We start from the raw sequence: 139,117 nt of genomic DNA on the forward strand, positions 1-139,117 counted from the left end.
AGTGATCCCTGGGACCCCAAAGTGCCCCCTGGGACCCCCAAGTGACCCCCAAGCGGCCCTGACCCCCATGTGTGGGGCAGGGGGGCCGTGGTGACGCTGGACTGCGTGGAGCGGCTCATCCGGAAGGAGATGAAGGACCCGGAGACGGGAGAGCCCCTGGCCGAGGGGGACATCATCGTCCTGCAGCGGGTCCGTGGGGCGCAGTGGGGTGCAATGGGGCTCAGTGGGGTGCAGTGGGGCTCAGTGGGGCTCAATGGGGGTAAGTGGGGTGCAATGGGGTCAATGGGGGTCAGTGGGGTTCAGTGGGGCTCAGTGGGGTAAATGGGGTGCAATGGGGTCAATGGGTTTCAATGGGGCTCAATGGGGTGCAGTGGGGTTCAGTGGGGCTCAATGGGGGTAAGTGGGGTGCAATGGGGTCAATGGGGTTCAGTGGGGTTCAGTGGGGCTCAGTGGGGGTAAATGGGGTGCAATGGGGTCAATGGGTTTCAATGGGGCTCAATGGGGTGCAGTGGGGTTCAGTGGGGCTCAATGGGGGTAAGTGGGGTGCAATGGGGTCAATGGGGGTCAGTGGGGTTCAGTGGGTTCAGTGGGGCTCAATGGGGGTAAGTGGGGTGCAATGGGGTCAATGGGGGTCAATGGGGCTCAATGGGGTGCAGTGGGGTTCAGTGGGGCTCAATGGGGGTAAGTGGGGTGTAATGGGGTCAATGGGTTTCAATGGGGGTCAGTGGGGTGCAGGGGGGTTCAGTGGGGCTCAATGGGGGTAAGTGGGGCGTAATGGGGTCAATGGGTTTCAATGGGGGTCAGTGGGGTGCAGGGGGGTTCAGTGGGGCTCAATGGGGGTAAGTGGGGTGCAGTGGGGTCAATGGTTTCAATGGGGGTCAGTGGGGTGCAGTGGGCCTCAATGGGGGTAAGTGGGGTGCAGTGGGGTCAATGGGTTTCAATGGGGCTCAATGGGGTGCAGTGTGGGTTCAGTGGGGCTCAATGGGGGTAAGTGGGGTGCAATGGGGTCAATGGGTTTCAATGGGGGGCAGTGGGGTTCAGTGGGGCTCAATGGGGGTAAGTGGGGTGCAATGGGGTCAATGGGTTTCAATGGGGGTCAGTGGGGTTCAGTGGGGCTCAATGGGAGTAAGTGGGGTGCAATGGGGTCAATGGGTTTCAATGGGGTGCAGTGGGGTGCAGTGGGGCTCAATGGGGGTAAATGGGGTGCAATGGGGTCAATGGGTTTCAATGGGGGTCAGTGGGGTTCAATGGGGCTCAGTGGGGGTAAGTGGGGTGCAATGGGGTCAATGGGTTTCAATGGGGGTAAGTGGGGTGTAATGGGGTCAATGGGTGTCAATGGGTTTCAATGGGGGTCAGTGGGGTGCAGTGGGGCTCAATGGGGGTAAATGGGGTGCAATGGGTCAATGGGTTTCAATGGGGTCAGTGGGGTGCAAGGGGAGTCAATGGGGTGCAATAGGGGTGAATAGGATTCAGTGGGGTGAATGGGTTTCAGTGGAGGTCAGTGGGGCTCAAGGGGAGTCAATGGGGTGCAGTGGGGCTCAATGGGGGTCAGTGGGGTGCAATGGGGCTCAATGGGCTCAATGGGGTTTAATGGGGGTCAGTGGGACTCAATGGGGTTCCATGGGGCACAATGGGGTTCAATGGGGTTCAGTGGGACTGGGGGGGGGGCAATGAGGTTTTGCCCCCACCCCCACCCCCTTTTCCTTTCTCCCCGCCCCCCATTCCAGGGTGGAACCGGATTCGCCGGCTCCGGGATCTGTTTGGAAGCGCAGAAATCCCGGCCCGTGATGCAGGCGTAGGGGGGGACCCCAAAACCCCCCCCATTGCCCCCCAACAACCCTCACTGCCCCCCAAGTCACCCCCATTAACCTCCATTGCCCCCAACCCCCCCCATTGCCCCCCAAGTCACCCCCATTACCCCCCCCAAACCCCAATAAAGGTCTTTGTGTGTTTGGCTTCCTGGCCCCCCCCTTATTTATCGTAGGGGGACCCCAAATCTCAGCCGCGCACTCCCCATTGTGGGCCCCCCCCCCCCCCCCCCCAAACGGAGCTGTTGCCCCTTTAAGCCGCTTTAACGGGGCGCTCACGCCGCCTCCACCAATCAGAGCGCGCGGCCCATAAAACACAACGAGTCTCTTTATTGGCTGCAAGGGGCGGGGCCTCGCTGGCGCCGCCCAATCATCTTTGGACAAAAATAAAGGGGGCGGGGCCTCCCCGGCTCTGCTATAAAAGGAGAAGGGGCGGAGCCTCGGAGCTCTCAGGCCACGCCCCCTTAAAGGGGTCGCTCCCCTCTATGGGGACCCCATAATTTGGGGGGGAACCCCCAAATCCTTGTGCAAAGGGGGGGGTTAAACCCGCCCATCCCCCCCCTTCATAAGACACTTGTGGGGGGAGGGGCTGTAGTGTGGGGCCCCATTTGCCCCTCCCCCACCCCCCATTGGGGGGGCAGCACTTACGGGTGGGTCTCTAGAGCGCTCACCCCACACTTTGGGGGCAGACCCATAGGAAGGGGGTGCCCCATAGATGATGCTCCATGGATAGGAGGCCCCATAGATACGGGGTGCCCCATAGATGGTGCCCCATAGATGAGACATGACTCATAGATGGTGGGTGCCCCATAGATGGGGGGTGCCCCACAGATACGAGGGGTCATTGGGGGTCCCCAGCCAGCAATGGGGGGCGGGGGAGGTCCCCGAACATCTCGGTGCCGTCGCCTCCCCCCCGCAGCGCCAGCGCCCGCATGGAGGCCGCGATGCGCTCCAGGTCCGGGGACGCCTATGGGGGAGGAGGGATGGACGTGACCCATAGGGCCCCCCCCAGCCCCACAGGTTGCCCCATAGAACCATACCCAGCCCCATAGCAGCCCCCTATAACCACTCTATGCGCATAAATGCAACCCTATAGGTCCTTCAGCCCTATAGCAGCGCCCCATATCACATCTCAGCCCCATAGAGCGCTCCCCTGCCCCATAGATTGCCCCAAAGAACTATATCCAGCCCCACAGCAGCCCCCTGTAACCTCCTCCCCATAAATGCACCCCTATAGGTCCCTCAGCCCTATAGCAATGTGCCATAACCACTCTCAGGCCCATAGAGCCCCTGTGTAAGAGCTCTGCTATGGCTCCCCTCTGCCCCATAGAGCCCCCCCCCGCCCCATAGAGCCCCCCTGCCCCATAGAGCCCCCTCCCCGCCCCATAGAGCCCCCTCCCTGCCCCATAGAGCCCCCCCCGCCCCACAGAGCCCCCCTGCCCCACAGAGCCCCCCTGCCCCACAGAGCCCCCCCCGCCCCACAGAGCCCCCCCCGCCCCATAGAGCCCCCCCGCCCCATAGAGCCCCCCCGCCCCACAGAGCCCCCCCCGCCCCACAGAGCCCCCCCCGCCCCACAGAGCCCCCCCGCCCCATAGAACCCCCCCGCCCCACAGAGCCCCCCCGCCCCATAGAGCCCCCTCCCTGCCCCACAGAGCCCCCCCCGCCCCACAGAGCCCCCCTGCCCCACAGAGCCCCCTCCCTGCCCCATAGAACCCCCCTGCCCCACAGAGCCCCCCCCGCCCCATAGAGCCCCCCCCGCCCCATAGAGGCCCCCGCCCCATAGAGCCCCCCCCGCCCCATAGAGCCCCCTCCCTGCCCCACAGAGCCCCCCCCTGCCCCGTAGAGCCCCCCCCTGCCCCGTAGAGCCCCCCCCGCCCCACAGAGCCCCCCCCCGCCCCACAGAGCCCCCCCCGCCCCACAGAGCCCCCCCCTGCCCCACAGAGCCCCCCTGCCCCACAGAGCCCCCCCCCGCCCCATAGATCCCCACCTTATGAGCGGCTCCCTCGGCGTGGGGGGGGCGGGGACCCGGGGGGGGCCGCAGGGCCCAGGAGGGCACCGAGACGGGCAAGGAGCGGGCATAGAGCGGAGGCCCGGGGGGAGGCGGGGGCGGCGGCACCTCCTCTGCGGGGCTGCCCTCTGCTGGCCGGGAGGAACACAGCGTCAGAGCCCTCTGCCCCCCATGCTCCTGCCCCACATCCCCCCCTCTGCCCCCAATGCTCCTGCCCCACATCCCCCCCTCTGCCCCCCATGCTCCTGCCCCACATCCCCCCCTCTGCCCCCCATGCTCCTGCCCCACATCCCCCCCTCTGCCCCCCATGCTCCTGCCCCACATCCCCCCCTCTGCCCCCAATGCTCCTGCCCCACATCCCCCCCCTGCCCCCAATGCTCCTGCCCCACATCCCCCCCTCTGCCCCCAATGCTCCTGCCCCACATCCCCCCCTCTGCCCCCAATGCTCCTGCCCCACATCCCCCCCTCTGCCCCCAATGCTCCTGCCCCACATCCCCCCCTCTGCCCCCAATGGTCCTGCCCCACATCCCCCCCTCTGCCCCCCATGGCCCCTCCCCCACCATCGGGGCTCTCGGGGTCTGACTCCGGCTCCGGCTCCTCCTCGGGGTCCTCGTCCATCAGGAACAGCCCTGGGGGGGGTGGGGGCAGGGTCGGGATCAAAGGGGGGGGGGGAGCCCATCCCCAACCCCCAAACACACCCCTCCCCCCCCATAACCCCCCATTGACCCCAACAGCCCCTCCCCCACCCAACCCCCCATAACCCCAACTCCTCCTCCCATCCCCCACCAACCCCATTGACCCCTCCCCCACCCCCTTCACTCCAATCCCTCCCCTCCCCCACTCCCTCATTGACCCCCACTGACCCCTCCCCCACCCCAGTGACTCCAATGCGCCCCTCCCCCCACTCCCCTTGACCCCCGTACCCCTTTTACCCCTCCCCCACCCCACTGACCCCGTTCCGCCCCTCCCCCACTCACCGGTGGCATCGCTCGGCGCTCCCCTCCCCCCGCCTCCCCTCCCCCCCCTCTCCGCCGCCCCCCGCTCGGGCAGGGGGGGGGAGGGGCTGCGCGGGGGAGGGCGGGGCGCGGCGGGCGGGGCTACGGCAGGGGGCGGGGCCACCGCGGGGGGCGGGGCCACGGCCAGGGCCTTGTGCGCAGCCGCGATGTCGGGCAGGAAGCGCCGCGCCGCGGCCCCCAGCGGGCCCGGGCCGTGGTGCGCGTAGGCGCGGGGCCCCCCGGGGCCGGGCCCGGTCCAGGCCGTGAGCAGCACAACCTCGGCCCCCGTGGCCCCCCGGTACCCCTCGGCCGCCGCCACCAGCGCGGCCCAGCGCTCCCGCTGCCCCTCCCCCATGGCCGAGGCCCACATCGGGGTGGGGGTGGGGAGGGGGAGGGGGAGGGAGCGGGGAAAGGGGGAGGGGGGAGGGGGGGAGGGAAGCGGAGGTACCGGAGGCGGCGGCTGCGGAGCGCCCCGGGGCCGCCCCGCCAAGATGGCGGCGGCGGAAGGGGCGGGAGCGGAAGTGGAGGGAGGGGAGGGGGTGGAGAGAGGGGATTGGTGGGGAGAGGGGGAGGGGCTGGAGCGGGCGGGCCAATGAGCGCCGTCGAGGGGGGAGGGGGCGTGGCTTGAGCGGGAGGCTCGGGAAGGGGCGTGGCTACGCAGGGAAGCCTAGATCTTATTGGCTGTAAGGGAGGAGGGGGCGTGGCTACACCGGGAGGCTTAGCACCTATTGGCTGTACAGGCGGATGGGCGTGGCCGGAAGGGGCGTGGCCGTAGCCGGAAGCGGAAGCTTTGCGCGCAGAATGGAGGCTGTGGGCGAGAGGGTGAGACCCGCCCTCCCTTGCATGACGAGAGCGTGACGTCAGCGTGACGTCAGCGTGACGTCGCCGTTCCCCCCCCCCCCCCGCCTTAGGTGCTGCTGGAGGTCACGGGGGTCTCGATCCACCCCAGGCTCCGCCCCTGCCCCCCCCACCGCGACGGGCTCGTGAGGGGGCGGCTGCGCGTGCTCGAGGGGGTGGGGCCATGGGGGGGGAATGGGGGGGAATGGGATGGACTGGGAGGAAAGGGGGGCACTGGGATAGACTGGGATGGAGCGGAAGGGCAATGGGGGGCACTGGGATAGACTGGGATGGAGCGGAAGGGCAATGGGGGGCAATGGGATGGACTGGGATGGAGCGGAAGGGCAATGGGGGGCAATGGGATGGACTGGGATGGAGCGGAAGGGCAATGGGGGGCACTGGGATAGACTGGGATGGAGCGGAAGGGCAATGGGGGGCAATGGGATAGACTGGGATGGAGCGGAAGGGCAATGGGGGGCAATGGGATGGACTGGGATGGAGCGGAAGGGCAATGGGGGGCAATGGGATGGACTGGGATGGAGCGGAAGGGCAATGGGGGGCAATGGGATGGACTGGGATGGAGCGGAAGGGCAATGGGGGGCAATGGGATGGACTGGGATGGAGCAGAAGGGCAATGGGGGGCACTGGGATAGACTGGGATGGAGCAGAAGGGCAATGGGGGGCACTGGGATAGACTGGGATGGAGCGGAAGGGCAATGGGGGGCAATGGGATGGACTGGGATGGAGCGGAAGGGCAATGGGGGGCAATGGGATGGACTGGGATGGAGCGGAAGGGCAATGGGGGGCACTGGGATAGACTGGGATGGAGCGGAAGGGCAATGGGGGGCACTGGGATAGACTGGGATGGAGCAGAAGGGCAATGGGGGGCACTGGGATAAACTGGGATGGAGCGGAAGGGCAATGGGGGGCACTGGGATAGACTGGGATGGAGCAGAAGGGCAATGGGGGGCACTGGGATAGACTGGGATGGAGCGGAAGGGCAATGGGGGGCACTGGGATAGACTGGGATGGAGCAGAAGGGCAATGGGGGGCAATGGGATGGACTGGGATGGAGCGGAAGGGCAATGGGGGGCAATGGGATGGACTGGGAGGGAAGGGGGGGCAATGGGATGGACTGGGATGGAGTGGAAGGGCAATGGGGGGCACTGGGATGGACTGGGAGTGATGAATGGAGCCGCTGGAGGTGGCCGGGGCCCACGTGGGTCTGTACTGGTTCATACTGGTCTGTACTGGTTGGTGCAGGCCGATGGGCTTGTGCTGCACTGGGAGCCCCTCGAGGCGCCGGGGGAGGCCCCCGAGGACACGGTGAGACCCCCCCAGACCCCACTGTGACCCTTTTGTGAGCTCATTGACCCTGTTATGACATCGCTATGATGTCATTCATCTCGCTGTGGCTCCACTGTGATGTCACTGACCCCACTGTGATGTCACTGACCCCATTGTGATGTCATCGACCACATTGTGATGTCACTGACCCCATTGTGATCTCATTGCTCCCTCCTCCAGGAAGGGGCAGAGCCACCGGACCCTGGCTACGAACCTGATTGGGCCGTTCTGAGCCCCCCCCGGCGCCAGCCCCATGCCCCCGGTATGGGGGGGGGGCACTGGGATGGACTGGGATCTACTGGAGGCGCACTGGGATGAATTGGGATGAACTGGGAGAGCACTTGGATGGATTGGGGTCAATGGGGGGGCACTAGGAAGAATTGGGGTCAATGGGGGGGCACTGGGATGGATTGGGGTCAATGGGGGCACACTGGGATGAACTGGGGGGGGCCCTGGTTTGACCTGGTCCATGCTGGTTCCCCCCCCCCAGGCTGGGTGTGCGGCTTCCGCCTGGCGCTGGGGGAGCTGTGGGGGCTGCGCTGGGGCCCCCCCGGGCTGCGCCCCCCCTTCCTGGTGCTGCTGCCAAGGGGGGGGCCCTGCCCCTGCCCCCCCCCCCTTGCACTTCCCGCGGGGGGGGGCCCGGAAGCTGCTGCAGCTGCTGGGACCCCGCTTGAGGCCGTGAGTGAGGGATGGGGGGGGGGGGGGACACAGGACCCCAAACCCCTCCCCCATGACCCCCCCAATGCTGCCCCCCCCAGGCACCCCCATGACCCCCGCTTGTTCCTGGTGACCCCCCCCGAAGAGACGGGGCCAGGCCCCTCCCCCGGCCTTGTCACTGTGAGTATGGGGGGGGGGTTGTCCCTATGGGGGGGTTCAATGGGGGGGTCCCAGCTCCTGACCCCCCCCCATTGTCCCCCCCCAGCGCCTGCTGCAGGCTCCCTACGCCGCCACCATGGGGGGGCTGAGCCGGCTGCTGGGGGGGGGGACCCCCCGAGGCCCCGCCCCCGGCGAGGAGGAGGCGGAGCCTGAGCCCCCCTTTGAGGTCATCGCCTGTGTGAGTGGGCGGGGCTTGAGCGGGAGTGGGCGTGGCCTGATCGCTGGGCGGGGCCTAAGGGGATGAGGCGTGACCTGATTGGCTCTGCTCCCCCCCCCCCAGGTGAGGCTGGGGCCCCGCCCCTGCCCCGCGCGGGGGCCACCGGTGACGCAAGAAGAGTGGGGGCGGAGCCACGACCCCGAGGGGCGGAGCCTGGACCCCGAGGGGCTGCGGGGGCGGATCTTCCGCGGGGTAAGGGGCGGGGCTATGGAGCGGGCGATGCCATTGGCTGGGAACCAGCGGTGGGCGTGGCCACACGTAGAAGGGGCGGGGTTTGTGGAGGCCACGCCCCTTTTCTCATCACTCCGCCCCCCCCCCCCCCCCCCCTTGCAGGGGCTCAGCCCCGAGGTTCGCCCCCAGGGCTGGCGGCTGCTGCTGGGGGGGGGCAGCGAGGACCCCTCTGAGCGGAGGTGAGGGGGGGACGGGATGGGGGGGTTCTGGGGGTCTTTGGGGGCTCCCCATGGTAACGGGGGGGCCCCAGGGCCTCCTATTTCCGCATGAAGCTCCAATGGCGCTCGCTGAGCCCGGGGCAGCTGCAGCGGAACCGGCTCCTGCGGCGCTACCGGCACCGCCTGGGTGAGCCCCATAGAGACCATAGAGACCCATAGAGCCCATAGAGACCCATAGAGCCCATAGAGACCCATAGAGACCATAGAGACCATAGAGACCATAGAGACCCATAGAGACCATAGAGACCATAGAGACCCATAGAGACCATAGAGCCCATAGAGACCATAGAGACCCATAGAGACCCATAGAGACCATAGAGACCCATAGAGACCATAGAGACCATAGAGACCTATAGAGACCATAGAGACCATAGAGAGCATAGAGCCCACAGACACCCATAGAGCCCATAGAGTTCCAAAGAGACCATAGAGCCCATAGAGACCCAGAGACCTATAGAGACCATAGAGACCCATAGAGACCCAGAGACCTATAGAGACCATAGAGACCCATAGAGACCGTAGAGACCTATAGAGACCATAGAAACTCATAGAGACCGTAGGCACACATAGAGCCCGCTAGAGACCCCTAGAGATCCATAGAGCCCCACAGAACTTCATAGAGACTTTAGAGACCAAAACCGCCCCACAATCGCTCTATCATTCTTTGACCTGCCCCACAACCACTCCATTACCCGCCAAACCTGCCCCATAAGCACTTTAGTACCCCCCAACCTACCCCATAACCACTCTATTACCCCCAACCTGCCCCACAACCACTTTATTACCCCCCAACCTGCCCCACAACCACTCTATTACCCCCCAACCTGCCCCACAACCACTCTATTACCCCCACCCTGCCCCACAACCACTTTATTACCCCCCAACCTGCCCCACAACCACTCTATTACCCCCCAACCTGCCCCACAACCACTTTATTACCCCCCAACCTGCCCCACAACCACTCTATTACCCCCCACCCTGCCCCACAACCACTTTATTACCCCCCAACCTGCCCCACAACCACTCTATTACCCCCCAACCTGCCCCACAACCACTTTATTACCCCCCAACCTGCCCCACAACCACTCTATTACCCCCCAACCTGCCCCACAACCACTTTATTACCCCTCCAACCCGCCCCACACCCCCTCCATCGCCCCACATATGCTTCCATCCCCACCCCATAGAGCGGGACCTCGCCCGGTACCACCGGAACTCCTCCAGCCAGCAGAGGGCGCTGTTGCACGACGTGCTCATGACGTACTGCATGTACCACTTCGACCTGGGTGAGGGGGGGTCCTTAAAGGGGCAATGGCGGGGGGGGGGGGTTTGGGGGGGTCCCTGCTGACCCCCTCGCCCCCCCCCAGGGTATGTGCGGGGCATGAGCGAGCTCCTGCCCCCCCTCCTGTGCGTGAGCCCTGATGAGGCCGAGGCCTTTTGGGGGTTCAGCAGCGTCATGGAGCTGGTGGTGAGGGGGGGGGGCAAAATAGGGGGGGACCCCAAAAAGGGGGGTCCCAAAAGGGGGAGGTGTCAAAATGGGGGGGAACCCCAAAAGGGGGGGGGAAAGAGGGGGGATTCTAAAAGAGAGAAGGGTCCTAAAAGTGGAGGGGGGTAAAATAAGGGGGGGACCCCAAATGGGGGGGGCAAAGAGGGTGGTCCCGAATGGGGCGGGGAGACCCTAAATGGGGAGGCAGTGAGGGGGGGTCCCCAAAGTGTGGGGGGTGGCAAAATAGGGGGGAGACCCCAATTAGGGGGTGGGAAAGAAGGGGGACTCTGAAAGAGGGGGGGTCCCAAAGAGGGCGGCAGAATGGGGGGGACCCTAAAAGGGGGGATGGATCTGAAAAGGGGGGGGTCTAAATGGGGTGGAGGCCCCAAAATGGGGGTCCCCCACAATAGGGAGGGGGGAAATGGGGGGACCCCAAAAGTGCCTTAAAGGGGGTTGGGGGGGGCCCTGGTCTTAACCCCCCCTCTTTTTTGGGGGTCCCCCCCCACCAGGGGAGCAGCTTTGGGCCGAGCCAGGAGAGGCTGAAGCAGCAGCTGGGAGAAGTGGGGCAGTTACTGGGGGTGCTGGAGCCACGGCTGGGTGAGAGCATGGGGGGGACCCCCAAAATGGGGGGGGGAACACCCCAACAATGGGACCCCAAAAGGGGGGGGGTACCCCCAAAATGGGGCCCTAAACGAGGGGGGATCCCCCCTAAGGTGCTGTCTCCATCCCCGTGGCCGTGGCGACCGCAGAGGCCAGAGGTACCCGGAGCTGCTGCTCCCGGTGGCTCCAGCTCCGCTTCCAGCCCCTGATGGGGCTTGAGGGGACCATGAGGCTGTGGGAGGTAAGAGGGATATGGGGGGATCTGGGATGTGGGATGTGGTATAGCCGATAATGGGATATGGAATGCACGGTATGGGGTAGGGGATATGGGGTGTGGGATATGGGGTATGGGATATGGGGTATGGGGTATGGGGTATGGGGTATGGGGTATGGGATATGGGGTATGGGGTATGGGATATGGGATATGGGGTATGGGATATGGGATATGGGGTATGGGGTGTGGGATATGGGGTATGGGATATGGGATATGGGGTATGGGGTATGGGATATGGGGTATGGGGTATGGGATATGGGATATGGGGTATGGGATATGGGGTATGGGATATGGGGTATGGGGTATGGGATATGGGATATGGGGTATGGGATATGGGGTATGGGGTATGGGGTATGGGGTATGGGATATGGGGTATGGGGTATGGGGTATGGGGTATGGGATATGGGGTATGGGATATGGGGTATGGGATATGGGATATGGGGTATGGGATATGGGGTGTGGGGTATGGGGTATGGGGGGTTCCCACCATTCTCCCCATCCCTGTCCCTGGCTCCAGGTGCTGTGGACGGGGCTGCCCGGCCCCAACTTCCTGCTGCTGCTGGTGTGCGCCCTGGTGGAGCTGAGCGGGGCCAGTGAGGAGGAGGAGGAGGAGGAGGAGGAGGAGGAGGACGGGGACCTCCCCCCCCACCCCGGGGATGCCAACACGGATGGGGATGGCGGCAGCGAGGAGGTGAGGATGGGGATGGGGACATTGGGGGATGGGGATGGGGACGCCTCCACGATGGCACCGTCCCTGTACCCCCACAGGGCCCATGGCTGGATCCGGATCTGGTGCTGAGCCGGGCCGAGGGGTTCCTGCTACAGCTGAAGGCAGCGCCCGTGAGCACCCCAAAATGGGGACCCCCCCATTAAACCCCATTGACCCCCCCATTGAACCCCATTGACCCCCCATTAAATCCCATTGACCCCCCATTGAACCCTATTGACCCCCCGTTGACACCCCATTGACCCGCCCATTAAACCCCATTGACCCACCCATTGACACCCCATTGACCCCCCCCATTAAACCCCATTGACCCCCCATTGAACCCTGTTGACCCCCCGTTGACACCCCATTGACCCCCCATTAAACCCCATTGACCCACCCATTAAACCCCATTGACCCACCCATTGACACCCCATTGACCCCCCCCATTAAACCCCATTGACCCCCCATTGAACCCTGTTGACCCCCCGTTGACACCCCATTGACCCCCCATTAAACCCCATTGACCCACCCATTAAACCCCATTGACCCACCCATTGACACCCCATTGACCCCCCCCATTAAACCCCATTGACCCCCCATTGAACCCTGTTGACCCCCCGTTGACACCCCATTGACCCCCCGTTGACACCCCATTGACCCGCCCATTAAACCCCATTGACCCCCCCATTGAACCCCATTGACCCCCCATTGAACCCCATTGACCCCCCGTTGACACCCCATTGACCCCCCACTGAACCCCATTGACCCCCCTATTAAACCCCATTGACCCCCCATTGAACCCCATTGACCCCCCCATTAAACCCCATTGACTCCCCCACTGAACCCCATTGACCCCCCCATTAAACCCCATTGACCCCCCCATTGACTCCCCCATTGACCCCCCCATTGAACCCCATTGACCCCCCCATTGACTCCCCCATTGACCCCCATTGAATCCTATTGACCCCCATCTCCCCCCAGGACCTGCCCCCGGCGCTGCAGGAGCTGCTGGGATTGGGGGGGCCCCCCCCGAGCCCCCCCCCGGACACCGGCGGGGACCCCCCCCCAGCACCGTGATGTGGGGGGTCCCCCCCTTTGTGCTGCAATAAAGGACTTGGTGCCCCATGGGCACGCCTGTAATGGTGTGAGCCCCATAACTTATGGGGGGCTATAGGGGGTCCCAGCCCTATGGCGCCTATAGGGGGTCTCTATGGGGGTTCTATAGGAGTGTGGAGGTCCCTATTGGGGTTCTATAGGGGTCTGCAGCCATAGAGGGCTCCCTATGGGGGTTCTATAGAGGTCTGCAGCCATATAGGGCTCCCTATGGGGGTTCCATAGGGGTCTTCACCCATGTAGGGCTCCCTATGGGGGTTCCATAGGGGTCTTCACCCATGTAGGGCTCCCTATGGGGGTTCCATAGGGGTCTTCACCCATGTAGGGCTCCCTATGGGGGTTCCATAGGGGTCTTCACCCATGTAGGGCTCCCTATGGGGGTTCCATAGGGGTCTTCACCCATGTAGGGCTCCCTATGGGGGTTCCATAGGGGTCTTCACCCATGTAGGGCTCCCTATGGGGGTTCCATAGGGGTCTTCACCCATGTAGGGCTCCCTATGGGGGTTCCATAGGGGTCTTCACCCATGTAGGGCTCCCTATGGGGGTTCCATAGGGGTTTTCACCCATGTAGGGCTCTCTATGGGGGTTCCATAGGGGTCTGCAGCCATATAGGGCTCCCTATGGGGGTTCCATAGGGGTCTTCACCCATGTAGGGCTCCCTATGGGGGTTCCATAGGGGTCTGCAGCCACAGGGGGCTCCCTATGGGGGTTCCATAGGGGTCTGCAGCCATAGAGGGCTCCCTATGGGGGTTCCATAGGGGTCTTCACCCATGTAGGGCTCCCTATGGGGGTTCCATAGGGGTCTTCACCCATGTAGGGCTCCCTATGGGGGTTCCATAGGGGTCTTCACCCATGTAGGGCTCCCTATGGGGGTTCCATAGGGGTCTGCAGCCATAGAGGGCTCCCTATGGGGGTTCCATAGGGGTCTTCACCCATGTAGGGCTCCCTATGGGGGTTCCATAGGGGTCTTCACCCATGTAGGGCTCCCTATGGGGGTTCCATAGGGGTCTGCAGCCATAGAGGGCTCCCTATGGGGGTTCCATAGGGGTCTTCACCCATGTAGGGCTCCCTATGGGGGTTCCATAGGGGTCTTCACCCATGTAGGGCTCCCTATGGGGGTTCCATAGGGGTCTTCACCCATGTAGGGCTCCCTATGGGGGTTCCATAGGGGTCTTCACCCATGTAGGGCTCCCTATGGGGGTTCCATAGGGGTCTGCAGCCATAGAGGGCTCCCTATGGGGGTTCCATAGGGGTCTTCACCCATGTAGGGCTCCCTATGGGGGTTCCATAGGGGTCTTCACCCATGTAGGGCTCCCTATGGGGGTTCCATAGGGGTCTGCAGCCATAGAGGGCTCCCTATGGGGGTTCCATAGGGGTCTGCAGCCACAGGGGGCTCCCTATGGGCTCTCCCGGGGCTCCGCAGGCTCCTCCCCCGCTCCTGACGTCACCCGGAAGGGGCGGGGCCTCCCCGCCCGCTCGCCATGGGGCGGGAGCGGCGCCGCGCGCGCGCCCCCCCGGTGGTCACCGCCCACTTCCGCTCCGGACCCGGAAGTGACGTCAGGCTGCGCCTACCGGAAGCGGCGCCCGTTCTCCAGCGCCTGCCGCGGTCCCGCGCGCGCGGAGGTGAGCGCGGGAAAACCCGGGGGGGGGGGGGGGGAGGGGGGCGCGGGCGCCAACGCCCCCGTGACGTCACATCCTCGTGACGTCACCCAACGCCGCCGCTCTTGCCGCAGGTGCCCATTGGTTGGATGCCAGGGGGTGTCGGTGCTGCCGTTGACGTCATTGGCGTGGCTGCTGACGTCATCGGTGACGCCGGCGTCGCCGGCGAGCTCTCCGTTGGCCTCGCGGTGACGTCACCGCTGACGTCATTGCTGCTGCTGCACCCGTTGATGCCGCTGCCGTTGCCGCCGCGATTGACGCCGTTGATGTTGCCGTTGACGTCGCAGTGACCTCACCATTGACGTCATTGACATCATTGATCTCACCATTGACATTGACATCATTGACGTCATTGGTGTCACCTTGACATCACCATTGCCCTTGACACCATTGACATTGCCTTGACCTCACCATTGACAGCAACATCGTTGACATTGGCACCACTGACATCATTGACGTCACATTGACCTCACCATTGACGTCATTGATGTCGCATTGACCTCACTATCCACACCGACACCATTGACATTGACGCCACTGACACCACCTCGACCCCACCATTACCATTGACACCATTGACGCCATTGATGCCATTGACATCACTTTGACCCCACCATTACCACTGACACCATTGACACCATTGACACCATTGACACCTTGACGTCATTGACACCGCCTTGACCCCGCCATTACCATTGACACCTTTAACACCATTGACACCTTGACGTCATTGACACCTTGACGCCATTGACACCTTGACGCCATTGACACCTTGACGCCATTGACGCCATTGACACCATTGACACCATTGACACCATTGACGCCCTTGACACCATTGACGCCCTTGACACCATTGACACCTTGACGTCATTGACACCTTGACACCATTGACACCTTGACGTCATTGACACCTTGACGCCATTGACACCTTGACGCCATTGACGCCGTTGACACCATTGACACCATTGATGCCGTTGACACCGCCTCGACCCCACCATTACCATTGACACCATTGATGCCATTGACACCTTGACGCCATTGACATCGCCTCGACCCCACCATTACCATTGACACCATTGACACCATTGACGCCATTGACACCTCGACGCCATTGACATCACCTCGACCCCACCATTACCATTGACACCATCGTCACCATTGATGCCATTGACACCATTGACGCCATTGACACCTTGACACCATTGACACCTTGACGCCATTGACGCCATTGACATCGCCTCAACCCCACCATTACAATTGACACCATTGACACCATTGACGCCATTGACACCATTGACGCCATTGACACCTTGACACCATTGACGCCATTGACCCCATTGACACCCATTGACACCTTGACGCCATTGACGCCATTGACACCATTGACACCTTGACACCATTGACACCCATTGACACCTTGACACCATTGACGCCATTGACACCATTGACACCTTGACACCATTGACACCCATTGACACCTTGACGCCATTGACGCCATTGACACCCATTGACGCCATTGACACCATTGACACCATTGACACCTTGACGCCATTGACACCATTGACATCATTGACACCATTGACGCCATTGACACCCATTGACACCATTGACACCATTGACACCATTGACACCATTGACACCTTGACGCTATTGACACCATTGGCACCATTGACACCATTGACGCCATTGACACCCATTGACACCATTGACACCATTGACGCCATTGACACCTTGACACCATTGACGCCATTGACACCATTGACGCCATTGACACCTTGACACCATTGACGCCATTGACACCATTGACACCCATTGACACCTTGACGCCATTGACGCCATTGACACCCATTGACACCATTGACACCCATTGACACCTTGACGCCATTGACGCCATTGACACCCATTGACGCCATTGACACCATTGACACCTTGACGCCATTGACGCCATTGACACCCATTGACGCCATTGACACCATTGACACCATTGACACCTTGACGCCATTGACGCCATTGACACCCATTGACACCATTGACACCTTGACGCCATTGACGCCATTGACATCGCCTCAACCCCACCATTACCACTGACACCATCGACGCCATTGACGCCATTGACATCGCCTGGACGTCTCCCCCGGCACCCCGTTGACGCCGCCGTCGCCATGGCGGCCGTGTCGGAGCCCGTGCACTACATCCACCTGCAGAACTTCAGCCGCTCGCTCCTGGAGACCCTCAACGGGCAGCGCTCGCGCGGCGCCTTCTGCGACGTCACCGTGCGCATCCGCGAGGCCTCGCTGCGCGCCCACCGCTGCGTCCTGGCCGCCGGCAGCCCCTTCTTCCACGACAAGCTCCTCTTGGGCCACTCGGCCATCGAGGTGCCGCCGGTGGTGCCCAGCGGCGCCGTGCGCCAGTTGGTGGAGTTCATGTACAGCGGGTGCCTGGTGGTGGCCCAGTCAGAGGCCTTGCACATCCTCACCGCCGCCTCCATCCTCCAGATCAAGACCGTCATCGACGAGTGCACCCAAATCATCTCCCAGAGCCGGGCGCCCAAAGGGGGGCCCATAGGGCACAAGGGGACGGCAACGCCGGAGCCGGCGCCGAGCTGCCATAGCCGCAAACAACGGCAACCGCTGCGCCTGCAGCTGCCCCTCAAGGAGGAGGAGGAGGACGAGGAAGAGGAGGAGGAAGAGGAGGAGGAAGCCTTCGCCCCAACGCCTTTCGCCGCCGAGGAGCCGCCGTTGTTCGGCGCCGGCGAGGGCTTCGCCGACCCCTTCCTGCCGCCGTGGCCTGGGGATGAAGGGGAGGCACCGGCACCCCCGGGACCCGGTCTGGGCTTCGCGGCGCCGGTACCGGAGGGGCCACCGGAGGGGACGCGAGGAGGGAGCGCGGGCACCGGGGGGGCCCAGGCCGGGCCCTCGCGTGGCCCCGAGGGCGCCTTCCAGTGCGGGCACTGCCAGAAGAGCTTCAGCTCCCGCAAGAACTACACCAAGCACATGTTCATCCACTCAGGTTAGGGGGGCAATGGGGGCATGGGGAGGGATGGGGGCATGGGGGGCAATGGGGGCATGGGGGGCAATGGGGGCATGGGGAGGGATGGGGGCATGGGGGGCAATGGGGACATGGGGGACATGGGGAGGGATGGGGGCATGGGGGGCAATGGGGGCATGGGGAGGGATGGGGGCATGGGGGACAATGGGGGCATGGGGGGCAATGGGGGCATGGGGGGCAATGGGGGCATAGGGGACAATGGAGACATGGGGGGCAATGGAGACATGGGGGGCAATGGGGGCATGGGGGACAATGGGGGCATGGGGGGCAATGGGGGCATAGGGGACAATGGAGACATGGGGGGCAATGGGGGCATGGGGGGCAATGGGGGCATGGGGAGGGATGGGAGCACAGGGAAGGGACGTGACCCTGCATTGCCCCCTATTGCTCCATTGACCCATACTGCTGCCCATTGCCCAGGATGGATCCATATTACCCTATACAGCTCCATATGGACCCATACTGCCCCCCTTACCCCATACTGGTCCATATTGACCCATATTGCTCCATTGCCCCCTACTGCTCCCCATTGCCCCACGGCCCAGGCTGAGGCCGCGCGTGCCCTTGCAGGGGAGAAGCCCCACCAGTGCTCGGTGTGCTGGCGCTCCTTCTCGCTGCGGGACTACCTGCTCAAGCACATGGTGACGCACACGGGCGTGCGGGCCTTCCAGTGCGGCCTCTGCGCCAAGCGCTTCACGCAGAAGAGCTCCCTCAACGTGCACATGCGCACGCACCGCCCCGGCCGCTTCCCCTGCGCGCTCTGCCCCAAGGCCTTCTCCCACCGCACCCTCCTGGAGCGCCACGGCGCCGCCAGCCACCCCGCGGCACCCGGCACGCCGCTGCCGGCACCAATGGGGCCCTCGGCGTCACTGGGGTCAACAGCAGCGCTGGGGGCAGCAATGGGGTCAGCATTGGGGCCGTCGGCGTCATTGGGGTCAACAGCATCATTGGGGTCAGCAATGGGGTCAACAGCAGCTTTGGGGGCAGCAATGGGGCCATCGGCATCGTTGGGGTCAGCGTTAGGGCCGTCAGCATCATTGGGGTCAACAGCGCCATTGGGGTCAGCATTGGGGCCGTCGGCATCATTGGGGTCAGCGCTGGGGTCAACGGCAGCGTTGGGGTCAGCAATGGGGCCATCGGTGTCATTGGGGTCAACAGCATCATTGGGGTCATCAATGGGGGTCTCAGCATCATTGGGGTCAACAGCATCATTGGGGTCATCAGTGGGGGTCCCAGCATCATTGGGGTCAACAGCGCCATTGGGGTCATCAATGGGGGTCCCAGCATCATTGGGGTCAACAGCGCCATTGGGGTCATCAATGGGGGTCCCAGCATCATTGGGGTCAACAGCATCATTGGGGTCATCAATGGGGGTCCCAGCATCATTGGGGTCAACAGCATCATTGGGGTCATCAATGGGGGTCCCAGCATCATTGGGGTCAACAGCATCATTGGGGTCATCAATGGGGGTGTCAGCATCATTGGGGTCAACAGCGCCATTGGGGTCATCAATGGGGGTCCCAGCATCATTGGGGTCAACAGCATCATTGGGGTCATCAATGGGGGTCCCAGCATCATTGGGGTCATCAATGGGGGTCCCAGCATCATTGGGGTCAACAGTGCCATTGGGGTCATCAATGGGGGTCTCAGTATCATTGGGGTCAACAGCATCATTGGGGTCATCAATGGGGGTCCCAGCATCATTGGGGTCAACAGTGCCATTGGGGTCATCAATGGGGGTCTCAGCATCATTGGGGTCAACAGCATCATTGGGGTCATCAATGGGGGTCCCAGCATCATTGGGGTCAACAGTGCCATTGGGGTCATCAATGGGGGTCTCAGCATCATTGGGGTCAACAGCATCATTGGGGTCAGCACTGGGGGTCCCAGCATCATTGGGGTCATCAATGGGGTCAACAGCACCACTGGGGCCACCGCTGGGGCCAACGGCATCATTGGGGCCATCAACATCATTGGGGTCACCATTGGGGCCGTCAGCATCATTGGGGTCACCATTGGGGCCACCATTGGGGCCGTCAGCATCATTGGGGTCACCACTGGGGCCATCATTGGGGCCACCAGCACCATTGGGGCCACCGTCAGCCCCGTTGGGCCCCCCAGCAGCCCCGGGGCCCCCAGCGGGTGCTGAGCCTTGCGGTGCCAGCCCTGCTCGCACAGCCTGAGGCTGCTCCATAGGGATGGGGTGGGATGGGGAGCACCCAAGCCCCGCTGTTGATGATGTGGATGGAGGTGAAGGGCTCCCAGCCTGGTGTCCCCTCCCCATTGAGGGGGCTTTGGGGTGGCACCGGGCTTGGGGACAACCAAGACACGGCCTTGGAGCTCTCTGTTTGTGCTGTCTTTGTCATTTGGGGCCCTATGAATGGGTGGTGGGGACCAATGGGAGCACCCCATGGGACCCCCCCAGGTCTTGGTGGAGCCAATGGGACCCAAGAAGGGGTTGGAGGAGCCAATGAGCATCCCCCATGGGTCTTTGGGTTGATGATGGGCACCAATCAGGTCCATGCAATGGGAATGGTCCAGCGGGATGCTCGTGGGGACGTGGAGGTGGGCATCGCCTGATTGCTCCTCTCTATTGGATCCCAAATGGATCCCTGGCATTGCCAATTCCCTTCCCGGTCTCCTCTCATTGGATGGCCCAAAGGCCTCCGGGATCCAATTGGAGGTGGAGCTCCAGGATGAGGCTGGGTTGGAGCAAGGACCCCTCATGGGATGGAGGGAGCCGGGAATGCCGCTGGGATTCCAGCCCTGGAGCTCCTCAATGGGAGGACCCCGCATGAATGGAACCCGCTTGGGTCCCGCGGTGCCGAGCGGGGCTGAGGCTGATTGGCTGGGCGAGGTGTCATTCACAGCCTTAACCCCGCCTCCCCTATGCTGATTGGATCAGCGCTGCCTTCACTTCACGTTGATTGGCCCAGCGTCAGCCCGCCCTTCGGGGCGCAAGCCGACGTTCAGCCTCCCAGCCGGGGCGGAGGCGGAAGAAGCTTATTGGATCCTCGCGCTGTCACTCTGCGCGCTCCCCACGCCTATTGGCTCACCGCCACATAGCCCCGCCCACCGAGCCGGCCGAGGGTGTGCGGCGGGGAGGCGGGACAAAGCCTTTCCCCTTCACACCCCTTTGGCTGTCTGCGCTGTCAATCATCCCTAATCCCCGCCCTCCCTTCTCACGGCGCGCTCTGATTGGCTGCCTCTGAGGGGGGGGCGTGTCCGCCGCGCCGCCCGGGCTCTGTGTGGTGGGGGGCCGCGGCCGCCATGTCGGCTCCGGTGGGGAAGAGCGGGGCCGGGCCCGGGCCGGACTCGGCGGAGCTCCTGGAGCGCTGCGGGGGCTGCCGGGAGCGGCTGCGGCCGGAGCGGGAACCGCGGCTCCTCCCGTGCCTGCACTCGCTCTGCCGGGGCTGCCTGCGGCCGGCGCCCGGGGGAACCGGTGAGGGGCGGTGGGAGAGGGGCCTGGAGGCCGTGAGCGGGGCCTGGAGAGGGGAATGGGGCCGTGGGGCTGGGAATGGGGCCGGGAATGGGGGCCTGGAGTCATGGAGCTGGGAATGGGGCGTTGGAGCCGGTAATGGGGCCCTGAAGCCGGGAATGGGACTGTGGTGTCATGGAGCAGGGAATGGGGCCATGGAAGTGGGAATGGGGGCATGGAAGTGGGAATGGGGGCATGGAGGTGGGAATGGGGCCATGGAGGTGGGAATGGGGCCATGGAGGTGAGAGTGGGGCCTTGGAGGTGGGAATGGGGCCATGGAGGTGGGAATGGGGCCATGGAGGTGGGAATGGGGCCCTGCAGTCATGGAGCCGGGAATGGGCTCCCCGCAGCCATGGGGTGACCGGGCCGTGTCCCCCGCGCAGGCCTGGAGTGCCCCATCTGCCGCAGCCAGTGCCGGCCGCAGGACGTGGTGGAGAACTACTTCCTATGGGACAGCAGCGGCGAGCCCGCGCCCGCCGGCCAGGGAGCCAGCCAGGTGCAGCGCTAGAGCCGTTATTAGGGCCTCATTAGGGCTTAATTAGTGCGGCATTAGTGCATTGGTATTAGTGCGTTAGCAGAGCATTCTTAGTGTGTAATTAGTGAATTATTAGTGCCTCATTAGTGCCTCAGTATTGTTTAATTAGGGTATCATTAGCACGTTTCTAGTGCGTTGTCATTAGTGTGTTATTGGTGCGTTATTAGTGTATTATTAGAGCGTTATTAGTGTGTTATTAGAGCGGTATTAGTGTGTAATTAATGCATTATTAATGCATTATTAGTGCGTAATTAGTGAATTATTAGTGCCTCATTATTGTTTAATTAGGGTATTATTAGGACATTGGTGCGTTATTAGAGTGTTGTTAGTATGTAATTAATGCATTGTTAATGCATTATTAGCGTGTAATTAGTGCGTTATTAAAGCGTTATTAGAGCGCTATTAGTGTGTAATTAGTGCATTATTAAAGAGGTATTAGTAATTAATGTGTTGTTATTAGTGCCACGTTAGTGCTTAATTAGGGTATTGTTAGTATGTAATTAGCGCATTATTACTGCTTCATTAGTGCAGTCATTAGCGCGACCTTAGTGCTTCATTAGTCGTTAGTGCTTTATTAGTGCTTTATGTTAGTGACTTATTAGTGCGTTATTAATTACTCAATCGTTAGTGCTTTATGAGGGCTTCATTAGCGTGTCATTTATTAGCCGCTGATTCATTAGTACTTTATTCACTGGTGTTATCAATTAGTGCCTTTTTTATTGGTGCATTATTAGTGCGCTATTAGCATATTATTAGCACTTTATTAGTGCGTTATTAGTGCCTTATTAGTGCTTTAGTAGTGCTTTATTAGTGCTCCATTAGGATGTCATTTATTAGCGCTTTATTAGTGCATAATTAGTGCATTATTAGTGGTTCATTGGCATCTCATTCCCTAGCACCTCATTCGTTAGTGCCTTATTTATTAGCCCGTTATTAGCCTGTTATTAGTGCTAATAATTAGGTCTTACACCCCCCAGTGCTGCACGAGCTGCGAGGACAACGCGGCGGCCACCAGTTACTGCGTGGAGTGCTCGGAGCCGCTGTGCGGGACCTGCGTGGAGGCTCACCAGCGCGTCAAGTACACCAAGGACCACACCGTGCGCGCCATGGGTGCGCGCCCGCATCGCCCTCGCTGTCCCCTTGGTGCCTCCTTAGTGTCCCCTTGGTGTCCCCTTGGTGCCTCCTTAGTGTCCCCTTAGTGTCCCCTTAGTGCCTCCTCAGTGCCCCTATGGTATCCCATTGGTGCCTCCTCAGTGTCCCTATGGTACCCCCTTAGTGTCCCTATGGTGTCTCCTCAGTGTCCCCTTGGTGTCCCCTTAGTGCCTCCTTAGTGTCGCTATGGTCTTCCCTTAGTGTCCCCTTAGTGTCCCTACAGTGTCCCTATGGTACCCCCTTAGTGTCCCCATGGTACCCCCTTAGTGTCCCCATGGTACCCCCTTAGTGTCCCTATGGTGTCTCCTCAGTGTCCCTATGGTACCCCCTTAGTGTCCCTATGGTGTCTCCTCAGTGTCCCTATGGTACCCCCTTAGTGTCCCTATGGTGTCTCCTCAGTGTCCCTATGGTACCCCCTTAGTGTCCCTATGGTGTCTCCTCAGTGTCCCTATGGTACCCCCTTAGTGTCCCTATGGTGTCTCCTCAGTGTCCCTATGGTACCCCCTTAGTGTCCCTATGGTGTCTCCTCAGTGTCCCTATGGTACCCCCTTAGTGTCCCTATGGTGTCTCCTCGGTGTCCCTATGGTACCCCCTTAGTGTCCCTATGGTGTCTCCTCAGTGTCCCTATGGTACCCCCTTAGTGTCCCTATGGTGTCTCCTCGGTGTCCCTATGGTACCCCCTTAGTGTCCCTATGGTGTCTCCTCGGTGTCCCTATGGTGTCCCCTTAGTGCCTCCTCGGTGTCCCTATGGTACCCCCTTAGTGTTCCTATGGTGTCCCCTTAGTGCCTCCTCGGTGTCCCTATGGTATCCCATTGGTGCCTCCTCAGTGTCCCTATGGTACCCCCTTAGTGTCCCTATGGTGTCTCCTCAGTGTCCCTATGGTACCCCCTTAGTGTCCCTATGGTGTCTCCTCAGTGTCCCTATGGTACCCCCTTAGTGTCCCTATGGTGTCTCCTCAGTGTCCCTATGGTACCCCCTTAGTGTCCCTATGGTGTCTCCTCAGTGTCCCTATGGTACCCCCTTAGTGTCCCTATGGTGTCTCCTCGGTGTCCCTATGGTACCCCCTTAGTGTCCCTATGGTGTCTCCTCGGTGTCCCTATGGTGTCCCCTTAGTGTCCCTATGGTGTCCCCTTAGTGCCTCCTCAGTGTCCCTATGGTACCCCCTTAGTGTCCCTATGGTGTCTCCTCAGTGTCCCTATGGTACCCCCTTAGTGTCCCTATGGTGTCTCCTCAGTGTCCCTATGGTACCCCCTTAGTGTCCCTATGGTGTCTCCTCGGTGTCCCTATGGTACCCCCTTAGTGTCCCTATGGTGTCTCCTCGGTGTCCCTATGGTGTCCCCTTAGTGTCCCTATGGTGTCCCCTTAGTGCCTCCTCAGTGTCCCTATGGTGTCCCCTTAGTGTTCCTATGGTGTCCCCTTAGTGTTCCTATGGTGTCCCCTTAGTGCCTCCTCGGTGTTCCTATGGTGTCCCCTTAGTGTTCCTATGGTGTCCCCTTAGTGCCTCCTCGGTGTTCCTATGGTGTCCCCTTAGTGTTCCTATGGTGTCCCCTTAGTGTCCCTACAGTGTCCCTATGGTACCCCCGTAGTGTGCCTATGGTGCTCCCTTAGTGCCTCCTTGGTGTCCCTATGGTACCCCCGTAGTGTTCCTATGGTGTCCCCTTAGTGCCTCCTCAGTGTCCCTATGGTACCCCCTTAGTGTTCCTATGGTGTCCCCTTAGTGTCCCTACAGTGTCCCTATGGTACCCCCGTAGTGTGCCTATGGTGCCCCCTTAGTGCCTCCTTGGTGTCCCTATGGTACCCCCGTAGTGTTCCTATGGTGCCCCCTTAGTGCCTCCTTGGTGTCCCTATGGTACCCCCGTAGTGTGCCTATGGTGCCCCCTTAGTGCCTCCTTGGTGTCCCTTAGTGCCACCATGACGTCACATTTTGCCCCCCCCTTCTGCCGCGCCGCATGCCATGGGGCAGTGATGATGCCATCACAGTGACATCACGATGACATCAGCATGACGTCACACCTCCCCCCCCCGTTGCAGGCAGCGGGCGCGCGGCGGAGCGGACCCTATTCTGCCCGGTGCACAAGCAGGAGCCGCTGGTGCTGTTCTGTGACACGTGCGAGGCGCTGACGTGCCGGGACTGCCAGCTCAGCACCCACCAGGACCACCAGTGAGTCCCGCAGGGCGCCTCGTTAGGCCCGTAAGCAATTAACGCCCTCGTTAGCCCTTAGACCAGGTGCCTCCGGGGTCTGTAAGCGGTAATGGTGAAGCTCAGCCCCTAATTAAGGTGATTAATCAGTTATTCAGGTGATTAATTGGGTATTAAAGTGATTAATGAGTGATTGGACTGATTAATTAGCTAATTAGTTATTAAACTGATTAGTTGTTGAACTGATAATTAGTTACTAAATTGTTTAGTTATTGGACTGATTCATTATTAAGCAGATTAATTAGTTATTGATTAGTTACTAGTGGGATTAGTTGTTGAACTGGTTAATTATTGAACTGAGTTATTAAGTTGATTAATTAGCTAGTGAGCTGATTAATTATTAAATGGATTAATTATTGAGCTGATTACTCAGTTACGAAGCTGATTAGTTGTTGAGCTGATTAGTTATTAAACACATTAATTACGTATTAAATTGATTAATTGTTAAAGGGATTATTTAGTTGTTGAACTGGCTAATTAGTTGTGGAATTAATTAGGTATTAAGTTGATTAATTATTGAGCTGATTAGTTATTAAACTGATTATGGAACTGATTGGTTAGTTACTAAGCTGTTTAGTTACATGTTAAACTGATTAATTAGTTATTAAATTGATTACTTAGTTACTGAACTGATTAATTAGGCATCAAATTGATCAGTTATTGAACTGATTTAGTTATTAAATGGATTGGTTAGTTGCTAAAGTGTTTCATTAACTATGGAATTATTGAGTTGATTAGTTATTAAATTGATTGGCTATTAATTTGATTAGTCATTAAGTTGATTGGGGATGGAGGTGATCATTGGTTATTAATCTCATTGGTTACTTACTGATAGGAAACAGGAAGCTCTCAGTTGTTGGGTAACCACCGCGAGGCTGGACCCTGGGGGGGGGGGGGGGGGGAGTTCAATTGGGCTCTCACCTCATTAATTACTCATTAATGAGCTCGTTAATTAGAGCCTTGCTTGGAGGGGCGTCAATTGCTTTAAGGTCCTGGAAGTCCCCTTTCTCCCCCCCCCTTTCTCCCCCCCCTTTCTCCCCCCCCCTTTCTCCCCCCCCCTTTCTCCCCCCCCCTTTCTCCCCCCCCCTTTCTCCCCCCCCTTTCTCCCCCCCCTTTCTCCCCCCCCTTTCTCCCCCCCCTTTCTCCCCCCCCTTCTCCCCCCTCTTTCTCCCCCCCCTTTCTCCCCCCCCTTTCTCCCCCCCCTTCTCCCCCCCCTTTCTCCCCCCCCTTCTCCCCCCCCTTTCTCCCCCCCCTTTCTCCCCCCCCCTTCTCCCCCCCCTTTCTCCCCCCCCCTTTCTCCCCCCCTTCTCCCCCCCCTTTCTCCCCCCCCTTTCTCCCCCCCCTTTCTCCCCCCCCTTTCTCCCCCCCCTTTCTCCCCCCCCTTTCTCCCCCCCCTTTCTCCCCCCCCTTTCTCCCCCCCCTTTCTCCCCCCCCTTTCTCCCCCCCCTTTCTCCCCCCCCTTTCTCCCCCCCCTTTCTCCCCCCCCTTTCTCCCCCCCCTTTCTCCCCCCCCTTTCTCCCCCCCCTTTCTCCCCCCCCTTTCTCCCCCCCCTTTCTCCCCCCCCTTTCTCCCCCCCTTTCTCCCCCCCCTTTCTCCCCTCCCCCCTTTCTCCTCCCCCCTTTCTCCCCCCCCCTTTCTCCCCCCCCCTTTCTCCCCCCCCCTTCTCCCCCCCCTTTCTCCCCCCCCTTTCTCCCCCCCCTTTCTCCCCCCCCTTTCTCCTCCCCCTTTCTCCCCCCCCTTTCTCCCCCCCCTTTCTCCCCCCCCTTTCTCCCCCCCCTTTCTCCCCCCCCTTTCTCCCCCCCTTTCTCCCCCCCTTTCTCCCCCCTTCTCCCCCCCCTTTCTCCCCCCCCTTTCTCCCCCCCCCTTTCTCCCCCCCCTTTCTCCCCCCCCTTTCTCCCCCCCCTTTCTCCCCCCCCTTTCTCCCCCCCCTTTCTCCCCCCCCTTTCTCCCCCCCCCTTCTCCCCCCCCTTCTCCCCCCCTTTCTCCCCCCCCTTTCTCCCCCCCCTTTCTCCCCCCCCTTTCTCCCCCCCCTTTCTCCCCCCCTTTCTCCCCCTTTCTCCCCCCCCTTTCTCCCCCCCCTTTCTCCCCCCCCTTTCTCCCCCCCTTTCTCCCCCCTTCTCCCCCCCCTTTCTCCCCCCCCTTTCTCCCCCCCCTTTCTCCCCCCCCTTTCTCCCCCCCCTTTCTCCCCCCCCTTTCTCCCCCCCCTTTCTCCCCCCCCTTTCTCCCCCCCCTTTCTCCCCCCCCTTTCTCCCCCCCCTTTCTCCCCCCCCCTTTCTCCCCCCCCTTTCTCCCCCCCCTTCTCCCCCCCCCTTCTCCCCCCCCTTTCTCCCCCCCCTTTCTCCCCCCCCTTTCTCCCCCCCCTTTCTCCCCCCCCCTTTCTCCCCCCCCTTTCTCCCCCCCTTTCTCCCCCCCCTTTCTCCCCCCCCCTTTCTCCCCCCCCTTTCTCCCCCCCTTTCTCCCCCCCCTTTCTCCCCCCCCTTTCTCCCCCCCCTTCTCCCCCCCCTTTCTCCCCCCCCTTTCTCCCCCCCCTTTCTCCCCCCCCTTTCTCCCCCCCCTTTCTCCCCCCCCTTTCTCCCCCCCCTTTCTCCCCCCCCTTTCTCCCCCCCCTTTCTCCCCCCCCTTTCTCCATCCCCTCCCCCCCTTCCCCCCCTTCCCCCCCTTCCCCCCCTTCCCCCCCTTCCCCCCCCTTCCCCCCCATCCCCCCCCTTCCCCCCCATCCCCCCCCTTCCCCCCCCTTTCTCCCCCTTCTCCCCCATCCCCCCCCTTCCCCCCCATCCCCCCCCTTCCCCCCCCACCCCCCCCTTCTCCCCCCACCCCCCCCTTCCCCCCCCCTTCCCCCCCCCCTTCCCCCCCCTTCCCCCTATTTCCCCCCCATTTCCCCCCCTTTCCCCCCTTCTTTCCCCCCCCCCCCCCTTCCCCCCACTGCCCCCCCCCCCGGGCTGCCCCTGTCCCTGCCGTGCTTCGCAGCCCCCATGGGTGCTCTCTGTCCCCCCCCGCAGGTACCAGTTCCTGGAGGAGGCCGGCCGGAGCCAGCGGCAGCTGCTGCTGGGGCTGCTCAAGCGCCTGGGGGACAAGCAGGCGGCCCTGCAGCGCTCGGCCCGCGAAGTGCGCACCTTGTACGTGCCTTCCCGAGCCCCATAGGAGGGGATCCGGCCCCATAGGAGGAGATCCAGCCCCATAGGAGGGGATCCGGCCCCATAGGAGGAGATCCGGCCCCATGGGAGGGGATCCTGCCCCATGGGAGGGGATCCGGCCCCATAGGAGGGGATCCGGCCCCATGGGAGGGGATCCGGCCCCATAGGAGGAGATCCAGCCCCATGGGAGGGGATCCGGCCCCATAGGAGGGGATCCGGCCCCATAGGAGGGGATCCGGCCCCATAGGAGGAGATCCGGCCCCATGGGAGGGGATCCGGCCCCATGGTAGGGGATCCGGCCCCATAGGAGGGGATCCGGCCCCAAAGGAGGAGATCCTGCCCCATTGGAGGGGATCCGGCCCCATAGGAGGGGATCCGGCCCCATAGGAGGAGATCCAGCCCCATAGGAGGGGATCCAGCCCCATAGGAGGGGATCCGGCCCCATAGGAGGAGATCCTGCCCCATGGTAGGGGATCCGGCCCCATGGTAGGGGATCCGGCCCCAAAGGAGGGGATCCGGCCCCATAGGAGGGGATCCTGCCCCATGGGAGGGGATCCGGCCCCATAGGAGGGGATCCGGCCCCATAGGAGGGGATCTGGCCCCACAGAAGGGGATCCGGCCCCATAGGAGGGGATCCTGCCCCATAGGAGGGGATCCGGCCCCAAAGGAGGGGATCCTGCCCCACAGGAGGGGATCCTGCCCCATAGGATGGGATCCTGCCCCGTAGGAGGGGATCCGGCCCCAAAGGAGGGGATCCTGCCCCGTAGGAGGGGATCCTGCCCCGTAGGAGGGGATCCTGCCCCGTAGGAGGGGATCCTGCCCCATAGGAGGAGATCCGGCCCCATAGGAGGAGATCCGGCCCCGTAGGAGGGGATCCAGCCCCGTAGGAGGGGATCCAGCCCCATAGGAGGGGATCCAGCCCCATAGGAGGGGATCCTGCCCCATAGGAGGGGATCCAGCCCCACGGGAGGGGATCCAGCCCCATAGGAGTGGATCCGACCTCATAGAATGGGATCCAACCCCATAGAGGAGGGGATCTGACCCCATAGGGGAGTATGTGTCCCCCCATAGAGGGGGGATCTGACCCCATGGAGGGGGATGTCTGTCCCCATAGAGTGGTATCTGACCCCATAGGATGGGATCCGACCCCATAGAAGGGGGTATCTGCCACCAGAAAGGGCTTATCTGACCCCATAGGAGGGGATTTACCCCCATAGGGGAGTATATGACCCCATAGGGGGGTGTTATGTGCCCCACGGGGAGGACTTGTCTGCCCCTATGGGGGGGTTGATCTGCCCCCATGGGGGGGTATCTGAGCCCTTGCGGGAGGTCCCATCCTGCTCCGTGCCCCCCCAGCATGCGGCGCGTGGCCGAGGTGCAGAAGCGGGTGCAGGTGGAGGTCAAGGTCGCCATCCTGCAGATCATGAAGGAGCTCAACAAGCGGGGCCGGGTGCTGGTCAGCGATGCCCAGGTCAGTGGCGGGAACCCATAACCCCCCCGTTTTACCCCCCCATCCCCATGGCTGGGTGCTGAGGGGCTCTCTGGGTCCCCCCTGCTCCCCATTGCAGCGGGTGACCGAGGGGCAGCAGGAGAAGCTGGAGCAGCAGCATTGGGCCATGACCAAGCTGCAGCAGCAGCAGGAGCACATCCTGCGCTTCACCTCCTGGGCGCTGGAGAGGGACAACAGCGCTGCCCTGCTGCTCTGCAGGAGGCTGGTGAGGAGCTGAGCCCCCCAACCCCATCCCGACCTCATCCTGACCCATCCCGACCCCATCCCACCCCATCCAACCCCATCCCACCCCATCCAAACCCCATCCCGACCTCATCCCGACCCCATCCCACCCCATCCAAACCCCATCCAACCCCATCCCGACCTCATCCCGACCCATCCCACCCCATCCCAAACCATCTCGACCCCATCCCGACCCCATCCCGACCCATCCCGACCCATCCCGACCCCATCCCGATCCATCCCGACCCAATCCTGACCCATCCCAAACCATCCCAACCCCATCCCACCCCATCCCAAACCATCCCAACCCCATCCCACCCCATCCCAAACCATCCCAACCCCATCCCACCCCATCCCAACCCCATCCAACCCCATCCCGACCTCATCCAATCCCACCCCATCCCACCCCATCCCAACCCCATCCCACCCCATCCCAACCCCATCCAACCCCATCCCAACCCCATCCCACCCCATCCCAACCCCATCCCCACCCCATCCCAACCCCATCCCAACCCATCCCGACCCCATCCCACCCCCATCCCACCCCATCCCAACCCCATCCCACCCCATCCCGACCCCATCCCACCCCCATCCCACCCCATCCCAACCCCATCCCACCCCATCCCGACCCCATCCCACCCCCATCCCAACCCCCCCCCCGAACCCCCCCATCCTTCCCTTGGGATGCCCCCCCCCCATTGTCACAACTCCTTTGTCCCCCCCCCAGATCTGCCTCCAGCTCCAAGACGCTCTCAAGGCCATGGTGGAGCCTGTGGAGCCTCAGGGGGATATGAAATTCCAATGGGATCCCAGCGCCTGGACCAGGAGCGCCGAGAGCTTCGGTGAGACCCTTGTTGGGGGGGGGGGGCAGCACCCATTGGGGGCACCCTGGACCCCCCCATTGACTCCCCCCCATCGCAGGCACCATCGTATCGGAGCGGAGCCTCCCCCCTCCAGCCCTCAGCCCCCACGGCCCTGGCGCCTCACAGGTACCTCTATGGGGGGGGTTTGGGGGGTTCAGCACCCATGGGTGCCCCCCTCCTTGACCCCCACCCCCTTATCTATCCCCTGCAGGGTGCCCCCCAAGCCATGGTGGTGAGCAAAGGGCAGCCCAGCCCCGTGGTGCAAAGCAGCTCTGCCCCCCCCAATGGGGCTGAGGAGGGGCTGGGGGGGCCCCCCCCAATTGAGGTGCCCCTTGAGGGGGGGCAGGGTTTGGGCTGCCCCAACCTGTCCCCCCCCCACCTTTACCCTGAGATGGCCGAGAGCGGTGGGGACACGGAGCTGGGTGAGTTGGGGGGGGATACATGGGGGGGGGCACAAAAGGGGGGGGCACAGGGGGAGGAAGGCTCCTGATGGGGGTTTCTTCAGCAGCCAATGGCCCCCCCGAAGCTGCTGGCACCAGAAGGAAGAGGTGAGTGGGGGGGGGCCCTTGGCCTTGTCCCTGTGTCCCTATAGGTGACAGTGATGCCATGTCCCTATAGGGGACCCTGTCTCCATATCCCTATAGGTGACCCCATATCCTTATAGGTGATTCTGTATCCCTGTAGATGACCCCCTGTCCCTATAGGTGTCAGTGACCCCATGTCCCTGTAGGAGACCCCCTGTCCCTATAGGTGTCAGTGACCCCATGTCCCTGTAGGAGACCCCCTGTCTCTATAGGTGTCAGTGACCCCATGTCCCTGTAGGAGACCCCCTGTCTCTATAGGTGTCAGTGACCCCATGTCCCTATAGGAGATCCCTGTCTCTATAGGTGTCAGTGACCCCATGTCCCTGTAGGAGACCCCCTGTCTCTATAGGTGTCAGTGACCCCATGTCCCTATAGGAGACCCCCTGTCCCTATAGGTGTCAGTGACCTCATGTCCCTATAGGAGATCCCTGTCTCTATAGGTGTCAGTGACCCCATGTCCCTGTAGGAGACCCCCTGTCTCTATAGGTGTCAGTGACCCCATGTCCCTATAGGAGATCCCTGTCTCTATAGGTGTCAGTGACCCCATGTCCCTATAGGAGATCCCTGTCTCTATAGGTGTCAGTGACCCCATGTCCCTATAGGAGATCCCTGTCCCTATAGGTGTCAGTGACCTCATGTCCCTATAGGAGATCCCTGTCTCTATAGGTGTCAGTGACCCCATGTCCCTATAGGAGATCCCTGTCTCTATAGGTGTCAGTGACCCCATGTCCCTATAGGAGATCCCTGTCTCTATAGGTGTCAGTGACCCCATGTCCCTATAGGAGACCCCCTGTCCCTATAGGTGTCAGTGACCCCATGTCCCTATAGGAGACCCCCTGTCCCTATAGGTGTCAGTGACCCCATGTCCCTATAGGAGACCCCCTGTCCCTATAGGTGTCAGTGACCCCATGTCCCTATAGGTGTCAGTGACCCCATGTCCCTACAGGTGACCCCCTGTCCCTATAGGTGTCAGTGACCCCATGTCCCTATAGGTGACCCCTGTCCCTATAGGTGTCAGTGACCCCATGTCCCTACAGGTGACCCCATGTCCCTATAGGTGTCAGTGACCCCATGTCCCTGTAGGAGACCCCCTGTCCCTATAGGTGTCAGTGACCCCATGTCGCTATAGGTGACCCCTGTCCCTATAGGTGTCAGTGACCCCATGTCCCTATAGGAGACCCCCTGTCCCTATAGGTGTCAGTGACCCCATGTCCCTATAGGTGTCAGTGACCCCATGTCCCTATAGGTGACCCCCTGTCCCTATAGGTGTCAGTGACCCCATGTCCCTGTAGGAGACCCCCTGTCCCTATAGGTGTCAGTGACCCCATGTCCCTATAGGAGACCCCCTGTCCCTATAGGTGTCAGTGACCCCATGTCCCTATAGGAGACCCCCTGTCCCTATAGGTGTCAGTGACCCCATGTCCCTATAGGAGATCCCTGTCTCTATAGGTGTCAGTGACCCCATGTCCCTATAGGAGATCCCTGTCTCTATAGGTGTCAGTGACCCCATGTCCCTATAGGAGACCCCCTGTCCCTATAGGTGTCAGTGACCCCATGTCCCTATAGGAGACCCCCTGTCCCTATAGGTGTCAGTGACCCCATGTCCCTGTAGGAGACCCCCTGTCCCTATAGGTGTCAGTGACCCCATGTCCCTATAGGAGACCCCCTGTCCCTATAGGTGTCAGTGACCCCATGTCCCTATAGGTGACCCCTGTCCCTATAGGTGTCAGTGACCCCATGTCCCTATAGGAGACCCCCTGTCCCTATAGGTGTCAGTGACCCCATGTCCCTATAGGAGACCCCCTGTCCCTATAGGTGTCAGTGACCCCATTTCCCTGTAGGAGACCCCCTGTCCCTATAGGTGTCAGTGACCCCATGTCCCTATAGGTGTCAGTGACCCCATGTCCCTATAGGTGACCCCCTGTCCCTATAGGTGTCAGTGACCCCATGTCCCTATAGGTGACCCCTGTCTCTATAGGTGTCAGTGACCCCATGTCCCTACAGGTGACCCCATGTCCCTATAGGTGTCAGTGACCCCATGTCCCTATAGGTGACCCCTGTCCCTATAGGTGTCAGTGACCCCATGTCCCTATAGGAGACCCCCTGTCCCTATAGGTGTCAGTGACCCCATGTCCCTGTAGGAGACCCCCTGTCCCTATAGGTGTCAGTGACCCCATGTCCCTATAGGTGTCAGTGACCCCATGTCCCTATAGGTGACCCCCTGTCCCTATAGGTGTCAGTGACCCCATGTCCCTGTAGGAGACCCCCTGTCCCTATAGGTGTCAGTGACCCCATGTCCCTATAGGTATCAGTGACCCCATGTCCCTATAGGAGACCCCCTGTCCCTATAGGTGTCAGTGACCCCATGTCCCTGTAGGAGACCCCCTGTCCCTATAGGTGTCAGTGACCCCATGTCGCTATAGGTGACCCTATATCCCTATAGGTGACCCCCTGCCTCCCTCTCCCCCCCCAGGAGCTGCCCCGTGCCCTGCCCGCTGCTGCGCAAGGTGCCCCGGGTGCGCCTGGAGCGCCTGGAGCTGGGCCTGGAGCTGGGAGCGGCGCCGGTCCCGGTTTTCCGGGTGCTGCCCGGAGCCTCCGCCCGGGAATTCAGCCTCATCGTCATCGAGCGCGGGCAGCCCCGCACCCCCCCCGCCGCCGTCAAGGTCCTCGTGCCCCCCTTATCCGAGCCCCCACATCCATCTCATCCCTGTCCCCATGTCCATCACCCCTGTCCCTGTGCCCCCAGTCATCCCCTTCTTGTCCCTGTTCCCCTTATCCCTGACTCCCCCCCTTATCCCTGTCCCGCCTTGTCCCTCTCCCCCTGTATTCCCCCCTTGGCCTTGTGCCCCTGTCTCCATCCCCCCCTTTTCCATGTCATTCCCACCCACGTCCATGCCCCCCTCCTTATCCTTGCCCCACATCCACCCCCTTGCCCCCATCTCACCCCCCACCCCCCTTGCAGGAGGAGCAGCCGGAGGACACGAAGCCTCTTCCCACCCATCCCAATGGGCCCCCGTCCTCGGAGCCGGGATGCATCCCGGGATCCATGCTGGGATCCGTGTCCTGCTGCCGCGTGTGCCGCCGCGCCGGGGCCGTGGTCATGTGCGACCGCTGCGAGCGCTGCTTCCACCTCGCCTGCCACCTGCCCGCCCTGCAGGAGGTGCCCAGGTACCGCGCATCCCGTGGGATCCAGTGGGATCCAATGGGATCACTTCCCTGCTGCTCTTTCCCAGTGGTCACTGTTCCCCCACTCTTCACTGCTTCCCCCCCTTCAGGATCCCTTTGGCATTGGGAGGGGTGTGGATCTCATCCCTTGGATCCTCTTGTTTCCCATGGGATCTCCCAATTCCTTGTGCCTCTTGAGGGATCCCTGGGATCTCACAGCCCGGCTCCCATAGATCCGCAGTGTGATCCCTGCAGATCCAGGCTCCTTATGGAGGATCCCTGTTGAGCCTAAACCCTGGGGGAGGCTCCTCCATCCCTGACCCTCCTGCATCCCTTGTAGCTTCCCTAGGGATCTACCCCCTGCTCCACAGGGAGAACCACCCCCCTCCACCGCGGATCCCACCCCTCCATCCTGGCCTTCCAGACCCCGATCCATGTGGGAATCCCTCTGAGGATCCCAATCCTGCTGATCCCTCCCTCCCCCTGCTCCCATAGCCCCGAGTGGAGGTGTTTGCTCTGCCAGGACCTGCCCCCCCCCAGCCAGGACCTCACCGAGGGGCCCCCTCAGAAGCTCTGCCCCTTGGACCAGCAGGTACATGGAGGGGGGTTGGACACCGGCAGGAGGGATCCATGGATCCTTTTGACCCCCCCCCCCGCCTTTAGAAGTGTGAGTCGGTGCTGCTGCAGCTGCTGTGCCACGAGCCCTGCCGGCCCTTCCATCGCCTCTCCAGCTCCACGGTGAGTCCCATGGCTCCGGGCTGCTTGGGGATCCATGGAGGGATCCATTCCAGCTGGGAATTCTCTTCCCATAGGATACCCCCGACCCCATTGACCTCACGTTGATCCGGGCCCGGCTGCAGGAGAAGCTGAGCCCCCATTACTGCAGCCCCGAGGAGTTCGCCCGGGATATCTGGAGGCTGCTGAGGCAATTCAGCTCCCAGAGCGAGGTGGGATCCTGGGATCCAGGCTGGGATTTAGGGAGGGATCCATCTTTTTCCTCACCCTTTTCCGCGTCCCCAGGATAAGGAGCACGTTCAGTCCGTCCTGGCCTTGCAAAGCTTCGTCGAGTCCCGGCTCAGCGCTGCCTTCGGTGATGGCAAGTTCTCAGCTGCCCAATTCCTTATGGAACCCCTTGTCCCTATGGATGATGCTCAAGGATCCCCGGCTCCCCCCGCTCCTGGTGCTGTGGGTCCCTGATGCCTTCCCATGGGAATTGGGTTTATCCCATTGTGGTGTCCATGTCTGTGTTACTTGGAGAAATAAAACCATTGTCGAGCCCCCATTGTCTCTTGGTGCCCCCCAAATTCCATCCTTTCCTTGGAGAAGGGCTGGAACGGGAGCTACTGGGATGATGCTGGGGGATGGAGCCGGTATGGCCCAAATGGGATAAGGGTCTGGTCCCCACAGGACCCCCCCCTCCACTTCCACCCTCAATCCAGGCTGGTGCGGAGGATGGGAAGAGCCGAGATGGGAGGTGGGAATTCCGGGAATAGCCGATACTTTCCGGTGAGGCACGAAGAGAGCGGTACCGGAAAGAGACGAAGTGTTCCGGAAGGAGCCGAAGCTGCGCTGGGGGAGACCCGAGGCGGGGCGGAACGCATCGGAGCCGCCCCCTTTCCGGAAGAACCCGAAGCGGCTCCGGAAAGAGCCGAAGCTGGCTCGGGGCTCTCTATAGGACCGCGGGGCGGGGCGGAACGCATCGAGCCCGCCCCTTCTCCGGAAAGAGCCGAAGCGGCTCCGGAAAGAGCCGAAGCGTGGGGTTGGGGGGAAAGACCCCGGAACGAATCGTTCTGTTTCCGGAGGAACCCGAAGCGCGTCCTGCGCCCGCCCGAGCCCTCTCCGGAAAGCCCCGAAGCCCCTTCCGGAGAACCCCGAAGCGCTTCCGGAAGTTGCCGAGCGGCGCCGGCCGTGGCCGATCCCCTTCCCCTCATCGCCTCAGGGCCGCCGCCGCCGCTTCCGCCCCAGCTCCGGGTCCCGCTGTCGCCGCCGCCCGCCCCGTCCTCCCCTCCGGGGGGGGCCCAGCCCGGCTCCCGCCCCCCCCCGGCCCCGGTCCCGGTCCCGGTTCCGGTCCCGGTTCGGCCCGGCCCGGCAGGATGATCAAGCTCTTCTCGCTGAAGCAACAGAAGAAGGAGGAGGAATCGGCGGGCGGGACCAAGGGCACCAGCAAGAAGGCCTCGGCCGCACAGCTCCGGATACAGAAAGGTGACCGGGACCGGGGCCTGGGGGCTCCGAACCGAACCGGACCCCCCCCCAGCAGCGGGACCCAATGAGGCCTGGAGGGGCCTAAACGGGGCCCGGAAAGGCCTAAACGGGGCCTTTGGGGGGTAGGAATGGGGCCTAGGGGTGTCATAGGGGGGAAATGGGGCCGGGGGGGGTCCTAATGGAGACGGGAGGGGGGTTAATGGGGTCGGGGAGGGTTTAATGGGGCCTGGGGAGGGTCTAATAGGGAGGAAATGGGACTTGGAGGGGGCTACAGGAGAGGAAATGGGCCCGGGGGGGGTCCTAACAGAGCCTGGAGGGGTCTAATGGAGATGGGGGGGTTCTGTTAGGGCCTGGGGGAGTCAAATGGGGCCTGGGGAGGGGGGAACAGGACCTGGGGGGGTTCTAACGGGGGGGAGGTCCCTTCCTAGTGTGTTCCATGGGGGCTCCCGGTCCCCGCAGGGCCCTATTGGGCCTGCAGGGAGAGGGAACTGATTCCAGTAGGGCTTAGCGGGGGGTGCTTGTGCTTGTGGGGCAGGGATGTGACCCCCCCCATATCCCCCCCTGTGTTCCCCCCCCAAGACATCAACGAGCTGAACCTGCCCAAGACGTGCGAGATCGACTTCTCCGACCAGGACGATCTGCTCCATTTCCGGCTCCTCATCTGCCCCGACGAGGTGGGGACCCCCCCATTGTCCCCTTTGTCACCCCCCATGTCCCTTTGTCACCCCCCCATTGTCCCCTTTGTCACCCCCCATTGTCCCCTTTGTCACCCCCCATTGTCCCCTTTGTCACCCCCCCATTGTCCCCCTTGTCACCCCCCCATTGTCCCCTTTGTCACCCCCCATTGTCCCCCTTGTCACCCCCCCATTGTCCCCTTTGTCACCCCTCATGTCCCTTTGTCACCCCCCACGTCCCTTTGTCACCCCCCCATTGTCCCCTTTGTCACCCCCCACGTCCCTTTGTCACCCCCCACGTCCCTTTGTCACCCCCCCATTGTCCCCTTTGTCACCCCCCACGTCCCTTTGTCACCCCCCCATTGTCCCCTTTGTCACCCCCCCATTGTCCCCTTTGTCACCTCCCACGTCCCTTTGTCACCCCCCCCCATGGTGACATCTCTGTCCCCCCCTCCCAGGGCTTCTACAAGGGAGGGAAGTTCGTCTTCAGCTTTAAGGTCAGTGCTGCTTGTGGCCACCAACAGCCATCCCAGGGCCACCAGCCATTGGGATGGCCATGGTGGGGGGGACACACACAACAGTGGTGGCCACCAAGGTGGGTTTGTGGCCACCGTTGACGCAGGAGCTTGGTGGCCACTAACACCCACCCTGTGGCCACCAAACGATGAGCCAATGGTGGCCACCACGGTGGCTTTGTGGCCACCGTTGACGCAGGAGCTTGGTGGCCACTCACCCCCAACCCGTGGCCACCGCCATGGCCCCCTGTCCTTGGTGCAGGTTGGCCAGGGCTACCCCCACGACCCCCCCAAGGTCAAGTGCGAGACCATGGTTTATCACCCCAACATCGACCTGGAGGGCAACGTCTGCCTCAACATCCTCAGGTGGGCAAGCGGGCCCCTCGGGGTGGCCACTGGGACCCCCCCCTTCTGCCCCATTGATGGGGGGCAGATGGTGGCTATGGGGTGGCCCCATTGACCCCCATTATCTCTCCCATGCCAGAGAGGACTGGAAGCCGGTGCTGACGATAAACTCCATCATCTACGGCCTGCAGTACCTCTTCCTGGTGGGTGCCCATGGGGGGGGCACCCATAGGGGCTTGGGGGCATCGCCTGTGGGGCAGTGGGGGGGTTAAGGGGAGGTTTGGGGGGGTATTTGGGGTCCTTGGGGGGGGTTAAGGAGCCCCATGGGGATATTATGGGCTATGGGGGTACAGTGGGGGGGGTATTTAAGGGTGTTGGGGGTACATTAAGGGTTATTGGGGGGCATTAAGGCAGATGGGGGGCAGTGGGCACTCGTGACCCCCATATCCCTTAGCCCCTTATCTGTATGTCCTGCTATCCCCATATCTTCCTATTCCTATATCCATCCCTTTATCCCACACCCCCCATCCCCCCCATCACCATCCCTTATCCTCCACCCATCCCCCCCATCCCATACTCCCCCTTTCCACTCCATCCCAAACCCTCATCCCACCCCCCCATCCCCATTCCATACCCCCCATCCCACCCCCCCATCCCCATCCCATACCCCCCATCCCACCCCCCCATCCCCATCCCATACCCCCCTTTCCACCTCCCACCCCCCCATCCCCATCCCATACCCCCCCTTTCCACCTCCCACCCCCCCATCCCCATCCCATACCCCCCCTTTCCACCTCCTACCCCTCCATCCCCATCCCATACCCCCCTTTCCACCTCCCACCCCCCCATCCCCATCCCATACCCCCCTTTCCACCTCCCACCCCCCCATCCCCATCCCATACCCCCCTTTCCACCTCCCACCCCCCCATCCCCATCCCATACCCCCCTTTCCACCTCCTACCCCTCCATCCCCATCCCTTATCCCCCCCAATCCCACTCTCTGGTCCCCGGGGGGGGGGGGGGGGGGCCGTATTCCTGACCCCCCCCGTTCTGGGGGTGCCCCCCCAGGAGCCCAACCCCGAGGACCCCCTGAACAAGGAGGCTGCCGAGGTGCTGCAGAGCAACCGCCGCCTCTTCGAGCAGAACGTGCAGCGCTCCCTGCGCGGCGGCTACGTCGGGGCCACCTACTTCGAGCGCTGCCTCAAGTAGCCCCGCCCCCTTCCCTTTAAACCCCGCCCCCTTCCCCTTAAACCCCGCCCCCTCTCCCGCCTCCAACCCCAACCTTTGCCTCAAGCCCCCGCCCCCTCTCCCTCGAAGCCCCGCCCCTTCCCCCCACCCCTCGAAGCCCCGCCCCCCCCTATTTATTGCCCCGCCCCCGGGGGCGGGGGGGGCGCCCCCCAGCGCTGATTAAAGGTGGTGGTGACGATGGAGCCGTTGGGAGTGGGGAGATGGGGGGGGACGGGGGGGGGCCCAGTGCGCCCAGTTCCCTTCTTACTGCTCCCAGTGCGCCCAGTTCCCTTCTCACTGCTCCCAGTGCGCCCAGTTCCCTTCTCACTGCTCCCAGTGCGCCCAGTTCCCTTCTTACTGCTCCCAGTTCCCTTCTTACTGCTCCCAGTGCGCCCAGTTCCCTTCTTACTGCTCCCAGTTCCCTTCTTACTGCTCCCAGTGCGCCCAGTTCCCTTCTTACTGCTCCCAGTGCGCCCAGTTCCCTTCTCACTGCTCCCAGTGCGCCCAGTTCCCTTCTTACTGCTCCCAGTGCGCCCAGTTCCCTTCTTACTGCTCCCAGTGCGCCCAGTTCCCTTCTCACTGCTCCCAGTGCGCCCAGTTCCCTTCTTACTGCTCCCAGTGCGCCCAGTTCCCTTCTTACTGCTCCCAGTGCGCCCAGTTCCCTTCTTACTGCTCCCAGTTCCCTTCTCACTGCTCCCAGTGCACCCAGTTCCCTTCTTACTGCTCCCAGTGCGCCCAGTTCCCTTCTTACTGCTCCCAGTGTGCCCAGTTCCCTTCTCACTGCTCCCAGTGTGCCCAGTTCCCTTCTTACTGCTCCCAGTGTGCCCAGTTCCCTTCTCACTGCTCCCAGTGCGCCCAGTTCCCTTCTTACTGCTCCCAGTGCGCCCAGTTCCCTTCTCACTGCTCCCAGTGCGCCCAGTTCCCTTCTCACTGCTCCCAGTGCGCCCAGTTCCCTTCTTACTGCTCCCAGTGTGCCCAGTTCCCTTCTTACTGCTCCCAGTTCCCTTCTCACTGCTCCCAGTGCACCCAGTTCCCTTCTTACTGCTCCCAGTTCCCTTCTCACCGCTCCCAGTGCGCCCAGTTCCCTTCTCACTGCTCCCAGTGCGCCCAGTTCCCTTCTCACTGCTCCCAGTGCGCCCAGTTCCCTTCTTACTGCTCCCAGTATTCCCAGTTCCCTTCTTCGGGGGTCCCAGTGTTCTCAGTTGCCTTCTATAGGGGTCCCACTGTTCCCAGTTCCTTTCCCTATGGCTCCCAGTATGCCCAGCTCCCGATCCCAGTATTCCCAGTACAGCCCAGTTCATCCCCGTTCCCCCCCAGCCTCTGTCCCAACACCCCTGCGCCGCCAGGAGGCGCCCTCACTGCGGCGTCGCTCTCCCCGGCCCTTTGTGACCCAAACAAGGAAGTGGCCGCTCTGGCCGCTTCCTCGATGGTTTTCCACCCCCTCCCCGGAGAGGGCGGGGCGGGGCCGCTCCCTCGGTCATGTGACCGACGCCGCGTGACGTCAACGCGGAAGTGCGCGGCAGCCCCCGGGAGCCGCGGCAGGATCGCGGTGAGCGGCCGGGTCATAGAGACGGGAGCCGGGGGGGGAGGACAGAGCGGCCAGGGCCCGGGGTCATAGAGAGCGGCGGGGGGGGCAAGAGGGCCCCGGTACCGGTAATACCAGAGAGACGAGCGAGCCAGAGCGGTCGGGCCCGGGCCGGGAGGGAGGAGGCCGGAACCATAGAGACGCCTCCGAGGCCTCCAGGTGGGCTAGAGGGGCCTCGCACCATAGAGTGCCGGGGCGGACGGGTCCGCCGGGGCCATAGAGAGCGGCTGGGGCGGGGCAGAGCGTCCCGCGGGGCGGCGCTCTAGGCCTGGACCATAGAGACGCGGCGGGTGGGGACGAGCCGTAGCCGGGAAGGGGGCGTGGCCCTGGACGGTGATTGGCTGTCGCCATGGAGAAGGGGCGAGTCCTCGGGCTGTGATTGGCTGTTGCCATGAAGGAGGGGCGGAGCCAAGGGGGCTTATGAATACCCCGTGGAGGGGGGTAATAAATGGCCAGAGGGGGCAATGGTGGCCTTAAGGGGGCAATAAATACCCCTGGGGGGGTAGAACTGCCCCGGGGGGGGTAATAAAGGCCAATGGGGGGGAAAAAGTGCACCGGGGGGGGTATTTGTGCCTCTGTTGCCCCTTTATGGCCCCCCCCATGTCCCACTGATGTCCCTGTATCCCATTGCCATCCCCGTATCCCATTGCCATCCCCGTATCCCATTGCCATCGCTGTATCCCATTGCCATCCCCGTATCCCATTGCCATCCCTGTATCCCATTGCCGTCCCCGTATCCCATTGCCGTCCCCGTATTCCATTGCCATCCCTGTATCCCATTGCCATCCCTGTATCCCATTGCCGTCCCTGTATCCCATTGCCATCCCCGTATCCCATTGCCATCCCCGTATCCCATTGCCGTCCCTGTATCCCATTGCCATCCCCGTATCCCATTGCCGTCCCCGTATCCCATTGCCATCCCTGTATCCCATTGCCATCCCCGTATCCCATTGCCATCCCTGTATCCCATTGCCATCCCTGTATCCCATTGCCATCCCCGTATCCCATTGCCGTCCCTATATCCCATTGCCATCCCCGTATCCCATTGCCGTCCCCGTATCCCATTGCCGTCTCCCGCCCCATTCCCAGCCATCCCCATGGAGCTGCTGTTCGGGCGCCGGAAGACACCGGAGGAGCTGCTCCGGCAGAACCAGCGCGCCCTGGCCCGGGCCACGCGGGACCTGGATCGGGAACGCTCCAAGCTGGAAGCGCAGGAGAAGAAAATCATCCTGGACATCAAGAAGATGGCGAAGCAGGGCCAGATGGTGGGAATGGGGTGGGAATGGGGTGGGAATGGCGTGGGAATGGGGTGGGAATGGCCTGGGAATGGCGTGGGAATGGGGTGGGAATGGCGTGGGAATGGCCTGGGAATGGCCTGGGAATGGCCTGGGAATGGCGTGGGAATGGGGTGGGAATGGCCTGGGAATGGCCTGGGAATGGCCTGGGAATGGGGTGGGAATGGCCTGGGAATGGCCTGGGAATGGGGTGGGAATGGCATGGGAATGGTGTGGGAATGGGGTGGGACTGGGGTGGGAACGGGGTGGGAATGGGGTGGGAATGGGGTGGGATAGCATTGGGATAGCGTTGGGATAGTATCGGGATAGTTTGGGATAGCATTGGGATAGTGTGAGGATAGCGTGGGATAACATTGGGATAGCGTGGGGATAGCAGGGGAATAGCATTGGAATAGCATGGGAATAACATGGGGATAGCATTGGGATATTATGGCCCCATAGAGGCTAAGCAGGGCCTGCACCCGGCACTGGGATGCGATGAGAGCCGGGGCCGGGAATCCCTTGGGAAGGGGCCGCAGGAACCGGGAATCCCTTGGGAAGGGGCCGCAGGAACCGGGAATCCCTTGGGAAGGGGCCGCAGGAACCGGGAATCCCTTGGGAAGGGGCCGCAGGAACCGGGAACCCCTTGGGAAGGGGCCGCAGGAACCGGGAATCCCTTGGGAAGGGGCGGCAGGAACCGGGAATCCCTTGGGAAGGGGCGGCAGGAACCGGGAACCCCTTGGGAAGGGGCCGCAGGAACCGGGAACCCCTTGGGAAGGGGCGGCAGGAACCGGGAATCCCTTGGGAAGGGGCCGCAGGAACCGGGAACCCCTTGGGAAGGGGCGGCAGGAACCGGGAACCCCTTGGGAAGGGGCCGCAGGAAGGGTCCCCCCGAGCTCCCCGGCCGTGCCTCCAGGACGCGGTGAAGATCATGGCCAAGGACCTGGTGCGGACGCGGCGCTACGTGAAGAAGTTCATCACCCTGCGAGCCAACGTGCAGGCCGTGGCCCTCAAGATCCAGACCCTCAAATCCAACAACTCCATGGCGCAGGCCATGAAGGGAGTCACCAAAGCCATGGCCACCATGAACCGGCAGGTGGGAGCCAGAGGGGCAACGGCGCGGCCACCGCAGGGTGGCTTCAGAGGTCCTCAAGGTGGTGGCCGCCATGGGTTGGTGCCTCCATGGTTTGGTGCCTCCATGGCTTGGTTCCTCCATGGTTTGGTTCCTCCATGGGTTGGTTCCTCCATGGTTTGGTTCCTCCATGGTTTGGTTCCTCCATGCTTTGGTTCCTCCATGGTTTGGTTCCTCCATGCTTTGGTTCCTCCATGCTTTGGTTCCTCCATGGGTTGGTTCCTCCATGGTTTGGTTCCTCCATGGTTTGGTTCCTCCATGGTTTGGTTCCTCCATGGTTTGGTGCCTCCATGGTTTGGTTCCTCCATGGTTTGGTTCCTCCATGGGTTGGTTCCTCCATGGTTTGGTTCCTCCATGGGTTGGTTCCTCCATGGCTTGGTTCCTCCATGGTTTGGTTCCTCCATGCTTTGGTTCCTCCATGCTTTGGTTCCTCCATGGTTTGGTTCCTCCATGCTTTGGTTCCTCCATGGGTTGGTTCCTCCATGGTTTGGTTCCTCCATGGTTTGGTTCCTCCATGGTTTGGTTCCTCCATGGGTTGGTTCCTCCATGGCTTGGTTCCTCCATGGTTTGGTGCCTCCATGGTTTGGTTCCTCCATGGCTTGGTTCCTCCATGGCTTGGTTCCTCCATGGTTTGGTTCCTCCATGGTTTGGTTCCTCCATGGTTTGGTTCCTCCATGGGTTGGTTCCTCCATGGTTTGGTTCCTCCATGGTTTGGTTCCTCCATGGCTTGGTTCCTCCATGGCTTGGTTCCTCCATGGTTTGGTTCCTCCATGGTTTGGTTCCTCCATGGGTTGGTTCCTCCATGGCTTGGTTCCTCCATGGTTTGGTTCCTCCATGGGTTGGTTCCTCCATGGGTTGGTTCCTCCATGGGTTGGTTCCTCCATGGGTTGGTGCCTCCATGGGTTGGTTCCTCCATGGCTTGGTTCCTCCATGGTTTGGTTCCTCCATGGCTTGGTTCCTCCATGGCTTGGTTCCTCCATGGTTTGGTTCCTCCATGGCTTGGTTCCTCCATGGTTTGGTTCCTCCATGGTTTGGTTCCTCCATGGTTTGGTTCCTCCATGGCTTGGTGGCCCCATGGCTTGGTGGCCCCATGGCCTCCCGGTGACCGTGGCCCCGTGTCCCCGCGTGCAGCTGAAGCTGCCCCAGATCCAGAAGATCATGATGGACTTCGAGAAGCAGGCCGAGATCATGGACATGAAGGAGGAGCTGATGAATGACGCCATTGATGACGCCATGGGGGATGAGGATGATGAGGAGGAGAGGTGGGAGCAATGGGGGCACCAATGGGAACCAATAGGGATACCAATGGGGACCAATGGGGACATCAATGGGGCACCAAGGGGGCCCTGGGGGGGTCCATGGGGCACTGTTGTCACCTCCTGCTGCTGTCCCCTCAGTGACGCCGTCGTGTCCCAAGTGCTGGATGAGCTGGGGCTGAACCTGACCGATGAGCTGGCCAGTGAGTGGGGGGCAATGGGGGTGATGGGGGTGATGGGACCATAGGAGTAATGGGGGGAATGGGGCCGTGGGGGGAATGGGGGGCAATGGGGAATGGGGGGCAATGGGTGCTATGGATGTTATGGATGCTATGGGCTCTATGGGGTGCTATGGGTGCAATGGGGCTCTGTGGGTGCTCTGGGGCTCTATGGGGCTCTATGGGTGCCATGGAGCTCTATGGGTCTCTATGAGGCTCTATGGGTGCTATGGGACTCTATGGGGCTCTATGGGTGCTCTGGGGCTCTATGGTCTCTATGGGTCTCTATGCTCTCTATGGTCTCTATGGTCTCTATGGGTCTCTATGGGTCTCTATGGTCTCTATGGGTCTCTATGGTCTCTATGGTCTCTATGGTCTCTATGGGTCTCTATGGTCTCTATGGTCTCTATGGGTCTCTATGGTCTCTATGGTCTCTATGGGTCTCTATGGTTTCTATGGTCTCTATGGTCTCTATGGTCTCTATGGGTCTCTATGGTCTCTATGGTCTCTATGGTCTCTATGGTCTCTATGGGCTCTATGGTCTCTATGGGTCTCTATGGTCTCTATGGTCTCTATGGTCTCTATGGGTCTCTATGGTCTCTATGGTCTCTATGGGTCTCTATGGGCTCTATGGTCTCTATGGTCTCTATGGTCTCTATGGGCTCTATGGGTCTCTATGGGTCTCTATGGGCTCTATGGGCTCTATGGGTCTCTATGGGCTCTATGGTCTCTATGGTCTCTATGGTCTCTATGGGCTCTATGGTCTCTATGAGTCTCTATGGTCTCTATGGTCTCTATGGGTCTCTATGGTCTCTATGGTCTCTATGGTCTCTATGGGTCTCTATGGTCTCTATGGTCTCTATGGTCTCTATGGTCTCTATGGGCTCTATGGGGCTCTATGGGTCTCTATGGTCTCTATGGTCTCTATGGTCTCTATGGGCTCTATGGGTCTCTATGGTCTCTATGGTCTCTATGGTCTCTATGGTCTCTATGATCTCTATGGGGCTCTATGGTCTCTATGGGCTCTATGGGGCTCTATGGGGCTGTCCCTGACCTCGCTCCCGTTGCAGCGCTGCCGCCACCAGGGGGCGCTCTCTCGGGGGGGGAGGGGCGCCCGGCCGAGCCCGCGGCCGCTCTGGCCGACGCCGACGCTGACCTGGAGGAACGGCTCAAGAACCTGCGGCGGGACTGACCCCTGACCCCTGACCTGTGACCCCGTGACCTGTGACATGTGATCGCTGACCTGTGACCTTTGACCACTGACCCTAACCCGCTACCTGCAATCTCTGCTCCCTGACCATGTGACCTCTGACCCCTGACCACATGACGTGTGACCCCTGACTCCATGTCCTGTGGCCTTTGACCACCGACCCCACCACGTGACCTGCAGGCTCGGCCCCCTGAACATATGACCTTTGACCTCTGACGTGTCTGTGACATGCGAACCCTAAACATGTGACCCCTGACATGTGACCTTCGACCTCTGACCCCTGTGACCTGGGACCACTGACCCCTCGCCTGTGACCTTCACCCGCTGACCATGACCTGGACCACGTGACCTTTGACCCTTGACGATGCCCTTTGACCTCTGGTGACCCCAGGGCTGCCCCCAAGTCACCTTTGACCCCTCCCTGGGGGGGGGCACCTGGGACACACTACAGGGGGCATCTGCCCCCCCATTGCCCCATTGCCCCCCCATTGGGTTATTTACCCCCCTATTGGGTTATTTACTCCCCTATTGGGTTATTTACCCCCCTATTGGGTTATTTACCCCCCTATTGGGTTATTTACTCCCCTATTGGGTTATTTACCCCCCTATTGGGTTATTTACCCCCCTATTGGGTTATTTACCCCCCCCGCCTCTCTTTGCCCTCCCCCCGCACTATTTGCCCCCTCTTGGGGTATTTGCACTGCCCCCCCCCCGGTATTTACCCCCTTTGGGGGTCGCCCCTCCCCCCGGGGGGCAAATAAAGGCCTGAGATTGGTCCCCGCTCTCTCCCCCCGGCTGCTTCCTATGGGGGGGGGGGGTGCGGGATGGGACCGGGAATGCCGGGAATGGGATTCCCTGGTGGCTGTGATGGGGTTGGGCCCTTCCCTGGCCGCTGGGGAGGGTCCGCGTGGGCTCCGGCCCCTGCGTGGAGAGGTTGATCCGGATGCTCCCCGCTTCGGGAGCTGCTTTTCCCAGTGTTCCGAGGGGATTTGGGATGTTGGGATCGGGTTGGAGCCGGGCCTGCTGGGAGCTGGGCTCCGCCTTGGCTCTAAACCCCTTGGATGGGGGCTTTGGGAGCCGAAGTGGTGCAGATGCCAATGGAAAAGTGGGAATTCTTTCCCGTTGGGGTGGGGAATGGGGGCTCCGGGGGTGTTTTCCATGGAAAAGATGGGATTTGGGAGCGGGGATCCGCTCCTGCGCCTGGGAACGGGATGGATGGGGTCCAAACCCCGTTAAAACGGAGGAATTGCGGAATTCCAGGCGAAATTCCACCCAAACGGGGCCAATTCCCAACAATTCCCCTCCCCCACCTTGGCCTTTTCCCCTTTGTTTGCGCTTTTCCCGTTGGATTTTGGACTTCCCAGGTTTCGCTCAGCCGGGGCTCCGCTCCCAAAGGGATCCCCCAACGGGCCTGAAACCAGCCCAGGAAAGCCGGGAATTCCATCCGAGTGGGAGCTGAGGTGAGCCTGGGAATGCCGGGAATGCCGTGGCCTTTTGATTGATCCCAAAAAGGAGTGGATTTGCCCCCAAACGGGTGCTTTTAGCCCCAAAACGGCACATCCAGGAGCCGGGAATGGTTGGGAATGACGGGGGGGGGGATGGGATGAGGCCATGGAGCTGCCCCAATCCACCTGGATCTCGATTCCTTTCCAGCTCTTCAATCCCAAGCTCTGGAATCGGCCGTTGGGATGCGGATGCTCGAGGTACAGCACCTCTTTTGGGGGGGGGTTCTGGGATTTCTGAGCATTCCATAGGGAAAAGCGGGATCAAAACCATTTGTCCATGGATAAGAAAGGAGCTGGGAGCAATTCCCAAGCTCGGGTTAAGCATTAAACTGGGTTAAGCATCCCAGGATCCATCCGGACAATGGGATGTTGGGATCCAGCCCGGAGCTGACTCCCTCCCCCTTTGATCCCCACAGCTCTTCCTCCTCCTCTTCCACATCCGAGGTCCTGGAATGGCTCCAATGGGAGCGATGGGAATTCGGCAGCGCCGGGGTGAGTCCTGGTCCGGGTGGGTTTGATCCATGGGGATGCTCCATTGGGATGGAGCTGCTCCAATTTGGGTCCATCCATTGGGATGGAGCTGCTCCAATTTGGGTCCATCCATTGGGATGAACCCGCTCCAATTTGGGTCCATCCATTGGGATGAACCCGCTCCAATGGGGGTCCATCCATTGGGCTCCATCCATTGGGACAAATCTGGTCGATGTGGCTCCATCCATTGGGATGAGCCCTTTCCAATACAGCTCCATCCATTGGGATGAGCCCTTTCCAATACAGCTCCATCCATTGGGATGAGCCCTTTCCAATACAGCTCCATCCATTGGGATGAGCCCTTTCCAATACAGCTCCATCCATTGGGATGAGCCCTTTCCAATACAGCTCCATCCATTGGGATGAGCCCTTTCCAATACGGCTCCATCCATTGGGATGAACCCTTTCCAATACGGCTCCATCCATTGGGATGAGCCCTTTCCAATACAGCTCCATCCATTGGGATGAGCCCTTTCCAATACGGCTCCATCCATTGGGATGAGCCCTTTCCAATACAGCTCCATCCATTGGGATGAGCCCTTTCCAATACAGCTCCATCCATTGGGATGAACCCTTTCCAATACAGCTCCATCCATTGGGATGAGCCCTTTCCAATACAGCTCCATCCATTGGGATGAACCCTTTCCAGTGCAGCTCCATCCATTGGGATGAGCCCTTTCCAATACGGCTCCATCCATTGGGATGAGCCCTTTCCAATACAGCTCCATCCATTGGGATGAACCCTTTCCAGTGCAGCTCCATCCATTGGGATGAACCCTTTCCAATACAGCTCCATCCATTGGGATGAGCCCTTTCCAATACAGCTCCATCCATTGGGATGAGCCCTTTCCAATACAGCTCCATCCATTGGGATGAGCCCTTTCCAATACAGCTCCATCCATTGGGATGAGCCCTTTCCAATACAGCTCCATCCATTGGGATGAGCCCTTTCCAATACAGCTCCATCCATTGGGATGAGCCCTTTCCAATACAGCTCCATCCATTGGGATGAACCCGCTCCAACGCGACTCCATCCATTGGTACCCCCCTTTCTCCCCCCATAGCCTCCCCTTGGCTCCCGGAGGACCCCCCTTCCCCCCTCCAATGGGTGCCCTTCCAAGGCCACCTCCCCGCGGACGCCGTCTCCAACTGGAACGCGCATTCCCAGCGCCTGGAATTCGTCTGCTCCGCTCCGGGCTGCGACACCGGCGCCTACGTCCCCTCCCGAGGGCCCTTCTGCTTCTACCCCTTCGGCGAGCGCGAGCGCCGCAGCCGCCGCTTCCAGCTCCTGGTGAACGCCGGGGGCCTGGAGGCGCTGCGCTGGGCGGACGCGTCCTTCGGGGCCGTTCCGGACGGCGCCGTCGAGAGCTGCGCCGACGCCGACGTCTTCGTGGCCAGGACCCCGTACGGGCTGGGGAAGGTGGTGAAGGAGCAGCGCGCCGCCTTCGCGGTGCTGGACGGGCAGGAGCTGTGGTTCAAGTGGTACCAAGTGCTGGCGGTCAGGAAGGGCCCGTCCAACGTCACCGTCGCCGACGTCGCCTACGACACGAGCGGCGCGGTGCTGAGCGCGCAGGACGTGCCCTTGGCCAGCACCACGGTGCGGAACCGCGGCTGCGCCCCCCGCCTCAGCACCATCCCGATGGAAGCGGTCCTGGAAGTGGAGCACGATTGGGTCTTGACCCCCGCCTTCCTCACCCGCATCCATGGGATGCTCGAAGCCGCCCCCTTGCTCTTCAATGGCACCGAATGGGACACGGGCCCCGTCACCGCCGTGCCCTGGGTGGGAGGAGCCAGCACCGTGGAATACGGGCTCCATAGGGATGCGCTGGAGCGGGAAGTGCCCGCGGGAAGCGCCTGCGCCGCGGCGCTGGTCGGGCACCGCGTGGACGCCCGCGTCCCCTTCGCCGCCCGCGTGACGCGAGGCTACGGGGATGGGCACCGGCACCACGGGGCCGCGTCCGGATGGGCTCGGCTGCGCGCGGTGCTGGGCGTCAGGGCCACCTTCGGGCCCTGCTGGCCCCTGGAGGGGGGGGCCCCGTGTCAAGCGTGAGCCCCATCCGTGACGGTCGAAGCCCCATTGAGCCGTGGTGCTGAGGGCTTCCCCTCCGCGCGGTCTTCTCCATCTCCAACCCAAAATGAACCAAAACGTGGCGGTTTGGGTCTTTCTCATCGTGGAAGCTGCCCCTCCCCCTCCCCCCAATGGAGAACCCCCCCAAAACCTCCTCTCTTGCCCCCAAAAACCAGCTCAGGAGGCAGGAAAAGGGCCCAAATCAGGTGGTTTTCCACCCAAAAATGCCCTGGACGGCTCTTTCCCATCCAGACGGACGCTTCCCACCGCAAAGGGTGGTGGTGGCCCCTATCCCAGTGCTGGGAATGCCGGCTGGGACTGAGGTTGGTCCTAAAATGGGTGGGTTTAGCCCCAGAATGGCACATTTGGGAGCTGGGAATGGTTGGGAATGATTGGGGGGGGGGGTGGCTCCATGTCCCTGCTCTGCAGCCACGTCTCATCCGCACATCCCCATATCCTCATGTCCCATAGGATCATAGGATGGGTTGGCTTGGAAAGGACCTTAAGATCATCCAGTTCCAGCCCAGGGACACCTCACGTTAGCCCATGTTATCCAAGGCTCCATGCAGCCATCCCATCCCCATGTCCCATCCCCACATCCCCATCCCCATGTCCCATCCCCACATCCCCATCCCCATGTCCCATCCCTACATCCCCATCATCATCATCACATCCCATCCCCATCTCCCCCCCCCCGTATCCCCATTCCACATCCCCGTGTCTCCGTCATCACACCCCATCCCCACATCCCTGTCCCTATGTCCCATCCCCACATCCCATTGCCCCCCAGCTTTAACCCCCCTCCTGGACCCAAAATGTGCCCCCCCCCAAAATACCCCCAGGACTATTCAATGTGCCCCCCCATCCCATTGCCCCCCATTGTACCCCTAATGCACCCCCTTGTACCTCCTTATTGCACCCCCTTATTGTACCCCCCTTGCATCCCTAATACACCCCCATTGCACCCTCTTATTGCACCCCCATTTCACCCCTAATGCACCCCCCTTGTACCCCCTTATTTTACCCCCATTGCACCCTAATGCACCCCTACTGCACCCTCTTATTGCACTCTCATTTCACCCCCTTATTGTACCCCTAATGCACCCTCAGTGCACCTCTAATACACCCCCATTGCACCCCCTTATTGTACCCCCATTGCACCCCAATGCACCCCCCTTGTACCCCCTTATTGCACCCCCGAGCAAGCACCCGGAGCTGTTTGCTGGCAGAGCAATGGGGAGCCCTGGGCCGGAGGTGAGGAGCTGGCGGCACCTGAGCCCAGTCACTCATCAGAGCCCGCCTGAGGGGATCCCTCAACAAAGGCGCCTTCATCCCATGGATCCCAGCTTAAACAAGGCACAGAGGGGGCCATTGTGAGCCCTTGGCTCCGTCATCAAACCCTACCCGTGGGCAAAGAGCTCCAGCAGCCATCAGGACCCTGCTCAGGACCGGTTCCTGCCCCATTCGTCCCCCTTAAAGCTGGGGTTCAGAGGGGAAAATCCTGCCCTGCTTGGCCCCAGTGCTTGCAGTGATTGATGGCAAGGGAAACCCTATTGGTTCGGGGTGGAGGATGGAGTGGTTTGCACTGATTGATGGCAAACGAAACCCTATTGGTTCCGGGTGGAGGATGGAGTGGTTTGCACTGATTGATGGCAAGGGAAACCCTATTGGTTCCGGGTGGAGGATGGAGTGGTTTGCACTGATTGATGGCAAACGAAACCCTATTGGTTCCGGGTGGAGGATGGAGTGGTTTGCACTGATTGATGGCAAGGGAAACCCTATTGGTTCGGGGTGGAGGATGGAGTGGTTTGCACTGATTGATGGCAAGGGAAACCCTATTGGTTCGGGGTGGAGGATGGAGTGGTTTGCACTGATTGATGGCAAACGAAACCCTATTGGTTCCGGGTGGAGGATGGAGTGGTTTGCACTGATTGATGCCAAGGGAAACCCTATTGGTTCGGGGTGGAGGATGGAGTGGTTTGCACTGATTGATGGCAAGGAAAACCCTATTGGTTCCGGGTGGAGGATGGAGTGGTTTGCACTGATTGATGGCAAACAAAACCCTATTGGTTCGGGGTGGAGGATGGAGTGGTTTGCAGTGATTGATGGCAAACAAAACCCTATTGGTTCGGGGTGGAGGATGGAGTGGTTTGCAGTGATTGATGGCAAGGGAAACCCTATTGGTTCGGGGTGGAGGATGGAGTGGTTTGCACTGATTGATGGCAAACAAAACCCTATTGGTTCGGGGTGGAGGATGGAGTGGTTTGCAGTGATTGATGGCAAACAAAACCCTATTGGTTCGGGGTGGAGTGGCTTGCACTGATTGATGGCAAACAAAACCCATGGTGGTTTTAATCCCATTGGATTTAACTCCTTCAGGAGACCTTTTGCAGGTCAAATCATGGCGTCGGTGCTGCCAAGTGGGGCCCCAAGGGAGCAGGATCCCCCCTCCTTGGACCTGATGGTCAAAGCAGCACAATGGGATGGACCATGTAGACACAGCAAAGCCTTTCCCACCTCCCTGCTGCGGATGCTGAGCTCCTTGCTGAGCCACTGAGACTGTCTCCATGGAGCCCTGCATTAAATCAGAGGCCACAAAGGGTGGAATCCATTCCAACAAGAAGGATTTCAGCCAAAGGCCGAGTGGGAATCAAATCCAAGATGGAAAAGTTGAGGAGCTGACCCGAAAGCTTGGGATTCCCAAGGAGGGACAGGTTTGGAGACAAAGAAGATCTATGCAATGATAGTGAAGGGCAATGGGGATGAGACTGAAGGGCAAACAAGGAACTACAAAGCCAAGTGAAGGTAAAAAGGCTCAAGGCTCAAGCTAAAGGAACAACGGCTGCTTGAGGAGGACCTATCCCAATGGAAAAGGTGGAATTCGGAGGCATGAGGGGCTCCCATCACACATAGCAGGTGCTGCTGGTATTGGGAATATGAGTTCATTGATGCTCTGCTGTCCCGTGGGATCTCCCCTCCTGCCTTCTGGCCTTAGAGCCTGCCCTGTCCCAGCCCTCCTCTGTTCAATTCCTGGTGTGTGATCCAATAACATCCATTTCTTGACACTTTTCCTGGCTAAATATGACCCAAAACGTGCAATCGGATGGGTCCTGCACCTTGCATTGCTCCTCCTGCATCCCAATGCTCATCAAGGCCAAGCAGAGATGCCCGTATCTCCATCCTTAACGCGTGTCCATGGCAACCACCGGTCCATGGTCCAAGCATCTTCTCTGCCTCTGAGCTGATGGACTGGGATTGAAACACCAAGTCAGGCTTTGGGTACCTCCAAGGATGGAGTCTCCATCGGGATAGGCCCATTCCTGCTTCCTTCAAGGAATCTCCCTCCCATCCACATCTTATCCCGCCGGGACAACGGCACATTGGGAAGTGCCAGCCCCGCTTTGCTTTTGGCCTCAGCACCACCAGGAGAGGTTTTCCCTTCATCCGATGGACGGAAGAGCATGGAGAGAGGGAAGCAGCACAGGGAAATGCAAGGAATAAGAGGGAGGAGAACAGGCACTGGAAGGGGGAGAGGCCACTTACAGGGAGGAGCCAGGGCGAGCACTGTTTGTCCCTTGGTCCTTCCAGTCCTCTCTCCTCCTTCGGCAGCCACCGGCTCCCTCTTTCCTACCGGGACCATCCTGCTCTTCCCAGGAGCTGGATCATCCCATGGGACCACCAGGAATTCTCCTTCTGCATCCCATTGGAAGCCCGGCTTCCTTCCTCGGAAGCAGGATGGAAACCGTGCTCTTCCTCTTGGCATGGCTTTGGGGTAAGCGTTCTCCTTCGGTGCTGTGGATACGGGGCTCGGGATGGATGGAGCCCCCTCGTATCCCCCCACTCAGGGCAAGGAAATGGGGTTTGTGGCTGGGATAAGATCCGGGAAGCTTGGGAAAAGGGTTCGATGCTGGTGACTCAGGAGGAGATGAGCCGAAGGGCACCCGGAGATGGAGAGGCATTAACGAGGCAAATAGACAGGGCTAAACCCTAGGAAAACAGGGAAGCAAAGAGAGAGCTTCCTTTGATTGACGGGTGTAATCCCAAAGGTAATCCTGTCTTCTCCCTTGCCCCTGGAGCCATAGGGCGTGTTGGAACCAGCACCCAAGGGTGAGTGAACAGAATAGACCCCCCCTGGCAGAGCCATTCCAGCCTCTAAATCAGTGCCAGCCAATAACCGACACCATAAAGGGGGATCTGAAGTGAAGTGATTTGGATATGGAGTGAAGGGAAGTGATTTGGATATGGAGTGAAGGGAAGTGATTTGGATATGGAGTGAAGGGAAGGGATTTGGATATGGAGTGAAGGGAAGGGATTTGGATATGGAGTGAAGGGAAGGGATTTGGATATGGAGTGAAGGGAAGGGATTTGGATATGGAGTGAAGGGAAGGGATTTGGATATGGAGTGAAGGGAAGGGATTTGCATATGGAGTGAAGGGAAGGGATTTGGATATGGAGTGAAGGGAAGGGATTTGGATATGGAGTGAAGGGAAGGGATTTGGATATGGAGTGAAGGGAAGGGATTTGGATATGGAGTGAAGGGAAGGGATTTGGATATGGAGTGAAGGGAAGGGATTTGGATATGGAGTGAAGGGAAGTGATTTGAATATGAAGAAGTGAAGGGAAGTGATTTGCAAATGAACAAGGGGTTTAAAGCTCATCAGGAAAGTATCCCATGCTTTCCAATAGCACCAAAGAGAGGAGCTGGCAGGATTCGGGTGGCAGCATCTAAAGGCCATGGGGACCAAAGATGCTGAACTATGGTTTAAGCATCCAACAGCCCCTTTCTGAATAAGGAGGGACCTTCGGCATCCTCTGCCAGGTTTATATCCCAACAAAACCTGCATTTTCCCTATCAAGACAAAGAGGCCCTTCTCCCCCTCAGCTTATTATAGGAATGGTGCTGATTGGAAACACTCAACCCATTCCATCGCTCCATGACTCCAAGGCTCTGCTTCCTTTGGGATCCAGGTGCCGCCGTCCCGGCTCCCATCAGGCTGACGGGGGGCCCCAGCCGCTGCGTGGGGCGGCTCGAGGTGCTCTGGGAGCAGCAGTGGGGGACAGCGTGTGACGACCGATGGGACCTGCCCGATGCCGTGGTCGTGTGCAGGCAGCTGGGATGCGGGGAAGCGCTGTCGGCTCCGGGATCGGCTCCCTTCGGACAAGGAGCGGGTCCTATTTGGCTCGATGACGTGGATTGCAATGGGACGGAAGCCGAGCTCTCGGCCTGCAGGACCAGACCCTGGGGAGAGCATAACTGTGACCATGGAGAAGATGCAGGGGTTGTGTGCGCAGGTAAATCACAGCGCTGCTCTCCCCATAGGGCGAGGGTTTGCTCCCAAAGGGCTGATTTCTCCATCAGGATCATCCATAGGGATCTGGGGAAGATGCAGAGAGACCTCAGAGCAACTCCCAGTGTCCAAAGGGGACTACAAGGATGCTGGAGAGGGGCCTTCATCATTGATTATAGCAATAGGATAAGGGGTGATAGCAATGATATGCTGGTGATGATGGTGATGATGCTGGTGATGCTGGTGATGAAGGTGGTGATACAGCGATAGGGTGATGGGTGATAGCGATGATACGATGGTGATGCTGGTGATGAAGGTGGTGCTGGTAATGCTGGTTGTGCTGGTGATGCTGGTGATGATGCTGGTGATACAGTGATAGGGTGATAACGATGATATGCTGGTGATGATGGTGATGCTGGTTGTGCTGGTGATGCTGGTGACACAGTGATAGGGTGATGGGTGATAACAATGCTATGCTGGTGATGCTGGTGAGGATGCTGGTGCTGCTGCTGCTGATACAGCAGTAGGGTGATGGGTTTAAACTCGATGTTATCTGTTCCCCCCCCTTCTCTTCAATACAGAGGCTACGATCCCAGTGCAGGTGAAGCTGGTGAACGGCTCCAGTCGCTGTGCTGGCAGAGTGGAGGTGTTCTATGGCCGTCGATGGGGAACGGTGTGCGATGACAACTGGGACATGATGGATGCCGAAGTGGTGTGCCGGCAGCTGGGATGCGGATCTGCCCTATCCGCTCCTCCTGCCGCTGCCTTCGGCACAGGCCCCGATCCCATTTGGCTTGATGATGTGGCCTGCAAAGGGACCGAAGCCGCCCTCTCCGAGTGCAGTGCAAAGCCTTGGGGTACCCATAACTGCGGGCACCGAGAGGATGCTGGTGTCGTGTGTGCAGGTAAAGGCTGCTCCGCGTCACACAAGTGGGTTCTATGGGGGGTGAGAGGTGCTGGAGGAGGCCCCATCACTGAGCTCAGCATCCAAGGGGATTGGGAGATAAAGAGGGATCCATCCTGGAAAACCCTAAGGGGATGCTGCAGGAAGGGCTCTCCCTTGGCGGAGCATCCTTGGAGGGGCTTTGGCTTCATCCCACCCTTATCCCGGTAGATGTCGTTCCTTTGGAAGGAGCCTGTAAGAAGCATGGAGAGGGGCTTTGGATAAGGGATGTAGGGACAGGACAATGGGAATGGCTTTAACCTGCCCGAGGGGAGACTGGGATGAGCTCTTACGGAGATCCCTATGAGGCTGGTGGGACATGGGAATGGGTTCAATGGAGAAGCTGGGGCAGGGTTGGGATGGGGCTTGGAGCAAGCTGCTCTAATCGAAGGTGTCCCCATGGCAGGGGGATGGATCCCATCCCGATCCACTCCGGGATGCTGTGATGGCGGAGGTAGCGCTTCCCCGTTGGAAGGACTCAATTCACCACATTCCGCGCCGGATCCTTTCCTCAGGGAACCTTTTCCCTCTCCCTTCCCTTCCAGGCCATGCCGAACCTGCCCCGCTTCGCTTGATGGGGGGCTCAAGCCCCTGCTCCGGACGCGTCGAGGTCTTCTATGGGCAGCAATGGGGAACCGTGTGCGACGATGGCTGGGACCTGGTGGAGGCCAACGTGGTCTGCAGGCAGCTGGGCTGTGGCAAGGCTTTGGGGGCCTCCCGTGGGGCTGCCTTCGGGGAAGGAGCGGGCCCCATTTGGCTCGATGATGTCGACTGCCAAGGGACTGAAGATGCTTTGGCCCAATGCAAAGCCCCCGCCTGGGGAAGCCACAACTGTGGGCACAGGGAGGATGCCGGCGTGGTTTGCACAGGTACCCGTGGCTTGGGATGGGCCAAGGGGAGGCTGTTTGGGGGTGAGACCCTTTCAGGCACATCCTGATGGCAGCAGCATCCTTTCACTGAGTGCATTCTGGAGGCCAGAAGCATCCTTTCACTGAGTGCATTCTGGAGGCCAGAAGCATCCTTTCACTGAGTGCATTCTGGAGGCCAGAAGCATCCTTTCATGGAGTGCATTCTGGAGGCCAGAAGCATCCTTTCACTGAGTACATTCTGGAGGCCAGAAGCATCCTTTCACTGAGTGCATTCTGGAGGCCAGAAGCATCCTTTCACTGAGTGCATTCTGGAGGCCAGAAGCATCCTTTCACTGAGTGCATTCTGGAGGCCAGAAGCATCCTTTCACTGAGTGCATTCTGGAGGCCAGAAGCATCCTTTCACTGAGTGCATTCTGGAGGCCAGAAGCATCCTTTCACTGAGTGCATTCTGGAGGCCAGAAGCATCCTTTCACTGAGTACATTCTGGAGGCCAGAAGCATCCTTTCACTGAGTGCATTCTGGAGGCCAGAAGCATCCTTTCATTGAGTGCATTCTGGAGGCCAGAAGCATCCTTTCATTGAGTGCATTCTGGAGGCCAGAAGCATCCTTTCACTGAGTGCATTCTGGAGGCCAGAAGCATCCTTTCATGGAGTGCATTCTGGAGGCCAGAAGCATCCTTTCACTGAGTGCATTCTGGAGGCCAGAAGCATCCTTTCATTGAGTGCATTCTGGAGGCCAGAAGCATCCTTTCATGGAGTGCATTCTGGAGGCCAGAAGCATCCTTTCACTGAGTACATTCTGGAGGCCAGAAGCATCCTTTCACTGAGTGCATTCTGGAGGCCAGAAGCATCCTTTCATTGAGTGCATTCTGGAGGCCAGAAGCATCCTTTCACTGAGTGCATTCTGGAGGCCAGAAGCATCCTTTCATTGAGTGCATTCTGGAGGCCAGAAGCATCCTTTCACTGAGTGCATTCTGGAGGCCAGAAGCATCCTTTCACTGAGTGCATTCTGGAGGCCAGAAGCATCCTTTCACTGAGTGCATTCTGGAGGCCAGAAGCATCCTTTCATGGAGTGCATTCTGGAGGCCAGAAGCATCCTTTCACTGAGTACATTCTGGAGGCCAGAAGCATCCTTTCACTGAGTGCATTCTGGAGGCCAGAAGCATCCTTTCATGGAGTGCATTCTGGAGGCCAGAAGCATCCTTTCATTGAGTGCATTCTGGAGGCCAGAAGCATCCTTTCACTGAGTGCATTCTGGAGGCCAGAAGCATCCTTTCATTGAGTGCATTCTGGAGGCCAGAAGCATCCTTTCATGGAGTGCATTCTGGAGGCCAGAAGCATCCTTTCACTGAGTACATTCTGGAGGCCAGAAGCATCCTTTCACTGAGTGCATTCTGGAGGCCAGAAGCATCCTTTCATTGAGTGCATTCTGGAGGCCAGAAGCATCCTTTCATTGAGTGCATTCTGGAGGCCAGAAGCATCCTTTCACTGAGTGCATTCTGGAGGCCAGAAGCATCCTTTCATGGAGTGCATTCTGGAGGCCAGAAGCATCCTTTCACTGAGTGCATTCTGGAGGCCAGAAGCATCCTTTCATTGAGTGCATTCTGGAGGCCAGAAGCATCCTTTCATGGAGTGCATTCTGGAGGCCAGAAGCATCCTTTCACTGAGTACATTCTGGAGGCCAGAAGCATCCTTTCACTGAGTGCATTCTGGAGGCCAGAAGCATCCTTTCATTGAGTGCCTTCAGGAGGCCAGAAGCATCCTTTCATGGAGTGCATTCTGGAGGCCAGAAGCATCCTTTCACTGAGTACATTCTGGAGGCCAGAAGCATCCTTTCACTGAGTGCATTCTGGAGGCCAGAAGCATCCTTTCACTGAGTGCATTCTGGAGGCCAGAAGCATCCTTTCACTGAGTGCATTCTGGAGGCCAGAAGCATCCTTTCACTGAGTGCATTCTGGAGGCCAGAAGCATCCTTTCACTGAGTGCATTCTGGAGGCCAGAAGCATCCTTTCACTGAGTGCATTCTGGAGGCCAGAAGCATCCTTTCACTGAGTACATTCTGGAGGCCAGAAGCATCCTTTCACTGAGTGCATTCTGGAGGCCAGAAGCATCCTTTCATTGAGTGCATTCTGGAGGCCAGAAGCATCCTTTCATTGAGTGCATTCTGGAGGCCAGAAGCATCCTTTCACTGAGTGCATTCTGGAGGCCAGAAGCATCCTTTCATGGAGTGCATTCTGGAGGCCAGAAGCATCCTTTCACTGAGTGCATTCTGGAGGCCAGAAGCATCCTTTCATTGAGTGCATTCTGGAGGCCAGAAGCATCCTTTCATGGAGTGCATTCTGGAGGCCAGAAGCATCCTTTCACTGAGTACATTCTGGAGGCCAGAAGCATCCTTTCACTGAGTGCATTCTGGAGGCCAGAAGCATCCTTTCATTGAGTGCATTCTGGAGGCCAGAAGCATCCTTTCACTGAGTGCATTCTGGAGGCCAGAAGCATCCTTTCATTGAGTGCATTCTGGAGGCCAGAAGCATCCTTTCACTGAGTGCATTCTGGAGGCCAGAAGCATCCTTTCACTGAGTGCATTCTGGAGGCCAGAAGCATCCTTTCACTGAGTGCATTCTGGAGGCCAGAAGCATCCTTTCATGGAGTGCATTCTGGAGGCCAGAAGCATCCTTTCACTGAGTACATTCTGGAGGCCAGAAGCATCCTTTCACTGAGTGCATTCTGGAGGCCAGAAGCATCCTTTCATGGAGTGCATTCTGGAGGCCAGAAGCATCCTTTCATTGAGTGCATTCTGGAGGCCAGAAGCATCCTTTCACTGAGTGCATTCTGGAGGCCAGAAGCATCCTTTCATTGAGTGCATTCTGGAGGCCAGAAGCATCCTTTCATGGAGTGCATTCTGGAGGCCAGAAGCATCCTTTCACTGAGTACATTCTGGAGGCCAGAAGCATCCTTTCATTGAGTGCATTCTGGAGGCCAGAAGCATCCTTTCATTGAGTGCATTCTGGAGGCCAGAAGCATCCTTTCATTGAGTGCCTTCAGGAGGCCAGAAGCATCCTTTCATGGAGTGCATTCTGGAGGCCAGAAGCATCCTTTCACTGAGTGCATTCTGGAGGCCAGAAGCATCCTTTCATTGAGTGCATTCTGGAGGCCAGAAGCATCCTTTCACTGAGTACATTCTGGAGGCCAGAAGCATCCTTTCATTGAGTGCATTCTGGAGGCCAGAAGCATCCTTTCACTGAGTGCATTCTGGAGGCCAGAAGCATCCTTTCATGGAGTGCATTCTGGAGGCCAGAAGCATCCTTTCACTGAGTGCATTCTGGAGGCCAGAAGCATCCTTTCACTGAGTGCATTCTGGAGGCCAGAAGCATCCTTTCATGGAGTGCATTCTGGAGGCCAGAAGCATCCTTTCACTGAGTGCATTCTGGAGGCCAGAAGCATCCTTTCATGGAGTGCATTCTGGAGGCCAGAAGCATCCTTTCACTGAGTGCATTCTGGAGGCCAGAAGCATCCTTTCACTGAGTGCATTCTGGAGGCCAGAAGCATCCTTTCACTGAGTGCATTCTGGAGGCCAGAAGCATCCTTTCACTGAGTGCATTCTGGAGGCCAGAAGCATCCTTTCACTGAGTGCATTCTGGAGGCCAGAAGCATCCTTTCACTGAGTGCATTCTGGAGGCCAGAAGCATCCTTTCACTGAGTGCATTCTGGAGGCCAGAAGCATCCTTTCACTGAGTGCATTCTGGAGGCCAGAAGCATCCTTTCACTGAGTGCATTCTGGAGGCCAGAAGCATCCTTTCACTGAGTGCATTCTGGAGGCCAGAAGCATCCTTTCACTGAGTGCATTCTGGAGGCCAGAAGCATCCTTTCATTGAGTGCATTCTGGAGGCCAGAAGCATCCTTTCATTGAGTGCATTCTGGAGGCCAGAAGCATCCTTTCATTGAGTGCATTCTGGAGGCCAGAAGCATCCTTTCATTGAGTGCATTCTGGAGGCCAGAAGCATCCTTTCACTGAGTGCATTCTGGAGGCCAGAAGCATCCTTTCATTGAGTGCATTCTGGAGGCCAGAAGCATCCTTTCACTGAGTGCATTCTGGAGGCCAGAAGCATCCTTTCACTGAGTGCATTCTGGAGGCCAGAAGCATCCTTTCATTGAGTGCATTCTGGAGGCCAGAAGCATCCTTTCATGGAGTGCATTCTGGAGGCCAGAAGCATCCTTTCATTGAGTGCATTCTGGAGGCCAGAAGCATCCTTTCATGGAGTGCATTCTGGAGGCCAGAAGCATCCTTTCATTGAGTGCATTCTGGAGGCCAGAAGCATCCTTTCATTGAGTGCCTTCAGGAGGCCAGAAGCATCCTTTCATGGAGTGCATTCTGGAGGCCAGAAGCATCCTTTCATGGAGTGCATTCTGGAGGCCAGAAGCATCCTTTCATTGAGTGCATTCTGGAGGCCAGAAGCATCCTTTCACTGAGTGCATTCTGGAGGCCAGAAGCATCCTTTCATTGAGTGCATTCTGGAGGCCAGAAGCATCCTTTCATGGAGTGCCTTCAGGAGGCAGAAGATGCAGGCATTCAGGTATCCTCCAGCCCTGTCCTATCCCAATTGGCATTCGTTGGTACCAAGCTTCGAGGCCGGATGCTGGCGCTGGTGGCTCCTTGCTCTTCGCCAGCATCACCTTCCTGTCGTAGCCAAGTCCAATGGGGTGACGCTGGAGCTGGAGCTTGGTGTTTTGGGGGATGATTCCCATCTTCCTATTGGCATTGCTTACATATCACTAGGCATTACCTGCACGTTAGGACCTCCCAATGGCGGGGCAGGCTAACGCGCGCTCCTTTTGCATCCCTTTCATTCCAGGTGGGATCTAAAGCTCACGGAAGCGGAGAAGAGGGATGCTTTCACCAGCCAATCTACCTTTAACCCCCACTACAGCGGCACCAAAGAGGACAACTGAGGCTCCAATCTACCCCATGCCAAACTGATGCCCCCAGATCAGCATGGATCTGGCTGTGGCGCACGGATCTTGAGGCCCCTTTGAGCCGTTTCCTTCCCGAATCCAACCTTTTCTGGGCCTCTTCCCACTTTCTGGAGAGGATGCAATAAACCCGGCTGGGAGCTCCGTGCTCCTGCGGTCCAGGGGATGCTCTCTGTGGTCCCGCATCAGCACCGGCATCACCTCGGTCCTGCCCCCCCCAAAGGGAGCATCCCGAAAGCATCCCTCATGGAATGGGCTGGGGTGGGTTGGGAGGGGGCTTCCATAGGAACACAGTGGCCCTGCACACATGTGTCCCCTGCACACACGTGTCCCCATGCACACACGTGTCCCCATGCACACACGTGTCCCCTGCACACACATGTCCCCTGCACACACGTGTCCCCATGCACACACGTGTCCCCTGCACACACGTGTCCCCTGCACACACGTGTCCCCATGCACACGTCCCCTGCACACACGTGTCCCCTGCACACACGTGTCCCCTGCACACACGTGTCCCCTGCACACACGTGTCCCATGCACACACATGTCCCCTGCACACACGTGTCCCCTGCACACGCATGTCCCCTGCACACACGTGTCCCCTGCACACACATGTCCCCTGCATGTGCCCCCATGCACATACATGTACCATGTGCACACACACACGAACACACGTCCCCATGCACACACGTGTCCCCATGCACATACATGTCCCCATGCACATACATGTCCCCATGCACACACGTGTCCCCATGCACATACATGTCCCCATGCACAAAAGAACCACATGCACATATGTACCGTGTACACACGTGCCCACACACATGAACACACGTGTGCCATGTGCACACACCTGCACCACGTGCGCACTCACATGTACCACGTGCACACACAAGTGTACCACGTGCGCACACACGTGTCCTCGCGCACACTTGCCCCCCCTCCTCACCCCTCGCTCAGCCCCGCCCCCGGAAGTGACGTTGCGGCGCAGCGCGAGCGCGGCCGGAAGCGGCTCGGGGGGAGGCGGCGGCGCGGCGGCGGGTGGGGAACGGTGAGAACGGGAACGGGAATGGGAATGGGATTGGGATTGGGATTGGGAATGGGAATAGGGATGGGAATAGGGATGGGATTGGGGATGGGAGCAGGGGACCTGGGCCGGGAGGATCCATTGCGCTGCTGAAGGGGGCGGGGGGGGGGGCTGAGGTACCGGAGGCTCCTGGGCTCGGGGTAGGCCCGGGGGGGGTCGGGGAGGGTTGGGGGGGATGAGAGGCCCCGTGTTAGGACTGGGGGGTATTGGGAGGTACGGGGGGGGGAGAGGGGTGAGGGGGACGGGGTGGAACTGGGGTGAAGGACTGGGATGTGCTGGGTGAAGGACTGGGATGTGCTGGGTGATGGACTGGGATGTGCTGGGTGATGGACTGGGATGTGCTGGGTGATGGACTGGGATGTGCTGGGTGATGGACTGGGATGTGCTGGGTGAAGGACTGGGATGTGCTGGGTGAAGGACTGGGATGTGCTGGGTGATGGACTGGGATGTGCTGGGTGATGGACTGGGATGTGCTGGGTGATGGACTGGGATGTGCTGGGTGAAGGACTGGGATGTGCTGGGTGAAGGACTGGGATGTGCTGGGTGAAGGACTGGGATGTGCTGGGTGAAGGACTGGGATGTGCTGGGTGATGGACTGGGATGTGCTGGGTGAAGGACTGGGATGTGCTGGGTGAAGGACTGGGATGTGCTGGGTGAAGGACTGGGATGTGCTGGGTGAAGGACTGGGATGTGCTGGGTGATGGACTGGGATGTGCTGGGTGATGGACTGGGATGTGCTGGGTGATGGACTGGGATGTGCTGGGTGAAGGACTGGGATGTGCTGGGTGAAGGACTGGGATGTGCTGGGTGATGGACTGGGATGTGCTGGGTGAAGGACTGGGATGTGCTGGGTGAAGGACTGGGATGTGCTGGGTGATGGACTGGGATGTGCTGGGTGAAGGACTGGGATGTGCTGGGTGAAGGACTGGGATGTGCTGGGTGAAGGACTGGGATGTGCTGGGTGATGGACTGGGATGTGCTGGGTGATGGACTGGGATGTGCTGGGTGATGGACTGGGATGTGCTGGGTGAAGGACTGGGATGTGCTGGGTGAAGGACTGGGATGTGCTGGGTGATGGACTGGGATGTGCTGGGTGATGGACTGGGATGTGCTGGGTGATGGACTGGGATGTGCTGGGACAATGGAGGGCTCATACTGGGAAGAATTGGGATATAATGTTGGGGTACTGGGACATACCGGGGGGTTCTGGCTGTAATGGCCTTCGGGAGGCTGATGTGATGGGGTGTTCCCTAGATCCCGCAGGGAATTCCTACCAGGAATTCCCCCGTGGACCACTCGCTGCCCCCCCGCTCTTCCCGCTCCCTCCTGTGACTCCAGGATGGGATCTCGCCGTCGCTCCGGCATCACCGGAACCGCTTGTGCCGGGCTCGGCCTCGGCCATGGCACCGCCTGCCCGGAGCCCTCCCTTTAGGAGCACGTGAGTGTCTGTGGGATCCTCATGGAAGCCATCCCCATCCCGTCCCGCTCCGGGTTCCATTGGTGCCGGCTCCATCCCGTTGCTCCCCTCACGCTCTTCCCTTTCTCCTGCTTGAGGAGCCGCCATGGAAGAGCAACCGGATCCTTTCTCCCGGAGCCTTTCCCCGCTTCCTGAAGGAGCTGAGGCTGAAGGCGAGGAAGAGCAGGAGGAGGACGCAGCCGGGATGCAGCCGGCCCGGGGCGCAGGCAGAGGCCATGAGGATGGAGAAGCGTCTCCCAACCGGCGCAAGCCCCGGCTCTGCCTGAAGCCTGAGGCCGGCCCGGCCCCGGCATCCCTGGGCCAAGGGGAAGAGCCGGGACCTTCCCGCGGGAAGAGGCTGCGCTTGATCTGGAGGCCGAGGGGGCTGGAGGAGGAGGAAGAGGAGGAGGAGGAGGAAGAGGAGGAGGAGAGCGGCTCCATCGCTCACCCCGGCGATGCCCGTCCCAAAGGGGACTTTGTGCAGCTGATCGATGAGCGCGGCATCTACTCCACGGCCAAGCTGGTGCTGGAGGAGGCGGTGGCGGCGCTGCCGTTGCATCCGGCCCAGGGCAGCGAGCTGGAGATCCGGGAGGTGATCGTGGACGAGAAGCCCTTCCAGTGCGGGGTGTGCGAGAAGGCCTTCAAGCGGGCCTGGGAGCTCTTCAGCCACGAGGTGGTGCACAACGAGGAGCGTCCCTTCCGCTGCCCGCTGTGCCAGGCGTCCTTCAAGCGCCACTCGGACTTCAAGAGCCACCGCCTGGTGCACACGGAGGAGCGGCCCTTCCGCTGCGAGCTCTGCGGGAAGCGCTTCAAGCGCTCCTCCAACCTGCAGGAGCACCGGCGCATCCACAGCGGCGAGCGGCCCTTCCGCTGCCCGCGCTGCGCCAAGAGCTTCAAGACGCCGTACGAGCGGCAGCGCCACGCGCTCACCCACTGCGCCGAGAAGCCCTTCAAGTGCGCCGACTGCGGCAAGGACTTCCCCACCTCCAACGCGCTCCTGCTCCACCAGCGCCAGCACTGCGACGACAAGCCCCACGTGTGCGGCGTCTGCGGGAAGAAGTTCACCTACGGCCACAGCCTCAAGGTGCACGAGCGCGTGCACACGGGCGACCGGCCCTTCGTGTGCCCGCTCTGCGGCAAGGGCTTCAAGCAGTCCAACGCCTTGGCCTCGCACGAGCGGGTGCACACGGGCGAGCGGCCCTTCGTGTGCAAGACGTGCGGCAAGGCCTTCAAGCAGTCCTCCTACCTGGTGATCCACGAGCGGGCGCACACGGGCGAGCGGCCCTACAAGTGCGAGGCGTGCGGCAAGGCCTTCGCCCGGCCCTCCTTGCTGCTGCAGCATCACCGCGTGCACAGCCAGGAGCGGCCCTACAAGTGCAGCTTCTGCCAGAAGTACTTCAAGGACCTGGCCTATTTGGCCGTGCACGAGAAGGTGCACACGGGCGAGACGCCCTACAAGTGCAGCGTGTGCGACAAGGGCTTCGCACACCCCTCCAACCTGCTGCAGCATCAGCGCGTGCACCGCGACGGCTGAGCGTGGGGCGGGCATCGCCTCATGGACCACCCTAAGAGCATCACCCCATGGACCTCCACTGAGTATGGGGTAGGCATCGCCTCATGGACCACCCTAAGAGCATCACCCCATGGACCTCCACTGAGTATGGGGTAGGCATCGCCTCATGGACCACCCTAAGAGCATCACCCCATGGACCTCCACTGAGTATGGGGTAGGCATCGCCTCATGGACCCCATAAGAGCATCACCTCGTGGACCCCCGTAAGAGCATCACCTCGTGGACCTCCATAGAGCATGGGGTAGGCATCACCCCATGGACCTCCATTGAGTATGGGGTAGGCATTGCCTCATGGACCACCACTGAGTATGGGGTAGGCATTGCCTCATGGACCCCATAAGAGCCATGGGGTAGGCATTGCCTCATGGACCCGATAAGAGCATCACCTCATGGACCCCCATAAGAGCATCACCTCGTGGACCTCCATAGAGTATGGGGTAGGCATTGCCTCATGGACCACCATAAGAGCATCACCCCATGGACCTCCATAGAGCATGGGGTAGGCATTGCCTCATGGACCCCATAGGAGCATCACCTCGTGGACCCCCATAAGAACATGGCAGAGGCATCACCTCCATAAAGCTGCTGTCCTTCTCCTGAGCCCTTTGCCAAAGCTGGAGCTGCTTCCATAAGGGATGATCCCAGCGGGACCTTCGGCTGGAGGGGCTGCAGGGCTCCGTGGTGGCACGGTAGGGGCCAAACGTTGCTGGTTTTGGGGTGGGAGATGCCTCACTGGTCCAAGTCATGGAAGGACCCATGGGGAAGAGCGGAGTGGACACCTCCTGAAGCCTGCTTGGGTTCCGTGGCCCATCCTCCTCTTGCATGAGCCCTGTGCTGCTGAGCAGAGGGTGGCACATGGACCATTGCCTAGGATGGGACAAGGGCCTTGTCTTGATGCCCTGGTGCTGTCCCTCGGACTCCTGGAGATCCCAGATCCATGTCCCCCCCGTTCCATGCGGTCCCTGTAGTGCTGGGAATGGGGTGTGGGGGGGGGGCGTTGGGATGTGCACACTAATTACAGGATGGTGATTTAACAGGGGCTTTGTCTCAGCACCTTCATGGCTGTGTCCAGCAAGGGCCTGATGTGCTCCTTGGTGTCCTTCAGGCATGCCTGGGAGGTCACTTGGCAAGGAGAGATCCATCAGATCCCTCTTGGGGGGTGGTGGATCCCCTCTGGGGATGCTCGTGGGCCTCTTGGTCATGGGGGGGCTCCACAGCTCCTTCCCTTGCACCTCCCGTTTCAGCTCTGGCCCCATTGAGGCTCATGGGGCTGTGATTTGATGGTGGGGAGGGTCCTCAACGTCCTTTATGGCCCATAGGGTGCTGGGTGCATCTCAACAGGTTCCCATCTGCTTTATCCACCTGGGGCTGCATTCAGATGGGCTGCGGTACCTGCCTGCCCTCCAGCTCCTCTTCCTTGTATCCCTTCTGATCCCTATATCCCATATTCCAGCCCCTGCATTGAAGAGGGGGGGATGTAGCCGGATTCCTGCTTGGAGATGAGCATCGTGCCCTGTGGGCTCTCCAGCCTTTGGCATCCTATAGGCCAAAGGGGGAGGTTTCCTTCCTGAATGGATGAGGACCTTGTGGATGTGGGTCCCCCCCCCAGCACTCACCCATCACACCCAGAAGGTTGGGGTCCCCCTTTTAATTGCTCCTCAGGCTCCTCCTGAGCCATGGGGGCTGCTTTGGTGGGGGGGGTGTCCCCAAGTCCTTGGTTGTCCATTGTCCTGCCCTTGGTGCTTTGAGTCTTCAGGAGAGCACCTAAAGGACCCCAAGAGCCTGATGTGGCCCCCCCACAGGGTATGAGCATCATGGGGCAGCATCTTCCTCCATGAGCTGCATCATCTCCGTGTCATCCTTGGGGCCTTCTGCTGTGCTGGGGAGGTAGATGGCCCCCATGGGCTGGAAGGAGGTGGATGGAGCATCCTGGTCCCTAAGGCGCTGGTGGGCTGTGGGGTGGAGAGGATGTGGGGCTCATCCCCATCTCCATAGACCCCCATGGCGGGGGGGACCAGGAGTTGGGGAGGGGGGTGGGAAGAGTAGGGATAAGGGGGTCACCTCCAGCCTGGGCTGCTGCAATGCATCTTCTCTTGAGGATGAGCCAGAGCAGGACCCCGCTGAGCAGCATCACCAGCACCAGCAGCGCGATCAGGGCCAAGCAGGATGATGGAGCACCTGGGATGAGGGAGGAATGGATGTGGGATCCCGTCTCCAAGCAGGACTGGTAACGACGGGCATGGAGACCCATCGGCAACCACAGCCTGACCCCCTCTTTGGACCCAGAGATGAGTTGAGACGGGATGGAGCTAGAAGCCCATCCAGATCGAACCCCCTGCCGTGGGGACACCTTCCTTGCTCCAAGCCCCATCCCAACCCTGCCCCAGCTTCTCCATTCAACCCATTCCAAAGTCCCACCACCCTCATAGAGAAGAGCTCATCCCAATCCCCTTCTGGCACCTTAAAGCCATTCCCATTGTCCTCTCCCTCCATCCCTTGTCCAAAGCCTCTCTCCAGGTCTCCTGTAGCCCCTTTAGGTCTCCCAAGCTGAACAAGAAGGGATGGATGAGCTCATTTGGGAGGCAGGAGCGCGTTCCCAACGCTCCCAGCGGTGACGGCAAAGGCAACGCATCCCATTGGGATGCACAAGAGCTGCTGGTCCCCATGGGCACCTTTCCCCCCCCTCCCTTTACAGCCACCACAAAGGCTCCCGATGCTCACCCTTGGGCTCGGCGCACACCACGGTGGCCACGGAGCCCTGCGGGCACGGCCCCGGCGCCGTGTGGCTCTGCAGGCACTCGAGGAGCAGCGACTCGGTGCCGCGGCAGCTCAGCCCCTCCAGCAGGACCCGGCCGTGGGGAGGGCCCAGAGGGGCACCCATGGGTGCTGCCTGCGCCGCCCCGCAGCCCAGCTGCCTGCAGGCCACGGCGGCCTCCAGCAGGCTCCAGCCGGTGCCGCACACCCCGAGCCAGGTCGCGTTGTAGAGCACCTCCAGCCGCCCCGCGCAGGGCCCGGGGCCGTCCTGCACCCGCAGCTGCAAGGGGTTGGGGCCTGCAAGAGGAGCACAGCGGGGATATGGGGCCTCTGTGGGAGATCCTGACCTGTCAGGGACCCATGGGATGGGGTGGGTTGGAAGGGGCCTTCAAGGTCATAGACCCATGGGATGGGGTGGGTTGGAAGGGGCCTTCAAGGTCATAGACCCATGGAATGGGTTGGGTTGGAAGGGCCCTTCAAGCTCACAGACCCATGGAATGGGGTGGGTTGGAAGGGCCCTTCAGGCTCATAGAGCCATGGAATGGGGTGGGTTGGAAAGGACCTTCAGGCTCATAGAGCCATGGAATGGGGTGGATTGGAAGGGGCCTTCAAGGTCATAGACCCATGGAATGGGGTGGGTTGGAAGGGGCCTTCAAGGTCATAGACCCATGGAATGGGTTGGGTTGGAAGGGACCTTCAAGGTCATAGACCCATGGAATGGGGTGGGTTGGAAGGGATGGGTTGGGTTCAAAAGGACCTTCAAGATCATAGTCCCATGGGATGGATTGGGTTGGAAGGGGCTTTCAAGCTCATAGACTCATGGGATGGATTGGGTTGGAAGGGATGGGTTGAGTTGGAAGGGACCTTCAAGCTCATAGACCCATGGAATGGGTTGGCAGCCCCAGCTCCTCTGGGCTCCCTGTTCCCTCTCTCCACAACCCTCCCATTGAGAACAACGGGAAGCCATTCCCATGATTCCCATCCCTGCCATCCCCATCCCTGCCATCCCCCCAGCCCCATCTAGACCCCGTTTTGGCGACCCCCATTGAGCACCTGAGCACACGACTCCGGCGTCCTCATTGTGGTTGCAGTTGTGGAGCCCCCAGCTCCCGTGGCTGCATTGGCTGAAGGCGCTCTCGGTGCCGGTGCACTCGATGTTATCCAACCAGATGGGATCGAGCCCTGGGCCGAAGTGCGCGTGGCCCGGCGCCGCCACGGCCGTGCCGCAGCCCAGCTCCCTGCAGATCACTTTGGCATCGGTCAGATCCCAGCTGTCGTCGCAGACCGTGCCCCATTGCTGCTCGTGCTCCACCTCCAGGCGCCCGGCGCAGCGGTTGGGGCCGGCGGCCAAGCGGATCCGCGCCGGGGCCGTGACGTTGGCCTCTGCCAAGAGAATTCCCCTTGGGAAATGGGCAGCAGGGCGCCCACTGCTTTGCTAAAGGAGCCCCAAGGCTGTTTATGGTCGTTATGGATGCAGCCCTTCCGGTAGATCATAGCCATAGCGATGGATTTCGGTGCAGCTTCATGCCCTACAATGGTGGGGTCTTCTCCTTGCACATGGGTGTGCAATGGAGACCAGGCGGGGGGTTTAGGGTTGGGGTTTGGTTCCTTTGGTGCCGTAGGGAGGAGGAGGTGAAGGTTGCAATCATGGGGTTTGGGTTGGTTCCTTTGGTGCCATAGGGAGGAGGAGGTGAAGGTTTCAATCATGGGTTTAGGGTTGGATGTGAAGGTTTTAACCATGGAATGGTTTGGGTTGGGAAGGACCTTAAGAGCATCTGGTTCCTCTTCATCAGGGATTGAAGGGACAGGACAAGAGGTGATGAGTTTAAGCTTAAAGAGAGGAAGTTTAGGTTGGATCTAAGGAATTTCATCCCTGTGAGGGTGCTGAGCACTGGAATGGGACTTGTGAATGCTCCATCCCTGGTGGTGTTCAGTGGACAGAGACATGGGTGACGTGGCCTGGAGTGAGGCAAGGGATTGGAACTGGAGCATCTTAAGGCCCTTTCCAACCCATTCCGTGGGCACACACAGGGGTCATCAATGCCCTCCATGGGCTGCTCCATACCTGAGCACACGACGCCAGCATCCTCCCCGTGGTGGCAGTTACTGTGTCCCCAGGGGTGGCTTTGGCACTGGGCGATCGCGTCCTCGCCGCCGGTGCAGCCGACGTCGTCCAACCAGATGGGCCCCGTGCCTTGGCCGAAGTGAGCGCCGCCGTGGGCTTCCCGGGCGCTGCCGCATCCCAGCTGCTGGCACACGACTTCGGCATCGCTCAGGTCCCAGCCGTCGTCGCACACGGTGCCCCATTGGCCTGCGTGGAGCACCTCGACCCGCCCGGCGCAGCGCTGGGGCCCGTCCATCAGCCGTAAAGAGGAGGCGTTGGATGCGCCGGCGCCTGGAAGGAGCACGGGGTGGGTTGGGGGCATCGCGTACACAGGGGTTGGGGCTGGGCTGGGAGGGAGGCGTCGGGAAGGGTTTGAGCATCCCGGGTATGGAATCATGGAACTGTGGAGTCAGGGAGGCATAGAATGGAAAGAGCTTGAAGATGGAGTCCAGTTGAGTTGGGAAAGAGCTTGAAGATGGAGTCCAGTTGAGTTGGGAAAGAGCTTGAAGATGGAGTCCAGTTGAGTTGGGAAAGAGCTTGAAGATGGAGTCCAGTTGAGTTGGGAAAGAGCTTGAAGATGGAGTCCAGTTGAGTTGGGAAAGAGCTTGAAGATGGAGTCCAGTTGAGTTGGGAAAGAGCTTGAAGATGGAGTCCAGTTGAGTTGGGAAAGAGCTTGAAGATGGAGTCCAGTTGAGTTGGGAAAGAGCTTGAAGATGGAGTCCAACTGAGGTGGGAAAGAGCTTGAAGATGGAGTCCAATTGAGTTGGGAAAGAGCTTGAAGATGGAGTCCAGATGAGTTGGGAAAGAGCTTGAAGATGGAGTCCCATTGAGTTGGGAAAGAGCTTGAAGATGGAGTCCAGTTGAGTTGGGAAAGAGCTTGAAGATGGAGTCCAGATGAGTTGGGAAAGAGCTTGAAGATGGAGTCCAGTTGAGTTGGGAAAGAGCTTGAAGATGGAGTCCAGTTGAGTTGGGAAAGAGCTTGAAGATGGAGTCCAACTGAGGTGGGAAAGAGCTTGAAGATGGAGTCCCATTGAGTTGGGAAAGAGCTTGAAGATGGAGTCCAGTTGAGTTGGGAAAGAGCTTGAAGATGGAGTCCAACTGAGTTGGGAAAGAGCTTGAAGATGGAGTCCAGTTGAGTTGGGAAAGAGCTTGAAGATGGAGTCCAATTGAGTTGGGAAAGAGCTTGAAGATTGAACCCAACTCAAGGTCCCCCTGAGCCTTCTCCTCTCCGGTTTAACCCCCCCATAGCCATCACCCCAGAGGTGCTCCGATGCAGAATGCCCCCCCCGGCCCTCCCCACCCTTCCCCATCAGGCCATACCTGAACACACCACGCCAGCATCCTCCCCATGGTTGCAGTTGTTCTGCCCCCAGGGCCTGGCGTGGCACTGGGCGAGCGCCTCCTCGCTGCCGGTACAAGCCACGTCGTCCAACCAGATGGGCCCGGTGCCGCGCTTGAAGTGCGCTTGGAGCGGCGCCGCCTCGGCACCGCCGCACCCGAGCTGCTGGCACACGACCGCCGCGTCCTTCAGGTCCCAGCCGTCGTCGCACACGGTGCCCCATTGGCCTGCGTGGAGCACCTCGACCCGCCCGGCGCAGCGCTGGGGCCCGTCCATCAGGCGCAGGGCGGCGGAGCTCGAGTTCCCTGCTGGGATTGAACGCGCGTGGACCCGCGGGTACCGGCACCGCGGCGCCGACCGCGGAGCCAAAGGGCTTTAGGAGCATCCGGTGCAACCGTTGCAATGCCAAGGCCACCACTAACCCACGGCACTGATGGGGGGGGGAATGCTTGCAGGGGTGGTGACTCCAGCACTGTTCCAATGCCTCAGCACCCATTGGGGTTCCTCATCTCCATCCAAACCTCCCCTGGTGCAGCTTGAGGCCGTTTCCTCCTGTCCCATCCCTTGGGAGCAGAGCCCATTCCCCTCCTGGCCCCAACCTCCTTTTAGGTACTTTTAGGTCCCCCTGAGCCTTCTCTTCTCCATCTAACCCCCCCCCAGGTTCCTCAGGCATTTCCCATCACATTCGTGCTCACCTGCATCCTCCCAAGGGCTGCCCCATCATTGGGTACCACACAAAGATAAAGATGCTCCTTTACATCCCCCTCACCATCCCCTGCATCCTCCCAAGGGCTGCCCCATCATTGGGTACCACATAAAGATAAAGATGCTCCTTTACATCCCCCTCACCATCCCCTGCATCCTCCCAAGGGCTGCCCCATCATTGGGTACCACATAAAGATAAAGATGCTCCTTTACATCCCCCTCACCATCCCCTGCACCCTCCCAAGGGCTGCCCCATCATTGGGTACCACACAAAGATAAAGATGCTCCTTTACATCCCCCTCACCATCCCCTGCATCCTCCCAAGGGCTGCCCCATCATTGGGTACCACATAAAGATAAAGATGCTCCTTTACATCCCCCTCACCATCCCCTGCATCCTCCCAAGGGCTGCCCCATCATTGGGTACCACATAAAGATAAAGATGCTCCTTTACATCCCCCTCACCATCCCCTGCACCCTCCCAAGGGCTGCCCCATCATTGGGTACCACACAAAGATAAAGATGCTCCTTTACATCCCCCTCACCATCCCCTGCACCCTCCCAAGGGCTGCCCCATCATTGGGTACCACATAAAGATAAAGATGCTCCTTTACATCCCCCTCACCATCCCCTGCACCCTCCCAAGGGCTGCCCCATCATTGGGTACCACACAAAGATAAAGATGCTCCTTTACATCCCCCTCACCATCCCCTGCATCCTCCCAAGGGCTGCCCCATCATTGGGTACCACACAAAGATAAAGATGCTCCTTTACATCCCCCTCACCATCCCCTGCACCCTCCCAAGGGCTGCCCCATCATTGGGTACCACATAAAGATAAAGATGCTCCTTTACATCCCCCTCACCATCCCCTGCACCCTCCCAAGGGCTGCCCCATCATTGGGTACCACACAAAGATAAAGATGCTCCTTTACATCCCCCTCACCATCCCCTGCACCCTCCCAAGGGCTGCCCCATCATTGGGTACCACATAAAGATAAAGATGCTCCTTTACATCCCCCTCACCATCCCCTGCACCCTCCCAAGGGCTGCCCATCGCTGGGTACCACGCAAAGATAAAGATGCTCCTTTACATCCCCCTCACCATCCCCTGCACCCTCCCAAGGGCTGCCCATCGCTGGGTACCACGCAAAGATGCTCCTTTACCCCCCATCCCCATCTCTCACCTCCGCACACCACCCCAGCATCCTCCCCATGGTGGCAGTTGTGGATGCCCCACATCTTGGCCGGGCACTGGAAGAAGTCGGTCTCGTGCCCGGTGCAGCTCACGTTGTCCAACCAAATGGGGCCGGTTCCCCAGCCGAAGCGAGCGGAGCCGGGGGCCAGCGTGGCAGCGCCGCAGCCCAGCACCCTGCACACGACGGCCGCATCCTGCAGGTCCCAGCTGTCATCGCAGATCGTGCCCCATTTGTTGGCGTAAAACACCTCGACCCTCCCGGAGCATTCACTCAAACCTCCCACCAGACGGAGCCGGGGGCTGCTGACGACGCCTGACCCTGGGAATCAACGGGGAATGGGCATTGTTAGGGATGTGCCTATGGAATCAATGGGGTTGGAAGAGCCTGAAGAGCATCCGGTCCAACCATTGCACTGCGAGGCCACTGAGGGGGGGTGACTGCTTGTAGGGATGGTGACTCCAGCACTGTTCCCTTTGGGGTTCCTCATCTCCATCCGAACCTCCCCTGGTGCAGCTTGAGGCTGTCTCCTCCTGTCCCATCCCTTGGGAGCAGAGCCCATTCCCCTCCTGGCTCCATCCTCCCTTCAGCTATAGGGAGCCTGAGCCTTCTCCAGCCATTCCCCATCGCTCTGGTGCTCTACTTCCCTGGTCCTTCTGGCCACACTGATCCAGGCCAGGATGCTCTTCTTGGACCTTCTGGTTGCCCCTATCCTAACCTGTGGAAGCAGCCCCTGATCATCCTGGCGACCCTCTCCTTGCACCGAGGACCCAGCTCCACACCGGGGTTGAGTAGAGGCGGCTCAATCACATCCCTCCACTCGCTGCTGCATCCCAGGATGCTCTTGGCATCGCCAGCACAAAGCCCACGCTGAGCATCACCTGCACACACGACGCTGGCGTCTTCCACGTGGCTACACGCGTGTTGTCCCCATGGCTTGCCGGGGCATTCGGCGATGGTGGCTTCCGTCCCGACGCAGCTCACGCCATCCAACCAAATGGGGCCGGATCCTTGGCCAAAGGCGGAGAGCCCCGGGGCGGACAGGGCTGCCCCGCAGCCCAGCTGCCTGCACACCACGGCCGCATCCAGCAGGTCCCATCCGTCGTCGCAGATGGTGCCCCATTGCTGCCTATGGAACACTTCCACCCTCCCGGCGCAGCGGTGGAGGCCGTTCACCAAGCGCAGGGCTTCCGAGCTCTTTGGGTCGCTGTCTATGGGCAGAAGGACAATGTTGGCCGTGCAATGGGGCCTCCCATCATCAAGGGGTCTTGCAAGGGCTCCACCAGCACTCCATGGGGGTTCCCATTGGGATCAAGCCTCTGAGGACCATACCCAATGGATGGTGGGATCATGGAATCTGGGAGCTCCCATCATCAGGCATCTTGCAAGGGCTCCACCAGCACCCTATGGGGGTTCCCATTGGGATCAAGCCTCTGAGGACCATACCCGATAGATGGTGGGATCATGGAATCCCAGGTTGGAAGGGACCTCAAGGATGAGTTGGTCCAACCTTTCCAGGCAAAGCATGGATTGGATGATGGCAAAGCAAAGATTGGATGTCCCAGCACCCTGTCCAGCCAAATCCAGTGCTGGGGACTGACCACATCCCTTGGGATGTAATTCCAATGGCCGGTTGTTCTCATGGAGAAACATCATTCCATGATGGGAATATCCTCACGGCGTCAAGGAGGCACCATTATGGTGAAGAGAAGGGGTACCCCAAGGACTAGATGCATAAAGAACCCCAAAAGCGCAGCCGAAGGGAGCATCCCCATTCCATAGGCCTGGGATTCCTGGGAATTGCGAGGGTTTTCCAAGCGCTTTCCCTGGGGATGGGGACCACCTCATGGCTGGAAGGCCCAAGGGGGAGGTGGATGCTGACACTGACCTGCGGCTGCAGAGCACACGACAGCAGCGTGGGCCCTGGACCTGCAGCTCTGCTCCCCCCACAGCTTCAGCCGGCATTCCAAGAGGGCTCCCTCCGTCCCGGAGCATTCCACAGCATCCACCCAGAGGAAGCCGTCTCCTATCCCGAAGCCTTGGGATGCCGGCGCCGCCTGCGCCGTCCCGCACCCGAGCTGCTCGCAGACCACGTGGGCTTCGGCCAGGTCCCAGCCGTCGGAGCAGATCCCACCCCAGCGCTGCTCATGGAATACTTGGACCCTCCCGGAGCAGGGATCGGAGCTGTTCACCAAGCGGAGGCTTCCGAGGTCGGAGATGCCCGATCCTAGAGCATCCCGGAGGAAAAACGGGGTCAGGAGATGCCTGCTGCCCCCATGGAACCCGCAGCAGTGCTGGGAGCAGGGCAAGGATGCTCTTGTGGGTCAGGGATGCTCTTCCCAAGACAGGCACCTTTGAGCTGGCCCAAGTGGTACCCAAGTCTCGGTTGAATGGGCTTGGCCATAGCAGACACCATGGGCAGAGCCCAGCCACCAAGACGTGGACACCCTGGTGCCACTTGGGACTCCTGGGATACCTCATCCCGAAGGGAATGGGCTTCCCTATAGGATGACTAAGCCCAATTCCAACCAGGATGAGGTGCTACCATCCCATGCTGGGGCAACTCAACACTGGCTGTGGCAGGGACACCTGGAGAGTAAGTGAAGGAACCTGGGATGGGAGATGGGATCTGCTGGGTTCCTGCATCCCTACAGAGGAGGTAGGGGATGGGAGATGGGATCTGCTGGGTTCCTGCATCCCTACAGAGGAGGTAGGGGATGGGAGATGGGATCTGCTGGGTTCCTGCATCCCTACAGAGGAGGTAGGGGATGGGAGATGGGATCTGCTGGGTTCCTGCATCCCTACAGAGGAGGTAGGGGATGGGAGATGGGATCTGCTGGGTTCCTGCATCCCTACAGAGGAGGTAGGGGATGGGAGATGGGATCTGCTGGGTTCCTGCATCCCTACAGAGGAGGTAGGGGATGGGAGATGGGATCTGCTGTGCTCTGAGCATCACAAGGACACCCCTGGCCCCCCCCCAAGCCCTCCCTGACCACGAGCCCCGTTCCAGCGGCTCCGTACCTGAGCAGATGACGCTGGCGTCCTCCCCGTGCTCGCAGCCATGGGTGCCCCATCCCTTGGAGCTGCACTCGGAGAGGGCGGCCTCGGAGCCCGCGCAGCGCACGGCGTCCAACCAGACGGGGCCCTGGCCCTGGCCGTAGTGAGCGCGGTGCGGGGCCAGCACGGCGCTGCCGCAGCCCAGCTGCCGGCACACGACCCTGGCGTCCAGGAAGTCCCAGCCGTCGTCGCACACCGTCCCCCAGTGCCCGGCGTGGAGCACCTCGACCCGGCCCGAGCAGCGGCCGGAGCCGTTCACCAGCCGCACCGCCGCGAAGCCGGACACGACCGAGCCTACGGGAGGGCGAAGGAGCTGCTCGGAGCATCCAGGAGCAAGGGGGGAGAGGAGGGAGCCGGGGATACAAGAGGAGGGGTTTGGGGCATGGAGGGTGCGGAGTGGGGGGGTTGGGTCTGGACATAGAGCGTCTCGGCCCCGTCTGTGGGGGTGCCCATGCATGGACCCACTTCATCTCATCCCATCCATGGACCCGCTTCATCTCATCCCATCCATGGACCCGCTTCATCTCATCCCATCCATGGACCCGCTTCATCTCATCCCATCCATGGACACACTTCATCTCATCCCATCCATGGACACACTTCATCTCATCCCATCCATGGACCCGCTTCATCTCATCCCATCCATGGACCCGCTTCATCTCATCCCATCCATGGACCCACTTCATCTCATCCCATCCATGGACCCGCTTCATCTCATCCCATCCATGGACCCGCTTCATCTCATCCCATCCATGGACCCGCTTCATCTCATCCCATCCATGGACACACTTCATCTCATCCCATCCATGGACACACTTCATCTCATCCCATCCATGGACCCGCTTCATCTCATCCCATCCATGGACCCGCTTCATCTCATCCCATCCATGGACCCGCTTCATCTCATCCCATCCATGGACCCGCTTCATCTCATCCCATCCATGGACCCGCTTCATCTCATCCCATCCATGGACCCGCTTCATCTCATCCCATCCATGGACCCGCTTCATCTCATCCCATCCATGGGGACACATCGCAATGGGTTTGGGGCTCCCTGACCCACGGGCCCCTTGCTCCCCAGTGCCAATGGGGACAGCGCTGGTGCCGCCCCGCGGCTGATGCTGGGATGGAACCCACCGGAGCAGACGACGCCGGCGCGCTCCCCGTGCTCACAGCTCCCGTGTTCCGCCGGGCATTCCCTAAGGCTCAGCTCCGTGCCCTGGCACTTCACGTTCTCCAGGCTCACTTGCAGGGGCCCGGTGCCGAAGTCGGCTCCTTCCGAGGCCGGCAGCGCCGTTCCGCAGCCCAGCTCCCGGCACACGACCTTGGCGTCCCGTTGATCCCAGCCCTGGTTGCAGATGGTTCCCCAGTGCTCCCCATGGAGCACCTCGACTCGGCCGGCGCAGGGCTGCGAGGCGTTGGCCAGGCGGATGGGAGCCGGCTCCGGGAGCAGGGAATCTGCAGGCACCCAAGGGAATCAATCCCGAAGGCCTCGAGCTCTGCTCATCCCATTGGAATTCTGCCGACAGCCTCCGGGGATGGGGAGAAGAGGAGGGGGGAGCGCCCTGCACCAAGGGGTCCCCATGGGTCCTGCATCCTCCTGGAGCCCATTCCCTGCAGGCATTGCTCTCCAGGCAGGTTGCTTTGGAAGAGCAAATTCCCTGCGGGAATGCCTCCCATGGCCTTAAATCATAGAGGGATAGGATCAAGCAGGTTGGAAAAGACCTTTAAGATCATTGAGCCCAACCATCGGATTGACCCATGTTGCATGAGGTTGTCCAAGCGCAGGACCCGGCACGTTGCCTTGTTCAGCCTCATCCCATGGATCCAGCGTGTCCAGATCCCTCTGTAGAGCTTCCAGCATTCCCACCCACCCTGGTGTTATCCCTCTCAATGCCCTCATCCGGATCATTGGCCAAGAGATGAAACAGAACTGGTCCCAGCCCGGGCACCACTGGTGATGGGTCACCAATGAGATGTGACACCGTTCACCCCAACGCTTTGGGCTCTGTTCCTTATCCAGTGAGGAATCCATGGATGAGAAGAACCTTATGGATCTATCCAGGCCATCAGCACCCGGTTTCTCCTTATGGGAGGAGCGGCCATCGGATGGGACCATTGAGGATGCTGAAGAACCCCCCTGGGTGCAAACCTGCCATCAACCCCCCCCTTCATCCCTCCACCGTGCACGGAGCGATGCCGACGGCAAAGTCCTCACCTGAGCAAACCACGCCAGCATCTTCGCCATGGTAGCAGTTCCCGGTACCCCAGGGCCGGGCCGGGCAGGAGGACAACGCGCTCTCGGTGCCGGTGCAATTGGTCTCATCCATCCAGATGATGCCGTCCCCGCGCCCAAATTGGCCTCTGCCAGGGGCCGAGAGCGCTCGGCCGCAGTCCAGCTGCCGGCACACGACCTCGGCATCCACCAGGTCCCAGTTGTCGTCGCACACGGTGCCCCATTGCTGGTTGTGGTAGATCTCTACCCTGCCGGCACAGCGGCTGCCGTAGTTCACCAAGCGGACCTGGTCACCCTCTGACTTGCCTGGAGTGAGAGATGGGATCATGGAATGGGTTGGGTTGAGAGATGGGATCATGGAATGGGTTGGGTTGAGAGATGGGATCATGGAATGGGTTGGGTTGAGAGATGGGATCATGGAATGGGTTGGGTTGAGAGATGGGATCATGGAATGGGTTGGGTTGAGAGATGGGATCATGGAATGGGTTGGGTTGAGAGACGGGATCATGGAATGGGTTGGGTTGAGAGACGGGATCATGGAATGGGTTGGGTTGAGAGATGGGATCATGGAATGGGTTGGGTTGAGAGATGGGATCATGGAATGGGTTGGGTTGAGAGACGGGATCATGGAATGGGTTGGGTTGAGAGACGGGATCATGGAATGGGTTGGGTTGAGAGACGGGATCATGGAATGGGTTGGGTTGAGAGATGGGATCATGGAATGGGTTGGGTTGAGAGACGGGATCATGGAATGGGTTGGGTTGAGAGATGGGATCATGGAATGGGTTGGGTTGAGAGATGGGATCATGGAATGGGTTGGGTTGAGAGATGGGATCATGGAATGGGTTGGGTTGAGAGATGGGATCATGGAATGGGTTGGGTTGAGAGACGGGATCATGGAATGGGTTGGGTTGAGAGACGGGATCATGGAATGGGTTGGGTTGAGAGATGGGATCATGGAATGGGTTGGGTTGAGAGATGGGATCATGGAATGGGTTGGGTTGGAAGAGACCTCAAAGCTCATCCAGTGCCAACCCAGGGACCCTTCCACTGGAGCAGCTTGCTCCAAGCCCCTGTGTCCAACCTGGCCTTGGGCACTGCCAGGGATGGGGCAGCCCCAGCTTCTCCCTTCAACCCATCCCAGTGTCCCAGCACCCTCCCAGGGAACAACTCCATGATGTCCACCCTGCATCTCAGTGCTCCCATCACCCCTTGTCCATGCAATCCATCCCTCCAATCCATGTTAAAAGCCTCTTTCATGGATCCATGAGCTCCCCATCAACCCATTCCAGTTCCTCATCACCCTCACAGGGAAGAACTTCCCTATCTCCAACCTAAATCTCCCCTGTTTAAGCTTACACCCATCACCCCTTGTCCTATCACTCCAGTCCCTGATGAAAAGCATCCTTGTAGGCCCCCTTCAGACACTGGAAGCTGCTCTGGGGTCTCCTCCAGCCCCACTTCTCTTTGTACAGGAGATGCTCCAGCCCCTCCCATAGGAAAATGGGGAACATCCCCCTGGGAATGGCCATGCAGGGCCCATCCCACCCTCTGGCATCAGGACCAAGCCCTCCAGGCAGATGCTCCCAACTCAGCATCCGGACACCGTCTCATGGGAACACCCATGGCTCGTGGAGGCAGGAGACCAAGGTGATGGCCACCCCTTGCGCCGTATCGCACCCCAGGGGGTTACCTGAGCACACCACAACAGCTTCTCTGCCATGGAGACAAGAGCCATTGCCCCGGGCCTGCACCTCGCACATGGAGAGGTTGCTTTCGGTGCCCACGCAGCTCACGCGGTTGGGCCACCTTTGGCCGGCTCCGTGGCCAGAACGGGACCTGGCGGGTGCCACCAGCGCCGTCCCGCAGCCCAGCTGCCTGCACAGCACCCGCGCCTCAGCCAGGCCCCAGTCTTCATCACACAGGGAGGCCCAGGAGCCGCCGTGGGGCACCTCCACTCTGCCGTCGCAGCGCGTCGAGCCGTTGGCCAAGCGCGGCTCCGAGGCCACCGCCATCGCCGACCCTGCCAAGGGACATAAAGGAGAGCCCCAGCTCCAGCCTGGGCATCATCCATGGGTGGGGAGGGGGCAGGATGGGGACCAAGAGGCCACAGTGCTCAGGGTCCTCTTGAAAGTGGGGTTCGGGGGTGGCTTTGTAAAAGGGCTTTGTTGCATAGACAGCGCATTGCAAAGACACGTTATAGAAGCACAGAATGGGTTGGGTTGGAAGGGGCCTTTGGAGGTCATCGATAGAACCATAGAATGGGTTGGGATGGAAGGGACCTTTGGAGGTCATCGATAGAACCATAGAATGGGTTGGGATGGAAGGGACCTTTGGAGGTCATCGATAGAACCATAGAATGGGTTGGGTTGGATGGACCTTTGGAGGTCATCGATAGAACCATAGAATGGGTTGGGATGGATGGGACCTTTGGAGGTCATCGATAGAACCATAGAATGGGTTGGGTTGGATGGACCTTTGGAGGTCATTGATAGAACCATAGAATGAGTTGGGTTGGATGGACCTTTGGAGGTCATCTATAGAACCATAGAATGGGTTGGGATGGAAGGGACCTTTGGAGGTCATCGATAGAACCATAGAATGGGTTGGGATGGAAGGGACCTTTGGAGGCCATCCATAGGAAGAGCTTCCTTATCATACCCTAGAGTGAATCCATGCTCTTCCACCCCATCCCATTCCATGATTCCATGACTTGCAAAGCACCAGAGTTGTCAATGGCCCCTGTTGCACCTTGAGCAGCGTTACCTGAGCAGATCACCCCGGCATCCTCCCCATGGAAGCAGTTGTTGGCGCCCCACGCGCTGGCCCGGCAGTCGACGAGCGCGTCCTCGGTGCCGGTGCAGTTGACCTCATCCAACCAGATGGGATCGTGGCCCCTTCCAAAGTGAGCCCCATGGGTGGCGGCCAGCGCCGTGCCGCAGCCCAGCTGCCGGCACACCACGGCCGCATCCTGCAGATCCCATCCGTCATCGCACACCGTGCCCCACATGTGCTCGTGCAGCACCTCCACCCTCCCGGCGCAGCGGTCGAGCCCATTGACCAACTGGAGGGTGCCCAGCGTGGCCACGATGGAATCTGGGGTGTGGGGGGGAGAAGGTTGGGGAAGGGATGCGCATCCCGCGGGATGGATGCGGGGATGCCGATGTGCGCGGCTGGATGGGTACCTGAGCACTCAACGCTGGCGTCCTCAATGTGGTTACAGTTGTGCTCTCCCCACGGCCTGGCCCCGCATTCCGACAGCGCCTTTTCCTCCCCGGTGCAGTTGACTTCGTCCAACCAGATCTGCCCCTTCCCTTCGCCGTAGCGAGAGCCCGGTGCCACCGACAGCAGCGCCCCGCAGCCCAGCTCCCGGCACACGACCTGGCCCTCGGGGAAGCTCCATCCATCGTCACACACCGTGCCCCAGGTCCCGTTGTGCAGCACCTCCACGCGCCCAGCGCAGCGGCTGGGGCCTCCTTCCAAGCGAAGGGACCCCGCCGGGCTCTCATTGGATGTGCCTGGAGAGGGAGGAAGCAGGAGGGGACACCCAGGGGGTGGATGGGGTTGGTTTGGGATGGCTCCTGCCACCTGGAAGGGATTTGAGAGGTGGTGTTGGCCCTGGGCATCTCAGATGTCAACTGAAGCCAATTGAAGTCAACTGAAGTCAACTGAAGTCAATTGAAGCCAATTGAAGTCAACTGAAGTCAATTGAAGCCAACTCAGAAGTCAACTGAAGTCAATTGAAGTCAACTGAAGCCAACTCAGAAGTCACCGGAAGCCCCTCTCTGCATCTAAACCCCAGGAGCTCATGTAAGAGGCACAAAAAGTCACAGAGCCATGGAATGGGTTGGGTGGGAAGGGGCCTTCAAGCCCATCCAGTTCCAACCCCTGCCATGGGGACCCCTTCCACTGGAGCAGCTTGCTCCAAGCCCCATCCAACCTGGCCTTGGGCACTGCCAGGGATGGGGCAGCCCCAGCTTCTCCCTTCAACCCATCCCAGTGTCCCAGCACCCTCCCAGGGAACAACTCCATGATGTCCACCCTGCATCTCCCCTCTTTCAGTGCTCCCATCACCCCTTGTCCACGCTCTCCATCCCTCCAACCCATGCTAAAAGCCTCTTTCCTGGATCCATGAGCTCCCCATCTCCGTTCAACCCATTCCAATGTCCCACCACCCCCACAGCGAAGAGCTCCTGCCTCAGAGCTCATCTCAATCTCCCCTCTTCCAGTTGGAAGCTGTTTCTCCTCATCCCATCCCTAAATCCCTTGTCCCAAGCCCCTCTCCAGGTTTCCTGGGGCCCCTTTAGGCACTGGAGCTGCTCTCAGGTCTCCCCTTCAGGAGCCTTCTCTTCTCCAGGCTGCCCCAGCCCGGCTCTCAGAACATCTCCATCACCCCAGTGCCTGCAGCCAGGGGCCTCATTCCCAGCCAGGGATGTGTGCAGAAGGGCTCATTCAGAGCCACGGGCTCTGGGATCACCACTTGGATTCCAAGAACCCTGTCCCGAGTTTTGGGAAGGGGCCACAAAGGGAACTGAGCTTCCTGGGTGGACCAGGAAGGAGAAGAGAGAAAAGCCAACGCTGCAGTAGCGGCGTCTCCATGGGGATGCTCTCCTTGTCAGCAGCCCCAGGGCAAGCAGGGCTCAGCATGGGATGGGCCAAGGCAGATCCCTTCATTCTGAGGCACGGCTTCACCCCAAAATCAGGGACCCCCGGTCATGGGGCAGGGACTTGGGTGCCCACTGGCTCCTTAAGGAGCCGCCTTCTGGGGTTCCTTGAGCTTCTCCATGTCCTGGTGCATGCATCCAGCAGCAAGGACCGAGCTTTGGAGCACAGTGGGTACCGGAGGCTCGGGAGGGATGATTGCATTGCATCAAGAACCTTTGTGACCAGGGAGAAGGGCGTCCTTGCAAGGCCCCACCAAGCAAGAACCCAACCCTGCGGTGACTTCAGAGCTGAGGGCCTCCCTGGCATTGCCCCATCGCACACAGTGGTGGAGGAGACCCAACTTCAAGATGCTCTCCGGCACATTCTGCTCCCTCCAAAGCTCCTCAGGAGGGGACTGCTCCTCCTCGTGCCCTTTGGGAAGGAGAACCAGCCCCGAGCGGGTCCCGATTGTCCCACCTCCAACATGGGAGCTTGGGCAGAGCCCTGAGCCCACCCTTAACCCCTTCCGAGGTGATGGCGTTGATGGAGCATCCACACGATGCTGCTCATCGGCAAAGCTCATCCCCATCCTTCAGCAAACCACGGCTGTGGGGAAGGGACCTGGAGGGGCTGCAGCTTCCCCACGGCTCTTTGTGAGCACGAGGACCATGGAAGCATGGAACCATGGATTGGTTTGGATTGGGAAGGGCTCCGATTTGCTGCCCTCCCCTCCTGCAATGCTCACAAGCCTTTGGCTATGGGGTAAAGCCAAAGCTCCTGCCCTCACCTAACCCCCTTCTGAGCCACCTCCTGGCCCAGCCCCACAGACCCCTCTGCCGTGCCCCATAGAGGCCAGAAGCGAAGGGGAACCCCACTCACCCCACAGCCACGCCATCAGCAGCAGCATCCCAACGCTCTTGGCCCCACCACGGCCGCGTCGGCTCCCGCGCCGGGATGAGGGCTGGATTCCTCCCGGCATGGCCATGGCTGCAGGCTGGAGGTTGGAGCCGGTCGGAGCCTGGGATGGATGCCAATGGGAGGGCGAAGCGGGGACCCCTCCTGTTCCTCTGCCTTGCTCCCAGCTGGGAGTTTCACTTCCCGTGTAGCTGGGCCGGGGGTTGACCTGATGTCCCTGCCTTGCGCAATGGGGAGAGCGGTTCCAGGAAAACACGGAGCAAACAAAGCCTTCCGGACACGCGGATCCCGCTGCCAGCCCCTAACGCTTTGGACACCCTTTAGACTGGTTGCTCATAGGCTCATGGAATGGGTTGTGCTGGCAGGGGCCTTCAAGCTCCTCCAGTTCCAAGCCCCTGCCATGGGGATGCCTTCCGCTGGACCAGGTTGCACGGAGCCTTTGAATGCTTGGGATGGGGCATCCAAACCTTCTCCACTCAACCCATTCCGATGTAAATCGCCCTTGTTTAAGCTTGAAAGCATCACCCCTGGTCCTGGTCAAGGACATCGGCTCCATCTGGTGGGGGTCTGGAGGGTGATGGAGCAGCCACGCCATGGAAATGGGTTAGGAAAGGCTGGAAAAGGCTTTATTGTGGAGGCTGGAGCTGGTGGGGGTCACCATCCATCGTGAGAAAGGGTCCTGTGCAACCAGCGCCCCAAGCATGTCTTCAGCTGCTAGGAAGCTGGAAGAGCTGCTGCCATCCCATCGCATCCTTGAAGGTGTCCTGGAGACAAGGAGCTTCCCAAAGGGGCCGTCCAGCATCAGGCGTGGTTCCCAATGGGAAGGGTCAGGTGGAGATGGGTGCTGAGGGGATGGAGATGGGTACTGGGTGCTGGAGATGGGGCTGGGAGTAGATGGGTGCCTTTAGGAAGGTCAATGAGGAGGCTGGAGACCAGCAGAAGGGGCTCTTCCAAACGGAACTGAGCTGGCAACGAATCCAACCTCATCCCATGGGAGATGGAGCAACCTTGGGACCGCAGTGACCTGCCCCGAGGCCGTTGATCCCCGTCTGCAAACAAACAGGCCAGTGGCAAAGAGATTCCCGGCAGCGAGCAGCAAGGAATGCCGGGAATGGGGCTCTGCTGGGGCTGCTTCCACAGCTGCGCTCCATGGATGCTCGGGAAGGAAGCCATGGTCCCACATCCCTTCCGCTCCTTTACAACGGGGCTGTTGGGTCCCTCCTTGGGAAGCCTGGAACTCTCCTGAGATCCTGCCCCGTATCCCATTGGATCCAAGATCCCATTTCTCCCTCTTCTGAGGACAGAACATCTCTAGAGCAATCCGTAAGGCCAAGAGGGCTGGGCCTGCAGGGGGGAGCCCTCAAGAGCCTCATCTCAGCTTCAGGAGAGCGCAAAGAGCCCAGGGCTGCCAGGTCTACCCCTACTCCACGGCTCCCAACGGTGCACGTATCCCATTGGATCCAAGATCCCATTTCTCCCTCTTCCGAGGATAGACCAGCTCCAGCAGCCCCACATCCCAGATGGGAGCCCCCGAGCTGGACCCCCCGTGGCCCTTCCTGGTTGATGGCCAGGTCAACATCTCACCCAGTGCTCCCTGGATTGGGAAGTAACCCTCGCTTCCATGGGGGACTGGGAGAAAGGGTGTGATCCCATTGGGAATGCGGTGGGGGTGATGGCACTGGGTGATGCTGCATGGCTCTGCAGGCGGTTACAGGGATACAGGGGGATGTAGGTCTGGGAATAGGATTTATCGTGGCTATAGGGATGGGAATAGGGATTATAGTGGTTATAGGGATGGGAATAGGGATTATAGTGGTTATAGGGATGGGAATAGGGATTATAGTGGTTATAGGGATGGGAACAGGGATTATAGTGGTCATAAGGATGGGAACAGGGATTATAGTGGTCATAAGGATGGGAACAGGGATTATAGTGGTTATAGGGATGGGAATAGGGATTATAGTGGTTATAGGGATGGGAATAGGGATTATAGTGGTCATAAGGATGGGAACAGGGATTATAGTGGTTCTAGGGATGGGAATGAGGAGGCTGTGCAGACGGGATTAGGATTCCAGAGCCTTCCCAGAGGACAGGTAGGGGTTTATGTAGGAAGCCTTTGGCGACTGAAGCACTTGGCACTGCCCAGAGGAACTGGGACCCACAGGGACTCCATGCAGTGAGCTATGGGGCTATGGGGCAGAGGGATCCATGCTCTCTGCTGACCATGGCAGCCCCTGCTCTGCTGGCTTCGCAGGATGGGCTCTCCTCGGGTCTTGATGGGGCTCTGCCCTCCTACGCCTCGGCTGATGCCCCGGTGTCCTCTGCCCTCTTTAGGAGGGGTTTGTCTGCAACAGGAAGGAGCCGGATGATGCCTGGAGGGTGCCAAGCACACCCAGATGTGCCCCCATGAGCCACGCTCCTGCTCTTACCTGCGAGGCGTCCACCCCGTCTCCCACACCTCGTCCACAGGTAGAGGACCAAGAGGGTCCCGCAGAGCAGCATCCCCATGCCCAGGAGTCCCGCCAGCACCGGGCAGGGATCTACCACACCTGCAGGGAGAGGGGGCTCAGAGGGATGCTCCAACCCCTCCTCCTGCCCATGGGCTCCGGCAGCATCGTCCCCATTGGGTGCTGGGGGTGATGCTCAGCGCTCACCTTCCTGCTCGGCGCACACCACGGTGGCCACGGAGCCCTGCGGGCACGGCCCCGGCGCCGTGTGGCTCTGCAGGCACTCGAGGAGCAGCGACTCGGTGCCGCGGCAGCTCAGCCCCTCCAGCAGGACCCGGCCGTGGGGAGGGCCCAGAGGGGCACCCATGGGTGCTGCCTGCGCCGCCCCGCAGCCCAGCTGCCTGCAGGCCACGGCGGCCTCCAGCAGGCTCCAGCCGGTGCCGCACACCCCGAGCCAGGTCGCGTTGTAGAGCACCTCCAGCCGCCCCGCGCAGGGCCCGGGGCCGTCCTGCACCCGCAGCTGCAAGGGGTTGGGGCCTGCAAGAGGAGCACAGCGGGGACATGGGGCCTCTGTGGGAGATCCTGACCTGTCAGGGACCCATGGGATGGGGTGGGTTGGAAGGGGCCTTCAAGGTCATAGACCCATGGGATGGGGTGGGTTGGAAGGGGCCTTCAAGGTCATAGACCCATGGAATGGGTTGGGTTGGAAGGGGCCTTCAAGGTCATAGACCCATGGAATGGGTTGGGTTGGAAGGGACCTTCAAGGTCATAGACCCATGGAATGGGGTGGGTTGGAAGGGATGGGTTGGGTTCAAAAGGACCTTCAAGATCATAGTCCCATGGGATGGATTGGGTTGGAAGGGGCTTTCAAGCTCATAGACTCATGGGATGGATTGGGTTGGAAGGGATGGGTTGAGTTGGAAGGGACCTTCAAGCTCATAGACCCATGGAATGGGGTGGGTTGGAAGGGACCTTCAAGCTCACAGACCCATGGAATGGGGTGGGTTGGAAGGGACCTTCAAGCTCATAGACCCATGGAATGGGGTGGGTTGGAAGGGGCCTTCAAGGTCATAGACCCATGGAATGGGTTGGGTTGGAAGGGACCTTCAAGGTCATAGACCCATGGAATGGGGTGGGTTGGAAGGGCCCTTCAGGCTCATAGAGCCATGGAATGGGGTGGGTTGGAAGGGACCTTCAAGCTCATAGACCCATGGAATGGGGTGGGTTGGAAGGGGCCTTCAAGGTCATAGACCCATGGAATGGGGTGGGTTGGAAGGGCCCTTCAGGCTCATAGACCCATGGAATGGGTTGGGTTGGAAGGGACCTTCAAGCTCATAGACCCATGGAATGGGGTGGGTTGGAAAGGACCTTCAGGCTCATAGAGCCATGGAATGGGGTGGGTTGGAAAGGACCTTCAGGCTCATAGAGCCATGGAACAGTCACGGGGATCCCTTCCACTAGAGCAGGTTGCACCAAGCCCCATCCAACCTGACCTTGAACCCTGCCAGGGCCGGGGCAGCCCCATCTGCTGTGGCCTCAACCACCCCTGAGCTGGGTGCGGGGGCCTTTGGTGCTGGGGCAGAGAGAGCAGAGAGGAGAGAGCCTGGCCCAGCCCCGGCCCACAGGAGAGCTCCAGCCTGGTGCTACCTGAGCAGACCACGCCGGCGTCCTCGCTGTGCCCGCAGTTGTGCTCTCCCCAGTCGCGGAGCTCGCATTGGCTCAGCGTGGCCTCGGTGCCCATGCAAAGAACGTGGTCGAGCCAGATGGGGTCAGAGCCCGGCCCGAAGTGAGCCAAGCCCGGCGCGGCCACGGCCACGCCGCAGCCCAGCTGCCTGCAGACCACGGCGGCGTCGTGGAGGTCCCAGGTGTCGTCGCACACGGTGCCCCACTTCCCGCCGTGGAAGACCTCGACTCTCCCCAGGCAGCGGTTGGAGCCGTTCATCAGCCGCAGGGGTTGCTGCTTGGAAGGGTCCGCGCCTGTGGAAGGAGCAAGGGGAGCATCAACCTGATCCGCATGGAATGGGGTGGGTTGGAAGGGACCTTCAAGCTCACAGACCCATGGAATGGGGTGGGTTGGAAGGGGCCTTCAAGCTCACAGACCCATGGAATGGGGTGGGTTGGAAGGGCCCTTCAAGCTCACAGACCCATGGAATGGGGTGGGTTGGAAGGGCCCTTCAAGCTCACAGACCCATGGAATGGGGTGGGTTGGAAGGGACCTTCAAGCTCACAGACCCATGGAATGGGGTGGGTTGGAAGGGACCTTCAAGCTCACAGACCCATGGAATGGGGTGGGTTGGAAGGGGCCTTCAAGCTCACAGACCCATGGAATGGGGTGGGTTGGAAGGGACCTTCAAGCTCACAGACCCATGGAATGGGGTGGGTTGGAAGGGACCTTCAAGCTCACAGACCCATGGAATGGGGTGGGTTGGAAGGGCCCTTCAAGCTCATAGACCCATGGAATGGGGTGGGTTGGAAGGGGCCTTCAGGCTCACAGACCCATGGAATGGGGTGGGTTGGAAGGGCCCTTCAAGCTCACAGACCCATGGAATGGGGTGGGTTGGAAGGGACCTTCAGGCTCACAGACCCATGGAATGGGGTGGGTTGGAAGGGGCCTTCAAGCTCATAGACCCATGGAATGGGGTGGGTTGGAAGGGACCTTCAAGCTCACAGACCCATGGAATGGGGTGGGTTGGAAGGGGCCTTCAGGCTCAGAGACCCATGGAATGGGGTGGGTTGGAAGGGACCTTCAGGCTCACAGACCCATGGAGTGGGGTGGGTTGGAAGGGACCTTCAAGCTCACAGACCCATGGAATGGGGTGGGTTGGAAGGGACCTTCAAGCTCATAGACCCATGGAATGGGGTGGGTTGGAAGGGACCTTCAAGCTCACAGACCCATGGAATGGGGTGGGTTGGAAGGGCCCTTCAGGCTCATAGACCCATGGAATGGGGTGGGTTGGAAGGGACCTTCAAGCTCACAGACCCATGGAATGGGGTGGGTTGGAAGGGACCTTCAAGCTCATAGACCCATGGAATGGGGTGGGTTGGAAGGGACCTTCAAGCTCATAGACCCATGGAATGGGGTGGGTTGGAAGGGACCTTCAAGCTCATAGACCCATGGAATGGGGTGGGTTGGAAGGGACCTTCAAGCTCATAGACCCATGGAATGGGGTGGGTTGGAAGGGACCTTCAAGCTCATAGACCCATGGAATGGGGTGGGTTGGAAGGGCCCTTCAGGCTCACAGACCCATGGAATGGGGTGGGTTGGAAGGGACCTTCAGGCTCACAGACCCATGGAATGGGGTGGGTTGGAAGGGACCTTCAGGCTCACAGACCCATGGAATGGGGTGGGTTGGAAGGGCCCTTCAGTCTCACAGACCCATGGAATGGGGTGGGTTGGAAGGGCCCTTCAGGCTCATAGACCCATGGAATGGGGTGGGTTGGAAGGGCCCTTCAGGCTCATAGACCCATGGAATGGGGTGGGTTGGAAGGGCCCTTCAGGCTCACAGACCCATGGAATGGGGTGGGTTGGAAGGGCCCTTCAGGCTCATAGACCCATGGAATGGGGTGGGTTGGAAGGGCCCTTCAGGCTCACAGACCCATGGAATGGGGTGGGTTGGAAGGGCCCTTCAAGCTCACAGACCCATGGAATGGGGTGGGTTGGAAGGGACCTTCAAGCTCATAGACCCATGGAATGGGGTGGGTTGGAAGGGACCTTCAAGCTCATAGACCCATGGAATGGGGTGGGTTGGAAGGGCCCTTCAGGCTCACAGACCCATGGAATGGGGTGGGTTGGAAGGGCCCTTCAGGCTCACAGACCCATGGAATGGGGTGGGTTGGAAGGGCTCTTCAGGCTCATAGACCCATGGAATGGGGTGGGTTGGAAGGGCCCTTCAGGCTCACAGACCCATGGAATGGGGTGGGTTGGAAGGGCCCTTCAAGCTCATAGACCCATGGAATGGGGTGGGTTGGAAGGGACCTTCAAGCTCATAGACCCATGGAATGGGGTGGGTTGGAAGGGACCTTCAAGCTCACAGACCCATGGAATGGGGTGGGTTGGAAGGGACCTTCAGGCTCACAGACCCATGGAATGGGGTGGGTTGGAAGGGACCTTCAGGCTCACAGACCCATGGAATGGGGTGGGTTGGAAGGGACCTTCAAGCTCACAGACCCATGGAATGGGGTGGGTTGGAAGGGACCTTCAAGCTCATAGACCCATGGAATGGGGTGGGTTGGAAGGGACCTTCAAGCTCACAGACCCATGGAATGGGGTGGGTTGGAAGGGACCTTCAGGCTCATAGACCCATGGAATGGGGTGGGTTGGAAGGGCCCTTCAAGCTCACAGACCCATGGAATGGGGTGGGTTGGAAGGGACCTTCAGGCTCACAGACCCATGGAATGGGGTGGGTTGGAAGGGCCCTTCAGGCTCACAGACCCATGGAATGGGGTGGGTTGGAAGGGACCTTCAAGCTCATAGACCCATGGAATGGGGTGGGTTGGAAGGGACCTTCAAGCTCATAGACCCATGGAATGGGGTGGGTTGGAAGGGACCTTCAGTCTCACAGACCCATGGAATGGGGTGGGTTGGAAGGGCCCTTCAAGCTCATAGACCCATGGAATGGGGTGGGTTGGAAGGGACCTTCAAGCTCATAGACCCATGGAATGGGGTGGGTTGGAAGGGCCCTTCAAGCTCATAGACCCATGGAATGGGGTGGGTTGGAAGGGACCTTCAAGCTCACAGACCCATGGAATGGGGTGGGTTGGAAGGGACCTTCAGGCTCACAGACCCATGGAATGGGGTGGGTTGGAAGGGACCTTCAAGCTCACAGACCCATGGAATGGGGTGGGTTGGAAGGGACCTTCAAGCTCACAGACCCATGGAATGGGGTGGGTTGGAAGGGCCCTTCAAGCTCACAGACCCATGGAATGGGGTGGGTTGGAAGGGCCCTTCAAGCTCACAGACCCATGGAATCCATGAGCTCAAGAGCAAAGCGTGCGCTGGAGATGGACAAGGGGGATGAGGTCACCCCCCCACCCCACAGCAGAGCATCCTCCGTGGACCTCTCCTGGTCCATTAAGCAGGATGGTACCTGCACAGACGACACCAGCATCGTGCCCATGGTCGCAGTCATTGGTACCCCAGGGCTGGGCCAAGCACTCGGCCAGGGCGGCTTCGCTCCCATTGCACTGGACGTGGTCCAGCCAGATGGGACCTGAGCCTTGGCCGAAGCGAGCTGCTCCATAGGCCGAGGCCGCAGCCCCGCAGCCCAGCTCCCGGCACACCACGGTGGCCTCGGGGATGCTCCAGTCGTGGTCACACACGGTTCCCCATTGGGAATTGTGCCGCACTTCCAGCCTTCCCGAGCAGCGGTCGGAGCCGTTGACCAGGCGGAGCTCTGCCGGACCGGGGCGGATGGGAATGGGGTGGTTGGAGGCATCTATAGAGGAGGACACAAGAAGGGCACCATGGAAACCCCTCACCCTTGCCTTCTGCAGGACCATCCTGCTTTCCACTGCGGCTGCTGACTGCACCCAGCAGTCACCTGTGAGCAGACTCCTTGGGAATGGGATGGGGGATACGGGAGAACGGATGCGGTGATGCAGGGGACCAGGATGCGGTGATGCAGGGGACCGGGATGTGGTGATGCAGGGGACCGGGATGCGGTGATGCAGGGGACCGGGATGCGGTGATGCAGGGGACCGGGATGCGGTGACGCAGGGCACCGGGATGCGGTGACGCAGGGGACCGGGATGCGGTGACGCAGGGGACCGGGATGCGGTGACGCACGGGACCGGGATGCGGTGACGCAGGGCACCGGGATGCGGTGACGCAGGGGACCGGGATGCGGTGACGCAGGGGACCGGGATGCGGTGACGCAGGGGATCGGGATGCGGTGACGCAGGGGACCGGGATGCGGTGACGCAGGGGACCGGGATGCGGTGACGCAGGGCACCGGGATGCGGTGACGCAGGGCACCGGGATGCGGTGACGCAGGGGACCGGGATGCGGTGACGCAGGGGATCGGGATGCGGTGACGCAGGGCACCGGGATGCGGTGACGCAGGGCACCGGGATGCGGTGACGCAGGGGACCGGGATGCGGTGACGCAGGGGACCGGGATGCGGTGACGCAGGGGACCGGGATGCGGTGACGCAGGGGACCGGGATGAGGTGATGCAGGGGATCGGGATGCGGCGATGCAGGGGACCGGGATGCGGCGATGCCACATGGTCCCAGCATCCCGTTCTCCCTCCCGCTGCCGACCCTGATCCCGCTGGGCCGGGCTGAGGCCGGAAGCCTCCTTCCCTGCCGTTACCTGCGCACACCACGCCGGCATCCTCGGCGTGGTTGCAGCTGCTCTTGCCCCAGCCCTGGCTCGCGCAGGACACCAGGGCCGCCTCCGTCCCGGTGCAGTTGACGCCGTCCAACCAGACGGGTCCCGAGCCCATGCCGAAGTGCGCGGCGCCGGGCGCGGAGCGTGCCGGGCCGCATCCCAGCTCCCGGCACACCACGGCCGCATCCTGCAGCTCCCAGTGGTGCTCGCACACCGTCCCCCACTGGTGCTCGTGGAAGACCTCGAGGCGGCCGGCGCAGCGGTGCGGACCCTGGGCCAAGCGGATGGGTGCCCATTGGGAAGCGGCCGCCGCTGGAAGAGGGATACGGGAGGGAGCCGGAGGGAAGAGCGGCGCCGGGAAGGGCGGGGAGGGTTTAGGGGGCTCCCAAGGCTGGGGTTGGACGCGAGCCATGGATGTGCCTCTCCTTCGGCTCTAAGGCAAAGGGAATGCAAGTGCAGGAGAGGAGAGCTCTGCATCCCCATTCCCAAAGGGAAAGGGCTTTGGATGCCTTTCCATTTCCCATTCCCAATCCATGCAATGCTCCCTTTCCACTTCCCATTCCCAATCCATGCAATGCTCCCTTTCCATTTCCCTCTTCCCATTCCCAATCCATGCAATGCTCCCTTTTCCATTTCCCTCTTCCCATTCCCAATCCATGCAATGCTCCCTTTCCATTTCCCTCTTCCCATTCCCAATCCATGCAATGCTCCCTTTTCCATTTCCCTCTTCCCATTCCCAATCCATGCAATGCTCCCCTTTCCATTTCCCTCTTCCCATTCCCAATCCATGCAATGCTCCCCTTTCCATTTCCCTCTTCCCATTCCCAATCCATGCAATGCTCCCTTTCCATTTCCCTCTTCCCATTCCCAATCCATGCAATGCTCCCTTTTCCATTTCCCTCTTCCCATTCCCAATCCATGCAATGCTCCCTTTTCCATTTCCCTCTTCCCATTCCCAATCCATGCAATGCTCCCCTTTCCATTTCCCTCTTCCCATTCCCAATCCATGCAATGCTCCCTTTTCCATTTCCCTCTTCCCATTCCCAATCCATGCAATGCTCCCCTTTCCATTTCCCTCTTCCCATTCCCAATCCATGCAATGCTCCCCTTTCCATTTCCCTCTTCCCATTCCCAATCCATGCAATGCTCCCTTTTCCATTTCCCTCTTCCCATTCCCAATCCATGCAATGCTCCCCTTTCCATTTCCCTCTTCCCATTCCCAATCCATGCAATGCTCCCCTTTCCATTTCCCTCTTCCCATTCCCAATCCATGCAATGCTCCCTTTCCATTTCCCTCTTCCCATTCCCAATCCATGCAATGCTCCCCTTTCCATTTCCCTCTTCCCATTCCCAATCCATGCAATGCTCCCTTTCCATTTCCCTCTTCCCATTCCCAATCCATGCAATGCTCCCTTTCCATTTCCCTCTTCCCATTCCCAATCCATGCAATGCTCCCTTTTCCATTTCCCTCTTCCCATTCCCAATCCATGCAATGCTCCCTTTCCATTTCCCTCTTCCCATTCCCAATCCATGCAATGCTCCCTTTCCATTTCCCTCTTCCCATTCCCAATCCATGCAATGCTCCCCTTTCCATTTCCCTCTTCCCATTCCCAATCCATGCAATGCTCCCTTTTCCATTTCCCTCTTCCCATTCCCAATCCATGCAATGCTCCCTTTCCATTTCCCTCTTCCCATTCCCAATCCATGCAATGCTCCCTTTTCCATTTCCCTCTTCCCATTCCCAATCCATGCAATGCTCCCTTTCCATTTCCCTCTTCCCATTCCCAATCCATGCAATGCTCCCTTTTCCATTTCCCTCTTCCCATTCCCAATCCATGCAATGCTCCCCTTTCCATTTCCCTCTTCCCATTCCCAATCCATGCAATGCTCCCTTTCCATTTCCCTCTTCCCATTCCCGATCCCTGGAACGCTCCCGTTTGCCCTGGCAAGAAGAGAACTTTGTTCCCGTCGGGAACAGCTCCAAGCCTTTCCCAGCTGCACTGGGAGCGCATCCAGGCCATGGCCTCCCTGCTCCCGCTTCCCCCCCCGCTTCCCGCAGGCTGCTGCGCCCCGTCCATCCCCCGCTTCCCACTGGGATGCTCCGGGAAGCGCCGCTCACCCCCCAGGCACGCCAGGCCCAGGAGCATTCCCGCTGCGGCCGATCCCAGCAGGAGCTGCCGCAGGGACGGGAGCCGGGACCCCGCCATTCCCATGGCACCGGGACGCTGGGATTGTCCCCTCCTCCCGCGCTGGGCCCTCCTCCTCCCTGCTCTTCCCTATGGATTTAGTGCCCCCCCCCCCCCCCCCCCGCTTCCCATTCCAGCCCCACTTCCCTGTGTCCAGCGTGCACTGAATCCATGGAATTCCATGCGTCGGGATGCGAGGGCCCTTAAGGCTCCTCCAGTGCCAACCCCAACCCATTCCAGCGTCCCAGCACCCCCATAATGAACTCCTGATTCCCAAGATCCCATCAAACCCTTCCCATTCCCACCTGGAATCCGTTTCTCCTCATCCCATCCCGCATCCAAAGCCCCTCTCCAGGCTGCCCTAAGGCAGAACCCTCCCTAACGCATGGATTCATCCCAAAGGGAATCAGGATCTGGGCATCCAATGGGAAAAGGCTCTGGGATATGGGGTAAGCGGGGGAAGGATCCGGTCTGGGGCAGCCCCATAAGGAGCCATTGGAGCACATCGGGGCCGCTCCAGCCTGGCCCTCACTCACCCATGGTGGGGCTCCGGGCCCGTTTTGGGGTCCCCGCTCCCGTTCTGGGGGGTTCCGGACCCGTTTCGGGGGGATCCGGACCCGTTTTTGAGTCTTGGGTCCGGCCCCCCAAGATGGCGGCGGCGCGGACTACATTTCCCAGCATGCCCCGCGCGACGCCTGCCCCGCCCTGCGTGCGCGCGGCGCGGGGAGGGGCGGGGCTTCGCGCTCGGCGCGGCCCAAGCGTTGCGCGGCGGCGGCGGAGCGGGGAGCGACCGGTAACGGGAGCGGCACCGGGAGCGGGACCCCGGGGTGGGGGGGGGTGAAGAGGAAGCGGGGAACGGGAGGAGGCGGCGGAGGGGACGGGGAGGGCCCAAGGGGCGGGGCTTGGGGGAGCGGAGGGGCGGGGCCTGGAGGGAAGAGCGGGGCCGGGAGGGCCTGAGGGGAGGAGGAGGCGGGGCCTGGAGGCGCGAAGAGGGCGGGGCCTGGGGGCGGGAGGGGCGGGGTTTGTGGGGGGCATAAGGGGGCGTGGCCTCTGCGGGTCAGCCGCGTCCTTAGGCCCAAGCCACGCCCCCTCCCGGGGAAGCCCCGCCTCCTCCAGCGGAGAGCGCGCCCCTCTAGGAGAGGCCACGCCCCCTCCCAAGCAGGCCACGCCCCCCCGCGCTCTCTTCCCGCGCCGTTTCCACGTGTCCCCGCAGACTCCTCCCGGCGCCGGTTCCCGATGGCCGCGGGGTCCCGGTGCGGGGCTGCGGCTCCGTCCCAGCCTCCGTACGCGTGCCGGGAGTGCGGGAAGTGCTTCCGGTGGTCGTCCCGCCTGGCCCATCACCAGCGCAGCCACACGGGCGAGCGGCCCTACAAGTGCCCCGAGTGCCCCAAAGCCTTCAAGGGCTCCTCGGCCCTCCTGTATCACCAGCGCGGGCACACGGGCGAGCGGCCCTACGCCTGCCCGCAGTGCCCCAAGGCTTTCAAGCGCTCCTCGCTGCTCCAGACCCATCAACGGGTCCATACAGGGCTCCGGGCCTTCGAGTGCGCCCAGTGCGGGCTCACCTTCAAGTGGGCCTCCCATTACCAGTACCACCAGCGGCAGCACACGGGCGAGCGGCCCTACCGCTGCGCCGAGTGCCCCAAGGCCTTCAAGAACTCGTCGAGCCTCCGGCGGCACCGGCAGCTGCACACGGGCGAGCGGCCCCACGCCTGCGGCGTCTGCGGCAAAGCCTTCGCCCAGCCCTCCAACCTGCGGCAGCACCAACGGGTGCACACGGGCGAGCGCCCTTACGCCTGCCCCCAGTGCCCCAAGACCTTCACCCACTCCTCCAACCTCCTCCTGCACCGCCGCACCCACGCCAACGCCCGGCCCCACCAGTGCCCCAAGGCCCCTGGAGCTGCTTCCTGCCTCCAGGGCCACGCGGCAGCCCCACCGCTGCCCCCCGCTCCCGTCGCCGCGCCGGAGCCCCCATGGCGATGCTCTTTGTGCCCGCTGAGCCTCGGCACCCAAGAGGAGCTCCTGGGCCACCAAGGAGCCCCCCCGGTGCCAGCGGCGGCCCCGGTCCCCCCGCTCCGCTGCCCGCCCTGCGGGAAGAGCTTCAAGAGCAGCGCGGCGCTGGCGCGGCACCGGCACGGCCCCGCTGCCGAGCGGCCCTTCAAGTGCCCTAAACCCTTCCCCCAGTTAACGGGGCTCTTGGGGCCCCCCCCCGGCGCGGTGCCGCCGCCGGTGCCCACGTCCCCGCCGCAGCCGGAGCGCCCGTACCAGTGCCCCGAGTGCGGCAAAGCCTTCAAGGGCTCCTCGGGGCTGCGGTATCACCTGCGGGACCACACGGGCGAGCGGCCCTACGCCTGCCCGCAGTGCCCCAAGGCTTTCAAGCGCTCCTCGCTGCTCCAGATCCACCAGCGCGTCCACACGGGGCTCCGGGCCTTCGAGTGCGCCCAGTGCGGGCTCACCTTCAAGTGGGCCTCCCATTACCAGTACCACCAGCGGCAGCACACGGGCGAGCGGCCCTACCGCTGCGCCGAGTGCCCCAAGGCCTTCAAGAACTCGTCGAGCCTCCGGCGGCACCGGCAGCTGCACACGGGCGAGCGGCCCCACGCCTGCGGCGTCTGCGGCAAAGCCTTCGCCCAGCCCTCCAACCTGCGGCAGCACCAACGGGTGCACACGGGCGAGCGCCCTTACGCCTGCCCCCAGTGCCCCAAGACCTTCACCCACTCCTCCAACCTCCAGCTCCATCGCCGCACCCATTCCAACGCCCGGCCCCACCGCTGCCCGCTCTGCGCCAAGACCTTCACCGTGGCCTCCTACCTGCAGCGGCACCTCCGCACCCACGGGGCCGGCACCGCGGCGCCGCGCGCCCAGGTCCAGACCTTCCTGCTCCTGCAGACCCCGCAGGGCCTCCAGCTCGTGCCCAGCCCCACGGCTGCCCCACGGAAGCTCCTGTTGCTGCCCGGCGCCGCGCTTGAGCCGCCCGGTGTCACCGAGGGGGCCCCATCGCGGCTGGTGCCCGGGGCCGGGCAGAGCATCCTGGTGGTGCCTGGTGCGGGGCAGGTCCAGGCGGTGGCCGGGGCTCCGTTGGGGACCAGCGTCATCGTCCTAAGGGGGGGCATCGGGGGGGTCGCCAATGGCCAGCTCCAAGCATCCGAGGTGGCCAACGTCCAGCTCCAAGCTCTTCCACAGGCTTCCAAGGTGGCCACCATCCAGCTCCAAGGCACCGAGGTGGCCAACGGCCAGCGCCGAGGCATGGAGGTGCCAAGTGTCCAGCTCCAAGCCCTACCGCAGCCATTGGATGTCACCAGCATCCAGCTCCAAGCATCCGAGGTGGCCAACGGCCAGCTCCAAGCTCTTCCCCAGGCCCCCAAGGTGGCCACCATCCAGCTCCAAGCATCCGAGGTGGCCAACGTCCAGCTCCAAGCCTTGCCACAGCCATTGGATGTCACCAGCGTCCAGCTCCAAGGCACTGAGGTGGCCAATGTCCAGCTCCAAGCTCTTCCACCGGCCCCCAAGGTGGCCACCATCCAGCTCCAGGCATCCGAGGTGGCCAACGGCCAGCTCCAGGCCTTGCCACCACCATTGGATGTCACCAGCGTCCAGCTCCAGGCATCCGAGGTGGCCAACCTCCAGCTCCAAGCCTTGCCACAGCCATTGGATGTCACCAGCGTCCAGCTCCAAGGCACTGAGGTGGCCAATGTCCAGCTCCAGGCCTTGCCACCACCATTGGATGTCACCAGCATCCAGCTCCAAGCATCCCAGGTGGCCAATGCCCAGCTGCAAGCTCTTCCCCAGGCCCCCAAGGTGGCCACCATCCAGCTGCAAGGCACTGAGGTGGCCACCATCCAGCTCCAGGCATCCGAGGTGGCCAGTGCCCAGCTCCAAGCCACCAAGGAACCCGACGTCCATCTCCAAGCCGCAGACGTGTCCAGCATCCCGCTGCAGGCCATGGAGGTGGCCACCATCCAGCTCCACAGCCCAGAGGTGCCCAGCAGCCGTCTGGAAGCCGCAGAGGTGCCCGATGGCCTCCAGAGCACCGAGGGGCCTGGTGGCCACCTCCAAGCGCCCGAGGAAGCCGGGGTCCAGCACCAAGTGGTGGAGGTGCCCAGCATCCAGCTGAAGGCCATCGAGGTGGCAAACCTCAACCTGCAGCCCGCCGAGGTGCCCAGTGCCTGTCACCAGGTGATGGAGGTGCCCAGTGTCCAGCTCAAGGCCATCGAGGTGCCCAACGTCCAACTGAAGCCCATTGAGGTGCCCAACGTCCAACTGAAGCCCATCGAGGTGCCCAACGTCCAACTGAAGCCCATTGAGGTGCCCAACGTCCAACTGAAGCCCATCGAGGTGCCCAAAGTCCAACTGAAGCCCATTGAGGTGCCCAACGTCCAACTGAAGCCCATTGAGGTGCCCAACGTCCAACTGAAGCCCATTGAGGTGCCCAACGTCCAACTGAAGCCCATTGAGGTGCCCAACGTCCAACTGAAGCCCATTGAGGTGCCCAACGTCCAACTGAAGCCCATCGAGGTGCCCAACGTCCAACTGAAGCCCATTGAGGTGCCCAACGTCCAACTGAAGCCCATTGAGGTGCCCAACGTCCAAGTAAAGACCCTTGAGGTACCCAACATCCAACTCAAGACCTTGGAGGTACCCAACGCCCAAGTAAAGACCTTGGGGACGCCCAACATCCAACTGAAGACCATGGAGGTGCCCAGTGTCCAGGTAAAGGCCTTGGAGGTACCCAATGTCCAACTCAAGCCCATGGAGATGCCCAGTGTCCAGGTAAAGACCTTGGAGATGCCCAACGTCCAACTCAAGACCTTGGAGGCACCCAGTGTCCAACTGAAGCCCATGGAGGTGCCCAGTGTCCAACTGAAGCCCATGGAGGTGCCCCAGGCCCCCCCGGCCCCATCCCCACGCCTGGCCCTGGGGGGCTCTGCCCTGGGGCTGCCCCCGGTGCTGCTGCTGCGGGGGCCCGGGGGGGGCCCTGCCCGGCTCCTCCTGCTCCGGGTGCAGCCGGGGCCAGGCCAGGCCCAGGGGGGCACCGGGGGGGATGCGGGGGTCCCGGAGCTGCCCAATGTGCCCCTGGTGCACACCTGATGGGGGCAGCACGGAACCCCCATGGACCTGCATGGAGCCCCCATGGACCCCCCATGGACCCCCCCATGGACCCCCCCATGGACCTGCATGGAGCCCCCATGGACCCCCCATGGACCCCCCCATGGACCCCCCATGGACCCCCCCATGGACCTGCATGGAGCCCCCATGGACCCTCCATGGACACCCCCATGGACCCCTCCATGGACCCCCCCATGGATCCCCCCATGGACCCCTCCATGGACCCCCCCCATGGATCCCCCCATGGACCCCTCCATGGACCCCCCCCATGCCCCATGGACCCCCCATGGACCCCCCATGGACCCCCCCATGGACCCCCCATGGACCCTCCATGGACCCCTCCATGGACCCCTCCATGGACCCCCCCCATGCCCCATGGATCCCCCCATGGATCCCCCCCATGCCCCATGGACCCGTCCATGGACCCCCCATGGACCCCCCATGGACCCCTCCATGGACCCTCCAGCCCCATCCCATGGGGGTCCTTGGCTGGGGGCGGGGGTGTGTGTGAAGGGGGCGTGGTCAATAAACGAAGCCCCGCCCTCCGCGATGCTCCGCCCTCCGCGTGGACGGGGCGTCACCAGGGGCGGGGCCTGTTCCTATGGGAAGGCCCCTCTATTGGCTGAGTCGTCGCTAGGGGCGGGGCCTGGACGGGTCCATTGGCTGGGGCGGGGGGGGGGGAGAGGGGAGGCACAGGAGGGACCATGAGCGCTGCGGGGGTGGGGGGCGTAGGGGGGTTACTGGGAAGCGGGGGAGACACCAGTATGGCCCCTGTGACCCCCCCAGTATGGCCCCTGTGACCCCCCCCGTACGGCTCCAGTATCCCCAGTACGGCCCCAGCATCCCCCCCTGTGACCCTCATTCACCCCCAGCCTGGCTCCACTGCTCCCCCCGATGGCGTGTGCACCCGTGTGTGTGTATACATGTGTGTACATGTATGTCCGTGTGTGTGTGCATATGTATGTACACGTATGTCCATGTATGTGTGTGTACACGTATGTGCATGTATGTCCATGTATGTGCGTATGTACATGTATGTATACGTGTGTGTACATGTATATGCACGTGCGTACATGTATGTCCACGTGTGTCCACGTGTGCACATGTGATCTGTGTCCCGTCACGTGGCTCGGAGGCCCCGTGCACGCGCGGGGCGCGTCACGTGACCGCCGCACGTGTCCCCCTTGGGTCCCTGCTGGCTCCAGCACTGACCCGTCCCGTGATGGGGTTGGGGGGGGACCCAAACCCTGCCCTGATCCCTTTATATCCCCCCCCCCCCCCGGGATATCCCGGGCAGAGGGAAGGGAATGGGATGGGGACGGGAAGGGCGACGGGAATGGGAAGGGCCATGGGATGGACACAGCTGGGTCTGACTCATCCCTGCCCCAGCCCTCCCCAGCCCTTAAGGCGCCGCCATGGTCCTGGTGCTGCTGCTGGGTGAGGCCGGGCAGGGCAGGGCAGGGGCAGTGCATGGGGCAGTGCATGGGGCAGTGCAGGGGCAGTGCAAGGGCAGTGCATGGGGCAGTGCATGGGGCAGTGCAGGGGCAGTGCATGGGGCAGTGCAAGGGCAGTGCATGGGGCAGTGCATGGGGCAGTGCATGGGGCAGTGCATGGGCAGTGCAGGGGCAGTGCAAGGGCAGTGCAGGGGGCAGTGCAGGGGCAGTGCAAGGGCAGTGCATGGGGCAGTGCATGGGGCAGTGCAGGGGCAGTGCAGGGGCAGTGCATGGGGCAGTGCAAGGGCAGTGCATGGGGCAGTGCATGGGCAGTGCATGGGGCAGTGCATGGGGCAGTGCATGGGCAGTGCAGGGGCAGTGCAAGGGCAGTGCATGGGGCAGTGCATGGGGCAGTGCAGGGGCAGTGCATGGGGCAGTGCATGGGGCAGTGCAAGGGCAGTGCATGGGGCAGTGCATGGGCAGTGCATGGGGCAGTGCAAGGGCAGTGCATGGGGCAGTGCAGGGGCAGTGCATGGGGCAGTGCAAGGGCAGTGCATGGGGCAGTGCATGGGGGAGTGCAGGGGCAGTGCAGGGGCAGTGCATGGGGCAGTGCATGGGGCAGTGCATGGGGCAGTGCAGGGGCAGTGCAGGGGCAGTGCAAGGGCAGTGCAGGGGGCAGTGCAGGGGCAGTGCATGGGGCAGTGCAAGGGCAGTGCAGGGGGCAGTGCATGGGGCAGTGCAGGGGCAGTGCAGGGGCAGTGCATGGGGCAGTGCAAGGGCAGTGCATGGGGCAGTGCATGGGGCAGTGCAGGGGCAGTGCATGGGGCAGTGCATGGGGCAGTGCAAGGGCAGTGCATGGGGCAGTGCAGGGGCAGTGCATGGGGCAGTGCAAGGGCAGTGCATGGGGCAGTGCATGGGGCAGTGCATGGGGCAGTGCAAGGGCAGTGCATGGGGCAGTGCATGGGGCAGTGCATGGGGCAGTGCATGGGGCAGTGCATGCGCAGTGCATGGGGCAGTGCAGGGGCAGTGCAGGGGCAGTGCATGGGGCAGTGCAAGGGCAGTGCATGGGGCAGTGCAGGGGCAGTGCAGGGGGCAGTGCAAGGGCAGTGCATGGGGCAGTGCATGGGGCAGTGCAAGGGCAGTGCATGGGGCAGTGCATGGGGCAGTGCAGGGGCAGTGCATGGGGCAGTGCATGGGGCAGTGCAGGGGCAGTGCATGGGGCAGTGCAGGGGCAGTGCATGGGGCAGTGCATGGGCAGTGCAGGGGCAGTGCATGGGGCAGTGCAAGGGCAGTACATGGGGCAGTGCATGGGGCAGTGCATGGGCAGTGCAGGCGCAGTGCAGGCGCAGTGCATGGGGCAGTACAGGGGCAGTGCAGGGGCAGTGCAGGGGCAGTGCATGGGCAGTGCATGGGGCAGTGCATGGGCAGTGCATGGGGCAGTGCAGGGGCAGTGCATGGGGCAGTGCAAGGGCAGTGCATGGGGCAGTGCATGGGGTAGTGCATGGGGCAGTGCAAGGGCAGTGCATGGGCAGTGCATGGGGCAGTGCAAGGGCAGTGCATGGGGCAGTGCATGGGGCAGTGCATGGGCACTGCAAGGGGGCTGAGCGTGGCACTAGCACTGCATGGCCACTGCACACGGTGGGGATGTGGGGCACCATGGGGGGGGCAGGTGCAGGGCACCGGGAAGAGGTCTGGGAACTGGAAGAGCACCGGACACTGGGTACTGGGCACTGGGCATGGGGCACTGGGCACTGGTCACACTGGGCATGGGGCACTGGGCACTGGTCACTGGTCACATGGGGTGCTGGTCACGTGGCACCGGTCCCACTGATTCCTGTTCCCTCCGGCTCGGGGTGTCCGGATGCTGCCCCCCCCGCTGGTTTCCAGTGGTGCTGCTGGGACCCCGCGGATCAGGTACGGGGGGGGGGAGGAACCGGGACCTGCGGCTCCCAGGGGTGATCCCGAGGGGTCCAAGGGGTCCCGATGGATCCAAGGGGTCCCAATGGATCATAGAGGGTCCAAATGGGTCCCAGTGCATCACAGATGGTCCCAGTGGGTCCCAATGTATCCCATGGGTCCCGGTGTATCCCAGGGGACCCAGTATCATAGATGGTCCCAGTGAATTCCAGTGGGTTCCAGGGGTCCCAATGGGTCAGAGATGATCCCAGCGTATTCCAGTGGCTCCCAGTGCATCATAGATAGTCCCAGTGTATCCAAGGGGTCCCAATGGGTCAGAGATGGTCCCAATGGTCCCAGTAAATCCCAGTGGGTCCCAGTACATCCCAGCGGGTCCCAGTACATCCCAGCGGTCCCAGTACATCCCAATGGTGCCAGTACATCCCAATGGTGCCAGTACATCCCAATGGCCCCAGTACATCCCAGCGGGTCCCAGTACATCCCAATGGTCCCAGTACATCCCAGCGGGTCCCAGTACATCCCAGCGGGTCCCAGTACATCCCAATGGTCCCAGTACATCCCAGCGGGTCCCAGTACATCCCAATGGTCCCAGTACATCCCAATGGCCCCAGTACATCCCAATGGCCCCAGTACATCCCAGCGGGTCCCAGTACATCCCAATGGCCCCAGTACATCCCAATGGCCCCAGTACATCCCAATGGCCCCAGCACATCCCAATGGCCCCAGTACATCCCAATGGCCCCAGTGCATCCCAGCGGGTCCCAGTACATCCCAATGGCCCCAGTACATCCCAGCGGGTCCCAGTACATCCCAATGGTCCCAGTACATCCCAATGGCCCCAGTACATCCCAGCGGGTCCCAGTACATCCCAATGGCCCCAGTACATCCCAATGGCCCCAGTGCATCGCACTGCATCCCAGCGCTCCCATCGCCCGCCAGCGTCCCGCTCCCCCCCGCTGCAGTCCCTGCCCTCGCCGCTGGGTGCCGCTGTTCCCGCGCCCCTCACGGCTCCGCTCCCCGCCAGCCCCGTTCCCGGTGCGCTTGGCCGGGGGCCCCGGTCCCTGCGCGGGCCGCGTGGAGCTGCTGCGGGGCGGGCGCTGGGGCTCGGTCTGCGACGACGACTGGGGGCTACCGGACGCGTCCGTTGTGTGCCGGGAGCTGCGCTGCGGAACGGCCCTGGCCGCCCCCGGGGGGGCCTGGTTCGGGGAGGGCTCCGGCCCCATCTGGCTCAACGGGGTCCGGTGCCGCGGGTCCGAGCGCAGCCTCGCCCGCTGCAGGCACCGCGGGTGGCGGCCGCACGTGTGCGCGCATGAGGAGGATGCGAGCGCCGTGTGCTCGGGTGGGGATGGGGATGGGATGGGGATGGGGATGGGGATGGGGATGGGATGGGGATGGGGATGGGGATGGGATGGGGATGGGGATGGGGATGGGGATGGGATGGGATGGGGATGGGGATGGGATGGGGATGGGATGGGATGGGGATGGGATGGGGATGGGATGGGGATGGGATGGGGATGGGGATGGGATGGGATGGGGATGGGGATGGGGATGGGGATGGGGATGGAGATGGGGATGGGATGGGGATGGGGATGGGGATGGGATGGGGATGGGGATGGGATGGGGATGGGGATGGGGATGGGATGGGGATGGGATGGGGATGGGATGGGGTGGGGATGGGGATGGATGGGGAGGGGGAGGGGATGGGATGGGGATGGGGATGGGATGGGGATGGGATGGGATGGGGATGGGAGGGGATGGGGAGGGATGGGGATGGGGATGGGGATGGGGATGGGAGGGGATGGGGATGGGGATGGGGATGGGATGGGGATGGTGGGATGGGATGGGGGATGGGGAGGGGATGGGATGGGATGGGGATGGGTTGGGGATGGGGAGGGGGAGGGGATGGGGATTGGGGAGGGGGATGGGGATGGGGATGGGGATGGGGAGGGATGGGGATGGGGATGGGGATGGGATGGGGATGGGGATGGGATGGGGATGGGATGGGGATGGGATGGGGATGGGATGGGGATGGGATGGGATGGGGATGGGATGGGGATGGGGATGGGGATGGGATGGGGATGGGATGGGGATGGGGATGGGATGGGATGGGGATGGGATGGGGATGGGGATGGGATGGGGATGGGGATGGGGATGGAGATGGGATGGGGATGGGATGGGGATGGGGATGGGATGGGATGGGGATGGGGATGGGGATGGGGATGGGGATGGGATGGGATGGGGATGGGGATGGGATGGGGATGGGATGGGGATGGGGATGGGATGGGGATGGGGATGGGGATGGGGATGGGGATGGGGATGGGGATGGGGATGGGATGGGGATGGGGATGGGATGGGGATGGGGATGGGGATGGGATGGGATGGGATGGGATGGGGATGGGATGGGGATGGGGATGGGGATGGGATGGGATGGGGATGGGATGGGGATGGGGATGGGGATGGGATGGGATGGGGATGGGATGGGGATGGGGATGGGATGGGGATGGGGATGGGATGGGGATGGGGATGGGGATGGGGATGGGGATGGGATGGGATGGGGATGGGGATGGGATGGGGATGGGATGGGGATGGGGATGGGATGGGGATGGGGATGGGATGGGGATGGGGATGGGGATGGGATGGGATGGGGATGGGGATGGGGATGGGATGGGATGGGGATGGGATGGGGATGGGATGGGGATGGGGATGGGGATGGGGATGGGATGGGGATGGGATGGGATGGGGATGGGGATGGGGATGGGATGGGGATGGGATGGGGATGGGGATGGGATGGGATGGGGATGGGATGGGGATGGGATGGGGATGGGATGGGGATGGGGATGGGATGGGATGGGATGGGATGGGATGGGGATGGGGATGGGATGGGGATGGGATGAAGATGGGATGAAGATGGGATGGGGATGGGGATGGGATGGGGATGGGGATGGGATGGGGATGGGGATGGGATGGGGATGGGATGGGGATGGGGATGGGGATGGGATGGGGATGGGGATGGGGATGGGGATGGGATGGGAATGGGGATGGGATGGGGATGGGGATGGGATGGGGATGGGGATGGGATGGGGATGGGGATGGGGATGGGGATGGGGATGGGGATGGGGATGGGATGGGGATGGGATGGGGATGGGGATGGGGATGGGATGGGGATGGGGATGGGATGGGGATGGGGATGGGGATGGGATGGGATGGGGATGGGATGGGATGGGGATGGGATGGGGATGGGGATGGGATGGGGATGGGGATGGGGATGGGGATGGGGATGGGGATGGGATGGGGATGGGGATGGGATGGGGATGGGGATGGGGATGGGGATGGGGATGGGGATGGAGATGGGATGGGGATGGGATGGGGATGGGGATGGGATGGGATGGGGATGGGGATGGGGATGGGGATGGGGATGGGGATGGGATGGGATGGGGATGGGGATGGGATGGGGATGGGATGGGGATGGGGATGGGATGGGGATGGGGATGGGGATGGGGATGGGGATGGGGATGGGATGGGGATGGGGATGGGATGGGGATGGGGATGGGGATGGGATGGGATGGGATGGGATGGGGATGGGATGGGGATGGGGATGGGGATGGGATGGGATGGGGATGGGATGGGGATGGGATGGGGATGGGGATGGGGATGGGATGGGATGGGGATGGGATGGGGATGGGATGGGGATGGGGATGGGGATGGGATGGGGATGGGGATGGGGATGGGGATGGGGATGGGATGGGATGGGGATGGGGATGGGATGGGGATGGGATGGGGATGGGGATGGGATGGGGATGGGGATGGGATGGGGATGGGGATGGGGATGGGATGGGATGGGGATGGGGATGGGGATGGGATGGGATGGGGATGGGGATGGGGATGGGATGGGATGGGGATGGGATGGGGATGGGATGGGGATGGGATGGGGATGGGGATGGGATGGGGATGGGATGGGATGGGGATGGGGATGGGGATGGGATGGGGATGGGATGGGGATGGGATGGGGATGGGATGGGGATGGGATGGGGATGGGATGGGGATGGGGATGGGATGGGGATGGGGATGGGGATGGGATGGGATGGGATGGGATGGGGATGGGGATGGGGATGGGGATGGGATGGGGATGGGATGAAGACGGGATGGGGATGGGGATGGGATGGGGATGGGATGGGGATGGGTTGGGATGGGATGGGGATGGGATGGGGATGGGGATGGGGATGGGGATGGGATGGGGATGGGATGGGGATGGGATGGGGATGGGATGGGATGGGGATGGGGATGGGATGGGGATGGGATGGGGATGGGATGAAGATGGGATGGGGATGGGGATGGGGATGGGGATGGGATGGGGATGGGATGGGGATGGGGATGGGATGGGGATGGGATGGGGATGGGGATGGGGATGGGGATGGGGATGGGATGGGGATGGGATGGGATGGGGATGGGGATGGGGATGGGGATGGTATGGGGATGGGATGGGGATGGGATGGGGATGGGGATGGGGATGGGGATGGGAATGGGATGGGGATGGGGATGGGGATGGGGATGGGATGGGGATGGGGATGGGGATGGTATGGGGAAATGCAATGGGATGCTTCAGGATGGAATGGGATGCAATGGGGAAGGAGTGGGGATGCGATGGGATGGGCGGGATACAATGGGATGGGATGGAATGAGGGGGATGAGGGGCAAAGGGGCCCCACTGAGCGTTGAACCCTGCAGGGCACCAGTTCCAGCCCTTTGGAAGCATTGGGAGCCTCGGGACGCTGGCACCGGTGCCCAGCAGCAGGACCCAGGGGTGCGAGGGTGCTGAGTGTGCAGGTAGGTACCAATGGAGCATCATGGGGAGGGGTCACAGACATGTGGAACAAGGGAATGGGGATGGGATGGGGATGGGCATGGGGATGGGGATGGGATGGGGATGGGATGGGGATGGGATGGGATGGGGATGGGATGGGGATGGGATGGGGATGGGATGGGGATGGGATGGGGATGGGGATGGGGATGGGGATGGGGATGGGGATGGGGATGGGGATGGGGATGGGATGGGGATGGGATGGGGATGGTATGGGGATGGGATGGGGATGGGATGGGGATGGGGATGGGGATGGGGATGGGGATGGGGATGGGATGGGGATGGGGATGGGGATGGGGATGGGGATGGGGATGGGATGGGGATGGGGATGGGGATGGGGATGGGGATGGGGATGGGATGGGGATGGGGATGGGGATGGGGATGGGGATGGGGATGGGGATGGGGATGGGATGGGGATGGGGATGGGGATGGGGATGGGGATGGGATGGGGATGGGATGGGGATGGGGATGGGGATGGGATGGGGATGGGGATGGGGATGGGGATGGGGATGGGGATGGGATGGGGATGGGATGGGGATGGTATGGGGATGGGATGGGGATGGGATGGGGATGGGGATGGGGATGGGGATGGGGATGGGGATGGGATGGGGATGGGATGGGGATGGGGATGGGATGGGATGGGATGGGGATGGGATGGGATGGGGATGGGGATGGGGATGGGGATGGGGATGGGATGGGGATGGGGATGGGGATGGGGATGGGGATGGGGATGGGATGGGGATGGGGATGGGATGGGGATGGGGATGGGGATGGGGATGGGGATGGGATGGGGATGGGGATGGGGATGGGGATGGGGATGGGATGGGGATGGTATGGGGATGGGATGGGGATGGGATGGGGATGGGGATGGGATGGGGATGGGGATGGGGATGGGGATGGGGATGGGGATGGGGATGGGATGGGGATGGGGATGGGATGGGGATGGGGATGGGGATGGGGATGGGATGGGGATGGGGATGGGGATGGGGATGGGGATGGGGATGGGATGGGATGGGGATGGGGATGGGGATGGGGATGGGGATGGGATGGGGTTGGGGATGGGGTTGGGGATGGGGATGGGATGGGGATGGGATGGGGATGGGGATGGGGATGGGGATGGGGATGGGGATGGGATGGGATGGGGATGGGGATGGGATGGGGATGGGGATGGGGATGGGGATGGGATGGGGATGGGATGGGGATGGGATGGGGATGGGATGGGGATGGGATGGGATGGGATGGGGATGGGGATGGGGATGGGGATGGGGATGGGGATGGGATGGGGATGGGGATGGGGATGGGGATGGGGATAAGGCCCCCCCCATGTCTGTTCTGAGCCATCTCCTCCTTGCTGCAGGACAATGGGACCTGGTGTCCCCGGCAGGGACCTCCCCATCCCCATCCCTGTCCCCCAGCAGCACCCGGAGCCCAGCGGGACAGGGGGGGATCCGCACCCTCCAAGGCAGATCCAGGATCGATCCCATCCGGATCCTCAGGATCACGCGGCTCAAAGGCGACCAGGACCTGGGCGGCCGCATCCAGAGCACCAAGGCCAAGGCAGGAGGGGACCATGGGGCTAAGGTGGGGAGGGATCCCATTGGTGCCATCAGCTCCAAGGCAGGATGGGATCCAGTTGGGACCAATAGATCCAAGGCAGGACGGGACCCAGTTGGGACCAATAGATCCAAGGCAGGATGGGATCCAGTTGGGACCAATAGATCCAAGGCAGGACGGGACCCAGTTGGGACCAATAGATCCAAGGCAGGACGGGACCCAGTTGGGACCAATAGATCCAAGGCAGGATGGGACCCAGTTGGGACCAATAGATCCAAGGCAGGACGGGATCCAGTTGGGACCAATAGATCCAAGGCAGGATGGGATCCAGTTGGGACCAATAGATCCAAGGCAGGATGGGATCCAGTTGGGACCAATAGATCCAAGGCAGGATGGGATCCAGTTGGGACCAATAGATCCAAGGCAGGACGGGATCCAGTTGGGACCAATAGATCCAAGGCAGGATGGGACCCAGTTGGGACCAATAGATCCAAGGCAGGACGGGATCCAGTTGGGACCAATAGATCCAAGGCAGGATGGGATCCAGCTGGGACCAATAGATCCAAGGCAGGATGGGATCCAGTTGGGACCAATAGATCCAAGGCAGGATGGGACCCAGTTGGGACCAATAGATCCAAGGCAGGACGGGATCCAGCTGGGACCAATAGATCCAAGACAAGATGGGATCCAGTTGGGACCAATAGATCCAAGGCAGGATGGGATCCAGTTGGGACCAATAGATCCAAGGCAGGACGGGATCCAGTTGGGACCAATAGATCCAAGGCAGGATGGGACCCAGTCGGGACCAATAGATCCAAGGCAGGATGGGATCCAGTTGGGACCAATAGATCCAAGGCAGGATGGGATCCAGTTGGGACCAATAGATCCAAGGCAGGATGGGATCCAGCTGGGACCAATAGATCCAAGGCAGGATGGGATCCAGTTGGGACCAATAGATCCAAGGCAGGATGGGATCCAGTCGGGACCAATAGATCCAAGGCAGGATGGGATCCAGTCGGGACCAATAGATCCAAGGCAGGACGGGATCCCATTGGTGCCCCCCATCCCAAAGCCGTGCGGGATCCATCCAGCTCCCTGTGGATCACCCAGTCCACAGCTGGGCAGATCCCGGTGGGGACCAAGCAGAGCTCCAGGAGAGCACCAGGCCGGGCGCTGGATGGGGCCATGGCAGGCCCCAGGCCCAAAGCAGAGCAGGATTTGGCCCCTGGCTCCCGTGCGGCAGCGGAGCTGGGTGCAGCTGGGACCCGATGGAGCACCCGTCCTACGGCAGAGGATGGAGCAGGGGGAGCTGTGAGGAGGCCGCATCCTGCAATGGAGCTGGTTCCTGATGGTACCACAATGAGCACCCATCCTGCAATGGAGCTGGTTCCTGATGGTACCACAATGAGCACCCATCCTGCAATGGAGCTGGTTCCGGATGGTACCACAATGAGCACCCATCCTGCAATGGAGCTGGTTCCTGATGGTACCACAATGAGCACCCATCCTGCAATGGAGCTGGTTCCTGATGGTGCCACAATGAGCACCCATCCTGCAATGGAGCTGGTTCCTGATGGTACCACAATGAGCACCCATCCTGCAATGGAGCTGGTTCCGGATGGTACCACAATGAGCACCCATCCTGCAATGGAGCTGGTTCCTGATGGTACCACAATGAGCACCCATCCTGCAATGGAGCTGGTTCCGGATGGTACCACAATGAGCACCCATCCTGCAATGGAGCTGGTTCCTGATGGTACCACAATGAGCACCCATCCTGCAATGGAGCTGGTTCCGGATGGTACCACAATGAGCACCCATCCTGCAATGGAGCTGGTTCCGGATGGTGCCACAATGAGCACCCATCCTGCAATGGAGCTGGTTCCGGATGGTGCCACAATGAGCACCCATCCTGCAATGGAGCTGGTTCCTGATGGTACCACAATGAGCACCCATCCTGCAATGGAGCTGGTTCCTGATGGTACCACAATGAGCACCCATCCTGCAATGGAGCTGGATCCTGATGGTACCACAATGAGCACCCATCCTGCAATGGAGCTGGTTCCTGATGGTACCACAATGAGCACCCATCCTGCAATGGAGCTGGTTCCTGATGGTACCACAATGAGCACCCATCCTGCAATGGAGCTGGTTCCTGATGGTGCCACAATGAGCACCCATCCTGCAATGGAGCTGGATCCTGATGGTACCACAATGAGCACCCATCCTGCAATGGAGCTGGATCCTGATGGTACCACAATGAGCACCCATCCTGCAATGGAGCTGGTTCCTGATGGTACCACAATGAGCACCCATCCTGCAATGGAGCTGGTTCCTGATGGTACCACAATGAGCACCCATCCTGCAATGGAGCTGGTTCCGGATGGTGCCACAATGAGCACCCATCCTGCAATGGAGCTGGTTCCGGATGGTACCACAATGAGCACCCATCCTGCAATGGAGCTGGTTCCTGATGGTGCCACAATGAGCACCCATCCTGCAATGGAGCTGGTTCCTGATGGTACCACAATGAGCACCCATCCTGCAATGGAGCTGGTTCCGGATGGTACCACAATGAGCACCCATCCTGCAATGGAGCTGGTTCCGGATGGTGCCACAATGAGCACCCATCCTGCAATGGAGCTGGTTCCTGATGGTGCCACAATGAGCACCCATCCTGCAATGGAGCTGGATCCTGATGGTACCACAATGAGCACCCATCCTGCAATGGAGCTGGTTCCTGATGGTACCACAATGAGCACCCATCCTGCAATGGAGCTGGTTCCTGATGGTGCCACAATGAGCACCCATCCTGCAATGGAGCTGGATCCTGATGGTACCACAATGAGCACCCATCCTGCAATGGAGCTGGTTCCTGATGGTACCACAATGAGCACCCATCCTGCAATGGAGCTGGTTCCTGATGGTACCACAATGAGCACCCATCCTGCAATGGAGCTGGTTCCTGATGGTACCACAATGAGCACCCATCCTGCAATGGAGCTGGTTCCGGATGGTACCACAATGAGCACCCATCCTGCAATGGAGCTGGTTCCTGATGGTACCACAATGAGCACCCATCCTGCAATGGAGCTGGTTCCGGATGGTACCACAATGAGCACCCATCCTGCAATGGAGCTGGATCCTGATGGTACCACAATGAGCACCCATCCTGCAATGGAGCTGGATCCTGATGGTACCACAATGAGCACCCATCCTGCAGCAGAACCAGGTCCTGAGGCTACCATGAAGAGCGCACATCCTGGAGCTGAACATGGTCCAGAAGCTTCCATGCTGAGCCCACGACCTCCAGGGGATGTGGATCCAGAGGGTATCAACCAGGGAGTTACTTGGATGGACGATAATGATGATGATGATGATGGATGGTGATAATGATGGATGGTGATGATGATGATGGATGATGATGATGATGATGATGATGGATGGTGATGATGATGATGGATGATTGATGATGGATGACTACGATGATGATGATGGATGGTGATGATGATGATGGATGATGATGATGGATGATGATGATGGATGATGATGATGATGGATGATGATGATGATGATGATGGATGGTGATGATGATGGATGGTGATGATGATGGATGGTGATGATGATGATGATGATGGATGATGATGATGATGATGATGATGGACGATGATGGATGATGGATGATGATGATGATGATGATGATGATGGATGGTGATGATGATGGATGATGATGATGATGGATGGTGATGATGATGATGATGATGGATGATGATGATGATGATGATGATGGACGATGATGGATGATGGATGATGATGATGATGGATGGTGATGATGATGGATGGTGATGATGATGATGATGATGGATGATGGATGATGATGATGATGATGGACGATGATGGATGATGGATGATGATGATGATGATGGATGATGATGATGATGATGGATGATGATGGATGATGATGATGATGAATGATGGATTATGATGACTACGATGATGATGATGATGACGATGGATGATGATGACGATGGATGATGATGATGATGATGATGATGGATGATGATGACGATGGATGATGATGATGATGATGATGGATGATGATGACGATGGATGATGATGATGATGATGATGATGGATGATGATGATGATGATGATGATGATGATGATGATGATGATGATGATGGATGATGATGATGATGATGATGACGATGGATGATGATGATGATGGATGATGATGACAATGGATGATGATGATGATGATGCAGATTGGGTCCTCTCTGTCTCTTCCCCTCCAGAGGCTGACCTGGTCCCAGGCTCTGGTTGGGTCCCTGCTGCCCCCCCAGCGCCCCCATCACCGGCTCCATCGCAGCCCCGCACCCTGGCACCAGCCCCTCCTGCCCCCAGCATCCAACCGGCTCCAGGCTCCCAGCACCCCACGGAGCCCCTCAGCACCCAATGGACCCCCCCAGCACCCCCCCAGCACCCTACGGAGCCCCTCAGCACCCAACGGCCCCCCCCCGGCCCGGCTCCATCGCTGGCCCCTCTGCGCCCCATAGGATGGGGGGCCCCATCCTGCCCCATGGAGGCGCTGGTGCAGGAGGTGCGGGGGCTGCGGGGGGAGCTGCGGGCGCTGGCTCGGACCCTGCAGCAGCTCCTGGGGCCCCCCCGGCAGCAATAAAGTGGGACTGGACCCCCCCGTGCTATAGGGGATGGGACGTGGGCGTCGGGGGGGGGCACAAAGGGGAATCGAACCGGGGGTTCCTTGGGGGCCCCCTGGGGGTCACTGGGAGGTTCTGGTCAGGTGCACACAGAGACCTCCTGCATCCCACTGCATCCCTGTGTGTCCCACTGCATCCCACTGCATCCCAGTGCATCCCAGTGCGTCCCACTGCATCCCTGTGCATCCCAGTGTGTCCCACTGCATCTCACTGCATCCCAGTGTGTCCCACTGCATCCCACTGCATCCCTGTGTGTCCCACTGCATCCCTGTGTGTCCCACTGCATCCCACTGCATCCCACTGCATCCCTGTGTGTCCCACTGCATCCCACTGCATCCCTGTGTGTCCCACTGCATCCCAGTGCATCCCAGTGCGTCCCACTGCATCCCTGTGCATCCCAGTGTGTCCCACTGCATCCCAGTGTGTCCCACTGCATCCCACTGCATCCCTGTGTGTCCCACTGCATCCCAATGCATCCCTGTGTGTCCCACTGCATCCCACTGCATCCCAATGCATCCCTGTGTGTCCCACTGCATCCCACTGCATCCCTGTGTGTCCCACTGCATCCCACTGCATCCCAATGCATCCCTGTGTGTCCCACTGCATCCCACTGCATGCCAGTGTGTCCCACTGCATCCCAGTGTGTCCCACTGCATCCCACTGCATCCCACTGCATCCCTGTGTGTCCCACTGCATCCCACTGCATCCCAGTGTGTCCCACTGCATCCCTGTGTGTCCCACTGCATCCCACTGCATCCCACTGCATCCCAGTGTGTCCCACTGCATCCCTGTGTGTCCCACTGCATCCCACTGCATCCCAGTGTGTCCCACTGCATCCCTGTGTGTCCCACTGCATCCCACTGCATCCCACTGCATCCCAGTGTGTCCCACTGCATCCCTGTGTGTCCCACTGCATCCCACTGCATCCCTGTGTGTCCCACTGCATCCCACTGCATCCCTGTGTGTCCCACTGCATCCCACTGCATCCCACTGCATCCCAGTGTGTCCCACTGCATCCCACTGCATCCCTGTGTGTCCCACTGCATCCCACTGCATCCCTGCCCATCCCTGCCCTGTCCCCGCTGCAGCCCCGTCCGCACGGATCCCCCCCCCCCGCCTCCCGGAGCCTCCCTCCCCACGCGGGGCCCGCTCTGCTCCACGCGGCCGCTATGGGGCAGCAGCGAGCGCAGCCCCGGGCCCCATGGGGCAGGTGTGGGGCAGAGCCCGGCCTGGCCCCGGGCCCGGGCCCCCCCCCGTGGCCTCTCGACCCCGTCATGGAACAGATCCCGGGCGCTAATCCCAGAGCAGCTGCCCCGAACCAGCCCTGCCCCAGAGCGGGGGGGCCCGGAGCGGGGAGGGGGGCAGAGGGGGGGCAATGGGACCCATGGGTGCAGGGGGTGTGGGGCAGGGGCACCCATGGGTGCAGGAGGTGTGGGGCAGGGGCACCCATGGGCGCAGGGGGTGTGGGGCAGGGGCACCCATGGGTGCAGGAGGTGTGGGGCAGGGGCACCCATGGGTGCAGGGGGTGTGGGGCAGGGGCACCCATGGGCGCAGGGGGTGTGGGGCAGGGGCACCCGTGTGTGCAGGAGGTGTGGGGCAGGGGCACCCATGGGTGCAGGAGGTGTGGGGCAGGGGCACCCATGGGTGCAGGAGGTGTGGGGCAGGGGCACCCATGGGTGCAGGAGGTGTGGGGCAGGGGCACCCATGGGCCCTGCTATTCCGGGCCCCCTGCAGCTGTCCCATTCCCACATTCCCGGGCCCGGCTCCAGCCTTGGGATGGATCCAGGCCCAAGGACAGGGATGGGGACAGGGACAGGGCCTGGAGCCACCCAAGGTGGGTCCCCAATGGGGCGCTTATGGGGTCCCAGCCCCATAGCGGGGTCAGTGGTGGTGGGGGGGGTGATTCCCATTCCCTATCCATGGGTGGGAATGGGATGGGATGGGATGGGGGGGGGGGATGCGTCCCTGCTGGCCCCCGCTGGCTCCCGGCCACGGGCACTGGGATCCGGTCCCAGGAGCAGATGGGATGGGGGGGAAGAGCAGGTGGGGATGGAGGGAGCTGGGAATGGGGATGGGAATGGGGGGGAGGGAAGGATCCGGCTGGGAATGCTCAGAGGAAAACGGGGGGCAGGGAAAAGGGGCCAGGGGGGCAGGGTTCGGTCCCAGCGTGGTCAAGGGACCCCCCCTGGGACCCCCAAGTGTTCCACTGGGATGTGGGGATGGGATGAGGATGGGATGGGGATGGTGCTGAGCTCAGCATATGTAGTGCAGGGCAGGGGATGGGATGGGGCTGTTCCAATCCATCATCCATCATCCATCATCCATCATCCATCATCATCCATGCATCCATCCATTATCCATCCTCCATCGTTATCCATCTTCATCCATTACCCATCCATCCATTGTCCATCATCCATCCCCCATAATCCATTACACATCATCCTTCATCCACCACATCCCCATCCCATCCCATCCCCATCCCCATCCCCATCCCATCCCCATCCCCATCCCATCCCATCCCCATCCCATCCCCATCCCATCCCCATCCCCATCCCATCCCCATCCCCATCCCCATCCCATCCCCATCCCCATCCCCATCCCCATCCCATCCCCATCCCCATCCCATCCCCATCCCCATCCCCATCCCATCCCATCCCCATCCCCATCCCCATCCCCATCCCCATCCCCATCCCATCCCCATCCCCATCCCCATCTCCATCCCCATCCCCATCCCCATCCCATCCCCATCCCCATCCCCATCCCATCCCCATCCCCATCCCCATCCCCATCCCATCCCCATCCCATCCCCATCCCCATCCCCATCCCCATCCCATCCCCATCCCCATCCCCATCCCATTCCCATCCCCATCCCCATCCCATCCCCATCCCATCCCCTCCCATCCCATCCCCATCCCCATCCCATCCCCATCCCCATCCCCATCCCCATCCCCATCCCCATCCCCATCCCCATCCCATCCCCATCCCCATCCCCATCCCATCCCCATCCCATCCCCATCCCATCCCCTCCCATCCCATCCCCATCCCCATCCCCTCCCCATCCCCATCCCCATCCCCATCCCATCCCATCCCCATCCCAATCCCATCCCCTCCCCTCCCATCCCCATCCCCATCCCCATCCCCTCCCCATCCCCATCCCCATCCCCATCCCATCCCATCCCCATCCCCATCCCATCCCCATCCCCATCCCATCCCATCCCCATCCCCATCCCATCCCCTCCCCATCCCCATCCCCATCCCCATCCCATCCCCATCCCATCCCCATCCCATCCCCTCCCATCCCATCCCCATCCCCATCCCCTCCCCATCCCCATCCCCATCCCCATCCCATCCCCATCCCCATCCCCATCCCATCCCCATCCCCATCCCATCCCATCCCCATCCCCATCCCCATCCAATCCCCATCCCCATCCTCATCCCCATCCCCATCCCATCCCCATCCCCATCCCCATCCCCATCCCCATCCCCATCCCCATCCCATCCCCATCCCCATCACATCCCCATCCCATCCCCATCCCATCCCCATCCCCATCCCATCCCCATCCCCATCCCATCCCATCTCCATCCCCATCCCCATCCCCATCCCCATCCCATCCCCATCCCATCCCCATCCCCATCCCCATCCCCATCCCCATCCCATCCCCATCCCCATCCCATCCCCTCCCATCCCATCCCATCCCCATCCCCTCCCCATCCCATCCCATCCCCATCCCCATCCCATCCCCTCCCATCCCATCCCATCCCCATCCCCATCCCCATCCCCCTCCCCATCCCCATCCCCATCCCCTCCCATCCCCATCCCCATCCCCATCCCATCCCCATCCCCATCCCCATCCCCATCCCATCCCCATCCCCATCCCATCCCCATCCCCATCCCATCCCATCTCCATCCCCATCCCCATCCCCATCCCATCTCCATCCCCATCCCCATCCCCATCCCCATCCCATCCCCATCCCATCCCCATCCCCATCCCCATCCCCATCCCCATCCCATCCCCATCCCCATCCCATCCCCTCCCATCCCATCCCATCCCCATCCCCTCCCCATCCCATCCCATCCCCATCCCCATCCCATCCCCTCCCATCCCATCCCATCCCCATCCCCATCCCCATCCCCTCCCCATCCCCATCCCCATCCCCTCCCATCCCCATCCCCATCCCCATCCCATCCCATCCCCATCCCATCCCCATCCCCATCCCATCCCCTCCCATCCCATCCCATCCCCATCCCCTCCCCATCCCATCCCATCCCCATCCCCATCCCATCCCCTCCCATCCCATCCCATCCCCATCCCCATCCCCATCCCCTCCCCATCCCCATCCCCATCCCCTCCCATCCCCATCCCCATCCCCATCCCATCCCCATCCCCATCCCATCCCCATCCCATCCCATCCCATCCCCATCCCCATCCCCATCCCCATCCCATCCCCATCCCATCCCCATCCCCATCCCATCCCCATCCATCCCCATCCCCATCCCCATCCCCATCCCATCCCCATCCCCATCCCATCCCATCCCCATCCCCATCCCCATCCCCATCCCATCCCCATCCCATCCCCATCCCCATCCCATCCCCATCCCCATCCCCATCCCATCCCCATCCCATCCCCATCCCCATCCCCACCCCATCCCCATCCCCATCACATCCCCATCCCATCCCCATCCCATCCCCATCCCCATCCCATCCCCATCCCCATCCCATCCCATCCCATCCCATCCCCTTCCCCATCCTATCCCCATCCCATCCCCATCCCCATCCCCATCCCATCCCCATCCCCATCCCATCCCCATCCCCATCCCATCCCCATCCCATCCCCATCCCATCCCCATCCCCATCCCATCCCCATCCCCATCCCCATCCCATCCCCATCCCCATCCCATCCCCATCCTATCCCCATCCCCATCCCATCCCCATCCCATCCCCATCCCTTCCCTTTCCCCCCTCCCATCCCTGGCCCCGGCTCCCATTGGATCTCTCCCAAGCTCCCGGGATTAACGCGGAGCCGGCGGCTGGGATCGGGCCGGAAACTCTGAGTCACGGCCCCGGGGGCGGCTCCTGTGGGGCCGGGAGCCCCCAGGTGTGGGGCCGGGAGCCCCATAAGCGGCCACCGTGGGGCTGGGACCCCCAGGTGAGGGTCCCGCTGCCGGGGGGGACGGGGACGGGAGGGGGGGGGCAGCGTGGAGGGGGAGTGGAAGGGGATGGAAGGGACTGGGATGGAATGGGATAGAGTGGGACTGGGATGAACCAGGATGAGCTGGGATGGATAGGATGAACTGGGATGAGCTGGGATACACTGGGATATACTGGGATAGACTGGGATGGACTGGAATGGTCTGGGATGGGCTGGGACGAACTAGGATAGACTGGTCTATACTGGGATGAACTGGGATGGACTGGGATGAACTGGGATGAATGGGGATGAGCTGGGATGAAATGGGATGGACTGGCATGGACTGGTCTACACTGGGACGAACTGGGATGAACTGGGACGCTCCGGACCCGCTCGGTCCAGCCTCTCTTAGAACAACCCGCAGTGAACTGCACTGATTTGATGCCGCCGCGCCCCATCCATCCCCATAGCGCGGGGCTCAGCAGCCCCTATGGGGCCGGGCCCCCCCCTTTCCCTATAGAGCCCTATGGAGCCTTGCGGCGAGGAGGAGGAGGAGGAGGAGGAGGAGGACAACGAGGAGATCCTGGAGCGTTTGATGGCGCGGCTGGACCGGGACCTGCGGCAGCGGGAGCTGGAGGAAGGCTTCACGGTGCTGCGGGAGCTGGGCAGCGGCTCCTACGGCTCCGTCCTGCTCACGCAGCCCCGCGACGGAGGTAAAGGGGTGAGAACCCCCCCTCATCCCATCCCATCCCAAACCGTTCCCATTGGGAATGCGATGGCTCCCCCCCCTCATCCCATCCCATCCCAAACCGTTCCCATTGGGAATGCGATGGCTCCCCCCCCCTCATCCCATCCCATCCCAAACCGTTCCCATTGGGAATGCGATGGCTCCCCCCCCCCTCATCCCATCTCATCCCAAACCGTTCCCATTGGGAATGCGATGGCTCCCCCCCCCCTCATCCCATCCCATCCCAAACCGTTCCCATTGGGATTGCGATGGCTCCCCCCCCCTCATCCCATCCCATCCCAAACCGTTCCCATTGGGAATGCGATGGCTCCCCCCCCCTCATCCCATCCCATCCCAAACCGTTCCCATTGGGAATGCGATGGCTCCCCCCCCCTCATCCCATCCCATCCCAAACCATTCCCATTGGGAATGCGATGGCTCCCCCCCCTCATCCCATCCCATCCCAAACCGTTCCCATTGGGAATGCGATGGCTCCTCCCCCTTATCCCATCCCATCCCAAACCGTTCCCATTGGGATTGCGATGGCTCCCCCCCCTCATCCCATCCCATCCCAAACCGTTCCCATTGGGAATGCGATGGCTCCCCCCCCCTCATCCCATCCCATCCCAAACCGTTCCCATTGGGAATGCGATGGCTCCCCCCCCTCATCCCATCCCATCCCAAACCGTTCCCATTGGGAATGCGATGGCTCCCCCCCCCTCATCCCATCCCATCCCAAACCGTTCCCATTGGGAATGCGATGGCTCCCCCCCCCCTCATCCCATCCCATCCCAAACCGTTCCCATTGGGATTGCGATGGCTCCCCCCCCCCATCCCATCCCATCCCAAACCGTTCCCATTGGGAATGCGATGGCTCCCCCCCCTCATCCCATCCCATCCCAAACCGTTCCCATTGGGAATGCGGTGGCTCCCCCCCCTCATCCCATCCCATCCCAAACCGTTCCCATTGGGAATGCGATGGCTCCCCCCCCTCATCCCATCCCATCCCAAACCGTTCCCATTGGGAATGCGATGGCTCCCCCCCCTCATCCCATCCCATCCCAAACCGTTCCCATTGGGAATGCGATGGCTCCCCCCCCTCATCCCATCCCATCCCAAACCGTTCCCATTGGGAATGCGATGGCTCCTCCCCCTTATCCCATCCCATCCCAAACCGTTCCCATTGGGAATGCGATGGCTCCCCCCCCCCATCCCATCCCATCCCAAACCGTTCCCATTGGGAATGCGATGGCTCCCCCCCCCCTCACCCCATCCCATCCCAAACCGTTCCCATTGGGAATGCGATGGCTCCCCCCCCCTCATCCCATCCCATCCCAAACCGTTCCCATTGGGAATGCGATGGCTCCTCCCCCTTATCCCATCCCATCCCAAACCGTTCCCATTGGGAATGCGATGGCTCCCCCCCCTCATCCCATCCCATCCCAAACCGTTCCCATTGGGAATGCGATGGCTCCCCCCCCTCATCCCATCCCATCCCAAACCGTTCCCATTGGGAACGCGATGGCTCCCCCCCCTCATCCCATCCCATCCCAAACCGTTCCCATTGGGAACGCGGTGGCTCCCGCAGGCTCCCCCGTGGTGCTGAAGCTGCTGCGGAAGGAGCGGACGGCGCGCAGGGCGTTCCTATGGGAATACTGCGTCTCCCAGTGCGTGTCCGCTCACGCCGCCTGCCTGCGGGCGCTGCCCATCGCCTTCGAGACCAGCACCCACTTCGCCTTCGGGCAGGAGCTGGCGCCCGTCGGGGACCTCTGCGAGCTCCTCAGGCCAGGGGTAACGGGGATGGGGGGGAAACGGGGGGGAACGGCCTTGGGATGGGGAAGGGGCTGGGGGGGCGCTTTGGAGTGGGGGGGTCCCTTAGCACTGGGTCCATCCCCATCCTCTCTATGGGGGTCCCTTAGCACTGGGTCCATCCCCATCCTCTCTATGGGGGTCCCTTAGCACTGGGTCCATCCCCATCCTCTCTATGGGGGTCCCTTAGCACTGGGTCCATCCCCATCCTCTCTATGGGGGTCCCTTAGCACTGGGTCCATCCCCATCCTCTCTATGGGGGTCCCTTAGCACTGGCTCCATCCCCATCCTCTCTATGGGGGTCCCTTAGCACTGGGTCCATCCCCATCCTCTCTATGGGGGTCCCTTAGCACTGGGTCCATCCCCATCCTCTCTATGGGGGTCCCTTAGCACTGGGTCCATCCCCATCCTCTCTATGGGGGTCCCTTAGCACTGGGTCCATCCCCATCCTCTCTATGGGGGTCCCTTAGCACTGGCTCCATCCCCATCCTCTCTATGGGGGTCCCTTAGCACTGGCTCCATCCCCATCCTCTCTATGGGGGTCCCTTAGCACTGGGTCCATCCCCATCCTCTCTATGGGGGTCCCTTAGCACTGGCTCCATCCCCATCCTCTCTATGGGGGTCCCTTAGCACTGGGTCCATCCCCATCCTCTCTATGGGGGTCCCTTAGCACTGGCTCCATCCCCATCCTCTCTACGGGGGTCCCTTAGCACTGGGTCCATCCCCATCCTCTCTATGGGGGTCTCCTAGCACTGGGTCCATCCCCATCCTCTCTATGGGGGTCCCTTAGCACTGGGTCCATCCCCATCCTCTCTATGGGGGTCCCTTAGCACTGGCTCCATCCCCATCCTCTCTATGGGGGTCCCTTAGCACTGGGTCCATCCCCATCCTCTCTATGGGGGTCCCTTAGCACTGGGTCCATCCCCATCCTCTCTATGGGGGTCCCTTAGCACTGGGTCCATCCCCATCCTCTCTATGGGGGTCCCTTAGCACTGGCTCCATCCCCATCCTCTCTATGGGGGTCCCTTAGCACTGGCTCCATCCCCATCCTCTCTATGAGGGTCCCTTAGCACTGGCTCCATCCCCATCCTCTCTACGGGGGTCCCTTAGCACTGGCTCCATCCCCATCCTCTCTATGGGGGTCCCTTAGCACTGGCTCCATCCCCATCCTCTCTATGGGGGTCCCTTAGCACTGGGTCCATCCCCATCCTCTCTATGGGGGTCCCTTAGCACTGGGTCCATCCCCATCCTCTCTATGGGGGTCCCTTAGCACTGGCTCCATCCCCATCCTCTCTATGGGGGTCCCTTAGCACTGGCTCCATCCCCATCCTCTCTATGGGGTTCCCCTCGCCATGGCTCCCTCCCTGCACCCCTGCACCCCTCATCCCTCTCCGTGCCCGTCCCCAGCAGGGTCTCCCGGAGGCGCAGGTCAAGCTCTGCGCCGCGCAGCTCGCGGCCGCCCTGGATTTCCTGCACGGCCGAGCCCTGGTCCACGGCGACGTCAAACTCGACAACGTCCTCCTCTTCGACCGCCAGTGCCGGCGCGTGAAGCTCGCCGACTTCGGCCTCACGCGCCTCCAGGGCTCCCCGATGGGCCCCATCCCAAGCCCTTTGCCCTACGCCCCTCCGGAGCTCTGCTCCCTGCGGGGATCCCAGACCTTGGAGCTCGATCCCAGCCTCGACGTTTGGGCTTTCGCCGTCCTCCTCTTCTGCCTCTGCACCGGGTGCTTCCCGTGGGCGGTCGCCACGGAGACCGATCCCGGTTATGAGGAGTTCCGGGCTTGGCAGCACCGAGGGGATGCGGGAGCGGTACCCGCGGCGTGGGGGGAGATCGGAGCGGCGGCCTTAGGGATGCTCCGCAGGCTCCTGAGCCTGGATCCCGACCGGAGGAGCCCGGCCATGGAGGTGCACAAGTACCTGGAGCTGCCCTGGGGGGTGCAGGGAGGGGGTGCTGAGAGCGGTGCTGAGTGATGCTGGGGGAGAGGGCGGAGGGCGTCCCGATGGGTTGGGATGGGAAGGGGGCAAGGGAGGCATCCGTCAGGATGCTCCGGTGTGGTCCAGGGTGGTCCTGAGCACTGCAAGGGATGGGATGGGGAGGCCTGGAATGGGTTGGGATGGGAAGGGGAGGCTTCCATTAGGATGCTCTGATGTGGTCCTGAGCACTGCAAGGGATGGAGCATCCATAAATCCCACAGGAAACCCATTCCAGTGCCCATCGGTGTCACTTGGGGATGGGGACATGGACGTGGACGTCATTGGGTGACGGGGACATGGACGTGGATGTCATTGGGTGACGGGGACATGGACGTGGACGTCATTGGGTGACGGGGACATGGACGTGGACGTCATTGGGTGACGGGGACATGGACGTGGATGTCATTGGGTGACGGGGACATGGACGTGGACGTCATTGGGTGACGGGGACATGGACGTGGACGTCATTGGGTGACGGGGACATGGACGTGGATGTCATTGGGTGACGGGGACATGGACGTGGACGTCATTGGGTGACGGGGACATGGACGTGGATGTCATTGGGTGACGGGGACATGGACGTGGATGTCATTGGGTGACGGGGACATGGACGTGGACGTCATTGGGTGACGGGGACATGGACGTGGATGTCATTGGGTGACGGGGACATGGACGTGGACGTCATTGGGTGACGGGGACATGGACGTGGATGTCATTGGGTGATGGGGACATGGACGTGGATGTCATTGGGTGATGGGGACATGGACGTGGATGTCATTGGGTGATGGGGACATGGACGTGGATGTCATTGGGTGATGGGGACATGGACGTGGATGTCATTGGGTGATGGGGACATGGACGTGGATGTCATTGGGTGATGGGGACATGGACGTGGATGTCATTGGGTGATGGGGACATGGACGTGGATGTCATTGGGTGACGGGGACATGGACGTGGATGTCATTGGGTGATGGGGACATGGACGTGGATGTCATTGGGTGATGGGGACATGGACGTGGATGTCATTGGGTGATGGGGACATGGACATCGATGTTGTGGTGTTTCAGTGGCATCAACCCCGGGGCCAGGGGATGAAGCGGGAGCCCAGGGCAGGGCTTTGGTGGGAGCTGGGTACCAAACCCCAACGTTAGGACCCAAATCCCCCCCCCCCCAGCCCCTTCCCCTTTGTGCCCTCTCGGCTCTGGGGCCGCAGGGGTTGAGGCTGGGGCAGGCAGGACCAGGTCGCGGTCTCTTTCGCCCTCTCGTGGCCAACACTGGAACTGCAGCGCTCCTCTTGGCTCTAGGGCTTATAATAGTGCTACAAATAGCCTGTAATTGGTAATAGTCATCTAAATAGCCTATAATTTATAATAGTAACATAAATAGCCTATAATTTATAATGACAACATATTATATAATAGTATATATTATTAAAAGAAATAATAGTTTTAATTACATCATGATTCATTATAGAAATGAGGGTTAGACCTAGGGCCAGGATTCACTCAGGGTTTAGGCCATGCCATTGACGGGGCAAGGCAATGAGGAGCTTGTGGGGGCTCTAGGGCTGGTTTAGGGTCTCCATTGGGTGTTAAGGGCGTGCTTTAGAGAGGTTGGCTCTTTTGGGTGGTTTTGGGTGGTTTTGGGTGGTTTGGGGGGGTTTGGGGGTATTTGGGTGCACTGCGGGGGTTGGGGGTGTTTTGGGGGAAGCTTTGAGGTATTTCAGGGGTGTTTGAGAGCCCCCTTGCAGGACCCGTTATGGCCACAGGACGGCAGCAGAGAGCTGCAGTACCCGCTATGGCCACAGGACGGCAGCACCGAAACCAGCCCCCCCCCCCCTCCCCCCCCCCCCCCCCCCCCCCCGTTCAAATCAGTGCCCATCACTCACACCCCAATTAAACCAGGCCTGGAATGATCCTTTATTGCCCCTCCCCCCACCTCACCTTGACCCCCACCCGCCCTCCCCTCCCCCACCCCCCGTGGGGGGAGGGGTTCATCCTCGAGACCCCCAAGTTTGGCACTGGGGGGGGGCTACATGGGGGCAGAGCCCCCCCTTTGCTGGGTCTGGGGGTAGGGGCTGCCCCCCCCCTTTTGGCACCAATTGCGGGGGCCCATTCCCCGCCCCCCAAAATCCAGTCATGCCCCTCCCCCTCCCCCATTGGGGGAGGGGCTTTGGAGGGGGAGGGGCAGCAATGGGGCCCCCCCCCCAATGGTGCTGCAATGGGGGGGGGTCCGGTCAGTTCTCGATGGGGGCTGCGAAAGGAAGGCGGGGTTCAGGGAGCCCCAGATCCAGAGGGAACCCAAAGCACCCCATAGAATGCCATTGATCCCCATAGAACCCCATAGCACCCCACAGCACTCCACAGAATCCCATGGGACCCCACTACACCCCATAGGACACCATAGAACCCCATAGAACCCCATAGGACCCCCCAGAATCCCATAGGACCCCATAGAACCCCATTGCACCCCATGGGTCCCCATTGCACCCCATAGGACACCATAGAACCCCATAGGACCCCATAAGGACCCCATAGACCCCATAGGACCCCATAGAACCCCACAGAACCACATAGGACGCCATAGCACCCCTTAGGACCCCATAGAACCCCATAAACACCCCATAAGGACCTCATAGCACCCCATAGCCCCCCAGTGCCCCACACTCACGTGCCGTGGGGCGCTCCGGCTCGGGGGGGGCGGGGGACACGGTGAAGCGGGACCCACATTGGGGGTCCTCCCCCAAGGGGGGGCCCCGCTCCTCCTCCCATTCAAAGACCCCTCCTATCGGGGAGGCCAAGGGTCAGGACCCCCCCGCTATGGGGCAACGGGGGCCCCCCATGAGCCCTCCCATCGCTATGGGGCGGGGGGTTCCCCCCCCACAGGCGGTAGCACTCACCGATCCCATCAGGGGGCGCCAAAGCGCCCGGCTCGGCGGCCTCGCTCTCGGCGCCGCTCTGGCTGCTCAGCTCGTTGGTGGGGGTCTCCTGCGCCGGGGGCGGAGCCTTCGGGGTTGGCCACGCCCCCTCCCATTGACTCCGCCCCCTCCCTGCGACCCCCTCCCCATTGCCCCCATTCCCTTCATTACCGCATTCCCCCCATTCCCTCCATTCCCCCATTCCCCTCCATTCCCCCTATTCCCCCATTCCCCCCTTCCCCGTATCCCCCCCATTCCCCCATTCCCCCTATTCCCCCATTCCCTCCATTCCCCCATTCCCCTCCATTCCCCCCATTCCCCCATTCCCCCTTCCCCATATTCCCCCCATTCCCCCCCATTGCCGCCATTACCCCCATTTTCCCCCTTCCCCCCTTCCCCCCATCACCCCCATTCCCCCCATTCCCCCATTCCCCTCCATTCCCCCATTCCCCCTTCCCCATATCCCCCCCATTCCCTCCATTCCCCCCCATTCCCCCATTCCCCCTTCCCCATATCCCCCCCATTCCCTCCATTCCCCCCATTCCCCCATTCCCCCCCATTCCCCCTTCCCCATATCCCCCCCATTCCCTCCATTCCCCCCATTCCCCCATTCCCCCCCATTCCCCCATTCCCCCCCATATCCCCCCCATTCCCTCCATTCCTCCCATTCCCCCATTCCCCCTTCCCCATATCCCCCCCATTGCCGCCATTACCCCCATTTCCCCCCTTCCCCCCATCACCCCCATTCCCCCGTTCCCCCTATTATCCCCCCGTACCCCCTCACCCCCTTACCCTATCGAACACGTGCACGGTCACATCCTCATAGAAGGTCACCGCTTTCCTCCTGTTCCCCCCCGCAGCCTCGCCCCCCCCGGGTGCCTTGAGGAGCCCTCGGAGCCCGCGCCCGTCCCACAGCGTCACCACCACGGGCACGGCCCCGGCCCCGGCCCCGGGCTCCGCTGCCGCCTCCTCCTCCTCTTCCTCCTCTTCCTCCTCTTCCTCCTCCTCCTCCTGCTCCGGCCGCGGCCGCAGCGGGAACGGGCGCAGCGTCAATGGGGGCAGCGGCAGGGAGAGGCGGGAGGCTTTGGCTGGGGGGGGAATGGGGGCAATAGGCTCAATGGAAGTCAGTGGGGGCAATGGAAGGCAATGGGGGGAACAGGGGGGAACAGGGGTAATGGGGGGAATGGGGCAATGGGGGTAATGAGGGAATGGGGCCTATGGGGTCAATGCTGGTTGGTGGGAGTCAATGCGGTCAATGGCAATCAATGGGGTCAATGGGGTCAATGGGGTCAATGGGTGTCAATGGGGTCAATGGCAGTCAATGGGGTCAATGGTGTCAATGGGGTCAATGGGTTTCAATGGGGTCAATGGGTTTCAATGGGGTCAACGGGTGTCAATGGGGTCAATGGGTTTCAATGGGGTCAATGGGTGTCAACGGGGGTCAATGGGGTCAGTGGGTTTCAGTGGGGTCAATGGGTGTCAGTGGGTGTCAATGGGTGTCAATGGGGTCAATGGGTGTCAATGGGGTCAATGGGGTCAATGGCAGTCAATGGGGTCAATGGGTGTCAATGGGGTCAATGGCAGTCAATGGCAGTCAATGGGGTCAATGGGGTCAATGGGTGTCAATGGGGTCAATGGCAGTCAATGGGGTCAATGGGGTCAATGGGGTCAATGGGTGTCAATGGGGTCAATGGCAGTCAATGGGGTCAATGGTGTCAATGGGGTCAATGGGTTTCAATGGGGTCAATGGGTTTCAATGGGGTCAACGGGTGTCAATGGGGTCAATGGGTTTCAATGGGGTCAATGGGTGTCAACGGGGGTCAATGGGGTCAGTGGGTTTCAGTGGGGTCAATGGGTGTCAGTGGGTGTCAATGGGTGTCAATGGGGTCAATGGGTGTCAATGGGGTCAATGGCAGTCAATGGGGTCAATGGGGTCAATGGGGGTCAATGGGGTCAATGGCAGTCAATGGGGTCAATGGGGTCAATGGGTGTCAATGGGGTCAATGGCAGTCAATGGGGTCAATGGTGTCAATGGGGTCAATGGGTTTCAATGGGGTCAATGGGTGTCAACGGGGGTCAATGGGGTCAGTGGGTTTCAGTGGGGTCAATGGGTGTCAGTGGGTGTCAATGGGTGTCAATGGTGTCAATGGGTGTCAATGGGGTCAATGGCAGTCATGGGGTCAATGGGGTCAATGGGTGTCAATGGGGTCAATGGCAGTCAATGGGGTCAATGGGGTCAATGGGTGTCAATGGGGTCAATGGCAGTCAATGGGGTCAATGGTGTCAATGGGTTTCAATGGGGTCAATGGGTGTCAATGGGGTCAATGGGTGTCAATGGGTTTCAAGGGTGTCAATGGGTGTCAATGCGTGTCAATGGCTCAGTTGGGGGGCTCAGAACGTTCCAACCCCAACCAAGGGGGGGGGGTTCAGGCCCGGCCCCCCCCGTGCCCACCTCTGATCTCGGCGCTGTTCGCCGCGGCCCCGCTTCCTCCTCCTCCTCCTCCGCCGCCGCTGCCGCCGCTGCCGCCGGCGCTGCCTCCGCGCGGCTCCAGCAGGGGGCGCCGCACGTCCTCGCGCAGCGAGCGCTGGAGCCGCTCCTGCACCACGACCCCCGCGGGGCCGGCACCGGGAGGGGCGGGGGGGGCCGGGCTGCAGGGGGACCCCCTTGGGGACCGCTCTGAGCACCCCCTTGGGGACCCCCCCGGGGGACCCCTTTGGGGCCATCCCATAGCATCTCCTTGGGGACCCCCCTGGGGACCTCATTGGGGACCCCTTTGGGGCCATCCCATAGCATCTCCTTGGGGACCCCCCTGGGGACCGCTCTGAGCATCCCCTTGGGGACCCTATTGGGGACCTCTTTGGGGACATCATTGGGGAACCCTTTGGGGGCATCCCATAGCATCTCTTTGGGGACCCCCCTGGACACCTCATTGGGGACATCCCATGGCATCTCCTTGGGGACCCCTTTGGGGACAGCTCCGGATGCCTCTTTGGGGACCCCTTTGGAGACCTCTCTGAGCATCTCCTTGGGGACCCCTTTGGGGACAGCTCCTGGAGTCTCTTTGGGGACCCCCTTGGGGACCCTATTGGGGACATCCCATTGCATCTCCTTGGGGATCCCTTTGGGGACAGCCCCGGATGTCTCTTTGGGGACCCCACTGGGGACGTCCCATAGCATCTCCTTGGGGACCCCTTTGGGGACCCCTTCAGGGACCTCTCTGAGCATCTCTTTGGGGACCCTATTGGGGACATCCCATTGCATTTCTTTGGGGACCCCTTTGGGGACATCCCATTGCATCTCCTTGGGGACCCCTTTGGGGACATCCCATTGCATCTCCTTGGGGACCCCTTTGGGGACATCCCATTGCATCTCCTTGGGGACCCCTTTGGGGACCCCTTTGGGGCCATCTCTTGGCATCTCTTGGGGGACCCCTTTGGAGACCTCTCTGAGCATTTCCTTGGGGACCCCTTTGGGGACAGCTCCTGGTGTCTCTTTGGGGACCCCTTTGGGGACCCTATTGGGGCCATCCCATAGCATCTCCTTGGGGACCCCCTTGGGGACCCCTTTGGAGACCTCTCTGAGCATTTCCTTGGGGACCCCTTTGGGGACAGCTCCGGGTGTCTCTTTGGGGACCCCTTTGGGGACATCCCATAGCATCTCCTTGGGGACCCCCTTGGGGACCCCTTTGGAGACCTCTCTGAGCATCTCCTTGGGGACCCCTTTGGGGACCCTTTTGGGGCCCCTTCTGGGCACTGCCCCAAAGGGCATCTCCTTGGGCACCCCTTTGGGGACCCCTTTGGGGACCCCCTTTGTGGCCTGGGGGGGACCACGGCGGTGTCCCCGAGGGCCACCTTCTCCTCCTCCTCGGCCACCACGGCCAATGGGGGCCCAGGCCCGGCCCCGGTGAAGGAGGACCCGGGGGGGGATCCCCAAGGGCCCCCCTTTGGGGGGGGAAAAGGCACCCTCGGGGGCCCCGCGGTGGCCTCGGGTGTCCGTGGGGCTGGCGCTGTCCATGGGGCTAAAGGGGGGGGGGCATGGGGGGGAGGTGACACCTCCGGTGTCCATGGGGACGTCCCTCCTATAGGGGACGTCTGTTGTCCCCATGGGGCCAAAGGGGATGGCCCTTGGGCCCCAGGTGCCACCTCTCTGGGCAATGGTGGCCTCTCTTGGGGCAATGGTGGCCTCTCTTGGTCCCATGGAGCCATCTCCAGTTCCAAAGGGGATGTCCCTTGGATCAATGGTGACCTCTCTTGACTCAATGGTGGCCTCTCCTGTCCCCATGGAGCCATCTCCAACGCCAAAGGGGTCCCTTCTGCCCCAGGTGCCACCTCTCTGGTCAATGGTGGCCGCTCTTGTGTCACTGGTGGCCTTTCTTGGCCCCATGGGGCCACCTCCAGTTCCAAAGGGGACATCCCTGGACTCAGTGATGGCCTCTCTTGTGTCAATGGAGGCCTCTCTTGGTCCCACGGAGCCATCTCCAATGCCAAAGGGGACGTCCCTTGGGTCAATGATGGCCTCTCTTGGCTCGATGGCTTCTCTTGGGTCAACGATGGCCTCTCCTGTCCCCATGGAGCCATCTCCAACGCCAAAGGGGACATCCCTTGGGTCATTGAAGACCTCTCTTGACTCAACCAAGACCTCTCCTGGCCCCATGGGGCCACCTCCAGTTCCAAAGGGGACGTCCCTTGGGTCAAGGATGACCTCTCTTGACTCAGTGGCTTCTCTTGTGTCAACGATGGCCTCTGCTGTCCCCATGGGGCCACCTCCAGTTCCAAAGGGGATGGCCCTTGGGTCAACGATGGCCTCTCCTGGCCCCATGGGGCCACCTCCAGTTCCAAAGGGGATGGCCCTTGGGTCAACGATGGCCTCTCCTGGCCCCATGGAGCCATCTCCAGTGCCAAAGGGGACGGCCCTTGGGCCAGCAACGACCTCTCTTGACTCAACCAAGACCTCTCCTGGCCCCATGGCCCCATCTCCATCGCCAACGGGGACGTCCCCAGCATCACCGATGCCCTCTCTTGACCCAATGGATCCCCCCCTTGACCCAGTGGATCCCCCCCTTGCCCCAATGGACCCCCCCCTTGCCCCAATGGACCCCCCCCTTGCCCCAACGGAGCCCTCTCTTGCCTCACCCCAACCCCCTCCTGCCCCCATGGTCCCCCCTCCACCCCCGCCCCCCCCCCCTCCTCGCTCCCTATGGCCCCTTCCAGTCCCCACGGCGCCCCCCCCTCCTCCCTCCCCATGGACCCTTCCACCAGGGACCCCCTCTCGGCCCGCAGCGAGGAGTCATCGCCGGCGCTACCACCCCGTGGCCGCAGGGGGGCGCCGCGCTCCCGCCACCCCAGCACCACCTCGGACCGTTCCAACGCGCACGTACAGGGCGGGGGGGTCCCCGCGCCGTCCCCCCGGCACAAGGGGCAAACCATGGGGCGCCGGGGGGTGCTCCCCCCGCTGCCGGCCGTGCTCCCCGCCGAGCTGCTGCCCCCCAGCTCCTGCCGTGGGGCGTCCCCCCCCACAACCCCGCGCCGGTTGGGGACCACGGGGGGGGCGAGGTGTGGGGCCGGGGGGGGCACCGCTCTGTGTCCCCCCCCCATGTCGGTGTCGTGCTCCTCCAGCCGGATGTAATACTCGCTGCTCCCCGACGGGCTGCGGGCACCCAGCACCGGCAGCACCCCCGGGGTGCCCAAGGTGTCCCCATGGCGGGGCGGGGGGGACGAGGAGGCGCGGGCCCCCCCCCGGGCGCGCTCCCACAGGCACTCGAAGGCCAAGCCCCCCCCCCTGCTCTGGGTCACCGTGAGCACGTCCTCGGGGTCCGGGCCCGGGAAGGCGTCGAGCAAGGGGAAGGCGGAGGTGGGGCGCGGAGGGGGGGGCGGCGGGGGGGCCGGGGACCCCCCCCCGGGGACCCCCAATAGGGAGCGAAGGAGCCGGTGGAGCTCGTCCAGCGATGGGCGCTGAGCGGGGGGGAGCCAACAGGACTGCAATAGCGAGAACCTGCCGGGAGAGGGCGGTGTGGGGATGGGATGGGGATGGGATGGGGATGGGATGGGGATGGGGATGGGGATGGGATGGGATGGGGATGGGATGGGGATGGGGATGGGGATGGGATGGGGATGGGGATGGGATGGGGATGGGATGGGGATGGGATGGGGATGGGATGGGGATGGGATGGGGATGAGATGGGGATGGGATGGGGATGGGATGGGATGGGGATGGGGATGGGATGGGGATGGGGATGGGGATGGGATGGGGATGGGATGGGGATGGGATGGGGATGGGGATGGGATGGGATGGGGATGGGGATGGGATGGGGATGGGATGGGGATGGGATGGGGATGGGATGGGGATGGGGATGGGGATGGGATGGGGATGGGATGGGGATGGGGATGGGGATGGGGATGGGATGGGGATGGGATGGGGATGGGATGGGGATGGGATGGGATGGGGATGGGATGGGGATGGGATGGGGATGGGATGGGGATGGGATGGGGATGGGGATGGGATGGGATGGGGATGGGATGGGGATGGGATGGGATGGGGATGGGATGGGGATGGGATGTGGGTCCCCCCCCATGTGTCACTCACCAGCCGTGGGGCTGGGGCAGGCGCAGGCGGGGCTGGGGCAGGGCGAGCGGGCGCCGGCTCAGGAGGAGCCTCAGGAGCTCCTGGTCCGAGAGGTGCTGGTGGGGCTGGAGGCCGAGCTCCAGCAGCTCCCACAGCGTCACCCCCAGGGACCTGCGGGCACAGGACCCATGAGCCCCATTGCCACCCATTGAGCCCCATTGCCACCCATTGAGCACCATTGCCACCCATTGAGCCCCATTGCCACCCATTGAGCCCCATTGCCACCCATTGAGCACCATTGCCACCCATTGAGCACCATTGCCACCCATTGAGCCCCATTGCCACCCATTGAGCACCATTGCCACCCATTGAGCCCCATTGCCACCCATTGAGCACCATTGCCACCCATTGAGCCCCATTGCCACCCATTGAGCCCCATTGACACCCATTGAGCCCCATTGCCACCCATTGAGCCCCATTGCCACCCATTGAGCACCATTGCCACCCATTGAGCCCCATTGCCACCCATTGAGCCCCATTGCCACCCATTGAGCACCATTGCCACCCATTGAGCTCCATTGCCACCCATTGAGCCCCATTGACACCCATTGAGCCCCATTGCCACCCATTGAGCACCATTGCCACCCATTGAGCCCCATTGCCACCCATTGAGCACCATTGCCACCCATTGAGCCCCATTGACACCCATTGAGCACCATTGCCACCCATTGAGCCCCATTGCCACCCATTGAGCCCCATTGCCACCCATTGAGCCCCATTGCCACCCATTGAGCCCCATTGCCACCCATTGAGCACCATTGCCACCCATTGAGCCCCATTGCCCCCCTTTATCCCCATTGCCCCCATTGGCCCCATTTACCCCCATTGACCCCCATTGCACCCCATTGCCCCTATTGCTTTCCATTGCCACCCATTGCCCCCATTGCATCCTATTGCCCCCCCTTACCCCCATTCCCCCCTATTGTCTCCTTGCCCTCCACTGACCCCATTGACCCCATTGACCCCATGGATCCCCATTGCCTCCATTGACCACATTGCCCTCCTATGACCACCATTGACCCCCATTGAGCCCCCTTACCCCCATTGCCCCCCATTACCCCCCACTCACCACACGTTGCTCTCCTTGCTCTGCTCCCCCACCACCAGCTTCCCGTGGGTCTCCGCCAGCAGCTCCGGGGCCACCCAGCGCAGGGGCACCCACAGCCCGCAGGGAGTCACGTAATAATCCTCCTATGGGGGGCCCCCATTGAAGCCACCTGGTACCCAAGAGCCCCCATCCCCATCCCATCCCCATCCCCATCCCCATCCCCATCCCATCCCCATCCCATCCCCATCCCCATCCCATCCCCATCCCATCCCCATCGCATCCCCATCCCCATCCCATCCCCATCCCCATCCCATCCCCATCCCATCCCCATCCCATCCCCATCCCCATCCCCATCCCCATCCCATCCCCATCCCCATCCCCATCCCCATCCCCATCCCCATCCCATCCCCATCCCCATCCCCATCCCCATCCCATCCCCATCCCCATCCCATCCCCACCCCCATCCCTATCCCATCCCCATCCCATCCCCATCCCATCCCATCCCATCCCCATCCCATCCCATCCCATCCCCATCCCCATCCCATCCCATCCCCATCCCATCCCATCCCCATCCCATCCCCACCCCCATCCCTATCCCATCCCCATCCCATCCCCATCCCATCCCCATCCCATCCCATCCCATCCCATCCCCATCCCCATCCCATCCCCATCCCATCCCCATCCCATCCCCATCCCCATCCCCATCCCATCCCCATCCCCATCCCATCCCATCCCATCCCATCCCCATCCCCATCCCATCCCATCCCATCCCCATCCCCATCCCATCCCCATCCCATCCCCATCCCATCCCCATCCCCATCCCATCCCATCCCCATCCCCATCCCATCCCCATCCCCATCCCCATCCCCATCCCATCCCCATCCCCATCCCATCCCCATCCCCATCCCATCCCCATCCCCATCCCCATCCCCATCCCCATCCCATCCCCATCCCATCCCCATCCCCATCCCATCCTCATCCCATCCCCATCCCATCCCCATCCCCATCCCATCCCCATCCCCATCCCATCCCATCCCATGCCCTCACCCTGTAGTTGCCCTGGGCCAGCCCATAGTCCCCCAGCCTCACGGTCAGCTCCGAGGTCAGCAGCACATTGCGAAGGGCCAAGTCCCTGGGAGGGGAGCCCAACATGGAGGGGTCCATTATTGGGGGGGGTTCCCATCATTGGAGGGGTCCATTATTGGGGGGGGTTCCCATCATTGGAGGGGTCCATTATTGGGGGGGTTCCCATCATTGGAGGGGTCCATTATTGGGGGGGTTCCCATCATTGGAGGGGTCCATTATTGGGGGGGGTTCCCATCATTGGAGGGGTCCATTATTGGGGGGGGTTCCCATCATTGGAGGGGTCCATTATTGGGGGGGGTTCCCATCATTGGAAGGGTCCATTATTGGGGGAGTTCCCATCATCTTTGAGGAGTCTATTATTGGGGGGGGTTCCCATCATTGGAAGGGTCCATTATTGGGGGGGTTCCCATCATCTTTGAGGGGTCCATTATTGGGGGGGTTCCCATCATTGGAAGGGTCCATTATTGGGGGGGTTCCCATCATTGGAAGGGTCCATTATTGGGGGGGGTTCCCATCATTGGAAGGGTCCATTATTGGGGGGGTTCCCATCATCTTTGAGGGGTCCATTATTGGGGGGTTCCCATCATTGGAGGGCTCCATTATTGGGGGGTTCCCATCATTGGAGGGGTCCATTATTGGGGGGTTCCCATCATTGGAGGGGTCCATTATTGGGGGGGGTTCCCATCATTGGAGGGGTCCATTATTGGGGGGGTTCCCATCATTGGAGGGGTCCATTATTGGGGGGGTTCCCATCATTGGAGGGGTCCATTATTGGGGCGGTTCCCATCATTGGAAGGGTCCATTATTGGGGGGGTTCCCATCATTGGAGGGGTCCATTATTGGGGGGGTTCCCATCATTGGAGGGGTCCATTATTGGGGGGGTTCCCATCATTGGAGGGGTCCATTATTGGGGGGTGTTCCCATCATTGGAGGGGTCCATTATTGGGGCGGTTCCCATCATTGGAAGGGTCCATTATTGGGGGGGTTCCCATCATTGGAGGGGTCCATTATTGGGGGGGTTCCCATCATTGGAGGGGTCCATTATTGGGGGGGTTCCCATCATTGGAGGGGTCCATTATTGGGGGGGGTTCCCATCATTGGAGGGGTCCATTATTGGGGGGGTTCCCATCATTGGAGGGCTCCATTATTGGGGGGGTTCCCATCATTGGAGGGGTCCATTATTGTGGGGGTTCCCATCATTGGAGGGCTCCATTATTGGGGGGTTCCCATCATTGGAAGGGTCCATTATTGGGGGGGTTCCCATCATTAAGGGGGTCCCCCCTCGCCCCTACCGGTGCACGAAGCCGTTGCGGTGCAGGTGCCGCAGCCCCCGGGTGAGCTCCAGCGCCAGGCGCTGCAGCGTGGCCACGTCACGGGGGGGCAGCGGAGGCGTCGCCCCCCCCCCGGGGCCCCGCTGGGCCCGCAGGTACCGCTTGAGGTCTCCCTATGGAGACAGTGGGGTCAATGGGGATCAATGGGGTCAATGGGGTTAATGGGGTTAATGGGGCTCAATGGGGTTCAATGGGGTTAATGGGGCTCAATGGGTTTCAATGGGGTCAATGGGGATCAATGGGGATCAGTGGGGTTCAATGGCGTCAATGGGGATCAATGGGGTCAATGGGGATCAATCGGGTCAATGGGGATCAATGGGGTTCAATGGGGCTCAATGGGGATCAGTGGGGTTCAATGGGGTCAATGGGGATCAATGGGGTCAATAGGGCTCAATGGGGATCAGTGGGGTCAATGAGGTTCAATGGGAATCAATGGGGCTCAATGGGGTCAGTGAGGTTCAGTGGGGATCAATGGGGCTCAATGGGGTCAATGGGGATCAATGTGGGTCAATGGGGCCCAATGGGGCTCAATGGGGTTCAATCGGGCTCAATGGGGTTCAGTGGGGCTCAGTGGGGTCAATGGGGTTCAATGGTGTTCAATGGGGCTCCATGGGGCTCAATGGGGCTCAATGGGGTTCAATGGGGCTCAATGGGGCTCAATGGGGTTCAATGGGGTTCAATGGGGCTCAATGGGGCTCAATGGGGGGCACTCACGAGCTGGCAGAACTCCATCACCAGCAGCAAGGGGGCGCTGTCCCCGCACAGCCCCAGGCACTGCAGC

At 61.1% G+C, this 139,117-nt stretch overlaps 10 protein-coding genes across 25 annotated transcripts; 8 read left to right on the top strand and 2 right to left on the bottom strand.

Moving 5' to 3' along the window:
• Nucleotides 1–2,118: 2,118 nt before the first annotated feature.
• On the bottom strand, nt 2,119–5,329 carry AKT1S1 (AKT1 substrate 1). 2 transcript variants are annotated; one of them, XM_080636490.1, is made up of 4 exons: nt 4,794–5,329; nt 4,377–4,445; nt 3,796–3,947; nt 2,119–2,775 (listed from the first exon to the last, which is right to left on the bottom strand). In XM_080636490.1, the coding sequence occupies exons 1-4, from the start codon at nt 5,179–5,181 to the stop codon at nt 2,650–2,652; spliced, it is 735 nt and encodes a 244-aa protein (XP_080492616.1). In that variant the 5' UTR covers nt 5,182–5,329; the 3' UTR covers nt 2,119–2,649. The 2 variants fall into 2 exon arrangements, with proteins under 2 accessions (XP_080492616.1, XP_080492617.1); XM_080636491.1 differs by having other exon boundaries at nt 3,796–3,944; nt 4,794–5,326.
• A 138-nt stretch (nt 5,330–5,467) lies between these two features.
• LOC308231289 (TBC1 domain family member 17-like) lies at nt 5,468–12,746 on the top strand. Its single transcript, XM_080636488.1, is given in 18 exon segments — nt 5,468–5,633; nt 5,723–5,824; nt 6,912–6,974; nt 7,176–7,257; nt 7,486–7,595; nt 7,597–7,673; nt 7,754–7,832; nt 7,918–8,049; nt 8,152–8,280; nt 8,422–8,498; nt 8,570–8,664; nt 9,725–9,823; nt 9,905–10,005; nt 10,533–10,620; nt 10,737–10,864; nt 11,415–11,588; nt 11,666–11,737; nt 12,588–12,746. Coding segments are annotated over 18 exon segments (1,782 nt in total). The 5' UTR covers nt 5,468–5,555; the 3' UTR covers nt 12,684–12,746.
• Nucleotides 12,747–16,420: 3,674 nt separating this feature from the next.
• Nucleotides 16,421–35,550, top strand: TRIM28 (tripartite motif containing 28). 14 transcript variants are annotated; one of them, XM_080636476.1, is made up of 17 exons: nt 16,421–17,387; nt 21,288–21,400; nt 22,417–22,549; nt 24,624–24,753; nt 27,792–27,908; nt 29,283–29,397; nt 29,495–29,641; nt 30,386–30,500; nt 30,580–30,647; nt 30,733–30,943; nt 31,027–31,069; nt 33,579–33,768; nt 34,068–34,273; nt 34,766–34,862; nt 34,934–35,008; nt 35,083–35,217; nt 35,291–35,550. In XM_080636476.1, the coding sequence occupies exons 1-17, from the start codon at nt 16,541–16,543 to the stop codon at nt 35,465–35,467; spliced, it is 2,919 nt and encodes a 972-aa protein (XP_080492602.1). In that variant the 5' UTR covers nt 16,421–16,540; the 3' UTR covers nt 35,468–35,550. The 14 variants fall into 14 exon arrangements, 10 of the variants coding, with proteins under 10 accessions (XP_080492602.1, XP_080492606.1, XP_080492608.1 ...); XM_080636480.1 differs by having other exon boundaries at nt 31,030–31,069; XR_013958625.1 differs by lacking the exon at nt 31,027–31,069 and having other exon boundaries at nt 35,291–35,421.
• A 355-nt stretch (nt 35,551–35,905) lies between these two features.
• Nucleotides 35,906–39,385, top strand: UBE2M (ubiquitin conjugating enzyme E2 M). The gene is made up of 6 exons (XM_080636492.1): nt 35,906–36,472; nt 37,052–37,146; nt 37,605–37,643; nt 37,924–38,027; nt 38,146–38,209; nt 39,075–39,385. The coding sequence occupies exons 1-6, from the start codon at nt 36,364–36,366 to the stop codon at nt 39,213–39,215; spliced, it is 552 nt and encodes a 183-aa protein (XP_080492618.1). The 5' UTR covers nt 35,906–36,363; the 3' UTR covers nt 39,216–39,385.
• A 1,943-nt stretch (nt 39,386–41,328) lies between these two features.
• CHMP2A (charged multivesicular body protein 2A) lies at nt 41,329–46,673 on the top strand. Of its 2 annotated transcripts, none has more exons than XR_013958629.1 (5): nt 41,329–42,083; nt 42,555–43,188; nt 44,356–44,486; nt 44,622–44,683; nt 45,769–45,845. XR_013958629.1 is itself a non-coding variant. In XM_080636489.1 (5 exons), the coding sequence occupies exons 1-5, from the start codon at nt 41,430–41,432 to the stop codon at nt 45,888–45,890; spliced, it is 1,149 nt and encodes a 382-aa protein (XP_080492615.1). In that variant the 5' UTR covers nt 41,349–41,429; the 3' UTR covers nt 45,891–46,673. The 2 variants fall into 2 exon arrangements, 1 of the variants encoding a protein (XP_080492615.1); XM_080636489.1 differs by having other exon boundaries at nt 41,349–42,083; nt 43,009–43,188; nt 45,769–46,673.
• A 432-nt stretch (nt 46,674–47,105) lies between these two features.
• On the top strand, nt 47,106–49,994 carry LOC308231278 (natterin-4-like; the record flags this gene model as incomplete). Its single annotated transcript, XM_080636466.1, has 4 exons — nt 47,106–47,368; nt 47,562–47,611; nt 47,830–47,905; nt 49,009–49,994. Exons 2-4 carry the CDS (start codon nt 47,597–47,599, stop codon nt 49,992–49,994), a joined length of 1,077 nt encoding a protein of 358 aa, XP_080492592.1. The 5' UTR covers nt 47,106–47,368; nt 47,562–47,596.
• Nucleotides 49,995–54,946: 4,952 nt separating this feature from the next.
• Nucleotides 54,947–62,208, top strand: LOC308231279 (scavenger receptor cysteine-rich domain-containing group B protein-like; the record flags this gene model as incomplete). Its single annotated transcript, XM_080636467.1, has 4 exons — nt 54,947–55,304; nt 55,882–56,205; nt 56,789–57,112; nt 61,962–62,208. The coding sequence occupies 4 exons, from the start codon at nt 54,947–54,949 to the stop codon at nt 61,970–61,972; spliced, it is 1,017 nt and encodes a 338-aa protein (XP_080492593.1). The 3' UTR covers nt 61,973–62,208.
• A 5,802-nt stretch (nt 62,209–68,010) lies between these two features.
• Nucleotides 68,011–94,555, bottom strand: LOC308231280 (scavenger receptor cysteine-rich type 1 protein M160-like; the record flags this gene model as incomplete). Its single annotated transcript, XM_080636468.1, has 23 exons — nt 93,906–94,555; nt 92,681–93,028; nt 89,241–89,570; nt 87,801–88,130; nt 87,576–87,695; nt 85,954–86,195; nt 85,111–85,249; nt 82,773–83,105; nt 82,354–82,683; nt 81,281–81,610; nt 79,570–79,893; nt 78,489–78,809; nt 77,925–78,405; nt 77,316–77,815; nt 76,183–76,521; nt 75,176–75,505; nt 74,286–74,615; nt 72,377–72,700; nt 71,018–71,347; nt 70,006–70,335; nt 68,920–69,249; nt 68,260–68,376; nt 68,011–68,150 (listed from the first exon to the last, which is right to left on the bottom strand). Exons 1-23 carry the CDS (start codon nt 94,333–94,335, stop codon nt 68,011–68,013), a joined length of 7,128 nt encoding a protein of 2,375 aa, XP_080492594.1. The 5' UTR covers nt 94,336–94,555.
• A 1,464-nt stretch (nt 94,556–96,019) lies between these two features.
• LOC308231281 (uncharacterized protein) lies at nt 96,020–101,353 on the top strand (the record flags this gene model as incomplete). Its single annotated transcript, XM_080636469.1, has 3 exons — nt 96,020–96,137; nt 96,759–96,902; nt 97,323–101,353. The coding sequence occupies 3 exons, from the start codon at nt 96,020–96,022 to the stop codon at nt 101,192–101,194; spliced, it is 4,134 nt and encodes a 1,377-aa protein (XP_080492595.1). The 3' UTR covers nt 101,195–101,353.
• A 16,043-nt stretch (nt 101,354–117,396) lies between these two features.
• Nucleotides 117,397–125,329, top strand: LOC308231282 (putative serine/threonine-protein kinase SBK3; the record flags this gene model as incomplete). The annotated part of the gene is made up of 5 exons (XM_080636470.1): nt 117,397–117,526; nt 120,695–120,840; nt 121,343–121,535; nt 123,138–123,340; nt 124,766–125,329. 5 exons carry the CDS (start codon nt 117,397–117,399, stop codon nt 125,327–125,329), a joined length of 1,236 nt encoding a protein of 411 aa, XP_080492596.1.
• Between the last annotated feature and the right edge of the window lie 13,788 nt (nt 125,330–139,117).

Source organism: Psittacula echo (genome assembly GCF_963264785.1).
Source record: "Psittacula echo genome assembly, chromosome: 34".
NCBI classification, from domain to species: Eukaryota; Metazoa; Chordata; class Aves; order Psittaciformes; family Psittacidae; genus Psittacula; species Psittacula echo.

Bases quoted from the DNA above. Each gene is read 5' to 3' on its own strand.
- AKT1S1 (XM_080636490.1), bottom strand. From the start codon at position 5,181: ATGTGGGCCTCGGCCATGGGGGAGGGGCAGCGGGAGCGCTGGGCCGCG. The intron at 4,446-4,793 runs GTGAGTGGGGGA...CACCCCCCCCAG, and splicing joins AGCGCCGAGCGATGCCACCG to GGCTGTTCCTGATGGACGAG. The intron at 2,776-3,795 runs GTGGGGATCTAT...CCTCCCCCATAG, and splicing joins CCGAGGGAGCCGCTCATAAG to GCGTCCCCGGACCTGGAGCG.
- TRIM28 (XM_080636476.1), top strand. From the start codon at position 16,541: ATGGCGGCCGTGTCGGAGCCCGTGCACTACATCCACCTGCAGAACTTC. The intron at 22,550-24,623 runs GTGCGCGCCCGC...CCCCCGTTGCAG, and splicing joins CCACACCGTGCGCGCCATGG to GCAGCGGGCGCGCGGCGGAG. The intron at 30,648-30,732 runs GTACCTCTATGG...TATCCCCTGCAG, and splicing joins ACGGCCCTGGCGCCTCACAG to GGTGCCCCCCAAGCCATGGT.
- UBE2M (XM_080636492.1), top strand. From the start codon at position 36,364: ATGATCAAGCTCTTCTCGCTGAAGCAACAGAAGAAGGAGGAGGAATCG. The intron at 37,147-37,604 runs GTGGGGACCCCC...CCCCCCTCCCAG, and splicing joins TCCTCATCTGCCCCGACGAG to GGCTTCTACAAGGGAGGGAA. The intron at 37,644-37,923 runs GTCAGTGCTGCT...TCCTTGGTGCAG, and splicing joins AGTTCGTCTTCAGCTTTAAG to GTTGGCCAGGGCTACCCCCA.
- CHMP2A (XM_080636489.1), top strand. From the start codon at position 41,430: ATGTCCCTGTATCCCATTGCCATCCCCGTATCCCATTGCCATCCCCGT. The intron at 44,487-44,621 runs GTGGGAGCAATG...CTGTCCCCTCAG, and splicing joins GAGGATGATGAGGAGGAGAG to TGACGCCGTCGTGTCCCAAG. The intron at 44,684-45,768 runs GTGAGTGGGGGG...CTCCCGTTGCAG, and splicing joins CCTGACCGATGAGCTGGCCA to CGCTGCCGCCACCAGGGGGC.